Here is a 144,179-nt window from a genome sequence, read left to right as displayed (position 1 = left end):
TCGCTCAGGGAACAGAGCAAACCCCCTCTGGCGACCTGAGAACCTGTCTGTGGTGTAATGGGGGAAAAGGATCTGAACTTGGGTTCCAATCCTGCTCTGCCAGTTACCAGCTGAGTATCCTTGGGCAGGCCACTTGTAAACCTGGACTAACCACACCTGTTTCTTGGGGCTGGCAGTCGGCAAGAGCGTGTTTGTACCGCGCCTGCACAGTGCCAGCACATGGGAAGCACCAGCCATCACAGCTATATGATAATTCCTTGCTGCGTCCCACCCTGAGGCTGCGGTAATGACTGTGGTCGCTTGGGTCTGAATTTCCAAAGCATTGTCATAACTCTCCACTGGAGCACAGTGAATAGGTGACCCAGAAAAGGAATGTCCTGTTTTCTTCCTCGGGTACTCTGGGACACTCTGAGCTTCCTGAGAAGTCCAGACACCAAGGGACATATTACAAAGAAGACCTGGTATTGTTCTGGAGAGATGGCATGCACACTGTTGGCATGGTTACCACCCTGAGCAGAAGGGGCCACCTGCCCACAGATTTGTGTCACCTAGATAGGATTTTAATTTTTTTTCCCAAATGCAGGCCTCCTGCTGGCCAGGTGACCTGGCTGATCCTGAGCTGCTGATAATAGCATGGCCCCCAACAGCATCAGCAGCAGCTCTTGCTTATTAAGCCCTGGCTCTCTGCCTGGCTTGGGGGTAAACACTTTACCCCATATACTATCTCACCAAATTCTCGCAACTCTTGGTAGGAGGTTGTTATCCCTTTATATGGATGAGGAAAATGAGACCTAGAAGGGTCAGATGCTTGCTTGGTGGTCCAGGCAGTCACCCACAGCCTCGCCACTCACACCTGCTTCCTGCCATTTGCTTTGGCACCAGTGTTCTTCGCTGATACCACATTCCACCCCCTGTGTCTAAGATCATCCAGAGCCTTCCACCACTCTCAAAGCCCTCTTTGAGAGCAGATCAAGCTCCCAACGCAGATTTTGGCATTAAGAAGTGTGAAAATGTCCTGGTAGCTGCAATCTGCGAGCTGGTGGAGCTCGGAGCCCCATTTTCAGCACCCGCCCCCCCTCAAGCTTGTTCAGAGGAGCTCAGCTCTGGGGGAGAAGGCAAAGCTGTCACCTATGGAATCGCAGTTAAAATGATGGCGAAAAAGGCTTTTGCTTCAGTTCTGCAGTTGGTTGAGGACTTGTGTTTCTTAGCCAGAATTTTCCAGATCCTTTGGCTGGAACCATCTGGATAATTGCCTCAAGCATCTGTGTGGTTCCCACGAGGTGGGCCCAGGTGCGAGGGACTATGTGGTCTTGGAAAGCTGGAGGACGGGGCCCGAGTGCTGTGACTTCCCCTCTGTGAGCCTTGGATGTCTTATTTGTAAAATGGGAGGCTGCATTGGTGGGTGGCAGGGTCCTTTCTTTTTTCTAGCTCTGAAGGTCTAGGGTGTTTCACCACTGGAAGTTCAAGAAATAACGGCAATGACAACTCAAGAGATGAAACAGGGATGCTTCAGAGGACCAGTGTTTGGACCACATCAATACATGGAGTGGAAGAGGGTAACAAGAACCTACTCTGTAGGTCAGGGGCAGCAGTTTGCCAGTGTGCTCCCACTTGGTTAAAGTAAGGTCAGTATTGTTTCAATTTTACAGATGAGGAAACTGAGGTTAAATGTATTCTCAACTGCAGCACAGAAAGCAGGGCAGAAACCAGGATCCAGACCCACTCTACCTTCACCATTCTTTCCACTGCTGCCCCTGACCTTCTGAGAGCCTGTGAATACTCTTTTGGTTGTTGAGCTGTGAGCATAACTGTCATCAGCTCCTGCTTAAACGGTACCCTGGGAAGTAAGGGAGAGGGTTGCTGAGTTTTCACCAAGGTTCCCTGCCAGGCAACTGTGCTAAAAAACATCTTTTCTTCCCAGTATGTGAGTAGGAGGAGAGCAGATTGCTACAGGCTTCTGTCTTCTTCCAGACGACAATGGCAGGCTGGCCCCGACTCAGGAAACAAAGGGATCTGGGAGAAATGAAGCCACAGGAGAAAGCCGACTCCAGGAGGCTGGTCTCTGCAGACACAGCACTGAGCTGCTGCTGGAGTCAAGGGTAGCACTCATTCCCCCATAAAAGATACAAGCTCCTCCCCCTGGCCCTTCATAACCTGACCCTGGCCCACCTTTCCAAGCTCATCACCCACTCCCTGGACATCCTACACCCACCAGGTTCCCAGACTCTGCCCACAAGTTTCTGCCAACTAGAATGTCCTTTCCCATTCTTCTACCTATCTCTCTGCTTAAGTCCTTTAATCACCAGCTGAAATCTTACCTCTTACCTTCTCCATCAAGAAGAACTCTCCCCGTCTGCCCACTGCCATCATGACTCTGGTTTCCACCATCTGCATAGAGTTCTTTTGGTAGGATTAATGTTTATTGGCCATCTACTAGGCATCAAGCACTATGCTATGCAATTCAATCTAATTTGACAACTATGTGGTGGCGATTCCTCTTATACCCATTAAACAGATGGGGAAACTGAAGCTCACCTACCCAAGGTCACGTAACTACTACCTACTAGGGGCAGAGTCAGGATCTGAACCCAGGTCTTTCTGACTATGAAGTCCACACTCTTTGGCACTTATACCACCTGCTTCCTGCTTCCTGAGGAAGCTGCCATTTCTCTTATAGAATGTAAACACCGGAGGAGAGGGCCTGTGTTTCACTCATCATATGAGTGCTGGGGTGTACCTCTCCATGAGTGCTGAATTGAACCTGATCACACCTAGTGTGTATTGCAAAAATTCCACCATTAGAGCCCTCTTTGTGAGTGACCAAGGTCTTTCAGGAGGGGGAACACTTTTTGGTTGTTGTTGAGGAAGATTGGCCCTGAGCTAACATGTGTTGCCAATCTCCCTCTATTTTGTATGTGGGACACCACCACAGCATGGCTTGATGAGCAGTGTCTAGGTCTGCACCTGGGATCCAGGCCTGCCAACCCTGGGCCGCTGAAGTGGAGTGTGTGAATTTAACCACTACACCACCGGGCCGGCCCAGAAGGGGGAACACTTGAAATCCCCTGACAGCTAACTGATGAAGTGACAGCTGAGTGGAAAATAAGACAAGGGAGGGAGCAAGGGGGAGAAAGGCAAGATTGCAGGAGCTAGGAGGGGACTGAGAGGAGGAGGAGGACTATTGGGTTGAATTTGGCCACCTCGTAATTACTCAGAGAACAAGATCTGGAGTTACCAGACCTGGCCCCCAATCCCAGCTCTTCCACAGGAGCTGGGGAAGCCTGAGTAAGTAGCTCCACCTCTCTGGACTTCAGTTTCCTCTTCCACAAAATGGGCATGTTGCTGTTCACGCTAGACCTGCTGGGCTGTTGCCAGGAGGAATGAGGCTGTAGCTTTAAGAGAGTGGGAGCTGCCTCCCGGGCACTTGTGACATTGCTGTTACTTCCTTTAAATGGGGACAGTTGGAGGATCAGCCCAACCTGAAATGCCCTCCCCGTGAAATCACAGGGCCCTGAAGGCCTGGGGACAGCAGGGAACTTACAGAATCCCAGACTTATAATAAGGATCTTGGAGACAACTCGAGTGAGCTTTCCTTCTTTGAGAGCACAGCCTGGTGGACCTGATAGCCAGCTCTGCCAGCAGACAGGCCCGGCTCCAAACCCAGCTCCCACTTGTTGTTAGGCCTTGTGCATGTCACTTTGCCCCTCTTAGACTGGTTCCTCATCTTTAATATGGCATTAAAAATAGTCATCTGTCACAGCTCTGTTGGGAGGGTCGGAGGGTCAGAGGCCCAGGCAATGACAGCTGGTATTAGTATTAACTACAGGGAACTGAGTCTCAGAGAGGGAAAGTAATTCACCCACAGTCACACAGCAGGTTAGCAGCAGAATCAGGTATATGCCTAGGCCTGGGCTTATCCTCAGACAGCTGTGGCATGACCTCAAAGAAGCCGAGACCAGCAACTCACACTGGGATCGCCGGTGACATTTTGTGTCTCGCTGAGCTGAGACGGCTACTTGGGTTGCCTGTGGCTGAAGAATGGCAAAAAGCCCAAGTGAAAGCCTGGGATCGTGTGTCCAGCCTGAGGTCTAATCCTGTATAACCAATATAATCCTGTATAACAATATAACCCTGGGTGTGTTAGGTCGCCCCTGTGAGCCTCAGTTTCTCTGCTCGCCACATGCGGGGAGGAATTCCTGGCAGGACAAAGGAATTATACAAGGGCACAGAGCTGTTTTCATAACAGCTACCCCCGAGCTCTCACTCTGCATCAAGCCCTGTGCTATCTCTAGCCATGGCTTCATTTAGTCCTCATATTGACCCTGTAAGGTGGAAGCCCAATTTGCATATAAATGGCTAGGAAGGGGTGGAACCAGGATCTGAACTCTGATCCTGTTCCCTCTGCCTGAAACACTCACCCCTCTTCTTTCCATACCTAACTTGGGCTCCTTCTTCAGGTTTCAGCAGAACCCTAGCTTCCTCTGGAAGGACCCCTCAGCCTCAGGCTGGGGCGAGCACCTGCTCTGGCCCAGAGTGCTGGGTTTACCCCTCTGTGCTGAGACTGTTTCTCCCTCTCCCCTGCCAGATGGGGAGTCCCATGATGCAGGGACCTTGTCGTGCTCATGGCTGTATGCCCAGAGCCTAGCACTGTGCTTGGCATACAGCATGTGCTCAGTAAATACTTGCCAAATGACTGAATGCCTTGTGTCAGCATCACGATGCCACCCAGGCCCTGAGGGAACCAGGGAGATGAGAGGAAAGCTTTTGGACCCTTGCCACACCTTACATTAGCAGCATCTTCTCTGAGTCCCAACAGCCAGTCCCCTGGGACGCCATTTGAGCCAGTTGAATTCCAGTTACTGCTTCACCTTGGAAAGGCAGCCTCGGCCCTCACCATGCAGCCCAGTAATTGACGTCACAGCTGTGCCAGGAGCTGCCCTGTTAATATTTAATGTGGACTTCACTGCGGCAGAGCTACAGGCTAGAAGAGCTGGAGGGGGCCATGCAGAGTCTCCATAGGGCTGTCAAGATGGCACAGATGGAAAAGGACTTCGTAAACCAGAAAGCCCCTAGCAGATGAGCAATATGCTGACCCATTTGAGTCCCTGGCTTAACTCTGAAAGAGCTAGGGCAGCATGTGCCTGCAGTGGGACAAGGAGAATGCTGACTGAGCCCAAGTGATAAATATAAGGGGGATTAGGGGCTCCTGGGGACATTTCCTGGAGTCAGTGGGAGGGCAGAGCACTGGCGCCAGCCAGACCTAGACTCCACTCTGGCACTATACAGCTGTGTGACCTGGGCAGCAACTGTACACTGAGCCTCAGTTCCCTGATCTGTGAAATGGGCATAATAACACCTTCCTTGAGGGGCTGTTGTGAGGATTAAATGAGACAAGTGATATAGAGGAACTAGCTCAGCACATAGTAGGACCTTGGCAAATGCTGAGTCCCTTCTCCCAAACCAGACGTGGGGCCTGAGGCTGGAGAGGAGATGTGGGGGCACTTCATGCATTCGCTGGTCAGAGTGATGTTGGAAGGGAAGAAGGGGAGAGGGGGCACGGGAGGGGTGACCTTGGAGCCAACTGTCTCAGGTTTGGACTTGTCACCATGGTGGGACAACACCCAGGAGAGATGTCAGAGAGAGGGTGGACAGAGAGCCCCAGGATGGCAGGAACAGGAGGGCCATTATGGACCATCTCTTCTGATTGTCTGACCCCTTCATTCAACAGATGAGGACGCCGAGGGCCCAGAAAGGAGGAGACCAGCCCAGAGGCTCGCAGGGCAGAGCTGGGGTCTGCCTGGTCTGCAGTCACCCACATGAGACTGCATCAGCTGAGGTATTTATCCAGGGCCACCTGCCCACTGGGGGAGGCAGGTAACATGATGAGATGCCCCCATTCCCTGGTGGCAACCTCCTCTTCTCTGACCTGGACAAAGCAGGACCCTGATCCTCCACCCCTTCCTGTCTCCCACCAGTGTGTTTTCCCACAAATCCTGGAAACTTCCCCAAAGACAAATCTGACCATGCCATCCCCTGCTTAAACGCCTTCTGTGGTCCCACACTTAGAGGTGCCAGAGAAAATACAGGAGGCCCAGTTAAAACTGAATTTGAGATAAACAACGAATGATTTTTTTAGTATAAGAGTGTTCCAAATATTGCATGCACTTAATTATACTAAAAATGATTCATTGTTTATCTGAAATTCAAAGTTAACAGGACAACCTGTATTTTTTCAAGACTTTTTTTTCCTTAGGGTAAGATTCACCCTAAGGTAATATCTGTTGCCAATCTTCCTCCTTTTTCTCCACCCACAGAGCCCCAGCACATAGCTGGGTATAGTTGTAAGTGCTTCTGGTTCTTCTCTGTGAGCTGCCACCACAGCATGGCTACTGACAGACAAGTGGTATGGTCCACACCTGGGAACCAAACCTGGGCCGCCAAAGTGGAGTGCACCAAACATTAACTGCTAGGCCATCAGGGCTGGCTGGAAGAACCTGTATTTTTTTCCCAAAGATTTGCACCTGAGCTAACAACTGTTACCAATCTTCTTTTCTTTTTTTCTGCTTTTCCTCCCCAAATCTCCCCAGTACATAGTGTATATTTGTTAGTTGCAGGTCCTTCTAGTTGTGGCATGTGGGACACCACCTCAGTGTGGCCTGAATAGCAGTGCCATGTCCATGCCCAGGATCCGAACCGGTGAAACCGGGCCGCCAGAGCAGAACACGCAAACTTAACCACTCGGCCCTGGGGCCAGCCCCAAGAACCTGTATTTCTATTTGCTAAATCTGGCAACCCTGTGCAAACTGCCTTCAGGAAAAAAGTGAGAGTCTTTAATTGGTCCATGAGGCCCATTGTGGCCCCAAGTTCATCTTTTCCCTCTCACATGAACTCTCTGCTTCAGACACAACCCTTTGCCCTTACTTGAGAATACCAAGATCCCCCTCCCCTCTGGCCTCTGCAGATGCTGTTCCTCCCACTGGGACCCTCTTGGTCCCTCCTACTCAACCCTTTGCCCCACTATGCTTGACCTGACTCATCCTTCATGCCTCAGAAGCCTTGTGGCTTCCTCCTGGAAGCCTTCCTGGCTCTCCAGGCCTGGGTGGGTGCCTCCTCTGGGTTCCACCATGCCTCGGGCAGGTCCTCTGTCTTTCCTGGTCACTTAGTGCAGAGTAGGGGTTCAGCAACATTTATTGCTTTGAAATGCTAAATTCCACAGCCCCCTCGACTTCCCCTATCAACAGTTTCCCCTCCTTCAGCCAAATCCTATGTGCCTGCAAGGCCTTGCTGGAATCCTACCTCCTCTAGGCCTTCCCTGGGGCCCACAATCCTTCCAGCTCGGTCACCATCCTGCTCAGTGAGCAGTCTTTTCAGCTCATAATCTCAGCAAAATCAGCACCCCTCAGCCTCTCCTGTGACCTGTGGTGCCCAGTACTGTGCCTTCCTGCCAGATGGTGGTCAACAGACACCAATAAGCCTGGAGGATGGCAAACTGAGCTCTTGTGTTTGATTCTCTTCCCACTCAGTGGCCAAATAACCAAAATCCTAACCCTGTCGTGAAGCAAAGCCTCCTACATCCTATATGCCTATAAAGGAGGCATGGAGGCAGCCTTAGTTACCACTTGACAGAAGAGGAAACCAAGGAAGTGGAGGAACCCATTGTTCAAGACTCAGGTCTCTGGACTCCATCCTACCTCAGGGCCTTTGCACCTGCTCTTTGCTCTGCCTGGAATACTCTTCCCAAAGATCTTCCCATGGATAATGTGGCAGCTTAAAGATAGCTGCAAATATTTTGCCACTCTCCCCAACAAGAGGTGGTATCTCTTTCCCCACCGCTTGAATTCAGGCTGGCCCTGTGACTTGCTTTGACAACAGGATGTGACAGAAGTGACCCTTTATGAGTTCAGGAGCCTAAGCCTAGAGTTCTTGCAGCTTCTGCCTTTGCCCTCTTGGAATGCTGCCCCTAGACCAGAAGGCAGCCAGTCTAGCTGACTAGAGGATTAGAGGCCATGTGATGGGGAGCTGAGGCGCCCCAGCTAACAGCCAGCACCAACTACTAGATGTGTGAGTGAGGCCTTCTTGGACCTTTCAGCCCAGCTCTGCCTCCAGCTGCATGTGTGACCAGGAGAAATGGGTAGAGGAACCACCCAGGCCAACCACAGACTTGTGAGAAAGAATAAATGGTTGTCGTAAGCCACTAAGTATTGGAGCTTGTTACATAGTTTTGGTTTTTACGTGACTATAGATAACTGATCCAATTGCCTCCTCCTCATTAGATGTCTGCTCAGATGTCACCTCCTCAGAGAGGCCTTTCCTGATCATCCTATCTAAAACAACACATCTACAACTGCCCCTGACACCCGGCCAGTCGCTTTCTATCCCATTATCCTGTTTCATCCTGTCCAAGGCATTTATCCCTATCTGCAATCATGATTTATTCACTTATGGATTATTGTCCATCTCCTCCACTAGGCAGCGGGTTCCATGAGTGCAGGGGCCATAACGGTTTGCTCCCTACTGTCCTTCTGGCATCTGTTTAGTGTCTGGCACAGGGAAGATGCCACAAATTGTTGTTGGTGGTGCCCCTTGCTGATGTGGCACTTAGGGCAGCAGAATGGCTGGTGTGAGCTCCTGCCTTGCCATGTCCTCCAAAACCAGTGCCCTTGGGAGGGAATGGGGACAGGCCAGGTGGCTGGACTGTGTTTCAGGAGCAAGAGCCTCAGGGCGCCCAAGTTGAGCAGGAAGGAAAAGAAACTGCCAAAACGTTCCTTTTTAGCAGGGGCTCAGATTCGGAGCAGGGAGGTTGCTGGGTTCTCTCTTCTCCAAGTCTACTGCTGATTACCAGCAAGCCATCACACCCTCCTGAAGGGTTACAAAGCTGAGAAACTAGGCAGTGGGAGACAACATTAGGGACACCGAGTCACTCCTCAGGGGCCCCACATTTCTAAGTCCCTGACACACAGCAGATCCTCTGAGCCACAGCCTCAACTGAGGAAATAATGCACACCCAAGAGCAAAAGAATCTGCTCTCAGACGCCTCTTCGAGCTACCATCCTGCATTCTGTGGGGGCAGAGGGCACATCCCCACTGTTCAAGCCAGCCTGCTGTCAGGTGACATGGTGTTGGAAATCTGGTTGCACTGCTAACTACCTGTGCGACCCTGGCATGGCACCTAACCTTCCTGAGCCCCAGTTTCTGCATCTGTCAACAGTGGACGATAAAGACCTCACACCTGAGGTTGTGAGGAGGCTTCAGTGAGCTCGCGCATGCTCAGCACAGCTTCAAGCAGAACTGACTGTAGTTAAGCTTATGGCGTGGGGGGGTGTGGGGGAGGCTGGTGTGGAAAGCAAGGTTTGCAGTGAAATACGGACCCTCCCTGGGGACTGGAGCCACATTTAGGAGTTGCCTGGCAGGGACTAGGATTATGGTGTGAAACCTTTGGTCCACATTGGAAACATCAGAATGCCTGATCCTACTTTGGATTGTTCTCTAAACAGAGGGAGAGGAACCCTCAAAGCAGCCCTCCAACATTCCTGGAGGCTCCCTGGTATAGAGAAGTCAATGGTTTGGAGTTAGAGCTCCGACAAGGATTCAGGAGGCTGGGGCTGGAGGTCCAGCTCTGGCACCAATATGCTGTGTGACACGGAACAAATCACTTGCCCTCTCTGGGCTTTGATGGCCTCATCTATAAAATGGCACATTCATCCCTGACTTACCAAACCCATAGGGTTGTTGGGAGGATCAGATAGGATAATGCTTTGGAAAGCATTAGCTGTTTGATGACTGAAAAAGGGGTTGCTATTAAAACCAAAAGGGCTATGGGAAATCACTGAGCCTTCTGCTCTATTTTGCTGTGAACCTAAAACTGCCCTAAAAAAATAAAGTCTATTGAAAAAATAAAAAGGATCTTGGATTCTCTAAGAAGACCTTCTAAAGCCTTTCAGTTAGGCAGTGTAATATTCTGGCTTACAATTTACATGACTTTGGGCAAATGAGTTAACCTCTAGCACTGCCAGAGGTTTGTTTTTTCTTCTGCAGGAGACAGGAGCCCTGGGGCAAGAAAAGGGCTAGGAAGATGCTGTAAGTTACAGGACAGATAAGATAAGGAGGAGAAGCCCACCAGCCTCCCAAACCCCTGGGCAACCAAGGAGGAGGGTCCCCCCCGCCACTGTAAGCTGAAGTGGGGGCTACCTGTTCCCCTTTTCATCCCCTGCAAGCAGCCCTCTGGATCTCAGCTTCACCCCAGGTAGATGGTGACTCAAGTTGTTCTGCAGAAACTGGTCCCTCTGCCCCTGTTGCCATGGCGCTGCAGCACAGCCTAGCCAATCAGGAAGGAGATGGGTATCTAAGCCTCTGTTGCTAAAGCTGGAGCAGGACGCCTGGCCAATGGGAAGGGCAGCAGAGTGGAGCCACCATGGAAACCTCAGCCCCAAGGTTCCAACCGTGTTTTGTCTTCACGCCTCATTTGCAGGGGGTAGGCTGGGTTTTCTGCATTCCTTTTTTGCAAAGAGGATCTTGCAGCCCTCAGGGGACACTCAGGAGTCACAGTAGGGGTGCATGACAAGAGGCATCTTCAAAGAGTCAGAAGGGACCCCAGCCTAGCAGGGCACAGCTTCAGATGTTCCCTTCATCATTCTTTCACTAGATGCTCAGCATCACCTGTGTCTATGATCTTAGCCCATCCCCAGAGCTCTACCTAGCCCCATATGTCCTAAGAAATGGCTGTATGGGGCCAGCCCCGTGGCCAAGTGGTTAGGTTCGCACGCTCCACTTTGGCGGCCCAGGGTTTTGCCGGTTCTGATCCTGGGCGCAGACATGGCACTGCTCATCAAGCCACGCTGAGGTGGTGTCCCACATGCCACAACTAGAAGGACCCACAACTAAAATATGCAACTATGTACTTGGGGGATTTGGGGGCAAAAAAAAAAGCAGAAAGAAAAAAAAGGAAAAAGAAATGGCTGTAGGCTGCCTAAAAATCCCAACCCCCAGAGTAAGAAAAGGAAATGTGAGCCTTACCCCCAAAGGGTGCTCTTCTGCCTTACAGCTTTGTGGCTTTGCACAAACTGCTCCATCTTTTCTCCTATGTGCAGAATAGTGCAGGAGGATAGAAATAAGGGTCAAACACAGGTGCTGTCCCTCTCTGTAAAATTAGAAGATTGGGCAAATGGGCTCTGTGATTCCTTTCAGATCTCACATTCAGGACTTTATGCTGTTTTAACCTTCAGGCTCCAGATAAAGTGGATCTACAAGGAATAACTTTCCAAGGGGGAGCCCTGTAAATAGTGCTAGTGGACACAAATAAGACTTAGGTTGCTTTGTGCTCTTAAAATGCCAGACCAGCAGGGCCATCAGTTTTAGAGCTGAGGCCCAGAGGGGTGAACCTGTCCCTTCAAGGTCAAACAGCTATGTGCATGCAGAGCCAAGACTGGAAGCCCTAGCTCTCAGGCCCAGCTTTTTAGCCCGCAATGTACAATGTCTTCAAATCAGCCTCCTCACCCCTGGACAGGCAATCAGGGAGCTATGCATGCCCACACTCCCAGCACCCCTTATTTTGCAAACACAAGCATAATAACAGCTGCAAGGGAAAGTGTGTCTCACCTCTTTCCCACTCTCTCCTGGCTTTCACTCTGTTGCCTGGCAACAGTTCTATCCAGAAACCTAGGTGTCATCCTAACAACTCCCTCGCCCTCATCCTTCCCACCAAACCCATCACCCAATCATGTCCATTTATCTCCTAAATGGCCCTTGAGTCATCCACTCCTCCCCTCCCCCACCACTTCCCCAGTCCAAGGTTCCATCATGATTTCCTGGACAACTACATTGGCTTCTCACAGGCCTCCTGCTTTTACACTTGCTCATCCCATCCCCCGCTTCCATTTTCTATAACTACAGCCAGAAAATCTTTTAAAAATGCAAATCTGATCATGTCACCTGATGCTTGCTTAGAACCTCTAAGGATAAAAATCAAAATTCTGAACAGGCCTAGAAGGCCCTGCATTGTCAGGCCAACACCCACAACTTCACTTTGTCCTTGCATGTGCTCTGCCCTCTCTGCCTGGAACATTCTCCCCACCCCTCATTCTTCTAGTTATTCACCCTTGAGCTCTCAGTTCAATGATCACTTCCTTGGGGAGCCTTTCCCGACCTCCTGAATAGGTCACATCACCCTGTTTCAGGCTCTCCTGGCACCATGTAGCCCTTTTATCTGTAGCACTTATCACAGTTGCAATTTTACACCTATTCATGTAACTATTTGATTCACATCTGTAAGCCCTGCCCCACAAGACTTTGTCTTGTTCTCTGCCTGAAATATACAGATGGATGGATGACTGGATGGATGGATAGATGGAGTATAGATGGATGGATGGGCATGTGGATGAGTGAGTGTAGATGGACAGGTAGAGGGAGGGACGGTTGGATACATAGGTATCTGTATGTATATATTGCAGATATTGTTGGATGATGGATGGACGGACAGATGGATGAGTGTATGGATATACGGATGGATGCTCTCATTTTTCCCAGCTTACTTAATCACATCTCCCTCTGTTCTGTGGCTAGCCAACCTTCCCCCTGTTCATTTACCATACACCAAGCATCCCTGATGTGCCAGGAATGTGCCCACAGTGCCGTGGGAGCCCCAGGAGAGATTGCCATGCCCTTGAAACCTAAATAACAACAATAGCTACTTCCAGTTAACACTCACTACTGTGTGCTAGAGACCACTGTATACTCTCCTCCTGGGAAGCTCCACACTCCTTCTACTTATCCAGAGCCTGACAGTGTCTCAAAGTTCAGTTTACGTGTCACCTCCTTCAGGAACTCTTCCCTGATCATCCAGCCCATGCCTGATAGCCTATCCTCAGAAAAGCCCCAGCACATACGTCTGGGCCACCCTTGCTGGCCCTTGCTCATAATTTGCTTCATGTTATCCCTTCTCTGTGAGTCTCTCACTCTCTACTAGACTCTAAGTTTGTTCCCTGGGGTCAGGATTCACATGTCACAGAAGGCCTATCTGTAGGCTGGGCATTGTACACACACTCCTTTTTTAATCCTCGTAGAACCCCGAGGGAGGCAGGATTACCCCCCATTTTAAATAGGAGGAAACTGACTTGCCCGAGGTCACAGAGATAGTAAGTGGTGCTGAAACCAGGTTGAATCTAAGAGTAAGATCCTTTCTTGGGACCCCCAGGCCTGAATAGTTCCCCCATGAGCCCTGAATGTAGCTGCTCCACCTGTGCCTGAACACTGCCAGTGATGGGGCAGCCTGGTCTATTGTTGAATACCTGCGTGTCAGAAACTTCATTCTAAACCAGTTGAAATGTGCCTATCTGAAACTGCTGCCCAGTGACCCCAATTCTGCCCCCTGGAAGCAACCAGAACAAATGTGTCTCCTCTCCCACATGGCAGCCGTCAATAATTTACAGCCAGCTCTCATGTCTCCCCTACATCTTATCCTCTCCAGGGAGGGTCTGCAGAGCACAGAGAGTGCTAACCTGGAACTAGAAAACCCAGGTTCTCATCCTGGCTAAGCTGCTGTCCACAGACCCGTAAATTTCAAAAGATAATTAAGTAGGTGATTTGACAAACAAGGACATTAAAAAAAAACTATCATCACCTCCCATCACCCTTGTTTCATAAAAGAAAGGGCATCTTGACACACAAAAAAGTAGGGCAGACAATCTGAGAATTCATTTAGTTTTAGGAAAACTCCCTATTTGGTCCCTATTTTTCTCATTTTGCCATGTCTTGGTACAGACTCTGGGGGGTACTGGTCCGGGTCTGCACCCTGAAGGACCTCTGATGGAACCAATTAAAGAAAACACCATCAGCCAGCTAAATCAGAACAGAGCAGTCCACCATCAGGACACCACAGTCACCTTGTTTCGAGAGGGAAGGAAAAGCTGAGTGTCTGGCAGTAAGACAGCCGAGTCCAGGAAGCGAGACAGACTTCTCCATTGTGCTGCAGCTTCACGTCCAGTTTCTATCTTGGCTTAGACGAGCAAAGGCTTTCCCATTTTTGTAGCTCTGTGCGCACCCTGTGAAAGCAGCATGGCAGGCAGGGGCTGCCCATGCCACGTTGCTAGCAAGTGGAAGCTGCTGGAAGTCAGGAGCTGTTCCGGCTTCACAGCAGGAGGCCAGTTGGTTATGCAAAGGCAGCAGATTTTCACTTGGGGCAGGTCTGTGCTTGATCTGAAGGGCTACCCTCCACCCCAAAGGCTTTCTCCCCTTCATTCATTCACTCACTCATTTAATATTTATTGAATACTTACTCTGTGCAAACACTGCTCGCATTGGGAGTACAAAGGTGAGCAAAGAACGAGTTGGTCTCTGTTCTCATGGAGTTTAGCATCTAACAGGGAAGGCAGATGTTAATCCAAGTGAAGGCAGAGAGCAAACGCACAACTGTGAGACGTGCTACCACAGAGGGACGTGTTGCCCCGAGTGTGAAATAGGGAATTTCCCTCGTCAGTGGTCGTGGGAGGCTAAGACGGTAATGACCTAGCTGAGATGGGGACGAAGAGCAGGCACTGACCAGGTTAAAGGTGGAGGGAGAGTAAGTTCCAGGCAAAGTGCCTGATGTGGGACAAGCAGAAGTCACATGAACGCTGAAATGAGGCTGGTGTGACTGCAGGGGGTCAAACAACGGGGAAAGCCATGCAGGATGAGGCTGGAGAGGTGCTTGTGGGGCTCACAGGCTACTTAAAGGGGTTTGGTCTTTTTCTGAAGTGAAATCGAAAACCACTGGAGGGTACTGTGCAGGCAGAGTGGCACAAAGTATTATTACGTGAAGGCAGAGACACCAGTTGCCTCTTCCAGGAGTCAGACTGGTGATGGATGTTAACTAGATTTTGCTGATCATGTTGAAATATATACGTATATTGAATCATTATGCTGTACAGCTGCAACTAATATGTTATATGTCAAGTATATCTCAATTAAAAACACCAGTGATGATGACAGTGGTGATGATAACAATGATAAAAATAATAGAGCTAACGTTATTGAACACTGTGTCCCTGTGCTGTTTTAAGCACTCTTTATGCATTCATTCAATTCTCACATTTACTCTATGAAGTGGGCACTGTTATTACCCCCATTTTACAGCTGACAAAACTGAGACACAGAGACATTAAGTAACTTGCCCAAGGTCACACAGCCTGTAGGTGGTAGAGCTGGTAGATAAATGAGTGACCTCTGAGCACTTAAAGAAATTACTGTCTTAAAGAAGTCGTAGGACAGGGAAAAGCTGTCCTACAAAAGAGAGTCTGGGGGCAGCAACCTAGAATAAACTTGAGTTGTAACTTAGGCCCTTAGTCCATGTGGCTGGTTCTGTGAACAAGTACTCATTGAGCACCTGCCATGTGCTAGGCACACTGTTGTTAGTATTGAGGACGTGGCAGGGACAAAAACAGTCCCAGAACTTACATTCCAGTGAGGAGAAAAGACAGTCCACAAGTGGGCAAATAACCCAGATGATTTCAGGTGACGACAAGGGCTGTGAGAGAGAGAGCACGCCAGTGTGATAGACAGTGATGGGCAGAGGGGTGGTGCTTCTCTAGACAGGGTATTCAGGGAATGTGACAAGTGATGTCAACAATGAGGAAGCAACTGAGCCACGATCTTGGAAGAGGGTTCCAAGAAAATGGAAGAGTCGTGCAAAGGCCCCGAGGCAGGGGCAACCTTGGGGTGCTCACGGAACAAAAAGAAGAGACAGTGCATCATTCTCAGGAAGCAGGAGGAGATGAAAATGGAGACAGAGGCTTCCAGAAGCCCAGGACCTGTAGGGCCTTGTGGACCATGGCAGGGAGTTGGGATTTCATACTGAATTGATGTGAAGTCACTGAAAGGTTTTCAAGCAGGGGAATGATACAACCTGTTCTGTTTAAAAGAGAGCACGTTGGTTGCTGTGAGAAGAATAAATTCTTGAAGGGAAAAGAGGATGCAGGAGGACCAGTTAGGTTGCTGCAGCATCAGATGACGGTGGAGATGGGAGAAGGGTCAGACTGCAATATATTTTTACTAATGGATCAGATGTGGGGGTTGAGGGAAGGAAATATAGGATAACACCAATGCTTTCAGCCTGAATAACTGGAAGATGATGGTCCAGTGACTAAAATGGGGAAGTTGTGGGAGGAGCAAGCTTGGTGGGAGCCGGGAGGATACAGCTAAATCAAGAGTTGTGTTTTAGACACATCCAGTTTGTTAGCCTCTTAGATGTCTAAGGACAGGCCAAGGCAGCTGGACAGATGGGCTGGAGTTCAAAGGCGGGGTCAGGGCTAGAGGTCTCAAGTTGAGACTCAGGGCGGGCATGTAGATGGTAATTAGAATCATGGGACTGGGTCACCCGGGGAATGAGATGCAGAAAAGAGGTCCAGGGGCGACAGGCTGGGATCCTCCAATGTGCAGAACTGGACAGAGGTGAAGAGGCCAGCAAGGGAGGATGAGAGAGACCAATGAAGGAAGCCCCAAGGAGAGTCCGGCCTGGCCCAGCTCTCCATTGACCCATCTTGTAACCTCAGGCAAGTTGCTCCCCACCTCTAGACCTCAGTTTCCCTCCTGTAAACCAGGGGGGGTGGCTCTACCCATCGCTGAGGTGGCTCCAGTGTGGTCATTCTATGACACTCCTGTGGCCACATGCGAGATGAAGAAATCAAAGCTCAGGCTTACCCACCTTGTTTCTTCTATAATCGGCTTGCACTGGATGAAATACAAAAATACAACAAAACACAGCCCAAAGGCCCACCACTGAGGGGCAGGGGGCAGGGCAAAGTGATGATGACCTGGAGTAGAATTCGGACTCTGCCACTTGTCAGCTGAGTGACCTTCTGTGACCCCAATCCTCAGTTACTTATCTGGAATAGTGGTCCATAACGTCCACTGTGAGGGGTGCTGCTAGAACGAAGGCAGGCAGCACGCAAAGCACCCCACACAGCTCCAGGCACGCCCGCCATCAGTGCCAGTTCCTCTCTCCTGTAGGAAGATTGCTTCCCTGAATCAGAAGACAGGGATTCCAGGGTGGCTCTATCCTTGCAGAGTAATGCAGTCCTGCTGCCGGTCAACCCTGGGGCTGCCAGCTCAGTGCCACCTCTGCCCCTCACCTGCATGGCACATGGCTGCCATAGCAGGAATCAGGCGTCTGCAAAGACTGCCTGACTAGCCAGAGCCTGGGGGAATTCAGGGGATGGGAGGAGGGAGAGGAGCACCCGCTTCCAGGGCTGACCATCGCTGTAGACTGGAGCCTTTTCCCAGGTTGCATTAACCTAGGCTGGCAAAGGGCAGTGATATGACAGCAGGGAAACGCTTCAGTAGAGAGCAGGCTGGAGCTCAGGCCAATGTGTTCAGCCCTGATGGCGGCTCCCGGCTCCACGTCTCCCAGAAGCAGCCCTGGGGGAGGCAGGAACTGCAGCGGCAGCCGCTGGAGGGAGAGCTGGGCAGGAGCCTGGATTCCTGGCTCCGCACTGTCACAACAGTTAGATTAATGTCTCCACTTATCAGGCCCCTCCACTGTGCCAGACATCGTACTAAGTGCTTTACCTAAGGGCTCTTCAACAACACCGCAAGGACAGCAGACACATTCCTATTGAAAAGATGAGGAAACTGTGGCTGAGAGAAGAGAAAGCCTCGCCCAAGATCAACCAGCCTTCCAGACGCTCCTCTTGATGACGCGTCAGACAGACAGGACCCATGCAAGGCCCTGCGTGATCTGGTCTCTGCTTCCTTCTCCAGCTATACCAGCCCCCTCACTCTCCCTCGGGCCCACCAGGCTTCTTTCCATCTCAGAGTCTCAGAGTCTTTGCAGCCAGGAGCTCCTCCCCACCCTTCTCTGCCCTTTGCAAGCCCTGCCATCCATCAGGTCTCCACAGAAATGCCCAGGAAGCCTTCCCTGACTCCTAGTCTAGGTTGGGGCCCCATCAAACCTTTCACAGCGACCTCTCCTTGACTTTTGGAGCACTTGTCACAACCGTAACAATAGTGATTTGTGTAATGTTTTGTTTACCATCCTTCTCCCGCTATATCAGCACAATGCCTGGTACATTAATGGTTCTTAATATACTTGTTGAGGGGAGAACAAGGACCGAACACCTGCACAACAAATGAGTGGCTAAACCACAAATGAACCTCCATCTTGCAGCAACAGGTTGGCCGCAATTCTGCGGGAGACAGGGACTTATATAAAGGGCCATCTCCCTTAGAGTCTAAATCATAAAGCCTTCTAATCATATGGACGCTGCCTAAGGAGGTATGTGGCAAGAGATCCCAAGATTGTGTGCAGTGGGAGGTGGACACCCGACTCCCTGCATAAGTTAGGTCCCCAGACCAGCCTGGCTTCTCTTTGTCAACCCGAATCTCAGACCCCAGCAGTGGCCGCCAGCCTCCTGGTTCCTGCAGGAGACAGTAGCAAGGGGGTGGTCAGACTTGCCTCTTGTCTCACAAGGGGAAGTGTGCCCCGTTTCACTTCTGCTTTAAGGCGAGACACATCCTGTGTTAGACCACCCAGGCAGTGCTCCTGTCCTAGCGCCAACCACCAACGGTGGCCAGTGCGGTGATCAGGCACTGGAGAGCCTGGGAACATGGCCTTCATGGCCGTGCAGGGAGCCCAGGCCCCACGCCTTGCCCTCCCTCCTTCCGGATGCGGCTGCCCCACCATGGAAGCCACTCTCAGTGGGCTTCTTTCTCCCACGCCCCATCCCTTTCTATAGGGAAGAGCCCTGGGGGTGAAGTTCAATCCTTCCTCTGCAACATGGGTACTCAGTAACCCTGGGTAAGTGCCTCTACTTCCCTGGACTTGGTTTCTCCTCTGAGAAGTCGGGGTACCACCATTCGCCAGCCTCCCTTGGGGCTGTCCTCAGGCTCGAGCACTGGGATGATGGGAGCACACTTGGTTGGGGTTCAATATAGAAGTCAGCTCTTGCTATTACCTTTCTTCCCTTTTTCCCGTCTTTTCTCAAGCTTCAGACTAGCTGGTGGTGCACCAGGTTCTTGGTGGACCTGCCAGGCACATTCGAAACAATGTTTGAATGGCCTCCATTAGGGAAGTGTTGACAGTGCTGCCTTATTTTGTGCCACACAGACACCTTTGCAAAGCCGACGGCATCAAATCCTCACTGCGGCCCCTTGAAGAAAGCAGAGAGACACCGTCATCACCCCACCCCAAAACTCGAGGTCCAGGGAGGTGAACAGACTTGCTCAGGATCACACAGGGAGCTGGCACTAGAGTCAGACAAGAAGAGCAGTGCCTCCACCTCAGGGAGGTGCAGGGGCGCAAATGTTTCACAGCCCTTATGTCATGGGTTTGCACACCATCTCCCAAGGCTCAGCATGGTCTTGGGAGCTTGGGCAGGGTGACACAGGGAAGAAATAGCAGGGCCAACCAGGAAGCAGGGTTTCCGGCTCCCTAAAGAAACCTGCCCCGTCTGAGATGCCAGCCACCACCTCAGACCAGGTGTGTTTAAAGGTTGTGTTCTACCCAGATCCAACGCCAGGATGAACAAAGCCAGACAGGTGAGCAAGGTCACCCCTCAACCCCACCCCTGCCTCTGTGGTGTGAACCCAGGGCCCATGCTGGCTCAGGGCTTCCAGACTAAATGAGCCATCTGGTACTCAGGTTTGCACCCTGAAACTTGGCAAGTCACCTCCTCTGGAAATCAGTTGGAAGTGTGGGTTGAGTGGGCCAGATGTGTAGAAATCTCTCCCCAGTTTTCTCCCCCAAGTTTTCAGGCTGTCACCTTCTCCTGCTTGATCTGGTGCCGGGGCCCTCCAGCCCTCCAGAAGCCCCTTCCCCACCCCATCCTCCTCACCAGGCAGAACTCTTACACAGCCTTCAAATCCTGGCCCAAATGCCCCTTTCTCCAGCCTTCCCCTGCTCCCCTATGTAGAATCAAGCCCCCTCTTCTATTTCCGTAGTGCTTTACACGTCTGTCCCTCCACCAAGAAAGCAGGGCCCGAATTGGTTCAGCCTTGCATAAATGTTAGCTGAATGAATGAATTCAACCAACTCTAAATGAGCACCTATGTGTGATGGGCACTTGAGGGGAGGAAACGAGGATGAGCAAGATGTGCTCTCTGCCCTCAAGGAGCTTATATACAGTTGGAGAGCTAAGCTCTCTGTAAGGTAAATGTACAAGGAGAGAGAAACACAAGAGCGAGGCCATAGCACGTGAGCGCTAAATACAACCAGGATTCTAATCCTGGTTCTGTCCATAACTTGTTGTGTGGCCCTAAGGAGGTCTCTTAGCCAGCCTGGCCTTGGAACCCAGCAAGAGTGATCACTACAGGAGATTGGGAATGGGGCTGCCATCAATAAAGGATTCAGATCTCCACAGTCAGGGCCAAGTGGCAGGTCCCTCTTCCTCCAAAGCCATAGGAGGGAGGAGTCACCCATCTGGACCTCTTACCTGATCAGAATCTAACTCAGGGTGTCTCAATCTCAACACTATTAACATTTGGGGCTCAATAATTCTTTGTTGTACGGGCCATCCTGTGCATTGTAGGGTGTTTAGAAGCACTCATTAGATGCCAGTAGCACCTCCTGCAGTTGTGACAACCAAAAGTGTCTCTGGACATTGCCAAATGTCCCTTGGGGACCAAAATCACCCCCAGTTGAGAACCCTCAGCTGGCTCCTGGCTCTCCAGCAGTGTATCCAAGGGTCTGGAAGAAGGGTGGGGGTTTTGAGACAGCGTCCGGACAAGTCTCATGGGCTTGCCTCTGACAGAGCCCTGCCCACCCTCTCAAGCTTGTGTCTATTCAGGTTCTGAGGACACAGAGCTTGAGGAGAGGCAAGGCATTTCGCCTTGAAAAGGGGCCCCTTTCCCAAGACAGCATCCAATCACGCCTACCGGATGCTCTCAGACTGGGGAGGAGGACCCAGAATGTGAGCAATGAGCTTTGGATGAGTATCAAACACATCAGCAAAATGTTTCTCTCTCAGGATCCCATAGGCTTAAAAATAAAATTTTCTGTCTCTTAAGAGACATTTGTGGATTAAAGGAGCAGGTGGGAAGTGGAGCCTGGATAAGCAATGTGATACAATTCAAAGAGCAGAGAGAGGAGGTAAGAGACTCGGTTCCAGTCACAACTGCCACGAGCTGCCTGAGGGACTGACAGGGACTCACATTCCTTCTCAGTACCCAGCTTTCCCGTTGGTTGAGGAGGGGAAAGGTCTGAAATCTTGTGGTCCTCAAGGTTTCTCCCAGATTCATTGTCCGATGAGTTCAGATGAAAATACCAGGCTCAGAGAGACAGGGGTTTGCTGGGGATCACACAGCACCTCCCTATCTCCTCTTCCCCTCATGGGGAAAGAGATTTTCTTCTTGGAAGGACTATATGCTGATTCACTGAGGAAACAGATGAATCTTGCTGCAGCCAGAGAACCAGATGGAGGTCAAATCTAAAGGCCAGTAGGACTGAGTTCTTGGCACCTGCTTTGCCCCGACAACCTGTGCACTCCAGGCCAGGCTTAGCTGAGTGTGTGGTGTGGCCTGAAGACCAGGAGCTGCCTAAAGCCTTGCAGGCTGAAGTCCGTGGCTATAGGCCAGAAGGGAAGGAACACACAGTGCCTTCCAGATAGGAGCCTGGGGGAGAGGAAAGGCCACCAGCCCCTACTTAAAGTCACTGCTGCTCCTTACTAGAGAGGCCACGTCCACATGTTACACAGCATCTGTACCCCAGCAGGGCTGCTCCATACATGGAATACTGTCAGCTGCAAAGAAGAGAGGGTTCCCAGCCAGGGTCCCATGACAGAGTAGTGGATGGCGCCTCACTGACCCAACACCACCGGGAGGTGAGGGGGACAGCACAGTGGGTGGCAGCTGGGCTCTGGGGTCCCACAGACCTGATTCCCAGCCCTGCTGTTAGCTGTGTGGCCTTGGGCTCCACCTCCTGGGGCCTTCTGCCCCTCATCTGGTTACAACAGTTGATAAGATTACATGATGAAAAGGCACGTAAAGTAGGCTTCATTGCCCAGAACACAGGAAACACTCAAGAAAGGGAGCGACCATTATTATTTCATGGATCTGAAATTTTCTGGGTAACTGAGGTGGCCTGTAAACTGGCTTCTATTCAGGTTTGTCTCCCACTATTTCCTATGCACTTTAGCAAAGCCTCACCGATTTCCTTAGTGCCTCACGCATATATATCACATACTTCTTCCTTCCAATACCCAAAGTTTCCATTTTGATGGGTCTCTTGCCACAAATGGGATATGGGCTTCTGTGCCTATCCAATGTAGCACTTAGCAGTTCCCGGCCCAGCTGCGCATCCTCTGGCAGTCCTGTACCTCTTGTGTTCCTGTGCCTTGGGAGGTCCTTGTAGCTGTCTGCCATCGTGCTGTTAGCTGTCATCTCACCTTCTGTCAAGTTCTCTGCCTCTACCCTGTTGCCTTCCGGTGTGCGGCTTCTAATCTGCTTGGTCTGAGAATCAGATTTCCAGGCTGGTTAGAGCTGCATGTAAAGTAAGCGGGAAGAAGCCTAGAAAAGGAATCTGGGGCAGGGTTTATCAAAGGGACCACTGAGGCAGAATCACTCCGAGTGTCTGTTTACAGTGCAGAGCCCCAGCCCTCCTAAATCAGAATCTTCGGGAGGCTCTGGCATCTATGATTTATATGATCTCTTAGGCAAAGGAGCACTGGAGAACCACAGGTAGGGACTAAGACAGCTACTTCTGCCTTGAAGGCTTTTTGGCTTATTTCCAGTTTATTTTCCTGTCACGTTTTCTGCATCCCACATCCTGTGTGGATCCTTACCCTAAACTCATTTCTAAGTCCAGTAGGCCAACTGGTGCTGCCCCAGGTGTTCCGCAGCCTGTGTGCACACATGCCCCCCCCCCCCCCCCCCCCCCGCCCAACCATGAAGCTAAGAAATGTCTGCAGAGCTGCCCCACCTCAGGCAACATTATTCACAACAGGTGGGAGCCAGGGCAGCGTGGTCAGGGGGCCCTCTTCCTCTTGGCAACTCGTGGCACCTCTGCCAACAGAAAAAACTTCTCAGCAGAGGTTCCTGGGACCCAAATAAGGCAGAATGGTCAAGGCAGCTAGTTAGAGGAGTGTGGCCCTCTGGCACAAGTGGGGACACTGGGTTCCACCTCTTGACCACTCTGACTCCTACACATCCTACAAGGCCCAAGGCTACTTCCTTTTTAAAGACTACCCTGTCCTCTCTGGCCCCTGTGGTTGTTCCCTTCTTTAAATTCTTGGGGCTCACAGAGTCTGCGGCAATAATCATCATCATAACAGCTGATGTTTAGGGAGGAGATCACAATCTCCCAGGTACTGTCTTAGCTCTTTACCCACATTCTCTCACGCAAGATTTTCATGACCCTATAAGGTGGTATTATTGTCTCATTTTACAGATGAAAAAAACCAAGTCTCTGAAAGGTACAGTAACTTAGTCAGGGTCACATGCTGGCAAGCAACCCTGCAGGACTCTGAACGCAGCCACCTGCCTCCCAAGCCTACCTTCTTAACCACCACGCTGACTGCAACCAAATGCCCAGAAAGGCGCTGGGCTGGGAGTCAGAGGACCTGCATCCTGTTTGCTTATCTGGGAGAAAATGTAGGCATTGGAGCAGATCTCTAAGAATTCCTCTGTTCTAAGGCTCTTGTCTTACCGGACCATCCTCATCTCTACCTGCACTGGGGTGACCCCAGGCATGTCAGGCAAGTGTCTGGGCCTTAATGGCCTTATTTCTCAATATGAATTAAGTGCCTTCCATGACTCAGTTTAGGGGCCCAGGCTGGTGATCCCATCGAGGTCTTTCTTACAGTTTGTGTGTCCCTCTGTGAGGGGCCCTGCCACCTGCACCTGCTCCCTTGATCTCAATTGCTCACTCATGCAACTCTCAATGACTGAAGAGTGTGCCAGGAGAAATTCTCAGCCTAATGAGCTGAAACGGGTCAGCAAATAATTATGAAGTCACAAGCACAGAAGAGCAATACTCAGGTAGGGGAGTGTGTGTGTATGGGGGTTGGGTAGAAAGGTGAGGCCATGTCATCTCTATTTAACAGGTGAGGAACTAGGCTCAGGAGACAGAACATTCCTAGTTCTCACAGCTAAGAAATGGCAGAGCTAGAATTTGAACCCAGGTCTTCTTGGCCCCAAGCTTCTTGCCTTTCTCTCTCCAACAAGGAATGGTGATTGACATCTATACACCTGGTGGGGGGCTTCCAACCTGCACACACACGTCCTTTATATCCAACCAAACCACACGCTCCCTGCGGGCCGGGCTCTGCACGTGGACAGCAGGGATGGAGGGAGGTGTGCAGGTGCGAGGGACAGGTGGGAGGACTGGATGATGATGCAGTTGGGGGAGGACTGAGTCCCACTCCTGGATTCTGGTTGGACAAGTGGGTGGAAGGATGTGCTGGTCAGAGACAGGAAGCATGAGGGAGAGCAACTGGCGGGGAAACTGGGGCTCAAGGGCACGTGTGTTTCATGCCCAGCTCTGAAGGGTGAGCGACCCAGCGTTCTAACTTGTCAGCACCTCTTCTTTCACCAAATCATTCTCTGGGCCTTCTTCTCCCGGGTCATCTTCGGAAGAGATATGAGGGCAAAAAGCAGGGGCGACTGCTAGCCTTACATGCAGGATACTAAGGATCACAAAAGACTGTGTTACATGATCTGACCTGAACAGGCCAGCACCTGCCATGTCCAGCACAATCGCTCGGGAAGCTGGCTCAGCAGCACAGTGAAGAGCACTCCCACCCGGGGAGGTAAGAGCAGCCTAGATGTATTTGCTGCCTGCTCGTTAGTAAGTCCTTTCACATATATCTGTCTTTTGATCCTCCAACCACCCTGGGAGACAGCCTCCCGTTTTATAAATGAAGGACGCTGATGCCTAGAAGGAGCAAAGGTTTGTGCGAAGGAAGAGAACGTGAAAAATGAAAAGAAAATGGATTTTTATCAAGGACCTGCTCCACACCAGCAATCAATCAGTGCGCTTTCAAATATATCAACAGACCTTTTCCCTCAAAATCTCTACATGCTGCATTTACAGATGAGGAAACTGGCTCCATTAGGTAACTTAGGAACTCAGTGAGGGGGAGACTCAGATGCCAACGCCCAGTGCTCGGCTCTTGAGTCCAGAGCTCATTCATTCAATCCACACATTCAACCAACAACCATTTCTCCATCATCTACTATTATGCTGCACATTTAAGAACAAAGAGATGAACAAAATAAGCAAGCTTCCGCCATGCTGGAGTGTAAAGGTGCCAGGTGTTGTTGTTGAAGTACAAGGTGCTATGTGAAAATCTACAGGGAATCCTGCTGCGCTTCCCCGGAGAAGCGACACATGAGCAAGGAGCTGACGGATGATGCCCAGGAGTTGGCAAGGCAGAGTGGGCGTGGAAAGGAGGAGTATTCTAGGCAGATGGAACAGTGAATGCAAAGGATCTGAGCTGCAAGAGTTTGTGATATTCCAGGTGGCTGGAGAAATGGCTTGGGGCCAGATCATGCAGGACCACATGGGCTGCGTGCAGAATTTGAGAAGTTCAAGTCACCAGACGTCTAAAGAGTGGTGGGCACAATCAGAGTGGTTTTTTAAAAAGACTCTAGCAGGGGCTGGCCCATTGTGTTTAATTTCACACACTCCATTTCAGTGGCCCAGGGTTCATGGGTTGAGATCCCAGGCATGGACCTACACACCACTCAAAACCATGCTCTGGCAGTGTCCCACATACAAAATACAAGAAGACTGGCATGGATGTTAGCTCAGGGCTAATCTTCCTCAAGCAAAAAGAAGACTGGCATCAGATGTTAGCCCAGGACCAATCTTCCTCACCAAAAAACCCAAAAACAAAAAAACAAAACCCTGCCAAGTGGTGAATGGCCTAGAGTGAAAGCATAGACAAGTTAGGAGGCCCTCCTAGCCATGCAAGAGGAAGACAAGATGAAGGAGGGCTGGGCTGACAGTGGCAGCAGAGGGCCTAGGAAGAAGTTGGTGGATTCGCAAGCTACTGACGAAGTAAATCACCAGGGCTTGTGATTAACTACAGGTGGAGAGATGGAGGGGGAAGTGGCAGTACCTGTCAGGTCCCCACTCTGGTCCATAGCCCCTCACCCCCCACCAGCAGGTTAGTGCAGGGCACTGAGGTTAAGGCACCATGCTAAGTCTTATCCTATTGAGCGATGGTTGCTAAGCCTCAATTAGAGGAGTCAACAGAGGCTTTCCTTTGACTTTTTTCAGAACGCCATGACATCTGCGTGCCACAGCTTGGCTCACCCACTTACCAAGATTCACCTCCAACAGCACAAGCCTGCAAGTTCCTGGTATGCTGTACTGTCTGCTCACTAGGCTTGACCGAAACTATCCTTGCTCCTGCCCAAGGGCCTTGAAAAGACATCTTTCTCACAGCCAGACTCTCCAAGACAGTGAATTCTAAAGTCCTCCTCACTGTCTGTGGTTGCCTCATTGGCCACTGAGGCCCCCATGATGGGGCACGATTGCCCAGCCGAGGACAGGACTGCTGCTGCCGGGAACCAGGCTGGGGACGGAGATGCTGCACGTGGCACTTTATTCCTGCTTCTGATATGTACAGGTATATACAGTTGGTGTGAGCCTATGGTACACTATTTCACAAAATTATCTTACATCCTCTGCACACTTCTGGGCAGGGAGCGGCAGATTCTGCTCCGAATGGCCCACGGATGGTGGAGGAAAAGGACGCTTACAGGAGCCACCCCCTCTCTGAGGACATTCTTGGGGGCTGCCTGCCCCTTTCCCCAGCACTGAAGCCCTCCCTCGGACCATCTGGGCCTCCCACCTGCTCTCAGCACTAGCTGCTTCCAAAGACTTTCTCTTCGAGTGGAAGAACACTTGTGGGGGAAAGAAGCACTGGCCATGGCCCCCACCCACCCACAGTGGCAAACTGACCTCTGATGCCCAGAGCCTGACTGATCCTATTGAATATCAATAGCAAGACCGGATCGCCCCATCCTCTGACCCCAGCGCAGCCTGGCCTCATGGGGCGCTAGCATGCATCTTCTCCAGGCAACCCGTCCAGAATGTGACCAGGCGGTTGTCGCGGTTGATGCAGAAGTCCGTGAAGTCCTTCAGGAGCCGATCAGCAAACTTCTCGTCCCCCGTGGCGCTGGAGCGCCACGTCTTGGTCAGCATGGTGTTGTAGGCCCAGTTGTAGCCCACCCGCTCCTCACAGAACATGTTCTGGTTGGTGGAGCTGGTGGAGTTCCGCCGCCGCCGCTGCTGCCCTGAGAACTTGCGCTTGGAGTAGGGCAGCTGTAGGAACACTGTTCCTGAAGAGAAAGAGGACTGGTTCGCAACCACCAGGTTCTGCCACCACAGGCTCAGTGCACAGGCAGAACCCCTGTGCACAGGCTAGGCCCCTCTCAGGGTTCACGTTCCTGCCCCAGGGGCCCACCTGGCCGTGTTTTGCCCCGAGCACCTCACCTGTAACGTGGATGTATTGAGGCTTGTTCTCAGCGGGGAAATTAAAAGCAGAGGCAGAATATTTATCTTGCACAAACCCAAACCTAAGGTAAGGACAGGAAGACACACTGATTAGGGCCTCCCTAGCTAAAGCAACAGGGGAACGTGGCTAACCGGACTCTCTGAAGGCCTGGGCTAAAGGGATCTAGAAAGCTCTCTTTCAAGACGGAACAAGCAGGCTGCTTATTTTCACCCTCACCACTTCCAGCCACCCCTTTAATGGCGCATCAGATCTCCACCCCCACCGCCTCCCAGCCCCGCAGCCTCCGTTCATCTCCACAGTGGCCAACAGCCCTCTCACCTGCTGTCCCCTTCCTTATCTAGCCTTCATCTCTGCCTAACCACCCCCTCCCTCCTGCGCCCCCCTAGCCATCCCATCAGACCCTCCCACCGTGCCCACTCCCATACTTGAGGCTGTCAACTCCTCCAGGGAAGGGTCCTCATCTTAATTCACCTTGGCCACCCCTCTCCCTCCTCACTGTTCTCCCACACTAATCACAAAGTAGATTCTCAATAAAGGCTTTGAATTGAAATGGAATGTATCTTAATTGAAATCCTTTTCTTAAAAAGTGAGGAACACCAGTCTGGGGCTCTCTGCTTCACCGTGTTCTGGAAATGGGCAGGAGGAGCCATTTTTCATCTATGGCTTGTTCCATTCCACTTCTCGTCTACGGCTTGTTCTATTCCTGGTTTTTCTATTTCCATAAGGCACATTTATTACAGCTCTACCTGCTAAGTGTGCAAAGGACGTGTTAACAGATGTGGCTCCTGCCCTGAGTCTGAGGGGCTTATGTAATGAAGGCAGGGATGGAGGCAGAACTAAAGGAGGTAAAATGCCTGTCTCCTTTCCTGGACTGAGTTCCTCAGGGAGGTGCTGTGTGGCATCCTCTATAAAAGCTGCTGGCTTTACACTGGCATTCGATAATTATTTACTGGAGAAGACATGAAGTCAGATATGCAAATTAAATGGAAGGCTAACAGGCACTACAAGCTCCGTCATCTATAGACTGATTCTATCATGTGTGGGAACGGCTCTGGATTTTGCCTTTCTTCCCCTCTACCTTCCAGTCAAGGCTATTTATGTACTCAGCATGGATTAGCCTGGCCAGATTCTTGCTTCCTTCCTTCCTGAAGTCACCAGGAAAGGCTTTTATTCTTAAAAAGGCAATTTAACCACATGGTCCTTGGCCCCCTCACTGTCCACTCAGGGAGCACATGAGCCAGGATTGCAGTGGGGGTAGGGGGGCTCCAGTCCCTGGGATGGGATGTACTAATCTCATGCCAACTGCCCAAAGATGGAGGAGGAGCTGGGGAGCCATGGCAGAGGGGTCCAGGGAAGCTGCATACTTTTCTAACTCTTTCCTAGATGGACCTTATGGGCAGCCTAATGTTTCATTTCAGAGTCACATTCCCACCTGGAGTCCACTCTATGCAAAAGCTACATATTGAACAACTCTTCCAGACAAGGCACTTTACTAGGCCTTGTGGAAGGAAACAAAAATGAGAAAAACGCATACCCTTGTCCTCCAGGAGCCCCTAAACTAGTGTAACAGATGGACAGAGTGCAGTGGGAAAAAGGGAAGGAGGGATTCAGACTGGAGGGACCTGGGAATCCCAGTGGAGCAAGACTGACAGGTGTAGAAGGGAGTGGGGGCTTAGGGCGAAGGTGGGGGAAGGGGTTTAAGTGGGGAAGTGGGAGGGGGCTGGGTGGGGAGGCGGGAGCAGGTTTAAGCGAAGGGACACACAGCAGAGCCCTGTGCAGTGATCCATGGGGACTGGACCGAAGACGCGAGGAAATCAAAGGTGGGAAAGCAGGCTGAAGAGGAAAGGGCAATATTTTAGAGAAGACATGACTGGGATCTGGACTGAGGTGGATCAGGAAGAGGATGCTGTGAAGAAAAAAGCAGATTTGACAACTACAGGTCATGTTCTGAGTGATATCCAGCCAGCAAGGTACAAGAACTGCTCAATGGCGTATGAGGTAAGCAGTGTCAGACCCGCCTACGAACTCGTCAGTTGGCTGGGGTCTTCCTAATAATAACTACTGTCTACTGAGGGCTTACAAGGTGCCAGGAACATCAGAGAACCCTCCCAAAACCCCTGCAAGAGGTGAGAAAACAAAGGTGGAGCAGTTCCAGGACTTACTGATGCGTCCCCAGCCAGACGCTGGTGGAGGCAGAGGCGAATCAGGCCTCTCTGCTGCCCACATCATTGCCTGTTTCTGCCGACCACTGCACTCCCCATCTTCTGCCCTGAATCAGCACCTTCTCCTACTGGAAGGAGGAAACTAGCTGCCCTGGCATTCACCCCACAGCTTTTACTAAGCATGGAAGCTAGGTCGTAGCTTTCTATGAAGAAAAGGGCAGAATAAGGTCTAAGGCAGGGTGGGGATCACTTGAGTGAGGGGAGGCTGAAGAGTCTGGACTTCATCCTGAGGCTGTGTGGGATGGTGGGGGTGCTAACAGTTGAAGACACTTGAATGAGATGATATGACACTCAAGAAGGTGCAGGAGAGGAGGTGAAGCCAGAACAAAGGCTTTGTTTTCACCATGGTTCACGTGAAGCAGCAAGTGGACGCTGAGTTAGTGATGTTCTGGAGACCAAGCTGTACTGGCCTGAAGGGTAGGGAGCTAAGCCTTGGAAAGGTTTTCCCTGGCGCACACACTAGGTGCCAGTGAGTATCTACTGACTCATCTATTGCTTTTTAAGTATTTATTGTCTTTTCAACATGTGTCAAGGGGCTCTTGACAAATTCTACAGTTTTTTGTCTCATGTCATCTGCGGGATAGCTTGGCTCAGGGTCTTGGAAGCTAAGGAGGGAGCTCTACGCTCTCTCCTCAACTGGACGAAGAAGGAATTGAGGTTTGAAAAACAACAGCTACAGGAAATGGAGAGGTAGTGCTTATCTTTGAAACCAAGGCAAAGGGTCTCATCAGAGATAAGCAGTTTATGTGTCATTGGTGGACTAGATCCATTTCTCCAGAGATCAAACAAACTGGGTTTTGCTTTGGTAACTGCTATTCAAGACAAATACTGATGCCTTCCCACCATTCCCTTTTGCTAAGGGACAAACCTGTGTGCAATGGCTTCCTGGAAAAGGTGCATTCGATCCCAGTATGTTTCTGGTTCAAAGCCTGAAGGGAAAAAAAGAATAAATGCCGAGTTATGATCCCAAGCTTTGTAATTCTCCCTAGGTCTGGCTCTCTGTACCCTTCACTGCTCTTGGCAGTTCTTCCCCCTTGAACTCAGCTCAGCTTTTCCACACCATCTGCTTTTGGAAAGAGCAGCCTCCACCCCAAGGAGGGACATCCTAAAGAAAGTGAAAGCCATGTGTTCCCACCATCCCTTCCCCCAAGCTCTATCAGGATCTAGACAGGGGATGAATGAGTCCTTGAGAACCAGTGTGAGGTACCAAAACTTGATGTAAGACTCATTTTAGTGACTTCCTATTGCAAAGGTGGAAAGGAGCATGACATTAAAGTACAAACAGAAAACAGGCTTTAAATGCATGTTACCTGCTTCTAAGGAGCAAGAAAAAAAATTTTTTTTATTACTAATACTCCATTTCCCTTCAAGGAAAGGCAACATTACAAGCTCCATTTTAGGGGTGAGGAAATTTAAGCAAATATAAAATGAGTTTTGGAAATGTGGCTGGCTGGGGAGGGGAGCCAAGTAGACAAGTGTCCTCCCCCATCGCCCACTTCATTGCTCTAGCTTCGCTGCTTATGCAGGGCTGGTGTGAGGATCAAGAGCTGAGTGAGGAGGTGGGAGGGCTGAGGCAGCCTGTCACAGCTACAGGCAACAAGCCAGGGCTGCTCTCAGGGCTGAGGGGCTGAGGGTTGGGCAGCAACTGCACAAGACACCCCCCAGACCAGGGGTGCCTGTGATGGTTCATTACTCCCTCCACATTTGCAATTTTCTATCAAGGATAGAGTCGAGGATTCTGGGCAACTAAAGAACAAGAAAGGAAAAAAGACTTTGACTTTAATAGGAAAAAGCACACAGACACAGCAGATTCTTGTCAAATTTTTAAGATTTTGAATTTACTGTTATCAGAACGGGAGATAACAGGAAGAGAAGTGATACAGGGGCAAGAAAATCGATTTTTAGATTCAAGTCCTTATTCCTTTAAACTAGGACTCTGTTCTTTCAGCTGTAACCATGGCAACCAACAGAGGATGCTGGTCGTGAAGACTGGGTTACAACTGGCAGGGAAAACCATCAGCTCACACAAAAATGTCCTCCGATGCCAGCCCTGCCAGCAATCCTGTGCTGTTATAGTGAAGGTGGAAAACCTCGCAAGAGTCTTTGGATGGTGTGCTGTCCCCTCAACATACTAAAAATAGCAGCATGAGGCAGTGCCCGGCCTAGAGTCGTCAGATACGAACACAATCATCTGAAATTTCAGGACTGCAAAAATGGTTGTCTCTCAGCCACAGTGAGGTTGAATGAGAATGTGTGTGCGTGTGAAGAGCATGCTGTAAACTCCAAGGATCACGGACTCTATGGCCTCCAGTGGCTCTGTGGGGCTCGCCTAGAACCCCAACTCTCACTTAAAAGATTGTGTCTATACAAAAATGTCTTCCACGATGTAAACAAACAAAGAACACACAGACGGGCCCCTTGGAACAAAGCTGTTTAAACCATGGAGGCAGCCTGTCATAGGGAAAGCTCAGGAACACTCAGCTTGACCCCCTACCCCAACCTGGCGAGACCTCTCACTCCCAGCTGGTTCTCTGCCAACAACCATGACACAGACTTACAAGGGCACCGGGAGAAAGCATCTCCTGTGCATCAGAAGTTTTTTCTTTCACATTTATAATTCCTATATCTGAGAACTCAAGAGTTCCTGATGTATTATCGGTAGCAACTCTAGCTTTTCGTTTTAAAAAAGATCATCTGTGAGCTCATGGAAAGCTTTGTAGCAGCTATTTATAGGCTCATCGCAGCGAGCACTTGGTGATAGAAAGTTACATGCTGTGTGAAGTAAGCTCGTCCTTCCATCTGTCCTAAACCTGCCCTCAGAGTTCTGGTGGACTAGGGTGGAGCAGCAGGGCGGGGTCGGTCCCTGTGTGCTTCTGTTCCACGGACAGCCCTGTTCCAGGGGCAGGGCTCTGATCAGGGTCCTGCTGTTCTCCTCTGAGCCTCCTCCTGCTCTGTCTTCTTGAGATGTGGGACTCGAGCCACATGCAGTGTTCCAGGTGCTGACATGCCACAGCTTTGCACAATAGGACACTGTTTCCTGTTTTGCTTTCAATGCCTCCCTTTTTTGGCCTTTTTGCATGAACAGCAGATTCAAGCCTCCTGTGAGGCTCACATTCCTGCAGGCCAAACCAGTTAGGCAGGAGCACAGAAGGGAGAGTGTGGGGACAGTACCAGGCTGCTTGTTATTTAAAGAGTAGAGCGTCTTCTCCCATCCACCATTCCACCCCAGGCCTTATGAGGGTCTTCCTGAATTGGCAAGGCAGCTCTAGCCACTCCCATTTTAAGACTAAGGAATTTGAGGCTCAGAGACATTAGGTGACTTGTCCAGGGTGCCAGCCACTAAGTGAAGAACCAGGATTAAAACCCAAATCCTTTCGGCCCCTTTTCCAAAGATTCCTGTTTTTCACTAGCTTGTGTGGATTAGATACCTAGAGAGGTGTCCTTGGGGGAGGGAGTCTTACTCTCTTTGCAGACAGAACCTCCAGAGGGGAGTATCTCTTACTGTCAAACAGGTGCTCACTGCCCTCCTTCAGCAGGCAGCTGATGTTGAGCGGGATGAAGAGCTGGGCTCGAAGTGGATCTCCATACAGGTAACTGGGCAGCGCAAAGGGACCCTCCAAAACCGGGACCAACAAAAAGCCACAGGAGGTGGCTTTTCGATGCCAACCCTGGACCTGGTGGAAAGCACAGAAACAAACAATGTCATCTCCAAGTTCATTTAGACAAGAGAAAATACTTCCCACGGAGTGAACATGCCAGAATGGAAGCATGCATAATGATTGGCATGTTCATTTATTAATGTTCACTGGCACCAACCAGTCCTGGGCAGGAAAAAGTGCAGTGTAACCTTCCGATGAATTCTCAAGAAACTGTGAGTTAGCACACAGTTCCTTTTCACAGCTCAAGCTTCTGCAACCTCAGTGTTTCTTCGGGGAAGAGACTGGAGAGAGCTATTTCTTGCCTCTTCAAACCCCTTCTCATTCTATAGGATGTTGGAGGAAGGTCACGGGATATAGGTTAAGTTCTTCTAATTTTGTCCTTTATCAAAAATTTACTAAGTCGAAAGTATCAAATAGGAAAACAATCCACTGAGAGGGACGTGACTCAGGGAGGAAGATGACTGTGGTGGCCTCTGGCCAAAAGCGATAAGCCCTGACCTCGCGGAAGGAGAGCCGCTCTCCGGCAAACTCCCAAAAGCTGTCTGTCCAAAGACTGACCGAGAATGAAAGTTACTGGGGTATAAAGACAAACCTCCCTACCAATAATATTTTCTTAGGGAACCGTGGCAATTTTCCAGGTCTTAAGATACATTTTTAATCATAAAACTAATGTGTATATATATTTTAAAAGCTAATGCATATGGCTCTGGCACACAGATGATATTTGTGACAAATATTATTCCAAAAAAATACAGTTTGGGCCATACGTCAACTTAAACAGGTATGATTATGTTAAAAGTCGAAAGGGACCACTCTTAGCTTTTCTCCCAGGAAGACTCATAACAACCACCAAATCACTAAGATCTCTGTTTGACCAAAATAACTTCTAAGACCTAGTCAACCACTTTTTTATTTTATGTAATATTTATCTTAATAAAATGTGATTTATAACAAACTTAGACATTGTCTTAATAACTAACCTCCACTGGAGATTTCCAAAAACTTAACAAAAAAACGATAAAGAGATTAGCAGCTTTCAGTGGGTTTTACATGAATTGATGCAAAGAGTGTGTTTTTAAAAGATAGCTGCTAATTCTTCTGAGGAAATAAATACTCCTTTCCCCGCCAAACTGTAACTATATGTGTCAGAGGGTTAGCTCTGGCTGGAGGGAGTGGTCATCTCGGTGTCGACCAGCTGGGGAAGAGCTGGTGTCCTCTGCAAGCTGAGCAGGACGGGCAGTTGGGCATCTTTTTTGTTTTGGACCTTAAGAATCTTCTCCTGCTGAGAGTCTCTGCAAGGGAAGGGTCCTCAAAGATACGAATGCCTTGTGGAGGCAGACTAGGGCTAGGCAGACAGAGACCTGCATAAATCTCTTCCCCAAGATACCACGTCTTGTGGGACAAAACTTGGCCTACGAGCCCTGGACTAAAAAGTCCTCTATGTTGCCAGCTAGCACTGCACTCATTTCTCTTTGGTCATCTCCCAACTTTTCGTGTACTCTTTTTGAACCTTCCAGCTGCTCTCAGCTGTGCGATGAGATGTTTGGGCCAGTGTTGGAGGGAAGCAGGACTCAGCTGAAGCCACAGAAAAATATTATTTTGGCTGAAGGCGAGAGTGTATAAAAAAAGTAGTAGACTGTAAAGATGGTTAAAGGGGGCTCCTGGAAGATATTGACAGCTTGGCTGAGGCGTGTTTATTCTATAGACACTGGGACTGGGGATGGGGGTAGCCAGGCTTCTTAGGGCAGGAGCAATGAATGACCTGATCAGACAGAAGAGCCAGGGCAGACTAGGAGGAAAGACAGGCAGAAGACCAATTAAAACAGGGCTTTTCAACTTCGGCACTTGTGACATTTCAGGCTAGTTAATTCTCTGTTGTAGAGGCTGTCCTATGCTATGCATTGTAGGATGATGAGAAGCACTCCTGGTCTCTATCCACCAGGTGCCAGTAGCCCTTCCCCACCATTTGCCACAAGTAAAATGTTTCCAGATATTGCTAAATGCCTCTCTGGGGGTAAAATCACCCCTCTCACCCGGTTCAGAACCAGAGCTATAAGTAGTGACATTCATTAACAAGGGATTGGTTAAGTAAACGATGATAAAAACAAATAGAATATTCTGCAGCCCTTAAAAACAAGGCAAAATGAAAACAAAAAACCCACCAACAACAAGGTAGACTTATTTAAACTGATATGGAAGATACATAGGTAATAGGAAAAACACAATGTAAATAGTATGTATCCCACGCTACTATATCTGTTTGGAAAAAAAAAGGCAACAAGGCTTGGCATGTGGAGCAAGTCTCTCTGGAAGCACACTCAGCAAAGTGGTAGGGTGGGTGCTTTTAGATGCAAGTCCCAGGGAACAGGGTGAGGGTGGGAGAGAGACTGGCTTTCTACTCTAAACCAGTTGATGCTCAACCAGGGGCAATACTCCCCCCTCCCTGGGGACATGTGGCAATATCTGGAGACATTTTTTGGTTGTCACAAGGAGGATATCCTACTGGCATTTAGTGGGTAGAGGTCAGGGATGTTGCTCAACATCCTAGAATGCTCAGGACGGCCCCCCACAACAGAGAATTACCTGGCCCTAGAGGTCAGCAGTGTCAAGGCTCAGAAACCCTGACCTATATCCTTTCTGACTATTTCAAATTTTTATAAGGTTTAATTTTTTTTAAGAGGCTATTTCAATAGTCCAGGTGAAAGGTAATAGGAGCCTGAGCTGAACAAAAAAAATGTGACATGAATCTCTACTAAGCATCAACCGGGCCCTCTGCAAGGTGAGCCAAGGCCCCTTCACAACACGAGGAGGTTCTCACCATCTCAAAGAGGACGGCAGCGGTCACTGCCATCCAGTGGAGCTTGATCTCGAAGGCCGCATTCAGGGAGAAGTTGCCATGGTAATAACAGCTGCACCACTCCAGCCGGTCTGTGCGGTTGTTCACGTCCACATCCAGGGTCACAGTCCTCTGCTCTGGGACAGTGGCAGCTAAGTCAGCATGTAGGAGGGGCCACAAGAGAGAGGGAAAAGGAGGAGTGGGATGAGAAAGGAAGAACAGACAATTAAGCATCCAGATATGAAACTGCAGAATCACCTAACAGAAAATCACAGATTCTAGAAGCTTCCTGGAAATCATCCACTCCAGGGGTCGGCAAACCTTTCTACAAATGTCCAGATGATAAATATTTTAGGTTTTGCAGGTTTATGGTCTCTGTTTCAACAACTCAACTCTGCCATGATGGTGCAAAAGCAGCCATAGCCATTACCCTAAAGAATGAGCTGGCTGTGTTCCAATAAAACTACCTGAAAAAAAGACGAATTTTCAGGGCAGTGAAACTACTGTGTATGATATTACAATGGTGGACCCACGTCAGTATACCTTTGTCAACACCCATAAAATGTACACCAAGAGAGAACTCTAATGTAAACCATGGACTTTGGGTGATGATGTGTCCATGTGGGCTTATCGATTGTAACAAACGTCCCATTCTGGTGTGGGATGTTAATACTGGGGGAGGCTGTGCATGCGTTGGGACAGAGAATATATAGAAACTGTACTTTCTGCTCAATTTTGCTGTGAACCTAAAAGTGCTCTAAAAATAAAGTTTATTATCAAACAAACAAATGCAGATGGTAGGCCAGATTTGGCTGGTGAAACCATAGTTCGCCTCCCCCTAACCTAATGCAACCCCTTCATTTACAGATAAGGAAATAGCAGCCCATGGAGGAGAAATGCCTTGGCCAAGATCACAGAGTCAGAACCTCAGCCAGGCTGAACACCAGAACTTCCAATTCCCATGAAGGTACACAATGGGACAAGCAGCCTAGACTACAGTGACGAGGAAGTCTTGATTTTCTGGTTTCAACCCAGGAAGGCAATAGTTCTATAATCTTTTCCCAAGAAATGAAACCCCATAAAGAAGCTAAATGCCCTCTTCCATCAACTATGTGTTGTTCAAAGATTGCAGGATAGTATCAAACCAGCTCATCCTACCTGGGACTCCTGCTCAGAAATCCTACTCAACTAAGACAGGGATGTTCTAGAGACGGGTCAGAGAATCAAGTTCCTGACCATTCTAAAGGCCTGAAATAGGCTCAGAAGTAAAGGAAAGGGGCCGGCCCAGTGGCCAAGTGGTTAAGTTTGTGTGCTCTGTTTTGGTGGCCCAGGGTTCTGCCGGTTTGGATCCAGGGCGCAGACCTGGCACCGCTCAAGCCATGCTGAGGTGGCGTCCCACATAGCAGAGCCAGAAGGACCTGCAACTAGAATATACAACTTTGTACTGGGGGAGCTTTGAGGAGAAGAAGAAGAAAAGAAAAAAGATTGGCCATAGATGTTAGCTTAGGGCCAATCTTAAAAAAAAAAAAAGAAGTAAAGAAAAGATCAGAGCTCTGCTCTGCCTGGCTGGGCAAAGGGCGTCTATAAACTATTATCGGCCCCTCTTTCTCCCCTGCCCCCATGAACTCAATGGTATTTCTTTATCTAAAGCAGTCAGCTTAGTTCTGGGTTTTGCAGGTAAAAGCCATGCATGGCTTTTATCACTGACAAGGATAAAACGGCTCTTGAGTCAGCAATTTTAACAAACTTCTGTTGGGAGGTAGTGGAGCTCCAGCTAGGACACTGAATGGCACCTAGGTAGACTGATACTCAGATGCTAGGTATACAGCTTATCATCCTCTCAAAACCAGAACATGCAAAATGGAAAGCATTCTTGACTTGGAGTCAGGAGATCTAAGCTCTGCCATTTATTAGCCATGTGCCCCTGAAAGCGTTGCTTTATCCCTCCTGGTTTAGTTCCTGGTCTGCAAACAGATAGTGCCCACCCAGCAGCTTCACAGAGGAAGGGTGAGGATCAAGTGAAAAACGGATGAGAAGGGGTCATGGACTCCCCCCACCTTCTTCTCTGGCCACCCTCACTTGTAACTCCTCTTTTCCTCCTGCTCCTGTTATTCCTGCCTCCTGGTTTAAGCCATGAGCTCACCAAGGCTCAATCTGAGGCCTGTCCATGACACTCACAGACCCTGCTTAGCTGTCTGACACTTAAGGCCGAAGAACTTGGTGGCTCTGATGCTAAAAGTCTCATCAAAACTAGTTTCTGTCTCTGCCTTGTGTTCCTGATTCATGACACAACCAGAGCAACTCTTTACTTAACAGCCTAAATGAAAGGAAGAAAGCTTTGCTCTCTGATCTTGGACACTGTGTATTCCGCTCCCCCCCCCACTGAGCTGAAAACACCAGCAGTGACCTCTACTAAGCATCAGCCGGGCCCCTCTGCAAGGTGAGCCAAGGCACATCTTTTCTTTCCCATTTGGCATATCAAGTTCTGAACTGGCTGGTCTGAGGAAGCTCAAGGAAGTGCACTGCTCAGCCAAATAAGTTATAGGCTCAAGATATCACTGTCTTCCAACTCCAGGGGTTCGATTTGACAGTATGGATGCTGCCAGCAGGCTTATGATGTCGACAAAGCTGTAGGCCCAGCTGAGTCACAGCTTTCAGTGAGTTCTCTGAATCGCTACTTGAGCTCCATGAGAAATGACTTATTCACCTTGGGACAGGGAGATATGGCAAGTCAGTAAATATGTGCAATCCAGAGGAGAGCAAGCTGAGCATTCTTCACCTGGGTCACAGTGAGGGGGCTATTAAAGACCCAGAGAGGGTATCACTGTCAGTAGAGAAAAGAACGAAATCTCAGGGAGGGGACTGAAGCTCAACACAACCACCAGAGCTGCCCAACGACAGAATGAGCCGTCTCAGGAGTTAGTGCCATGTTGGTGGGAATTTTCAAAGAGCACTTGGCTCCCCACTTATCAGGAGTGCTATAGAAAACATTCAAGCATCAAGGTTTGGATCAAGGCGCTCTACAGCCCCTTCTGAATCCAAGATCCAGTTGGTTGCCAGGAAAAAGCTCAAAAGCAAAAGGTGTGTGAGTGGGCTTAAAGGATGTGGTGTTGCTTCTTCCAGGGTCCTAGATGCCCCAGCAGCTTTATAGCTCAGTGACACTGGATGACATGGGTGGGGGAGTGGGAGCTACCACGGGCCAAGTCAGAGAGGACCATGTGCCATCGTCAAGCATTTCAGTACAGCTTTCTGCTGCTAAACTCCAATTGAGAGTTAGAAAAGTTTAAAAAGGAATACATCAAAAACAAAAAAAAGGGAGCAGGTTATAAATGATAGAATAGGCCTTCTTCCCCCTATAAACCACGTTTTTTTTTTCTGAGAAAAAACTCAACATTGAAGATAGTTCAATTTAAAGACAACAACTCTTTCTCACTTAAGTAAATGACAAAGTGAAAGTCTATATTCCATCCTGAAAAAATGCTGGGAAGAAGTATCTTGTATCCTAACACAAAGGTCTGAGGGATGCTACCAGATAGAATTAGTTGTAATAATCCCATATCAGGTTTAAAAGGAAAAGAAACCCACTTCCATGGGAGGGGTGATGGGATAGGAAACTGATAGAGTGACATTCCACCGTAACAATTATGGGAGCCATTGAAAAACTAATAAAAGGGTGTTTTTCCAGAAAACATGCAAGATTCTGCCTAGTTTCAGAATCACTGACCCCTTAACGCCCATGCGCAGACCCCAGGTGAAGAACGTCTGCTTAATAAACTACCTGCTGTAGATGTAAATCGTCTCTTTTCCCCCACTCTCCCTCTTTTGAAGTATGTGACATATTTTTCCACATGCTGCTCCTCTTTAAGAAGAATTTTCTTCTTAAAGCAACTGAGAACCAAAGCTAAAGTGAAATGATCTGGATCTCATCTTGAGCTTAGGACTAGGGCAGTCAAGAGAGTCCTACCAGCCTGAAGGGAAAGACTTTGAAAATGAGGATGTTCACATAGAAACTGTCAAAATAGCCTCCAGAACCAAAACGATGATGCAAAGGGACAGTTCCTGAAGCATCTGCCAGAATCAGTGACTCTAACCAAGGCAGAAGTCAGCAAACAGGCTTGACTATACACACACCTCCGTGACACCCAGCTGTCTGTGCCCTGGCTGGTAGCATTCTCAACAGAATGAACAGTAGAACCACTGTCTTTCCGACAATTTGACAGTTAATTGCTTAGTGTCAGAAGGTTTGCTGACTCCAGACCTAATGTTCCAAATTCAACTTTCCCCAGTTCTGCCAAACTAAATTCATTCATTATAGGTGCTGGGACAGCCAGTGAATGAAACAAAGTTCATCCCCCACCTTAAGTCCTTGTGGAAGAAGAAAAAGATACTAACTGTGCAAATACAGACACAACAGCAGGCAGGCGGTGTGATAAGAGTAAAGGAGACTGAGACGCAGCATTAGGGGCCCAGAGAGTGCAGGGTCGGGTAGTCAAGGAAGGCCTCAGGGCAGCGGTGGGGGGAGGCGGCGGGCAGGAACAGTGCCGCAGGCAGAAAGAAAGAGCCCAAAGCAGCATGGTGCTTGGCATGTTCACAGACACATGGAAGCCAGCGTGAAGCAGAGTGAGCAGGAGGCAGGCGACAGGAGATGAGGCAGAGAGTGAGGGGCCACATCGTGGAGACTGTGCGCTGCTAAGAGTCTGGCTTTTATTCCAGGTGAGCTGGGAGCCTGGAGAGGATCCTGCCCAGAGGAGGAAAGTGATTAGACTTACATTTGAAAGGGGTTCTCTGGTTCCTGCGTGGAAAGTGGATTATGGGGAGCAAGGGTGGAAGTCAGGAGGCCCATTGTGAGGTGACTGCAATAATGCAGGCAGGAGATGATGGTGGCTTGGACCAGGGGTCATAGAGGAGACAGTAAGAAGTAGCCAATTCTGGCTCTATATTGAAGGTAGACATAAGGAAGAGAATTTGCTGATGAATTGGATGAAGGGCGGGAGAGCAAGAGAGAACGAAGCCAACTGAGTTTTCTGTCCTATGTCACTAGACTGAGAAGGGAAGACTAAGAGAGAAGCAGGTGTGTGGGGGGAAGGGGCGCAGCAGGAGCTCTGTCTGAACACCTTACATTCAGTCAACTAAGTGAAGATGTCAAGTCAGTAGATGAATGAGTGTCAAACTGGAGGGCATGGTCCGGGGATAGAGACAGATTTGGGATGACCAGATCCAGGGGTAATGAAGGCCAGCAGACTGGATAAGATGCCGTGGGAAATAGAGATGAGGGTCCAGGCAGAGGCCTAGGTGCTGCAATGTTGAAAGATCAGGAAGCTGAGGAGAAACTAGCAAAGGAGACTGATAAAAGAGGAGAGCTGTGGGGTCCCAAGAGCCATGGAGAAGAAGCGTTCAAAGAAGGAGTCAGGGGTTATCTGACAAATGCTGCCAATAAGGCAAGAGGACCTGGACTGAGGATCACCCACCAGACTGAGCTCTTGGAGGTCCGCGGGAATCTTGGGAAGAGCTGTTCCAGTGGAGCAGAGGGACAGAAACCCGATTTGAACTTTTTTGCTTTGGTTTGGTTTTGCTTTGCTTTTGCCAACAGGAGAGGGTATGTGCCTGCAGACAGATGGGATGCTTTAGTAGAGAAGAGAGTTCAGAGAGAGGAGACAACTGTTGGAGTACTATCCCAAGAACTGCGGGGGTGGAGTCTTGTGCACAAGTGGAGACACTGGCCTTGGGTGGAGCAGGGGTGGCTTATCCACGGTGGGGACAGACATGGCTATGGCAAGGGCAGATGGCAGGCGGGAGTCTGGAGTTGACTTACGATTGCTTCAGTTTGCTCAGTGACACAGGACGCTGAGGGTGGGGAAGGGGAGCAGGGGTTAGAGGTTTGATGGCTCTGAGCTGTGAAATGAGGGAAACGAAGCTGTGAAATGAGGTGGATGGGGAGACTGGAAAGATGGCAAGATCAATTGGTGGTAGTTCTGGGTGGGACTGGAGTTGCTGGAGTCGGGCCTGGAGGGAGCATGCTAGGCCCCATGGCGCAGCGGTTGAGTTTGCACGTTCCACTTCAGCAGCCTGGGGTTTGCTGGTTCAGATTCCAGGTGTGGGCATGGCACGCATTGGCAAGCCATGCTGTGGCATGTGTCTCTCATATAAAGTAGAGGAGGATGCCCATAGATGTTAGCTCAGAGCCAGTCTTCCTCAGCAAAAAGAGGAGGATTGGCAGTGGACGTTAGCTCAGGGCTAATCTTCCTCAAAAAAAAAAAATTAAAAAAAAAAAAAATGGAAAGACCAAGGGGTTGGCAGAGAAGGGAACAAAAGCCACACGCAGAGAGCTGCAGTTTTGTAGCAAGGAACTGGGACCTGAGCGTCCTTCATCACTCAGGGCAACCACAGCCCCTGGACCTGGGCCATCACGCAAATCATCTAAAGTCCTGACAGGCTCTGCCTTTTATCTTCCTGAGGTGCAGTATGGTACCATTAGAGCTCAGGCTCCATGGTCAGGCAGTCCCGAGAAGAAACTCCAGTTCTAGCCCTTAGGAGACGCAGAGCCTTGGGCAGATAACTTTACCTCTCTGAGCCTCAAACAAACCATAGTATCTATCACAGGACTGCGATGAAGATTAAATGAGATATTTTCTGCCTGGTACAGTGCCCAACAGAAATGTTCTAGAAATCACCAGCCTTAATGTTGTCACCACTGCAGCACATCAGGCGGGGCTAAAGCAACCACAAATGCCCCCCTGAAAGCACAAGAGCCCAGGGCCAGAGCAGAGAAGAACTCTTCCTTCTACCATCCCAGCTCCATCTCGAACCATTCGTTCTACCCTCAAGCTCTGAAAACGCCCGCTTTCTCAACCTGACAGCTGCTTAGGGAAGTTACAGATTAGCTTCAAGGCCTCTCAGGTTTTGCTGAGCTTTCTGATTTTGGCTCCCTATTGGAATGCTTCGATTCCCTCTAAAGCAGTGGTTCTCATTTGGGGTCAATTTTGCACTCCCCTGGGACATCTGGCAAGGTTGGGAGATGTTCTGTCACACTGGGTAGTGGTGGGGATGCTTCTGGCACTAGTGGGTAGAGGTCTGTGATGCTGCTGGGCATGCTACAATCCACAGGACAGTCCCCCACAACAGAGAATGATGTGATCCAAAATATCTGTAGTGCCAAGGTTGAGAAATACTGCTCTAAGGTTTTAGAGCTCCAAGGGAGAAGATCCACATTAGAATAAGCCCTTTTATTGAACATTTTTAAGAAAAGGAAGTTCTTAAAAGGGCCAAAGTCTAACAGATTTGTTTTGCAAAATATTTTTCTAAAACATGTTAGTACACTTGCTGCCATCAGGTACCCCTAATTCTCTGCCTCTAACCTGGGGTGTCACTAAGTGACTTGTAACCGAACTTGTAAAAACGCAGTAAGAGCAAACAGCTCTATGTTCTAGTTCAAGGGACTCTCCTGACAAGCAGGTGGCACTTGGATTTGTGGTATTTATGTGGGTTCTTCGGAAATCTTTTTTGCTTTCTTCAGCCCCCAGGTAAAAAGGGTTACCACACATGATCCAATATTTATTTAAAGTAACTTGCTGTGTCTTTGTCTCAGACAGTAACCTTGAAGAGAGCAGGATGCTGACTTTTCTTTCAACTCTCTCTTCAGACTTATCTCCTTGCTCCCTGGAGACGATAAAAATCCTTAACTTTTATTTGTAAGGAAAAAGCAAGTTTTAAAACCTGGCTACCAAAAATAAGCTCAATTTAGGGGGAAAAATCGCGCAAAACTTAGTTTCTCGAGAAGCTTCTCATATGTGAACCAGCACTATAAATGAATAACGCTGTACTTACGAGTTCTTGAGCTTGTTATATCTGTAATAGGTTTTCCTGACTCCACCTTCGGTGTTGGACTATTGGCTTTGCTTCCCACTGGCATCAGGGTACCTGCCCTTTTATTTGCTGCTGTTATGGGCTGCTAGGCCTTTCTGTGGCATAACCCACACAAGATGGCTGCTTGCTCTTTCAGGTGCCCAAAGGCCTTTGGTGTTAAGCCCTGGTGGTGCTCCCAGAGGTTTAGGTTGCTGAAAGTGGGCATCCCAAGATAACAGGGAGTAGTATGTGGCCTCTTTGTACCAAAAGACTTCAAGGAGGTGGAGAGTCAGAAATGCAGCACAAGGGAGAAGGGAAAGTCATGACTGCCTGTGGGAAAGGAGGAGGAGCAGCTCTTCAGCGGCCCTCTCTACGCCCCTTCACTTCTCACACACGGCAGAAGGCAGGCTGGGCTGAGTGTGTAAGGAAAGGCCAAAGCCACACCAAGATCCAAGTGAACCTGAGGATCTGGAAATGTTTCCACTCTACCAGCCAGGGAAGAATTCCAATTAGCTGGGCAATTCTAGGCTAACTAAGTGGAAGATGGAATTTCACTGGAATTTGGTCTGTGTTAACATTTGCTTCCTTCCTTCCAGAGAGTTTTTAGAATCTCTCCAACCTGCCTTGGAGATAAATCTCATGATGTCTTGCCTAGAGCATGCATTTTCTAAAGATGCTCACATCTCAAACCAGCTCGAGAGTAGAGACTTTGAGAATAGGGGTCCCGTTTCCTACCAGAGGTCACCACCATTCAATAAGCAGGTGTCCACCCCATCTTAGGGCTGCAGGAACCAAGGAAAGGAGGGAAGAACATCCCTCACTGTGGTAAGCACATTGGGGAGGAAGGGCAGAAGGAAGATTCATGCTCAGCATGAGGGTCTGGAATGGAGGACCTTTGAGGTCCATTCCCCTTGAGATCCTAGGATGCTGTAGTCCTAAGGCAAGCCTCTGGCAGACTGGCCAGCAGTGAGGAGTAGCCGTATTGTGAGAGCCTCTTGGGAAGAGTGGCCACACTGTCTATTCTCTTCTATCTGTGCAGGTTTAGCACCGTGCCCTGATTTGAGAGCTGCTGAACACAGCCGGTTGGTTGATGATCTCAACCCACTCAGCCAGCGCAGGCTAGTGCAGGAGCCCACAGTGCCAACAGAGCCACCAGTGTGACAGCCACGGCAGCTCTGATCCTGGTTCACGTGGCATCATTCCCTTGGCTGCCTGCCACTCTCCTGCAGCCACCCGCCAGCGCATCCCCAGGCCCCATCTGGGTCGGGCATCTACCTAAAAGCGCAGCTGCCTGGCTCCGTCCTCCAAAGCTGCGGCTGAAGGAGCTATGCCTGCTTGCATAGGAGGCTGGCCGGCTGGGCAACCAGGGCAGGAGGAAGGCAGGAATCTCGGAGTGCAAGAGCTCTTCAGCCACAAAGGCCACCTCAAACCACTTGCGCTGGAAGCTGGCGAAGTCGTCCACCGCCGTCGTGTGCCAGGTGGTGGGCTGCTGCATGGCCACTGGGAAAAGCAGAGGGGAGAAAAGCAAGCCCTCAGCACAAATGCTTATTTTCATTCATGCTACAACCATAATGAACCCTGAAAACAAGCTAAGTAAAAGAAGCCAGATGCAAAAGGCCACATATTGTATGATGCTACTTAAATGAAGCGTCCAGAATAGGCCAATCTTTACAGACAGAAAGCAGATTGCTGGTGGCCAGGGGATAGGAGACAGGAGGAGTTCTGGAGTGACTGCTAACAGGTATGGGGTTTCCTTTCAGGGTGATGAGAATAGTGGGGAACTCGGTAGAGGTGGTGGTTGCACAACACTGTGAATATACTGCCTGCCACTGAATTGTTCACTCAAAAATGGTTAATTCTATGTTATGTGAACTTTACTTCAATTAAAAAAAATATTTTATGCTCAGTTTCAGACCTTTAATTTCGGAGCATATAATGGTAACTGGGTTTTCTTTTCAACTTGAAGGTAAATAGGTATCTACCCGTCAAACTTAGAATTTAAGAGAAGACGTAGAAATGGACACACTAGCGGCTACACGGAAAAAAACCCTGCAGAGATCCACTTCAGACATGTCCTGGGATAAGAGCACAGTGTGTGCTTCATCTGAGGTATTCCTTAAACCGGAGGCTGAGGAGCCCTTTGTGTGTAGAATGGGAGTCACTTCCAGCCAAGGTCCCCATGTGCTCTGTGTGGACTGGAGATGCTGGTCTGAACCGTGGGTGCCTCCAGAGCTACACGAGCAGCTCCGACCATGCTGGAAATTGCTCCCCTTTGGGGGATTACTTTTTCTCATTAAAAAAAATAATACTTAAAATATATCTTGGGAAACTGCTAGGACTTGATAGTCTTCCTGGGGGAAGAAATGGAGTCTGAAGCCCCAGCAAGTAAAAAGTGCGGTAAGTTACAGATCAGAGCCCATCGTGTTACACTCAGAATCACCTTGCACCAGGTAGGGGGCATCATCATCAAATACAGCTCCCAAAAATGATCATGGGAACTTCCTCACGCCAGGTCCCTTGGCCTCTTTTAGGTTTTATCTTCCATCCACACCATTCTCACCAAGAATATACTGTAGCTTTATGAAACCCTTGTCACTGGGTACGCTTAAATTAAGTACAAATGCTCAAGGAATTTGACAGATCCGTCAACCTAGCATACAAAGTCACACAAGGAGCTCAAGAAGCACTGTCATGTGAAAGAGCAAGTCACCAAGAAAAACACCTGCCCCTGTGGGCAACAGCATTCGCCTCATCTCTGACCTCGATCGGGCTCTCTGTCCATTACTATCTTGTAGAAATAGAAGCCATAAATGAAGGTCCGCCAGACTTCACCAGATGCGTGCGTGATGAGCTGCTCTTCCAGCATTTTCTAGAAGGAGAGACATAGAAACACTGAAATTCCACAGAGGGACATCTTAGCTGTGCAGCCCTCAGTTATGCACTGGACTCAAGGGAATGACAGGAGCACTGAGCCCTACCCTCCACTCCCACCAGCCAGAACAAGTGCACTACATTAAATGTTGTGCCTAGTGTAAATTAAGTTATAAAGTACGAACGCGTATTAGAATATCATCAACTATTTCAAACATACAGAAAACTATAAAGAAAATTCAGATGTACTACTATCCAACTTCAACAAATTAAACATTTTGATATACTGACTTTGGACCTTTTGTTTAAAAGAAAGTCTCAGGGGCCGGCCCCATGGCATAGTGGTTAAGTTCAGCATGCTCCACTTCAGCAGCCAGGGTTCACAGGTTCAGATCACAGGCACAGACCTACACCACTCGTCAGCCATGCTGTGGTGGCAACCCACATATAAAGTGGAGGAAGACTGGCAACAGATGTTAGCTCAGGGCTAATCTTCCCCAGCAAAAAAAACGAAACAACAAACCCTATGTCCCTCCCATGTCCCATTTTGCTTCCTCTCTCTTCAGAAATAAATGGTATTAACATTATTCTTGTGCATGCTTTTACTAATTTTATTACATAGACACTTACTGATAAAAAATATGAGGTATTTTCATGGGATTTTAAATTTTAAATACAGGATGTAATACTATAATCACTTTGTAAATCGGATATTCACTCAATATTGTGCTGCTGTCATTTATCCCTGTTGATAAGTGTACCTCCAGCTCCTTCATTTTAACTGCTGCTGTAGCATTCCACTGTATGAACAATGAGATACTATTCTGAAGGGGACGGGAGCCTAATCAACGAAGGCTGTGCAAAACAGCCCATCAAAACCGTCAAGGGTCTTCCGAGGATCTCATGCTAATTCAAATCAGTTACTGATTTCAGTGATAACAACCTAGCTGGTCACCAAATGGTACTGATTTCCAGTGGGGACCTCTGTGTGGACAGGATGGTCTGAACTGCCTAGCCAACTCGACCTTTCCCATTCCTCTCCTCTTGAGTTTAATTCCAGTTCTGAACAGTGTAATTAAGTTCATCAAGTGTTGCTAAGTGCCTACCATATGCCAAGCAATGTGCTGGGCACTGGTTATACGGCAATGGACAGTAATAGGTGGCCCTGCCCTGAAGGAACCTAGTTGAGGTGGGAGAGAAGTGAGATACAGACAGAATCTTCACTGTTGTACTAAGTGCTCTGAGAAAGTACAGGGCGCCAGAAAGTCCCTGAGGCACAGCCTTGAATGCAGCCTCCGGTCCAGAATGAACAGGAGTTGAGCAGGGGAAAACAGGGACTTGAGGTCAAAGCGAGGGCATTCCCTGGGCATCTTTCACAGAGATTCCTCCAAGGTTCAAAAGTACATATTATGTCCACAACACTTCAGTTCAGATGATAAATTCTGCCAGATTTTAAAGTCAAGATATAGTGTCTTTCAAAGCAAGACCCGCTCTTTCATGTATTCCAGACGGGCCTCATACTTATTAAAAACAGATCCACACCCCAACCTGCAGATCTCGTTAATGGAAAGGGCAGCTGCTTCAGAGACAGGCTCCGATGTCATGTGGGCCTGGGCAAATGGTTCAGTGGGCCCTGTCCTTGCTGTCTCACCTGCATGATGTCAATGGCCATCGCCTGCGTCTGGACCCCCTCCACATTGTTCACCAGCCAGTGCACCACCTCTGCACTTATGAAGCAGCACGGCGAGAGGCCCTTCTGTTCAGAGAGCAGCTGGACTCCTGTCCTGAGTTCCAACGCAGCGGGCAGGGAGCAGGGCAAGTGTGTGCATGGTGGCAACAAGCAGAAAGAGCAGATGAAAAAGAAGGGACTCCCACTAAAGCATTTAATATCTGAAGTGAGGATCCCCACAGCACAGTTTCTCTACACTATTCCCAGAGCCAGAGAAATCTCTATGATAGGACAAAAGAAAGTGTTACAGGGGAAATAGGAGAAGGGGAAGAAAAAAGGATCTGACATATAGAGAGAGTACTTACACGTCAGGCATTATGCTACGTAATTTATATAATTATTTCATTTAATCCTTATATCAACCCTGTGACTTAACCACTATTATCCCATTCTACAAACAAGGTAATAGAGGCTCAGAGAGGTCAAGCAACTTGCCCAAGGTCTCACAGCCGGTGAGCAGTAGAGTCAGGAATGAATCCACCAAACCATACTGCCTGAGCTAGCCCCGGCCCTGGCTCAGGCCTGCAGCATCCTCCCACACGTGCACTTGTGCACACGATGAGCTACTTACGAGGGGTGCTTCATGGCTTCCAGGATCTCCGTGAGGGTGGAGGATGATGTCAAGGAGCTTACTGCCAGCTGCTGAGAGCTGGAACACAGAGAGTCCAGTCAGCAAAGCTAGGGGGCACAAACATGGTTGATGGCATGAATCTTAGAACACTCTCTTCTTCTCACAGAGCCGGAGACCAGGATGACACTGACACTGAAGGTGTTCAAGCAAATTCTGGACAGTTATATCCTGGGGATATGTCATAGGGGGTTTCCTACTTCCAGAGTGTATATGTTTAAAAAAAAGAATTCAACACGTTTTTGTGCCCAAACATGCTTACCTTTAATAAGCATCTCCCCTTTTAATAAACTGTATCAGGCCCAACCACTTCCAAAAAATCTCCCTGGACTACTACAGTTTTGTCCCAGAGGCCCTTCACACATCACCTCACTTAATCTCACCAGAGAGCACTAGGTAACGTGGTAAGAGCACAGGAGACTGAATCCTGGCATCATTGCTTACCAGCTCTAGGGCTTCTAGACTGTCCTCATCTGAAAAACAGGGTTGACACTATTCCTGTCTTTTGGTGGTGTTGTGGGGTTAGTGTATGTAAATACCAAGCATAGGACTGATACTCACAAAGTCCAAAATGGTAAACGATACTAAGCACAATAACAATAACATCAACTCTTTGAAACTCAGAGAGGTTAAAGGAGCTGGTGAAGGTCAAAGAGCTAGGAAGCATCAGGGCCCAGATTTGAATCCAGGTCTGCCTGAGCCCAGAGCCCAGATTTCTCCAACACCCACTGCCCAAGTTCTTCCTCAAGGGTATGATGGCCCCTCAGACATGCTTAATACTCAGCAACCGAGCCCAGATCACTGGGCATGGGACACCTACGGCCACCCTCCATGCCAAATCTGGGGCTTATCCAGAAGCACCTCAAGCTCCTTAAAACCTCTCCCTTTCGGCAGTCCTGGACTCCTCTTCCCAACTATCTGGAGGGTCTAGGGCCCACCGGAGCATTTCAGAATCTCAGGATTAAAAAAAAGCCTTTAAAAACCCTTGAAGTGAGGGGGCTGGCCTGGTGGCATAGTGGTTAAGTTCATACATTCCGCTTTGGCAGTCCAGAGTCTGTGGGTTCAGATCCCAGGCACTGACCCAGCACTGCTTGTCAAGCCACGCTGTGGCAGCATCCCACATAAAACAGAGGAGGATTGGCACAGATGTTAGCTCAGGGCCAATCTTCCTCACAAAAAAACAAAAAAACCCTTGAAGTGAACTTCCTTCTAATGCCTGAGTCCCTCTACAAGAGCCTGGATGAAACGCTGACCGATCCGTGTGAACATCTTCAATGGCAGAGAACCTAGCTCCTCTAATACAGCCCATTTCCCTGCAGCAGTACCAATTGCTAGTACGTTCTATCATGAAATGCAATCTGTTCTCTGTAATTTTCAGTCATTGGTCCAGATTCATGTCATTTTTGTTCTTCTCATCTCCAATCTAAACATCTCCAGTTCTTCTTTTCTCCCAAAAGCAAAAGAAAACCTGCTGCCCTGGCCTTATAAGCACTGAGGAAGCAGAGAAGTGCACTCCCTTCCTATGCAGGCAGCCGCTCTAATCTCCTCCATGGCCAGAGCTAAAGTCAGCCAGGCTTGATGGGGATATATGTGTGGGGAGACAGGAGAGACGAGAGAAGCCCAGGCCTGGTGCCTCTGAACTGATCGTCATCTCTACTGGCCAGAGTGAAGAAGCTGCAGTGCAGGAGACACAGGTAAAACCAGCACAGAATGTACGACACAAAGGAAACTGAGTGACTGCTGACAGGGGCCAGCCAGGCGAGCTGCCCAGAGGATCTTCTGCTCTCAGATGAAGGGCTGTAAAAATCAAGATTCTCAGCCATTTGGCTGAGGACCGCTCAGTCAGTACAGTGAGGCAACAAGAACAGACTGAGCAGAATTATTCTGAAGCTAACACACCTGGGGAAGGAAATGAAAAAGAAGTTTCTCAGATTTGACAACAGCATTAAAAGCTGGGGCACTTCCTCAAGCAAATGAGGTCCAAACAGCTTCTTCTTCCTCTGGATATTCAGGAATAGGAAAAGAATGGCCATGTTTGGCCACAGTTAGCAATTCATTCACTTTTCGTTCATGTCCTCAAGTGGCACATACTGACTGGACGCTATCACGTGCAAGGCATAACGCCACAGGTGCCACACCAGACAGGATGAACTCATTCTGAGCCCCTCTCCCAAAGCCCACTCCTGCACAATGCCTGACGCTTTTCCATGTCTCTGTGGGAACCTCTTAGCTAGTCTGTGAGGAAGGCAGGGCACAGATCATTAGCCCTATTGAACCGGTGCTGGTAGGACTGTCCGGCTCGGGCTCTCAGATATAACTCATGGCAGAGTCAGAATGTGGGCCTGGGACTCTGGACTCCCAGCCTCCACAGCCTCTGAGGTTAGACCATCCCAACCACCCAGGAGCACGAGTTCAGCCGTTCTGAATCTCACCTGTTGTCACTGAGGTTTGCAGAGGGGAAGCCCTGTTCCCCTGAGTTCTGGGAGTTCCCAAAAGTCTGGCTGTTGCCTCTGTCCACGGATTGGCCTGTGCTTACCCCCAAACTGGTGCTGTCCAACACCGGGGCAGCCGTCTGGTCCACAGACACCTGTAGGAGATTTATAGATTAATAATACCCCTCCCAAAAATTTTTTGAAAGCTATTTAAATACACACTCCTTTCCATTCTTCTCTCATTCCCAGTCCCCACTGGTCCCTGCTGGAAGAGCTAAAGGAGTCTAGGGACCATACTCAGTCTCCTGGGCACTGCCTTCTATTAGAGCAATGGGAATTCCTATGCTCCAAACCGAGGCCGACAGGAGGCCATCGTCCACAGTAAATCCCCAGGACCAAAGAAGTGGCTCCAGCACCTGACTCTAACCATGAGACTTACACTAAAGAAAAATCTCCATAGGAAGATTTACTCAAAATCATTCCTTATGAGACCAGGAAGAACAAGAAAGGTAGCACAATTAGACACAAACGGGTGAATACAGCAGCAGGCACCCTCCATTTACTACCACTCACCCTTTCCCCCCCAATCCTCCTTTCCTGGGTCTGTCAGTGGTAGAGTCAGTCTTCCAACTGCCCAGGTTCAAACCTAAGGGGCATCTGATAGCTCCCTTCTCCAGCTTCACCTCTAAAGAGAGAGGCCTCGTCCTCTGGCCTCTTCCTGTGACTCACAGGCATCTCCAAGTCACACCCTTTCCACCACCTTCACTCAGGTCTCTGCTTCCTCCCACCAGGGAGGGCTGTAACAGTCTCCTAACTGACTCTCCTACCTGCAGCCTCTCCCCAAAAACCCTACTTGTGAGCCACTTCCATTTTCATGTTCCTAAACGACATTTCCAATCCCTTCACTCTGTCATTCTGAAATCTTTCAAGTCTTCCCACAAGCTACCAACTCACAGAGAACTGAGGGTCCTGCACAACACAGCCCTGACCTGTGAGCCTGCCACACTGCCCACCATGCACCCATGCATGCGTCTCCAGCCAAATCCAACCTTGCATGTCTAATCCTGTCCATGTGTTGCCCCACCCTGGGATGCCTTTCCCCACAGCCACAGGCTAAAAACTCATCATCCTTGAAGGGCGATTTCAAGTGCCGCTCCCTTAGTAACAAATGTTTCCTGAGTCACTCTGCCCCAGCCCCCAAATGGAAACCATCTTTCTCTCTGCTTTGGACCTCTACGACCCTCTCCTGGTAGCTGCCGGGTTTTGCTTCGTGTCATGGTCTTTTATCTGTCTCATTCTCTTTTAATCCTGGAGAAGGATTATGACCTGCTCACCTGGAAGGTTTGCACCCCACAGCAAATATATGGACAGAATAGCAAGCCTTCCAGAGTACTTCTGGAAAAATATGACTCCTAGTCCCACTTACATAGGGTTCTTGAGTACCTCCAGAAGGGAGCCTTATATTACCAGATATTTTGTTAGATGATGTAAAACTCACTCCTTCTAAAATAGGACGTCTCAACCTTGACACTGTTGTCATTTGGGGACAGACAAGGCTTTGTTGTGGGAGGCTGTCCTGTGCATTGTAGGATGTTGAGTAGCATCCCTGACTTCTATCCACTAGATGCCAATAACACTCGTTTGTCTCCACCCTGCTCGGCTGTGACAAATAAAAATGTCTCCAGACATAAGCAAATGTCACTTGGGAGACAAAATTGCTCCCAGTTCTGAAAGAACCATTTTGCTCTCCCACACCAGGCTCAATAATTTGCAAAAAAGGACCACACAGACTTTGCTGACACCATAAACACACAGAGAAACACAGCAAGTGGCAGCTTGCAATTACCACCTACCCCTAACCAGCAAGATTTACGAACAAGTACTACACCATAAATTAAATTAGAAGAAGCTAATTGAGAAGGACTAGTCCCAGCTCTTACGCACATAAGAGTAGCTCTTACGTGCTGCTTTCTAGACTCCTGTAGTGGGGTTATCTCTCATCTACCGCATTCTGAGAATTGCCCCACCAGCCTAAACTGCGGGATGTTACCAGAAATCTACATGATTCGTGCAGTTTTATTTTAGTAGGGATGTGGTTAAGGAGTTAGTCTTTAAATCAGAAATTGGCAAACATTTTCTGTAAAGGACGAGACAGTAAATATTTTAGGCTTTGTGAGCTATACGGCCTGTCACAACTACTCAATTGCATGAATAAGCACAAAAGCAGCCACAGACACTGTAAACAAATGGGCATGGATCTGTTCCAATAAAGCTTTATTTACAACAGCAGATGGTGGGCCAGATTTGCCCCAGTTTCCTGACCCCTGTTCTATATCACACAATGTCCATCTTTCAAGAAGCTACACAGAAAGGCATTTTGCTCAGATCTCAACACCAAGAAAAGTTATGCTTCTCCCGAACAACTGGTTCATCTTATCTTATGACCACTCTGAGTCCTGGAACAGATGTTTCCAACATTTCTTTGGCTACCAGGAAGTTCAGAGCTGAATTTAGCACCCAACTCTAGCTACTTTATAAGACTTCATATTATGTCCTATCTTAATTTTTCTTTTCCTGAATTTCCCCATCTAGTCACATTTTTACTCTGGAGGTTACACTTATTTCTATAATCCGCTGGAATTAACTTTTTGGAATAAGATCAGTGATGAACAAAGACAAAGAAGGCTAGACGGACAGAATGGCAGTCGTCTCACAGAGGCCTGGAAAGAGCCAAGTGGAGGGAGATGCTTGGTCTAGGATGCATTTCATTTTAAGAACCTCATCCAAAATCTTCCTTACAGAAGGATTCCATTTAACCTACGTAGATACTCCCCCTTCCAAGAGCTGCAGTTTAATCTCCCCTTCTCTTTTGAGTAGGCTACATTTAGCGACTTGCTTCCAAAGAATAGAGTATAGAAAGGGAAAAATACTAACTTCATAGGGAAGACAGCTGGCAAATACTATATCACCAAGTGATGAAGGTTCACGTCACCAGTGATGTTGTGTGGATCCCATGTACCCCCTGACATGAAGCGATGAGAAGCACACTTCATCTCTCAGGTATTCTTTTCAAAAACCCATAACTCCATTCCAACCATAAGAAGAACATCAGACCAAGCCAGATTCAGAGACATTCTACAGGATATCTAGCTGGGACTCCTAACAACAGTCAAGGTCATAAAAAACAAGGAAAGACTGAGAAACTGTCACGGACCAGAGGAGACCAGGGAGACATGACAACTAAATGCAATGTGGTGCTCTGGATTGGATCCTGGAACAGAAAGAGGACATTAATAGAAAAACTGGTGAAATCCAAATAAAGTTTGGCATTTAATTAATTAAACGAACAAACCCTCATCAGCAATGCCAATCCCCAGGTGTCTCCCACTCTCGCACTCACCCAAAGCTGTGGGAGATGAGGGAGAGAGCGCTGCCAGGGATGCCTCTGAGATTAGCACCAACCACACTAGGCATCCCCAAGGGCCCTCCAACATATGTGAGTGTCAGAGCCCCACTCTCTCTTGCAGGACAATCAGCAACCAGATCTGCCAGCCCTGCTCTCCAACCGTGCCTTGAGGCTGGTAGAGATAAAACACTACTTTGTCTGACCTGGAGACAAAGTGGGCTAAGCAGTGCTCCTGATTTCAGTGTCACCTAGCTCCTTCATGGCACTTAGAGGCATCATAAAGGGACCATGACAGAATCCCATATACCTTCTAGAGCTGGAAAGCTTGGGAATAATACTGGCAAGGAAGAAATATGATCCCAATTCAAAACCGTCCCCCCACCCCCTGCCCATGAAGCTTACCATCCAGGGGTGGGGAGGGGAAAACAGACATTAAATGAATAATGTCCATAAGGTGTTGTATCATCCCTGGATCTCGCACGGCACTTGGCACACCTCTACACCCAGCAGGTGCTCAGGATCTGCGATCTTAATTAAACTGAATTTTCTCACAGGTAAAGCCTCCCTCCTCCATGTCCATCCTAAGCCCTTATTCTGAATGGCTATTTATATTTTTATACGTCACATCACTCCAAAAAAGATGAAGCTACCAATTAATAGACATATAATAAGATAGAATAAACAGAAGAAAATCCAGTAGACAAGGGTAGAAAAAGTATGAGAAAATAGAGAAAACAAAGGTAAGAAAAGTGAAACTCCAGAGTCTAAATAAGGACTTTAATGATATATATATATATATTTTTTTTTTGAGGAAGATTAGCCCTGAGCTAACATCTGCCAATCCTCCTCTTTTTGCTGAGGAAGTCTGGCCCTGAGCTAACATCCGTGCCCATCTTCCTCTACTTTATATGTGGGACGCCAAGCAGTGCCACGTCGGCACCCGGGATCTGAACCAGCAAACCGCCAGCTGCCAAAGTGGAACCGCTGTGTGACCAGGCCAGCCCCTAACAATAACATTTTAAATGCTTAGAGCTGTGCCATGCAATACAGTAGCTACTAGCTACATGTCACTATTTAAATATAAATTAATTAAAATAAAATGTAAAATTCAGTTCCTCAGTCGTATCAGCTACTTTTCAAATGCTCAGTAGCCAGAGGTGACTAGTGGATACAGAACATTTCCATCACGGCAGAAAATTCTACGGGGCAACACTGTTCTAGAGCAAAGATTGCAAACAAAAAATGTCTATAGGGGCTGTAGAAATATACTAGCCTGCGTATTAACAAAAAAAAAAAGGAAAGGCCACAGGCTGCACCATGGCCATGGGACTACTGCTAGGCAGGAACCCAGGCCCAGTGTTTAGCTTATTTTACAAGACAAGACAGAAACTTGGATTTTTGTATGAAATCTGATTTTTAAATATTTCCAACCAATTCAAAAATTTTAAAAACTTAGCAAGGCCAAACATGTTTTCAGGAGCTGGGAAGGGATGGAACGTCTGTCAGGTGAACCGACGTGCTCCTTGCAGAAGTCTTGCATGTAGAGGGTTTAGTTAGGGCACAGGTTGATTAGCATGTCTCTGGGGTCCTCTGGAGGGACTGAGCCCCTGGGAATATGGGGCTTTTGTTGATTCACATCTCCAAAGAGAGAAAACAAATAAAAGGGCAAAAAGTCCATTTTCCGTCATATCGCCTCTGACTGCCACGGAAACTCCCTCCATGTTCCAGGAACGCACTGAAAACTACAGCCCTAACAGCTGCGGCCCCAAAGTGCACTCTGCAGAACGCTGTGGGTCTGTGGTGGCACCTCTGGGGCCATCACAGGGTGAACTGCCTGGGGCTGGGAGCCTTCTCCCCACCTCCCCCCCAAATACTTAAGCCAGAACGGTTCCAAGTTTTCTATAAATTATCACTGGGAAAAACAGGATCCACTTTTTAAATAAACTTCTTTCTGTCTGTCTCCCTCACCAGTATCTCCAAGGCAGTATTTACTCAGCATCACCTAAGTGCCAGGCTAGGTGCTGAAGAACCAACAGTGAGCAAACAGACATGGCAGCTGCCCTCTTGAAGCTTACAGTCTCGTGGGGAAAACGGACACGAACTGAATCACAGTCATACAAACACAAAAGTAGAACCATGAGAAGTGATGAAAGGAGAGGCACTGGAACTATGCAAATCAATGACATGGGATTTGACTAGATGAGCAGGAATTAACCAGGCACAATCAGAGGGAACAGTGTGTGTCAAGGCACGGCAGCAGGAAACCTGGTGCCTACAGAGGTCTGGAAAAAGGCCCTTGTGGATGCAGTACAAGAGTGAGGAAGAGGATGGCAAAAGATGAAACTGGAAAGAGAGGCAGGGCCTCAATCATGTGGGGCCCTTCAGGTCATCATAAGGAGTTTGGTCTTTATCCTAAAGGATAGAAAACCATGTGTTATGGACTGAATGTGCCTCCCCACCCCAATTCTTATGTTGAAGTCTTAACTCCAAGAGTGATGGTATTTGGAGGTGGGGCCTTTGGGAGATAGTTAGGTTTAGATGAGGTCATGAGGGTAAAGCCCCCATGATGGGATTAGTGCCCTTGTATGAAGAGGAGGAGAGACCAGAGCTCTCTATCTCTGTCGTGTCAGGACACAGTGAGAATGCGGGCAGCTGCAAGCCAGGAAGAGAGCCCTTACCAGGAATCGACTGTGTGTGGCACCTTGATCTTGGACTTCTCAGCCTCCAGAACCATGAGAAGTAAATGTGGTGTTTAAGCCACCCCACCTATGGCATTTTGTTCTAACAGCCCGAGCTAATATACCACAGAAAGGTTTAATCAGATTTTCATTTCAAAAGATAAACCCTAGATGCAGGCTGGGGAAACCGACTGGAGAGGGCAACGATGGAAGCAGGGAGACCACGCCAGAGGCTACTGCATGATCAAGGTGAGGAACGGCTGCTTGGACTGTGGGGTGTGGCGGTGATTACGAAAGTGAGTGAGAGAAGCAGATGACTGTAGACACATTTACCACATAAATCCAAGGAAACATGCAGGGCTGAGCTGCTGAGAGCCAAGGCTTCTTGTGAGAGTAACTGCTGAGGGGTCAGGGGGAGGGAAGAGACCCTAACACTGGCTCAGGCCTCAGGTGGCAGGAGCCTGTCTCCCTGACCAGAATGTTCCTTCAGGCTCCAAACTGCAGACAAAAGATAAGGTGAGGCTGACTTCTGAGGAAAATCCCATTTCCAAGTGTTTCTCATGCTCTTTAAATTCTTACATAGGTTTGTGATGATAAAAATCGATTTCCAGAGAGCAAGATACAGAGAGGAAAACTGTGTAACTCTGTTCAGGTTATCAGACAGATAGTGACACATTCATTATCATTAGAATGATGAATGACATAAAGAACCATTTTCCAAGACTGGTGCACAGCCCTGTTACCTGGAACCCTCTGTGCACTGCTATCTGTTTTAATTTTACAGGAACTTCCTTCCCTTAGCGGCATCAGAGTCTGGGGTGATACCTCCCTCCCCTCTGGCCAACCGGAACCCCTTCTCAGCAGGGAGCTGTTCTGAGGGGCTAAAACCACAGGCAACACCTCTGCAACTCGGTCAGAGCTGGAGAGCTTACTTTTCAAGGTCCAACAGGGTCATCCCAGAATTTCAGAGATAAAAGGTGTAGGAGAAGTCACCTAGTCGAAGCCCATTTTTACACACACACTGAAGAGAAAAGAGCTGACTGGCCCAATCAAGCTTGTTCACTAGCGTGTACCCCCACCCCATGACTTCCCCTCCCCTCCTTCTCTCCCTCTTCCACACACAGATACACGTATGGAGAATTTACTATGTGCCAGGGTCTGAGCTAACCACAAAGATGCTTAGTCTCATTCTGTTCTCACAGCAACCCTATAAGGAGAACACAATTACTAGTCCCATCCTACAGATGAAAAACCCAAGGTTCAGAAAGGTTAGCACAGTTGCCAAAAGACTCACAACCAGTCATGGAGTGGCAGGCAGCCTGACACCAGAGCCTACACTCTGACAGTCTTTTAACAAGTAGTCCCCTTCTCTTAAGGAGTTCGTTGTTTGTACTTTTTGGTCCTGGAAGTAGGGTGGAGAGAAGAGGCGGCAGGAACAGGGAGTAGGCGCTCATAAACAGATGTGCAAAACTGACATTGAAGCCTGGCATCAGAGTAATCCTAGTCACAGCTAGCATTTACTGTGTGGCCACCAGACACCAAGTACCACGCTAGTTGCTTTACAGACACGATTCCTGCCTCATGCATTATGAGATGTGTGTTACTTCATCTCCAAATATGGAGGAGCTCTTCTAGTTATCATTGTGTCACTGACATGTAACTTAATGGCACATATGCACTATACGATTTCTTTCCCTTGAAATTTGTTGAAAAACGTTCTATTATTTCTAATCCTCAAAACAATCCTACAAGGAAGTTATTTTTATTTCCTTTTACAAACAAGGAAACTGAGGTTCCTCATTTCCTTACAAATGAGGAGGTCAATTAATGTGCCTACAGTAGCTCTCTGGTGCGATGCCGAGGCCAAGCTCTGAAAGGAGCCATCTGACTCCACTGGCCCCCTCTACTCTCCATGTTGTGTGTTGGAAAACAAAGCAACTTTTATGTTATATATGTTTTAACACAATACAGAATTTTAAAAAGTGAAATTTAATTTTGCTTAACTATAGAGAGCTCCCTTACTATATCTGAGTAGAGATCATTTTTTTAAATTTATGCATCTTTTTACAACACACCTGGTGGTTAATATAACCTTTCTTCATGTGTTCCTCCTAATGTCTCATCTCTATTTGCTATTTCCAATTGTGGGGAACTCGTCCACTGTTGTTCTACCAGCGAAGTCTACCACGTGAAGTTTGTGGACTACCAGAGGATTTATAAAACAATTTCCTCCTTCTGGTTCTGTTGATTTTTCTTACGTTAAATTATAATCTAAATCCAAAACTTTTCACAAGAGGGTCTCTTGTTAGAATGTAAAAGGTTAAAAAATCTCACCCGAGTTTGTTTTAAACCAAAAACGCAGTGTGCCTCTCACTCTTAGAGATCAGAGATTCTTGGATTAGGACTCAGAGGCTCTGTCAGGATTTGCCCAGGTTCACGCAGCTCACTGGGAAGAGGGAGGTGCGGACCTCTCAAGACCTGCACAGACAGGCATGGCACCATCCAGCCTCCTAAGAAAGGGAAGATTCCAGTGTTAACTAATCCCTTTTCCTCCCAGCACAGGTGGGCAGGACGGTGCAGGAGCTTGGCCACTCACTAGTTGTGTACTCTTTGACCAGGTAACATCTTTAAGCCTCAGTTTCCTCATCCGGAAAATGGCGTGATAACACCTGTACCTCACAGCCTGTTGTGAAGATTATGTTTGCAAAAGCCTGTTGCACGGCAGCTGTCAGAGTAGGTACTCAGTCAATGTTGGTTTTCTGACTTCTCCTAAATGAGGATTCCTTAACCTTTGCCCTTAAACCACCCCCCAATCCCATCCTCCTTAGCCTGCCCTGCTCTGCATAAATGCTCTCAACTCTTTCCAATCTCTATAACTTAGTCAATTTCACATACTTAGGGGCCTTGATAAAGGGCAGGGAACCCAGTTTCCCCTCACCTAAGACCTGTCAGAACAGTAATTACGCCAATTACTGAGCAGGGGTCATGAGTCAAGTCTGCTGGTCCTGGATTTAAATGCCAGCTTAACCCCATACTGTGTAAAGCACAACTTCTTTGTCCCTCGATTTCTCCATTTGTAAAATTGGGATAAAACTTCTACTTAATTTATAGGTGACAGTGTGAGGATGAAATAACATAACACTATGTGCATGGCACACAGCAATTCAAGAATTTTAAGGCTCAGAAGGCCCATGGAGATCTGGTCCAAACTCTTTATTTGACAAATGAGTTAAGGGAAGTCCAGAGCTGGACAAGCTGCCTGGGGTCACAGACCATTAGCCTGTGACAAAGTACATGCCTATTAATAAATGTCTGCTCTGTTTTCACCACTTCCTGCCACACTGTTATAAATTTATCTGGTTGCACTGGAAGGAAAAAAAGTAAGTGTTCAGTCCTTAAGTAAGCATATTTCATGGTGCTTATATGGACAAAAATGGCTAACAAGGAAGATACTGCAATGCGGCAGGGAACCAGTGGCAGCTATGTGAGACAGGAAACACGTGAGTCAACACTGAGGTGATCATTTGTTCTCTTAATCTCTTCCACTCCCCCTTTGCCACCGCCAACACCACAGATGAGAATGCACACCAAATTCAATTTCACCTGCCCCTCAAACTCAGTTTCAGCCCAATTCCATCTGTTCAGAGCCGAGCAGAAGGCTTCTGCTGACAGAACAGGCATGCATGAGCGGCAGAGCCCTGGAGTTTGACTGACCTGCGGGTAGAAGGTGGATGATGCTGTGCGTGGGCTGCGGACAAACTCCATAAAGAAGGCCCCATCCTGAAGTCAGAGGAGGAAGCAGCAGCAGCAGGTGCAAGGGAGCGAAGGAATGGAATTGGACCAGTGGAAAATCACCAGGGGAAAGAGAGGGGCATAAAAGAAAAAAATAAAAATAAAAACAAGGAGGGAAGGAAAGAAACAAGGGCACATGAGGAGAATGGAAAAAAAGAGAGAGAGAGAGAGAGATCCACCCAGGAAGACAATATCCAAATGCAAAGCATTAGCAGGAACTCGCACCTTCTTGGGCAGAATATCCTGTCCATGTGGGAGCAAGCACCTGGGTTAGAAAGTGTGTCCAAGCTCCCTCAGGTCTCATCAGAGTCTGGCTTGGAAGCTCACACTCTCCCACATAGCTCTGAATTTCCTTCAGACCTATGTCAAGGGAGAGGAAAAGGCCACAGAGCAGCTTGGTGGGGGTAGGGAGCAGACTTCCGGGGAGCATCCTGGCCTCCCACCTGGCTGGGTGACCAGCAGCCCTCTTGCAGAAATACATAGAGGCTTGAGGTTTTCATTTATGCCTGTTACTAAACACGGCAGCCAGATGAGAGAAGAGGATTCAATGCAGGGAAAGTTCTTACTTAATTTTCTGAGCAAACAGGTGATACAGAAGCAGCAACACCTTCTCCTCCATGGGCTGTATAACAAAATCACCAAGAAGCTGAGACACATACAACATCAAATAGATATGCATTAATTGGGGGTGGGGGGGAGGCGGCCTTCCTGAAGCTGTCTCCCCTCCCCACCCTATTCTTGTGGGTTTTAAGTTGCCATGTATTTGAAACAAAAATTTCATCTTTCTTAAGGGCAAGAAGTATCCTCTTGCCTCTTCAAAATCTTTTTACTTTTTAGGCTTTATTATCACTGAAATTCAGAAATGGCACTTGATACAGCTGAACATCCCTGCTTTCCTACAACTTTTTAATTCTGAAAGTAAAATCACTGAAATATTTGGGTTTCTATTTTATCAATACTGCTGCCACTTCCCATATGGCACTGTAAACTCAAGTAACAAGCCATGGAAACGTGAGGCCGTGGAGATGCAAATTCAGGTACCCACTCCACGCAACCCAAGACAGATGCTAACTGGAGACACTGTCAGGCATTTTTAAGTCTGTCCACCAGGGCCCTTCACTTTGGCCATCTTGTAACACTTTGCTTCTCCTTGATCACTTGGGAATCCACATCCAGCACAACTGATGGCCATCCATGTGGACTTTAGTGTTCAGCTGGAAGATCAGGAGAGTGTTCTAAACAGTAATCTAGTATTTGGCTCTTGGCGCATTTCAACCTTAATCCTTGTGGCTCTGTAATTTCTCTACTTCTCAGTCCTGTCCCTGGTGCTGTTTCTAATCCTCAAAGATGGCAATGAGTCAAGGCAACAGCAAGTGGACAGTGCACAGGGTACTTATGATTCTCATTGTTCCATTTGTGTCCCTTCTCTGCCAGATCACAAAGAAGCAGAGATGCTAATGCTGCTGAGATTTGTGAACATGTAAGTGAGGACAGGGGAAAAGACTCTTCTTTGACCAATAGATCATTCCTTATGCATAGACTATCCTTGGGATTGTACCTAAAGTCGCTGCCTAGAGTTGGGTCAGCAAACTACAGCCTACAGGCTATATTCAGCCACTGGTTTATTAGCCTGTGAGTTAAGAGTGGTTTTTAAAATTTTAAATGGTTATGGAACTATCTACACAATAGCCTTGATCTTGCCTCTTGGCCCACAAAGCATAAAATATTTATTTAGGTTTGCCGACCTCTGGTCTACAGATTATACAGCCTCAGCTGATACTTTTTCTCAGATTTTAATCCCTCCATCCTAGTTGTCTAATTCTAGTAATTTATCCTAAAGAGATACTCAGAGATGTGGTCAAATGATTATGTGCAAGGATGTTGCTTGCAGTATTATTTATAATTGTGATACACTGTAGGATAATTATAAAAATTTATGGAATAATTACCAAAAGTTATTTTTAAAAATCAGACACCATCTACATTTTTAATAAAAAAGTATGTTATAAATGAAGGTCTATCCGCATGATGAAATATTATATAGTTATTTTCAAAAATCATGCTTCTGAAAAACATTTAATGATATGGGGAAATTTTCATGATATGGAAGTAAAATAAAGAAATACATAGATAGATATATGTTGACCACAATTCTGAAAAATAAAATACGTGAATCTCCTTCATCTCTTAGATAAGAGACCAGATAAGAGAATGTACAGTCAGCTCATCCTATCACATCAGAATGGTTTCAGAGTCTGAATTTCCCAGGAGATGGAGTGGACAAAGCCAAGTCTACTGGTCTTAAAAGACAGAAAAAGCCTGATGTATGGGGTTTCCTACCCCTCTACCGCACTTGCTATTCTGTATAGAGGCCCAGAGCATCAGGTTTTGGTTTTTCCCCCCAGGATGCTCCCATTTGACTGCATTTCTCAGGAGCATAAGAAAATTGATGGGAATTTCATTATCAGAGTGAGCTCTCACAGCAGTTGCTTCAGTAACTTTCTCTCTCCAGGAGAGCCAAAGATGTGGCTGAAGGAAGACCAGATGGCCAATTTCAAAGCTCAAGACAATCTTGGGCATTGACCAATACAGTTTAACTTGACTGTTTTATATCTTCTGCATTGATCTAGCAGTTAGCTTCTTTAGAAATATGAGCAGGAAAGTTCCTCAAAAAAACAAGTAACACTTAAGAGGGTTCGGGGTAGAAATCATCCAAATGCTCAGCACATTCAGTCCTGGATTCAAATGACTATTCATTTTACCCTCAGCATTGGGTCTCTGCTGGCCTCCTTTACCTTTCGTGGGCTGTCCACGTAGGTGGGAGTCATGGCAACGCTGCTGCTCTCGGCTGGTTGGGCGGAGCTCTTGCCACCATGCACAGCTGCCTGCTGTTCTCCTAGGGACCTGAAAGGAGGAAAGACACATGACTGTAGCTTGCTCACAGCACCCAGGTGAAGGACGCTCGTTAGCCAAGACGAAATGAAGACAGCTCTGTTGTTATCTTTGAAACACACACTTATGCTTTGTTTCTCCTTCAGGCCCTACATGATACCCTTAATTTCACTCATTGTCCTGAATAATCACCAGTCCTCCATGGTACATCAGAAAACAGCCCAATTTAAGAAGCATCTTGGCAGCACCTGGTGCTTACAGAAAAGTCAAGTGATGTGGTCTGAGTGACTCCAGCCATGAACACCATTTTTTTAATCCTTAAAGATTTGTTCTCAGTTTTTATTAAATGCACCAGCAGAAGCACATTCTAAAAATTAGGGCTGAGTTAATGTGCAGCATAAACTAAACAGGGTGAAACATGTTGACTCTACACATTTTAAGGTTTATATGTTAATCTTTCAAATGTACATCCTTACATCCCTCTCCTCACTCAAAAAAAATCCCCACACAAATCTAACAGACATTATCTTGTAACACAAGACAACTATGGTTTTCTTATGACCTCTCATTCCATCTTGATTCTGATGTACATAAAAGCATATTTTCATGTTTATATTTTCTTTTTCCATACTAAAAGTAACTATGAACTATTATAACTTAAAAGCTCCCTCAAATTAGATTGTTTTAATATATCATTGAGTTTTTCTTTGGTAAGTTTCAGAAGGCTCACCTTATAGACTTAAATGCTTCATTGTTATTGTAACATACTTCTTGCAGTGGACACTGCGAGGTGCCACCCAGAGCCCTCTGCCGTGGTCTTGTTGCCACAGCAGCTGGGCATATTGTCCAGCCAGCTCCGCTGTCAGCCCCTTCAGGGACAGCTGGAGCTGCAGAGCAGCCGTGTTTAAGCTCTCGCCCCTCCCCAGGCTGCCCACAAACAAGTAATCAATGACGAGGTGTAAAGGTCTGGCCATGTTGGTCCAATCAGCTCATCTCTGAAGGCTGTTCTAGTTCCAGAGCTTGAGTGAAGGGGCCTGAGGCTGTCACTGGGCCTGCACTGTATCTCAGCTTCTCCCCGTCCACTCCTGCTTCTTCCTCCTCCCCCTAACAGGTGTTTAGCCCAAGGACTCTCCTTAATAAACATCCAACATGTTAAACTCTGTCTCAGTCTGATTCCCCAGGAACCCAATCTGTGACATTTCTCTAGTCTTAAATTCTGACATGTTTGCTATGGATTGTGAAGTAATCTCATACCAGAGATTAAAAACCAGTTTCCATAGTAACCTGTTACATTCTCTTTTTTCAGTTTTTATTTTGGAAAAATTTCAAACATATAGAAAAGTGAAGAGGATAATATAATAAACCTCTATATACCCAGCCCCCAAAATTATATACTCAGAGCCAATCTTGTTTCATCTATATCCCTTACCTACTCACCCCAATTTTTTGATGCAAAACACACACAGGATATTATTTCATCCATAAAAACTTCAGCATATACTGTATCTCTAAAAGAAAATCACTTAAAAAAAACATAACCACAATTTCATCACAGAAATTATTTTTTAAACTTTCTAATATCAAATATTTCTCCAGTTGTCTCCAAGCATTTTTTTTTACAGTTTGTTCAAACAGAATTCAATTAAAGTCCCTACATTGCAATAAGTTATGCTTCTTAAGTCTCTTTTAAGCTATTGGCTCCTTTTTGTCTCTCCTTATCCTTGCAATTTATTTTATTAAGAAAGTAGCTCATTAACCTGTAAATTTAGAGTCTGGATGTGCTAGTCATATCCCTTTATGGTTTATCATGTTCCCCTAGGCTGTGTACTTCCTGAGAACTACAAGTCCTATCTAAAGCTTTGAGCAGATTTAGGTTCGATTTGGGGCAAGAATTCTTCCTACATGTGTTATGTACTACTGTCTGGAGGCCCATAACATCTGGCAGACTCTCTCTGGAGATGTTTGCTGCCACTGATGATCTTTGCTAGAGCCATTACTAGCTCATTAGAGAGCACACATGGTAATATTCTAGCATTCCTTCTGCAGCTATTAGCTGGAATGTTGAAAAAAGAGACACTTCCCCCACACCAATTACTTGATTGTTCTGAGGTATAATTCATATAGGAAAAGCAGAATAAATGCTTGCTTCTTCCCTTATCCACTTATACCAGACACTCTCTTTCTCTACCACATCACAGTGTTTTCCTCAGAGCCTCCTCCACAAACACACAGTGACTCCCTTGCACTTCCTGAAGGCTGCAGCGGCAGGCCATGACAAGGACAGCAGTGACAGGAAGCCTTGGGTACCCTCCAGTGTCCCTGCAGATGCATCGTCCGATGCACACGTTAATCCCCGTTTCCTGAGCCGCTTTCCACGTGCTGAAGCATGGACTAGGAATCAGGGATTCAGAGACGAGTGAGACCCTGTCCTTGCCTTGGAGGCTCCTGGGTTAATGGCTTGGGGGAGGGGACTGACACAAAATGACCAGTTATATTGTATACATGTATAAGTGGGAACATGTATACATGAGGGCACATTGCCTTCTGCAAAGAGGTGGTCGCCAGCCAAAGTTCCTATATAGAGGCAGTGACAATTGCTATTTGGGGTCTCTGTCTGCTCTGACTCAGCTGTCATCAGGTCATCCTCATCTAAGAGGAGCAACGAAGCCAGTTGATTGGCACCTGCTGCCCAAACTGCTCAGAGCCACGCTGTTAACCAGAATAAAGCCGAGATTCCAGGGGCCTCTATCTTCCATGAGAGCCTGACTAAACGTACAGGCCTACAGATAAAGACTGGAAGGGAACCAGAAGAAATGAACACGGTTATGGTGGGATGGCAGGACTATAGGTGAAATTTTTAAAATTCTTTTTCATATTGCTATAATATTGTTTTTCATGATAAATAAAACTACATCTGCTTGGTGCAGCAAAAGAAAAAGAAAAACACATGAATAAAAAATGCTGTGTGAGCAAACATTATGTAAAGGCCTGGCTCCCTCTGCTCTACCTTCAGCATGGAGAAAAGATCCCATGTCACCCAGGAGCAGTCATCCAGGGAGAGAATAAATCTCAGGTCTCTCTGTCCTGCCTCATGCTGTGGGGCTAGCTGAGTCTCACCCCTCGCCCTGGAGGACACTTCCACCCAAAGCTATCCTTCCTCATCCAGCCTGAGCAGAAAGAGGCTCCTTGGAGAACACTAAACAATGACTCACTGACAAATTAAAATAAGATTCCCCTACCCCCAGCTTCACACCCCTCCCAGCAACATATGTCCCTTGTTCTTTTTTCCAGTGGGAAAGGTTTGTGATTAATTACAGGGAGAACCTGCCAGGCAGAGTTGTGGGGTCTTTCTTTGGTCTGGTGAAGACAGTTCTGAAGAGGACCCAGTGCCCTCAGTAACAAGCCCAACCTATCTCAGCTTCCTCCTCTCATTTGCCCCCAAGTCACCCCACTATGTTCTTCACTTCTCTCCCTGCATCCCTTCCTTTCTACGTCATCATCACCCTCCATCCAGCTTCTGTTGCCTCTTGCCTGAACTGGTGAGAGCCTGCCAACAGCTCTCTGCCTCCTGGGGCCCACCCACCAGGCCTTCCTATACATGGGTCTCATCTCTGAAAACACCACTTCTGCCAAAGACACTGAATGGACAGCTCATGATATTAAGAAATTGCTATAACTTTTTAGGTAAATGATGGTATTACAGTTTTGGGGATTTTTTTCTTTAAAAAAAGAGTACTCATCTTTCAGAAATACATACTGAAATATTATAGATGAAATGATATGATGTCAGAGATTTAATAAAAAATAAAAAGGAAGGTGAGAGCAAGTGGGATATAAATGAAACACCATCAGCCATGAGTTGATAATCACTGAAGCTGAGTGAAGGGTCCACAGGGATTTATTATACCAGTCTACATTTTTATCTGTTTGAAAATTTCCATTAAAATAAAAAAAACTTTCAAAGGATCACTCCTCTTATGAGAACATGTAAGGACAGCTTGGAATCCACTTCCCACACTATCTTTGCAATGGCATCTCCAGCCATGCCTCTGGCTCACTTGATGTTACTTTCTGAAAGCCTAATACATGTATGTTCCCACTGGGCCCAACGCGTACCCTCACATCAGACAGACAAGGTCTAGCCTCGCCTAACGTGTTCAGGGACCCTCAGCATCCATTCCTCCAGCGTTTACAGCTATTGAGCACCTACTATGTGCCAGGCACAACCCACAGCCTCTGCCTGACAAGCTATAGGCAAGTCAGGGAGAAGATGAGTAAACCACTGATGTGGCCCCTCAGCAGAGTGATGGGCACAGGCCTAGGATGCTGGGGAGCATGGGGTACCTGATCTGGCTGGGACGACGAAATTGGCAGCGAAGGCTCGCTAGAGCCAGTCCCAACTGCACATAGCTGTTTCTCCTCTTTCCCACTTCCTCCTTGCCTAAATGCTTCCCTTCCCACAAGGCCAACTTAAATCCTACCTCCCGCGACTGTCCCTGACCTCTCAAGCAAGATGTGTCCTGAGAACGTAGCACTTACTGTTTATGGAGGGACCACACACTCAAATGTTAGAGAAGCTGGTCAGGTAGGTGACTGACGTGCAAGACAAGTCCCAGACCGGAGGGTGTGCTGGTTCTACAGTAAACCAGAGGGCACACGGCCACCATGGGTGGGTATGAATGTGGACCCAATGTTAACTGAGCCTCTGATATTTTAAGCAAAGCTGGATTTTATATATTATCTAAAATACATCATTTTATATATTTAATACAATCACATATCATGTTATGTATATTATATATTTTTTCCTATAAGAATTCATACATCTTCAAACTGAAAAAATTTGGCTCAAATATTTTTAAAATATTTTATTTTTTAGGGCAGAGAAACTACTCTGTAATGATGGCTACATGTCATTATAAATTTGTCTAAATCCACAGAATGTACAATACCAAGAGTGTATCTTGATGTAAATTAACTATGGACTCTGGGTGATTAGGATGTGTCAACATAAGTTCACCAGTTGTAACAAATGTACCACTCTGGTGGGGGATGTTGGTAATGGGGGAAGCTATGCATGTGTGGGGACAGGAGGTATACAGGAAATCTCTGTACCTTCCACTCAATTTTGCTTTGAATCTAAAACTGCTCTAAAAAATAAAGTCTATTAAAAACACAAAATAAACAAAAAACCTACTTTGTGGGCCAAACCAAATGTATCTGTAGTTTAAGCCCCAGACTGCAAGTTTATAACTTCTGGCCTATGTCACATTATTCAAGACTTACGACTTTATTAACCTAGTTTTCTTCTCATGTATGTGTATTTTGTAAATTACAGGCTTCCCACAGATAGAAATCATATTTCATCCCACTCACAAGAGTGGGGCACTGAAAACCCTCGGGGCCTGTAGGGTGGGGCCAGTCTCTCTCTAGCCAGGTACTTACTTCTGACTGGCCTCCATCTCCAACAGGGCAGACAGAGCTGAGGTTCCCTTCTTGCCAACTGGGGGGCCGGTCGACTCAAGGGAGTGCGTGGAAATGGGCCCAGTCATCTGCAAGCCTTTCATGGTGGTCCCTTTCTGAAGCAGAGAAGAGGTGACAAGGCCATCAGCCCGAGTCGGTTCCCTCGGCAGACGCGACTCATGCCCCAAGCGTGCTGCTCCATCTGCTGCCTTCAGGCCCTGGGAATCCAATTAACAAGGTCCAGGAACACAGGTTCTCGGTATTCAGTAAATGCCAGAAAACTGCTTTTCACTTGAACTGAAGGTCCCAAATGCCTGTTGGACTCAAACTGCCTCTTTGAGGTGGTTTATGCATATCATCCCATTCTACTCCCACAACTGCTCTAGGAAGTAAATAATGTTGTACCTGATTTACAGAAGAAGAAACTGAATCTCAAACAACTTAAGTATGTTATCTGAAATCCCAGTGGAGCTGGAATTCAAATTCCAGTTGCCTGACTTCAAAACCAAGGTTCCTTTCACTATACAAGCTCCCCTGGAAATGCTTCTAATCATAAGTAATGCTGTGCACAAAACGCAGCTGGTGTGGCTTAAAGAACACTGAACTTGACGTTAAAAACAAAAAATAAAAACACAGCTGATGATGGAGCACTACTCAGCAATGAAAAGGACTGAACTATTGATCCAAGTGACAAGTTGGATGAATCCCAAAGGCATTAAGCTGAGTGAATAAGGCAGCCTCAAAAAGTTACACATCGTATGGTTCCATTTATGGGATATTTGGAAAAGACAAAAGTATAGTGATGGAGAATAGACCAGTGGCTGCCAGGGGTTAGAGAAAGGGGAGAGAGTGACTACAAAGGGTAGCATGAGGGAGTTTTTTTGGAGTGTTGGAAACTATTCCATATACTGATGGTGGTGGTGGTGGTGTGACATGAATCTATACATTTGTTAAAATTCATAGAGCTGTATACACATACATACATCCATACTGAATCCAAGACCTGTCCTTTATAAACTGGGTGTCCTCAGACATATCCCATAACCCCCATGAGCCTCGGTGTCCTCACTGGGCAGTGTGTGGTTGAATGAATGCCCAAGGGTGCTGGAAACTCTACAAGTGACATAAGGGTAAGCAAGTATTGCTGCTGTTACTCTCTTGTGGCAGTTTCTCCTCAGCAATCCAGCAGCACATCACACAAGCTGCTGCACTCAACACCGGGTCCCACTTCGGAAGCACATGAAGGAGCTGTGTCCTCAGGTAGAGAGGGGTGGCCCTATGCCAAAGAACACTGCCCAGTCACTCTCTGTACTTTATCCCTCCCTCCTTCTCCCTGCACTGGAAGAGAACAGACTGTTTGGGATTTAAAATAAATGCTGGACAGTTGTGGAGTAAATAAACCGGCCAGCAAGAGGCCTCTGAGATAGGAGGAGAAAGTTCCTGCATCCAAGACCAAGCACAGCCCCAAGGGGCCCACGGAGCCCTCACCCGCATCATGCGATCTGAACGATGCCGCCTGCGGATCCGGTTCAAGCCCTCCACAAAGCGGATAAAGCCATCCAGGAGCTGCCACTCTTCCTCATCTGCCCGGGGCCTGTCCCCATAGATGTCACAGTGGGCCTCCCCCTCCGTGATGCGCTTGGTGGCAGTGACACAGGCTGGCAGGAGCAGAAAGCGGGTCCTCCAGAACTTGAGAGACTCGATTAAGCTATGAAGGACCAAAGGGAAAAAAGGCAGTGGTGGTGAGAAAAAGTAGATGATAAAGGCACTCCCAAAGAACATACCATCCCAACCCTCTCCCTGGAGTTGGGGGTGGTCCATCTCCCCATGAGCATGTGTTCACCAGAAGCTACATCTCATAGCTTCATTTAAAACACAAGCTCTGAAGAAGGAATTTGAAGGCTGCTTTCCCTTTATATCCCAGAGACATCAGAATTCTTCTGTGCACCCAGGCCCAATGAAGAGGTGGCTTTTTATCACCACCATCATAAATCACACATAAAAATTAAAAATGAGACACCACAAGTAGTCAGGAAAACGCTAAGAACATGATCTGCACTGATAGTCCATCACCAAGGGGGTTTTTCGGTTTTTGTTTTCTTGTGGTAAAACATACATAACACAAAGTTTACCACTTTAATGATTTTTAAAACGCAGATAAACCCAAGGCAGCAGGATGCAAAGGCAAAGCACGCCCTCTGACCTGAAGTCCTCGGAGCCAGCAGAACAGATATACTGGTCCAAGTAATTCCACTTGTACTCCTCCAGCCGCTCGTGGGAGAACTCCACCCAACAGGAGACGAACTCTGAGTCTGAGTGGGAAGGGCAGAGGCTGTAGGTGTAGTGGATCTGGGCAGATTCATAAGGGTACCTGAAAAATAAAGGGCATGTCCAGAAGTCCCAAAGAGAACTCCTTCAATTCTCCTGCACCTTTTCTGTCTCAATGCACTTAGCACCATCCTTGGCATTTAACCCTTGACCACAGTAACCAACCCATCCCAGGCACTGGTAATGAGATTTCTCAGATCTTCTTAAACTTTCTTATTCTTCTATCCTCACATTCCTTATTTTCAATTGGCGTGTTATGAATCAGGCTAAACATTATAAGCTGAATCAAATCCCTTTTGGAAGTAGGTGAGCTATAACCCTAAATAACCCTAGAAAGAGAAACAGTAACTCCAAAAGGAAAACCAACCACTCAACCTCCTCAGTTTGAAGTATGTGTTATAAACATAATTTAGTATGCGGATGCAATTCAGGACAGTAGCTGAAAACCTTAAATATCCAAGGACTCACTTGGGAAGGTACCGCGTCACTGTGATCATCTTATCCTTCAGTGTCACTTTGTGGAAAGTTCTGCCCATACTCAGCCAGTACTGGTCCTCCTCCTCGGGGCGGTTTCGGGACACAAGGCCTAATAGAGAAAAAAATCATTTTCTCCACCCAGTTGAGAGTCATTCCTTTAACAGGCAATTGTTTCTCTTCCATATAGATTCAGAAAAGGAGAAATAAAAGAGACAACACATTCCTCTGAAGGGCAGTTTCAGGGAAAAGAGTTGTTCTTGGTTAAAGGAAAAAAATGTCCTAAAGTTGGCAGATTTTCCTGTTACTGAACCAACCAGCAGCTGATTAGAGCCTGGGGGTGCTGATAGCACCCAGATGACACCCTCACAGCTAAACAGCCTGATTCCTTGTCCTCTGAGAAGGAAAGTTCTGGAGTAGATGTAAACAGACTGAGAGACAACTGTGGGAATAAAAGGGAACTCGGCTCCACCCAAGCACAGGCTGCTCACCCTGGCATTTGAGGTCCTCACCCCAGGGTGGCAGCCAACCTAGCTTTCTGGCCTGAGCTCCCGACACCCACAATGCTATACCATGTTTCAGTCTTAAAGGAACATTTATTTATTTGCTGTAATTTCCTTCTCCAAATTTGTTCCTGTTGCATCTTATGCCTTCTCTGCCTGGGCCACAATTAAAATACTACAGATCATTCAAGGTCAGTATCAAATGCCACTTCCTCCAGAAAGCTATCAGACCCCAACAGCAGTCTCAATTCTACATACAGGTATGTAGCCCCTTATGTGCATGTCTCAAACTCTTAAAAGTTCCTGGAGGCCAGGGCCCAAATCTTGTCTGTCTTTATATTTTCAGTAGCACCTGACAAAGGGCCATGCCCACAGTCGGTATTCTAAAAATATTTGTTGAATTGAGTTGAACATAGGAAAGAAGAAAATAATGAGGAATTAAGAAAATAACAAGCTGCCAAGAGAGTAAAAATAGTGCCTTGGTGAACAACCAAGCCAAGACAAGATCCCCTGGATCTAGAGATGAAACACAGTCCCCTCGTTCAGCTGGTCACACAGCGGCAGGCAGCGTGGGAGTAGTCAGGAGAAGAGCAGACAGCAGAGGCTGAAAGGATCATCACTGTGAATGTGGAAATTTCCCAGATGATGCCGAGGGAGTGGCAGGCAGGTTGCATATGAGAGGCCAGGCTTTGACTCTGGGGACCCCGGGTTAAACCCTAGCACTTTCATCTGTCAGCTGTGCGATTTTGGGGACCAAATCTCTTTGAGTCTTGCTTTCTGCAACTAGAAAGAGGGCTCACCTCCATCCCAGCATTCCTTCATTCATGCAACAAACACACTGCGGGCAGTCAGGAAGACAATGCCATAAGGTAACGCTCATGAGCATCTTGCACAGTACCCAGATACATCATTCTAAATCAGGTGCGCAGCAGTTTTTCCTGTTTTCACCCAGCATAGCACTCTTCACAATCTGTGATCAAATATATACTTGTGTTTCATTAGTTTAACAGCTGTCTCCCCGAGTAGACCGTAAACTCCGAGGACAGGGCCCATGCTGTTCTACTCACAAGTGAAACAGGGTCCCGCTGACAATCACTAGTCAAAAAATCTGGGATCATTGAGTAGCACAGGCTCACTTATAACGGCCACTTGTCCAGTAATCTATACCAGCATCCTTTTTGGTGCCCAGAAAGTGTCACAATACCTCCTGCCACAGGGCTTTATACCTGTGGCATAACAATCCCTCTGCCTGGCATGCTCTTCCCTCCTCCTCCTGCCTTCCACTCCCAACATGCTTCTCCTAATAACTCATGCACATACTTAAGGTCTCAGCGCAAACATCACCTTCTCAAGGAAGCTGTCCCTGATCCTCTAGACCAGATTATGTCCTGTATTAAATACTCTCACAGCCCCTGGACTTTTATCTCACAGTCTTTTTCACAACATGGAATTACATTTCATAGTTTGACTGTTATTTTTCCCCCACTAGGCTATAAATCCCCCACAGAGTAGGAGCTTCAAAAATACCGTTGAATGAGTGAATGAATGAATTCATATATTTCTTGAACAATATTATAAGCCAGGCACAGTGGTTTCCATTGTGGAGGATAAAAAGATGAAGCTGAAATAGTCCCGGCACTCAGAACGGTTACTATTTAGTAGAGTCTAGAATATAAAAAGAAGGCGACGTGATAAATTTCACTAGGGGCTTTCAAAGAAAATCCAGAGGGAGTCCAGAGCTTCCTCATAAACCATGGGCCTGGACCAGATGGCCATTAAGCTCCCTCTAACAGGTCCACAGTTCTATGATCCTCTGGCCAAAGGAGCTTTAATGGAGCCAAAGGCAATCTCAGGTTTTGAGTTGGGTGATTAGGGGAGCTGGGGGTCTCGTTAGCTACAAGGAGGAAGCAAGAGACTGAGAGTTGCTCATTGATTGTTCCAGGAAGCGATCGCTGATTTCTGATTCCAGGCACCCACACTTAATGCTCTCTGCCTGACTTATTTGAGAAGAGCTCTCCAGAGCCTGGCTCTAACTAAATCAGCATCACTGAGTCTTTGTCACTTCCTACTCTCTGCCACTCATAGTTGACCTATTCTTGCTTCAAGTCACTAAGCTTCTGTGACAAACGAGATGAATCCAGAATAGAAAAAAAGAAATACAAACTTCAGGTTTAGCTAACAGCTGAGAACCTAGTGTGTGTCAGGGACTTTGCTAGAAATAAACACAAGTTTCTGGGACTAGAATATTCACTAAGGACTTTCACAGCTCAGTACTGGCACAGCTGCCTGCTACTCTGAGGTGTTGCCCAAGACAGGCTGTAACACTCCTCATGTCCTCTTCCTTAAAAGGAGAGCTGGGGATTAAAGAGAGTTTTAAGAAAGCTGCACCTAGTGGAGACTTTATTCTTCATATAAAGTAAAATTTAGAAAGAAAAATTTTGTGTTAAAAAACAATTACTCCTAAATTTATCTATTCCGTACCATCTTGAGAACCCACTTGCACAAATTTAGCAGAAAAGAAAAAATTTAAGTCCAAGGAAAAAACTCACCTCGGCTATAGAGCGGGCTGCTGCTCAGCGGGGGTGGGACGGCGGGGTTGGGTTTCTGTGCCTTGGGCTGCACTATGATTTGATAGCCCTGCATGAGACGCTGGCAAATGAACTCTTCAAACACCTGCTGGGCCGTCATCTGCACACCTTCCTCATCCCTCCTGAAAAAACAGATGATTGTTCACGGATAGGCTTGGCCCAGACACTCAGAGTCCACAGCCCCGTCCTCTCCTTTGCTTCAGCCCAAGCCAACCCTGATAACCATTCTATAGTGGTTCATAAAACTAATATTTGTAAACCAGTTTTGGGAGAAATGATCAGTTCAAAGAGATGGAAAAAGAAGGTAGGTCATTTGATACCGAAATGGGTAATCTTAGAAAAGATCAGATTTAGTGTGCCCAGAACAACTACATTAGGAAATATGAGAAAGGACCAATGAGGACAAATGATTAAAGAAGGCAGGTCAATAGAACTCTAAAGAAAAAATTAACAGTTCTTGCATCATAAAATTTCCTCAACACAAAAGGAGGACACAGGTTTGAAAATCCAGTGTTTCAAGACACACCTGGACATACCCGGACCCGCAAACAAAGCCGGGCGCCTCTCTTCTGACACCAACCTGTCCATGTCCGCTTCTGGGAGGAGATCGTAGCAGCCCTCCGTGTAGTCGTTCTGCAGGCCCTGGCGGTCGGGGAAGTAGTCGGTAGTAAGGGGGAGGCACGCCGGAGTAGTGAGAGACTTCCAGTCCACTCCAACTGTGCAACAGAAGCCTGGCACTACAGGGGGAGCAGACAGTGTCAGAACTGCCTCGTGTAACAGGGCACAAAGATGTGTGTGGTCACCAGGGCAGGGGTGGGATGTTGGGGGGAGGGGGTAGTAGTTCACGGTGAAAGGTGATAAAATTGCCAGGAAAGGGAGGGAGAAGAGGAGAGGAGGTTGGGGGAGGGAGAAAGAGAAAGAGAAACAGAGATTGTTAGATAATGCAGTGCACGTGCTTCTCCAATCCCATCATGCAAATGGGATTCACAGCTGATACCTTTCATTTTCTGCTGATTACGTGAGCTACAGCCGCAATGTCAGTGAGGTTACCACAGGGCAGGGCAGGCAGAGTTACATTTCGAAGCAAATCAACATTCCAAAAGCAGATGGGAGGCTGGAGCCCTAGCCTCTCCTGAGGACTGCAGAGAGGCTAGGTGGGGAAAGGAGGAGAGCTCAGCCCGATTTGGGGGCGAACAGCACACCGTAGCAGAAATCAGAATACTTTCAGAATTGCAAAAATAAGTCACAGATCCAAAGGGGTAGGAGGAGAAATCAAGGAAAGATGTCTGGGAAAGTTATGAGGCCAGAACTTTCAGGGACAGAGTTTAACAATCCAGAAATAAAAGCTGCCATCCGCAGAGCAGGCCCGACCACATGGATCTGTTCAAAATTGCCCACTCTTTGGTTAAAGCAGTTCTCCATCTCAGCACTACTGATATTTTAGACCAGATAATTCTTCGCTGTAGGGGGCTGTCCTATGCCTTGAGAATCTTCAGCAGCATCCTTGGATGCTACTCTCTAGATGCCAGGAGCATCCCCTGGTTGTGAAAACCAAAAATGTCTGCAGATACTGCCACATGTCCCCAGGGGAACAAAATCACCCCTGGTTGAGAATCACTGAGAGAAAGTAAGAGGGCAGTTCTCTCTAAGTGAAGGTTATCTTTCAAATCTCTATACAAGGGAGCAATATGAAGCAGAAACACTCCATGCCTTTGCCTCTGAGTCCTGAGGTGGATCCTCATACACCTTATTTCTGCACAGTGCTATACAGCTTACAGTATGACAGCCTGTTCTCTCATCAGCCCTCACATTGCCTGGTCCACGGAGGAGGTATGGTGGCATCATCGACCCCTTTAAACACCTGGCCAAGCCAAACCTCCCAGGGGTTACACGACCAAAAGCTTCTCTGCTGAGGGATCTTTCCACATGTAGTAACAGACACACACTGCTCAGTACAACAGAGTCCCAGTGAACTCAGAGTCAGAGTTAAAGGAGAAGAAGAAAACTTGTGTGCTAAGTCACAGTGGGAAATACGCCCCCTGCAGCACCATTGCCCTGGGGAAGATGATTTGACCTGCAACAGCCCGAATCCCATGGTCTACACAGGTCTTGGGGATTTTCTTCGTTTGAATTTTACTTTATTGTGGTAAGAACACTTAACGAGCTCCATCCTCTGAAATTTTTAAGTGTACAATACAGTACTCTTAACTTAGGCACAATGTTGTACAGCAGATCTCTAGAATTTACTCTTCTTGCATAACTGAAACTTTATGCCCACTGATTAGCAAGTCCCCATTTCCCCTTCCCCCTCAAGACCCCGGCAACCACTATTCTACTCTCTGATTCTATGAGTTTGACTATACGCAGATACTTCAAGAATTCAAAACATAGCCCAGAATAGCCTAATTAATCACCCCAATTTCCCTATATGGCAGACAAGGGAATGAGCTTGTTCCTATGTCCTGATTAGAATCAGGAGCAGAAGGAAGAGACCTGGTCGAAGGCACTGAGGGGGAGAAAAAAGCAGAAGACAGCTATATCTTTATGCCCTCTTAGATTGTCCTGACCCTCAGGATTATAAAAACCTTTTAGAAACGTTTTCTGCTAGGCATTCACCAAGATACAGAGAATTCAAATGCCTAGTCCAAAATCCTATGGGGAGAAAAGTTCCCAATTCTTGGTTTAACGATTTCTTTTCCTGGAAAAAGAGTGGCCTCTTTTCTAGTATCTTCAGGCTCTGCAAAGAAGGCCTCTGAAGAGGTCCTACTTCAGAAGCATTAACAACAGTAAACAGAGGTAACAAAATCCAGTGCTGGGATTGTAAAGAAGAAAGAGGCTCATCTATTCATTCCTGGAGGCTTTCTAGAAAATAATCAATCTGCCAACTGTACTTTGGGATATATATTCCAAGGATGTGAACCAAAAGAAAAAATATACCCACTGCACCATGCATTATATCTGCATATACATGCTGTCACTAAAAAACTAGAAACCACCCAAATGGCCACCAATAAGAAATGATTATTCAAACCAGGATAAAGTAATGTGTTTGATATTGCCATTAAAAATGACCAATATGAGGGACCTGAAAAAGTAGTGAAAGGATTATTAAGTTAATCATAGGTGGGGATAAAAAGACTTGGTGATGTATACTCACTGGTCACAGCTAAGTAAAACCAAGTCTATCAGGCAAGAGGACTTTTTGCTGATATTTTACTACTGTAGATATTTAGATGTTCTCTTACTGTACAGCTCTTTCAATAGAAAAGTTGATCAAACAAATGCAATCCAGCCAAACATTTTAAACTACAGGTATGTAAACAGTTCCAATCCTTTTTTTTTTTTCTGCTTTTTCTCCCCAAGTCCCCCCAGTACACAGTTGTATATTTTAGTTGTGGGTCATTCTAGTTGTGCTATGTGGGACACCACCTCAGTGTGGCCTGACGAGGGGTGCCATGTCCATGCCCAGGATCCGAACCAGCAAAACCCTGGGCCGCCAAAGCGGAACAAGCAAACTTAACCACTCAGCCACTGGGCCGGCCCCCTAAATTCTTCTTAGTACTTTTTTCCAACTTCTCCCAAGAGCCATCATTAGCATATAAGGTCAAAGGCCAGCTCTGGACTGGCAGGAGGGTCTTGTGGGAATTCCGTTATTCTTCCCATGTGCCCCTGAATCACATTCCAGAACAGGTCATTTGGCCAATCCCCTCTCACTTTCCATTGGAGAGGCTGAAGAGTCTTCCCTCACCACTTCACCTTCTAGTACCTCAGAGACGTGGACTTCCGGACCTTTCTCTTCCCACAGGGCTCCCTCTTGCTTCCTCATGCTCTGACCACCCCCACCCCCCTCCACCCCCACCCTCACCTTCACCAGTCAGCCACCCCCGCTTACTCGGGTCTGGAGAGGTAGAAACACTGTCCTCTAGAGAATCCTTATTTTGGGTCCTAGGATTCATACCTATGGAAAGACGAAAACACCTTGTTTTAATGAGGCTCATTCTGCAAAAAAAGTTATGATTGAAAAAGCCAAAATTTATAGCTAAAAATAAAAATATGAACCAAGTACAAATTCTGTGCTGAGCATTTCAAACAGCACAAAAGAATCAATCAAAGAAAAATGAGCAATCTAAAATTTGAGGATGAGCCAGAACTCTACTCCGAGGTTATCAATAACATTCTTTGCCCAACGAGATCTTCAGCGCACGCACACGCACACGCATATGCACACACACACACAAAAGAAAACGCAACCTGCCACTTATTTTAAAGAAATGGACATATTTCAAAGTCATTTCAACTAATTAGAGCAATCTTTAGCAAATATAAAGTGACCTATTTAAATTTAGTTCACTCAACAGTCATCTTTATCTGGAATTTTCTGGCTTTCTCGAATACGACATAGCACATCAAAACTCACTACTTTAAGAGAAAAACAATGATTTTACCTACAACTGAGCTGAAAGAAAAAACAGAAATATCCTTTTAAATGCAACTTATTGACTGAAAAGTAGTAGAACTAATTTTAAAACACACATATCAATATTTAAATGTCCCTTTCAAAAAATATATTTACTAGAAAATTATGATACTAAAAAAAGGATTGGAAAGATCCTCATCAAACTGTCAATAATGTCTATCTCTAAGAAGAAAGCCAGAGGAGGTAAAAGAGAACTTGTGCTTTTTACTCTAAATACTTTTGTATCATCTGAATCTTTTATAATAAGAACAAATATTTATAAATCCCTTGTGACATCTTTCAAAAGACAAGCTACAACCAGGGAGAAAGCATTTTCAAATCACATATCTAACAAAGGTCTCTAGAATATATAAAAAACTCTCAAAACTCAAGAGCAAGAAAACAAAAACCCAATGGGAAAATGGGCAGAAGATGTGAACAGACATCTCACCAAACAATATATACAGAAGGCAAATAGGCACATGAAAAGATGCTGAGCATCATCAGTCATTAGGGAAATGGCAGCTTAAAAGCACTGCGAGATACCTCTACACACCTCTTTGAATGGCTAAAATGGCTGGTCACACAAAGTGCTGACAAGGATGTGGAGCAATTGACACCCTAATCCATTGATGGTAGGAATGCAAAATGGTGCACCACTTTGGAAAACAGTTTTACAGTTTCTTTAAAAGTTAAATATAGGGCTAGCTTGGTGGTGCAGAGGTTAAGTTCGCACGTTCCGCTTTGGCGGCCCAGGGTTCACTGGTTCAGATCCCGGGTGAGGACCTACACACTGCTTGTCAAGCCATGCTGTGGCAGGTGTCTCACATAAAACAGAGGATGATGGGCATGCATGTTAGCTCAGGGCCAGTCTTCCTCAGCAAAAAAGAGGAGGATTGGCAGTGGATGTTAGCTCAGGGCTAATCTTCCTAAAAAAAAAAGTTAAATATATATTATTATTTGACCCAACAGTCCCACTCCTAGGAATTTACCCAAGAGAAATGAGAACTTATGTTCACACATAGGTTTACGTAAATGTTTACAGTGGCTTTATTCACAGTTACCAAAACCTGGAAACAACCCAAATGTCCTTCAGCTGGTGATGGGATAGACAAACTAGTACATTCATACAACGGAATCCAACTCAGAAATAAAAAGTAATGAACGTTACTACTGTTGCATGCAACAACTTGGATGAATCACAAATGCATTATGCTGAGGGAAACGAGTCAGACTCAAAAGGTTGCATATGGTGTAACTCTGTATGTATGATATGCTGGGAAAGGCAAACCCAGAGGGACAGAGAAGAGATCAGTGATTGCCAGAAGATAGGGATAGGGGTTGAGTACAAAGCGGCAATACAAAAAAAAAATGTACACTAAAAAGAATGAATTTTGATAATCTCAACAGACACAGAGAAAGTATTTGACAAGATCCAACATCCAGTCATGATAAAAGTTCTCAATAAAACGGGTATAGAAGGAAACTACCTCAACATAATAAAGGCCACATATAACAAACCCACAGCCAACATCATACTCAATGGGAAAAAACTGAAAGCCATCCCTCCGAGAACGGGAACAAAACAAGGGTACCCACTCTCACCACTCTTATTCAACATAGTACTGGAGGTTTTGGCCAGAGCAATTAGGCAAGAGAAAGAAATAAAAGAGATCCAAATAGGCAATAAAGAAGTAAAACTCTCACTGTTTGCAGACAACATGATTTTATATACAGAAAACCCTAAAGAATCCATCGTAAAACTATTAGAAATAATCAACAACTACAGCAAAGTTGCAGGGTACAAAGTCAACTTAGAAAAGTCAGTGGCATTTCTATACTCCAATAACGAACCAACAGAATGAGAACTCAAGAATATAATCCCACTTACAATCACAACAAAAAGAATAAAATATCTGGGAATAAATTTAACCAAGGAGGTGAAAGACCTATACAAAGAAAACTACAAGACATTACTGAAAGAAATTGATAATGACATAAAGAAATGGAAAGATATTCCATGCACATGGACTGGAAGAATAAACATAGTTAAAATGTCCATGCTACCTAAAGCAATCTACAGATTCAATGCAAACTCAATCAGAATCCCAACGACATTCTTCATAGAAGTAGAACAAAGAATTTTAAAATTCATACGGGGCAACAAAAGACCCTGAATAGCCAAAGCAATCCTGAGAAACAAGAACAAGCACAAAGCTGGTGGCATCACAATCCCTGACTTCAAAATATGTTACAAAGCTACAGTAATCAAAACAGCATGGTACTGGTACAAAAACAGGCACACAGATCAATGGAACAGAGTTGAAAGCCCAGAAATAAAACCATGCATCTATGGACAGCTAATCTTCGACAAAGGAGCCAAGAACACATAATGGAGAAAGGGAAGCCTCTTCAATAAATGGTGCTGGGAAAACTGGACTGCCACATGCAAAAGAATGAAAGTAGACCATTATCTTTCTCCATACACAAAAACAGACTCAAAATGGACCAAAGACTTGAAAGTAAGACCTGAAACCATAAAGAAACTTCTGGAAGAAAATATAGGCAGTACACTCTTTGACATCAGCCTTAAAAGGATCTTTTCGAATACCATGTCTACTCAGACAAGAGAAACAAAAGAAAAAAATAAACAAGTGGGACTTCAGCACGCTAAAGAGCTTCTCGGAAGTCAAAGGAAACCAGGATCAAAGTGAAAAAACAGCCCACCAACTGGGAGAAAATATTTGCAAATCATATATCCAACAAGGGGTTAATCTCCATAATACATAAAGAACTCACACAACTGAACTACAAAAAAACAAACAATCCAATCAAAAAGTGGGCAGAGGATATGAACATTTTTCTAAAGAAGATACACAGGTAGCCAATAGGCACATGAAAAGATGCTCAACATCACTAATCATCAGGGAAACGCAAATCAAAACTACACTTAGATATCACCTTACGCCCGTTAGAATGGCTATAATCACCAAGACAAAAAATAAATGTTGGAGAGGTTGTGGAGAAAAGGGCACCCTCATACATTGCTGGTGGGAATGCAAACTGGTGCAGCTACTATGGAAAACAGTATGGAGATTTCTCAAAAAATTAAAAATAGAAATACCATATGACCCAGCTATCCCACTACTGGCTATTTATCCAAAGAACTTAAAATCAACAATACAAAGATACTTATGCACCCCTACATTCATTGCAGCATTATTCACAAGAGCCAAGATGTGGAAGCAACCCAAATGCCCATCAACTGGTGATTGGATAAAGAAGATGGGGTACACATATATACACACACAATGGAATACTACTCAGCCATAAAAAAGATTAAATTGTCCCATTTGCCCTGAGGGTATTATGCTAAGTGAAATAAGCCAGATGGAGAAAGACAAATACCATATGATTTCACTCATTTGTGGAAGATAAACTTATGGACAAAGAGAACGGTTTAGCGGTTACCAGGGGGAAGGAGGTGGGCACAAGGGGTGAAGGGGTGCATTTATACATTGTCTGACAAATAATAATGTACAACTGAAATTTCACAAAGTTATAAACTATTATGACCACAATAAAAAAATTAACCATCACACATACACACAGAGTTAATTTTACTACATGTAAACTTAAAAATTAATAAATTTTTTAAAATTTAAAAAGATGATGTCACTTGGCCAAAACAATTTTAGAACTTCTTTTTTTGGAACTGCCTTCAGAAGATTTTTAAAAATCACTAGTCATCATAAGAAGAAGATATAACTTATTAAGTCAGGCAAATACAGTGCTTCAGTTTATTCAAACCCACACTATGAGGCAGATATGAGGTATGTACTATCCCTTTTCCACAGATGAAGAAACTGAGACTCAGAGAAGTTAAGTAACTTACTAAAGATCTCACAGTAAGTAGGTGAAACTGGCGTTTAGACTCTTCCTACTCAACTCTATGGATGCTCTCTTTCCTGACGATCCATCTGGGGTACTAGTTTTCAGCTATTGAAAATGTTGTCTGTTCTTTGTCAACAGTCAAAAGCCATTTGGAGCTAAATTTTCCAAAAAAGCTATCTTGGCTGACAACATCTCTTCTCATGCAAACACAAAGCCTAACTATAAAGAAGCAGTGAGGTGGATTTTCTTGCTCAGCCTGAGAATTGGTATGAAGGCAATTACAAAATTGGCATTCTCAAAGCATTCTGAGCAATAGGAGAATAATTAAATACATCACCTCACAGGTTTAACATCTAAACCTGTGATGCTACATTTAATCATTAGATCACTTTTTTTTTTTTTTTTTTGAAGAAAACCCAATACAGACTCGGCCTATAAAAACTGAAATGCTCATACTAATAAAGAAAGAGTTCAACTTATAATTGTGTGAACAACTGTTTGAGTTCAAAGAGGCAACCAATAAAAGGGTTCTCAGAGCAGCTTTTGCTCCTAGGGCAAAGGTGGACTTGGGCCATCTCTAATGGATACAAGCACATTCAAGGCCACATACTTTTATGCTACACACACACACAGACATATACACACACACCCTTCACAAATTTTATTTTAAAGAAACAGCAATGAAAAACATTTAAAGAAATAAGTATTTCAAGGGCTTCCATGAAGCTACTTACACAGTTTCTTTGAGTTCAAACTTAACACACTCTCTCTCCCACTAGCTCTGCCTTTGAGGCTTATTTCAGTGAAACAGACTTGCTATTGGCACATGAAGAGCCCCAACAACCTGATATGAGGGAGGTGGGACCTCATGGTCAGTCAGCTCTGCTCCAACCCAACATTTGGGAATCAACTTCACTCTCCAAGTTCAAAGCTAGACACACAACACAACTTGGGGAACCAATGCTGAGAAGAGAGACCTAAGTTTTGTCTTTTGACATCTGTTCAGATTCAAGAAGTCTGATCATAGTCTTCTACGGTTGTTAACCTCAGGTCCAAAAGGGTAACAGTGTGTGGGGTCTTTGGAACTGGTCCCAGGTGACATCTAGAAGCCTGTGCCTAGGGCAAGTCATTTCTCCTCTTTGGGCTACAGAGATGGCACTTACCCATAAAGAACCCAGACTGGCCTGGATGAGTGACTCTGAGGCCCTTCTTCTAGCCTCAAGGTACTGACCTCCTTTTTACTTTAGCTCTCACGCCCAATCTGTTGCACATACCTAACACTCAACACAAACACCATGTTGATGTCCCATAGTCCCAATACTAAAGAGAAAGAAAACACAGCATCCACTTATTTTCTTCTTCAAAATTATCTAGAGCACTTATCCCCAGTGAAGGGAACGACACTGACTAACAAGTCTTATAAACTGGTGCCCAATTAAAGAAACACAGGGATAAAAATGATGTGCCCAATCCTACCAACTACATGGTCCCTACTGGGCACCACGGTGAAAAACAAGGGAACAGTGCAGGTCTGAGGCCCCAGCCAACAATGCTCAAAATGACATTCTATGGGGCCAGGAGGGAAACCCACAGAGATGCCACTCCTGTGAATCCTGACTCACATATGAATCATGTCCAAATGCAGGAGAAAATCTGAGTCACGCTTGAGTGCCTGCAGATGGTACAAACTGTCAAACCTGGGTGTTGAGGGTAGGGTCACAGATGAGGTTTTCCTGTTACTTTTCTATTTTTTAACGAAGGAAATGTTAACTAGTTGTTTGTTTAGGACCCCACTTTATCCTAAAACAGGAACCCAATGTGACGATTTTGCTCTTAAGGAACTCGATCTACTTTTGATCCTTACAACTCAGTGAGGCGGGCAGGCAGGTGAAGGTCTTCATGCCCTTTTTATACAGATGAAGAACCTGAGGCTCAGCAGAGGCTGAGGGCCAAACTCCCAAGGCCAGGAGGAGCAGGAGTGGGATTTGGTCCCAGGTTGTTTTGATCGTAGCACGCTCCCTCATCTATCATATCATAATGTAGCAGAGATCCTATGTTCAAACCACACAGTGCCACCGGAACCACTCACAGTCCAGCTCCCCAAGAAAGGGCTTCCTCTCACTGTTGTCACCCCACATGGAACTGCTTCAACTAGAATCCCAAGTGGATAATGAGCCAGAGCTCCCCGAGGTGAGGCGAATCATTGTCTTAATTGTTTCGTTTCTTCACAGGCCTTAGCACAGGGCCTAGAGTTCCATAAACATTTCTGGAATGGGTAAGAGTTTAGTGAGTCTGAAGACAGCAAACCATATTACGTGAGTATCGAGGACGGCTTGAAAGGAAAGTTGCTTCAAAACCAAGCAAGGTAGAAAAAGAATGCCCGAGTCTTTGAGGAAAGGAACCCTGTTAACTGGTCAAGAATCTAAGAAAGAGAAGAAAAGCATTCTCCAGTAGAGAGACAGCCATCCTCAGAAAGCTCTTCGCACTCATTCAACTACCTGATATGTGTCAGGAACTGTTTTAAGCTCTGGAGATACAGCCATGAACAAAACCCAAAACTCCTTGCCCTCATGAAGCTTATAATTAAAAAAATAATCAAATTAAAATATCTAGTATGTCAGGGAGTACTAGGCAAGGAATATGGGTGGGGAGTGCCAGGGTAGAGAGTGGCAGTTAAGACTTGAAGAAAGGAAGAGAGCAAGCTGTGGGCAGCCATATAATTTATCATCTAATCCAGGACACCTTTGAGAGAGAGAGACGACACTATTAGTAATTATGTAGAACAATGAATTCAAACCAGGACTGTCCTGGGCAAACTCAGACAGACAGATTTTAGCCATGAAGCTCTCTGGAGTAAGGGCAGAGCAAAAGAAAAGGCCTGAGACTCAGAGTGTGCCTGGTGTATTTGGGGAACCACTAGAGTGAATGAAAGGGGACAGCAGGAGACGAGGTCTGAGAGTAACAAGGGGCCACATGACTAAGGGGGCTCTGTCGGCTACCACAACACCTTTTGCTTTTACTCTAAGTGCACTGGGAAGCCCTTGGAGGGGGAGGGTTTTGTGCAGAGAAGGTTCATGATCTGACTTCTATTTTCGAAGAGTCACTCTGAATTGCCGTGCTGAAAATAAGCTATATGGAAGGGCAAAGAGAGGAAGCTGAGAGACCAGAGAGCAGGCTACTATGACAATCCAGGAGAAAGATGAAGGCACCTGGGACCAGGTTAGGTTAGTGGAGGTGATGTGATGTGGTAAGATTCTGGATATATCCTAAAGATAGAGCTGATATTGTTTATTGCACATGGTAATAAAAATTAGGACGATTTTATCTACTTTCTTTCTGTGGCTAACATAATTGATCAGGAAGCACAAGATCAAAGATGGGGAGCTCAATTCCCATGTGAGCCCAATACTATAGACCACCTCCTGATGACCCCTGCCCCCCCTGAAAACGCACACTACTGGTCATAAGAGGACTGGGCAAGGGTAAGGATGACCTTACTTAACTATATCACCCTGACTAGAAAAAGAATCTGAGGAGCCCACATCTTCTCTAAGAAGCTAAACATTCCAGAACATATTTATGTAATTGAACATTCACATACCAATTAAACAGAATAATTTTGTGTGTCGTTCAAACGCTTCTCACATATGGCAGTTTGGTCTTGGAAGTATAAATTCATTTGTCAATAAATGTACTAAACACTGCGAGGAGATGAATAAAGATAAGCTCTTTCAGTCTAGTGAAAAGACAGACGTGGAAACAAACAGTGAGATCATGATGCGCCAAGTTGTACAATTCGGTTATGCATACAGGACTATGTGGAAACATGCCTAACATCTCCTAGGAGGGCGTGGGGAGGGGCGAGAATCACCAGGGAGGGCTTGAGAGAGGAGGTATTGTTGGAGCTGATTCATAGACTGAGTTGACATTTGCTAGGCAGAATCTGGGGTTGAAGATAGGGAAAAAAACATATTCCATAGAGTGACTAGTCTATGCAAAGAAATATGAGGACAAAGATCTTCTGAGAAGCCACAAGCAATGGCCAGAATATTTTAAAAATATGCTTATCTAATAATACTAATAACAACAGCTCTCATTTGTGGAATGCTCACTATGTGTGTCAGGCACTGTTCTAAGCACTTTATATGTATTATCACATTTAATATTCACAACAATCCTCCTCACAGTTGAAGAAACTGAGATACAGAGGTTAAGTAACTGACCCGAGGGCCTCACTGCTCATTAGAGTGGAGTCAGGACTCATGTCCTAAGATTCTGGAGCCTGCACCATTTCCACATGCACTGATATGTGGACAGAGAGGCAGATGAAGATACAAAGGTAGGCAGGTGCCAGGTGACTAAGTGTCACAAGCCATGAAGAATCACTAAGGGGTTTTATAGTGGGAAGGAGTGGCTGATCAGATTTGCATTTGATCAGGAGACAGGAACAAAGCAGGCAGATCATTTAGAAGGCTACTGCAATAATCCTGGCCAGAAATGACAGAGGTCTAACCAAAGCAATGGCAACGAGAATGGAGATGAGGGGCCAGAGTCAGAAGAGGAAGGGTGGGTTGGGGAACAGCAAGACATGAGTTCAGTTGTCAATATATTAAGAATGAAGCATTTGGGGGACATTCAAGCAGAGAGGTCCACCAGGTAGATGGATCTACAGCTCAAGAGCCCAGAGGGAGAAGGCTGAGCCAGAGATCTAGATTGCAGCAAATCCTTTTCCAATCTGTGTGTGTCAGGGAACCATTACCTCAGAGGCTCCATGATCTTCCACAACCATCCTGAATTAAGGATTCTTTGAAACTTCCCTCTCCTCCCCAGAATAGACTGCACAATTCCAAAAGACTCATCTACCAGAGCTACCCCAGGCACATAACCTCTTCAGGACTACCCTGGGTAGATCCTGGTGCTGTTACCAGTGAAAATAGCTCAAGATGTAGTCCAGTGAGCCCCAGAGCAGCCCTCCTTGGTGCAACTCTACCCTAAATAGCCTGGGAAGCTCAAACTCTGGGTTCCTAAAAAAAAAAAATGGCTTCTTGGTTTAGCAAAATAATAGAAACACTGCCTTTATAACATTCTGAAGGCACTTTAAAAGAGTCTGGCAGCCAAGTAACATTTTCAGCACCCTGAATGCAGGGACAATAAGTATCTTACATCCAAACTTTTACTCAATTTGTTTTCTCATTTAAAATGAATGAATAAATAAAATTAATTGACTCATTAATTAATTATAATCCCCTTTAGGGATTCTCTTACTGCCAGCCCAGTCTCCAAGCCTTGGCCATAGGCATCTAGAACTATGACTGGTTGTTAAGCTACCAATGAATGGAGGAAAACTTCATTAACCAATTTTATACAATTTTACTACACCTTCCTTAAAGCAAGTTTTAGAAACGCAAGTTAACTTGTAGAAAACTAAGACATGAAGCAGCCCCATTTTTTTTCAGTTTTAATGTTTTTCACATTCATTTTGTACAATAAAAATATCTGTCCTTTGAGGCTTTCCAAAATCTGCTCCCACCCATCCAAACTCATGTTCCCCTACACCTGTAAAGGCACTCTGAACAATGCTGTTGAAATTAGAAATAGCAGTCTAAGTCAGGACAGCTGGCCACCAGCTTGAGAAATTAGTTTAATATCTCTACATCTCTGGGCATTAAGTTGCCCCAGGTGTAAAATGCATTTAATAACTTAGCCCTACTGGGATGATTGGATGAGATAATAGATACATAATGTCTCCGGAAAGCATAAAAACTTTTATTAATATAAGTTCACACTCATCCTCCCTTCCCAACGCTAATTAGAATCCTTACCTTCTAAACTCTCCACCTAACCAAATTCTACCCCTTCAAGTCCGAGGTGCATGCCCACTTCTAACCCACCCTTCTCTTTTCTGATCTCATAGCTGGAACCACACTGTTCCCCTCCAGGTCTCTCCTGATTGTTTTTATGGGGGTGGTTTGCCACACACATACACACACACACAAACAACTGAAAGTTCTTCTAGAACAGAGATCACTCCTGCTTTGGCCCTGGTGTTGCCCTCAACACCAAGCTTATAAGCAGCCCCCCAATCATGACTCACTGACAGAATGATGATAAATGTGGCTTGACCAACATGTTCTCAGCTAAAAACGTAATGTGCAGCCCATTTATAATTCCATGCATTATACAGCACTGCTTCTAAATAGGTCACCCAAAATTGTGGCTCAAATGATCCCAAAATAGACACGGCCCTGCTTTTCTGGCCCCCGTGTCATTTCTAGACGTGGGTTTGCTCTGAGCATCCCAGCTCTGTTACCTCTTGGATTGGTTACCTGCACCACTGTTGCTAAGCAGGCTGACAGAAAGCTCTTCTGTTCCGCTGAAGTTCAAGAAGGACATGCCGTCACCAGGCTGGCGGGAAGTGCTGTGCCTGCAGAGAACAGAGCCCAGCCACCTGGCTTAATGCAGATCATCACCTCTTTTATCCTGCTCACCCTGTATCCCCGGGTTTTTCATCAAAAACAGGCCTGAGTATTTGGCCACACAGCTGGCAGCCACTGGGATCCATCTCACAGGCCACCAGGCTGTGGTGCTTGGGGCGTGTGCCAGCTCTGGCCTCCTGTGGCCTGCTTCTGCAACCCTGGCACCCCACCTTCTTTCCCACTGCCACACCAGACCGCCTGCCCTTTCTGTCCTCTGCCTGCTCTGGCTAACACTGACAAGAGGACAAGAGGTGTCTGAATAGAGGTACTAAGTTTATCTGGTAAAGAGAGTCATGCCCGGCCCGTATCCCTCATCCACCCCATAGGATGTCAAGGTGACTAAAAAAGGGGCCAAAGACTGCTCTTTGCGAAGTGTTTCCTGAAGCATCACAGTGAGTCCCGGTGTAGCCCAGGCTCATGCCAGTCAAGGCTTAAATGACTTTCTTTCTACACTGACTCTTTTTGGATGCCTTATAACACATTCGGAACTCTGGTTCAAAAAGAGTTGTTTCTATAAACACAGGCCTTGATTTCCATTGCTTTTAGCATTAACTTCTTTTAAACTCAACAATGGAATTTCTCAGTGACCAAAATGACAAAATTCATGGACAGACTGCCCAAAACACGCAGCATGTGTCACCCGTCTCAGCACTCATTTTCACCCTGGACTGAGGTTTACAAAGTGTGCCTTGAATTAAAGCTAAAGCAGGGTCTAGGTAACACCTCTGGAAAAAACATCAGGCTGTTTGCTTTGCACTTGGCCCAGGGAAGGGAATGATGTGACTGACAGAGGAAGGGCCTGATTTCATGCTGTCTCTTCAAATCTTAAAACCATGACATTTTGTCAGCAGTCTGTTCTGCACATGATCCTGGGTGCTAGGAAGTGTTCTCAAGGTACCTCCCGGAGCCCTGTGCATGTCCTCACCTTCCAGCAGCTTCATGATAGGCTAACTCCAGCAGCTCTGCAGAGGAGTGGGTTGGGTCCCTCTGCCCGCTACCCTGTAGCTCCACCATATTCTGTCGGGTCTGATGATGGATCTGGATGGCCTCTCCGGATGGTCCTACCCAGACAAAGATCCACTGAGCATCATTCCCACCCAACAACTAGTGCTGTGCACTTAACTACCATCTTCCTTCTTTCCAGCTGTTGGGACACAGGAAAGAGGAACTTGCTACACGTGACCCTCCGGCTCCCACACAGGGCATCTCCTCTTCCAAGCAGGACTCAGCCTCCTGTGGGGCTTTCTGTCATCTTGTTCAGCCTAAGGATGTCTTAGAAGCCTCTGTCTCACGCATGTCAGCTGAGACACCCTAGAGACATATGGGAAGTATAGGAGGCAAGGGCACCTCCCAGGAGGGTAACACAAACTAAATCAGAAAGACCACATGAGTGAAACACCAATGTCTCTGTTAATACATAAGACAGTACAACAACTGTGACTCTAAGAAGCAGAGAATGCACACGTGCAAAAAAGACATCGAGTAGGAGACAAATCAGCATTAGTCGAGGCTATTAAAACATGCTTCCTGGAGAAAGAGAAGTTTTAGAGCTGAATGTTAAACAAGGTTAGCAGGGGTTGAAGGAGAGGGCATCTGGGGAGAAGAAATGATATGTGTGAAACCCCCAATGTGAAAGAGGCAAAACATGTGCAGGACAAACCACAGGGTTAGCTTGGGAAAGAAAAGAACCTCTGAGGATGGGAGTGAGGTGATGGAAAGTTAGGGAGCCTGGCAAGGGAAGGCCTCAGCTAGCAGAGAGCCAGGTGGACAGGAGGGTGACACAAAGGCAGCAGTGTTCGGAGAATGTTGTTTGAGGAAAGCGCGTGTTATAGCGAGGAAGAGGCAAAGCACAGCAGCAAGAAGAGCTGAAGGCCACGGAAGAAAAGGCAATAGTTATCGGAAGAGACCACAAAGGGAGCCAGTGGGGATAACCATGGAGAAAAAGAGACGCCAGAAAGAAAAAACTTATGTGGCTGATTATGGCAGAGATCAGGGGGACAAAGAGTGATTTGGGAATGACCCCCAATAACAGCCAAAAGCACCAGATTCATTTCTCACTTATTTAATTTTTAACACTAAAAGCAAGTTCAAAAGAAAATAACTAGACATTTCCAGGCATTCAGTAGGATGGCTTCCATGAGAAAACCCTGGAGTTTAACGCATCGGTTCCTTCCCAGTCCAGTAAGAGCCCATTAAGCTGAAGTTTAATTTTAGCCGCTGCTTTATAAAATCTTACTGTCATCTTTAGGACAGGATACAGATCAAAAAGGACGGGCTAGGAGAAACAGTGAACTTGGGGGAAAAAACCTTTTTTTTCGGTTGTCACAGACCCCTGAGAGACAAGAGAGTAACCTAACTCTGTGTAATATCAATATGCAGAAAGAGCCCAGAGAGGAAGGAATGAACAAGAATGAGGGACACTAGTCTTAGGAAAGAAAGCAGGTGGCAAAGCACAGTCTCTTATAAATAGAAAAAAGGAGCCCTTGGTCAAGACAGCTAGTTACAGTTACAAAGCCCATTTCCAAGTGTGTCCTCAAGGATCCTCACAAGAACCCCTGAGGCAGGGAGAGCAGGCGTGATTAACCCCCTCTTATGGGTGGGGTGCAGAGAAGCTGAGATCCTTGACCAAGGCCACACAGTTGACAGGTGCTGAGGACCAGGACTAGGAGCTCCCAGTTCAGGGTTCTTTCCTGAACAACTAACTTACCCACAGGAAAAGTGTGCATCCAGCGCCTTCTGTTGGAGGTAAGCTTCATGGGCATTCGCGAGGGGGCAAAGGGGTTAATCAGTGCCCGCTGGGGCGTGTAGCCCCCAGGTCGAACGTGTAGCATGGATTCCGCACTGCCCACGTGGAACCTCCCCGGCGCGCTAGAGTCTCGCTGTGGTGGCTCCATCATGTTCTCCAGGACATCTGCCAGTTATTGTGGAGTAGAGGCACAAAGAGAAAGCACAGAGCCACAATGAAACCAGAACTAGGCAGGCTGATCAGCCCTGGCTGACAAGAATCTGGGACATCATACATGTTAGGGAGTGAGAGGAATGAGTAAAATTGCCAAACTACAAAAAAAAGGAAATATCGGATCTGTTTACTTTTTAAACACTTGGGAGTACTTTTAAAATATTTTACTTTTTTAAATAAAGGGGGTTCTGGTTCCTAAATTACTGGCCCAACGAAGCCACACCCAAACCTGAAAGGGAGGACCACACATCGCCTGGAGACCCTGGACTATGAGCTGAATGCAAGGACTGAATGATGGGACTTGAGTTGTCTCCCCTGGAGACAAGGTGGGAATATTCTCTATGTGGGAGGAACAATAAAAATAGATATTTGGTGACCAGAAGGGCAGATCCTGGCAGAGATAATTAATGTGTTCACTAAACCTGTTTGATTTTCTTCTTATGCACAAAACAAGACTATAGTTTCCAGCCCCTTTGCACTGGAGCCAAATAACTTAGTTCTAGCCAACAGAAGACAGGTAGAAATGACATGCTCCAACTGAAGGCCTGGACCAAAAATATCTCCACGCACGATATCCATTCTCTTTCCCCTGCTGTGGCAACTTTGGAGACCAGTGTTGATGATCATGGCATCCCAGGAAGGAAGGAGCCTAGGGACTTGAACAACTGGATGGATCAGAATCCCTTCCCATTGACTCAATGGCCTGGGACATGAGTAAGCAATCAAATATTATTGTGTTGGAAAAAAATTCTTGGGAGAAAAGAATGAAGAAATGGATGCATCCAGCCTTACTAGGCAAAAAGATAATATGATATTTAGACTGGACTTGGCCCATCCAATGGCAGACAGGTCTCTATTATGGAGATGGAAGCAGCAAGCTATATAACCTGAGTAGATCAAAGAGCTGAAACTCACAACCAGCTCCCCTTGTGAGCATCCCATGTTCACTAAGCAACTACTCAGGTTAGAAAGTGGGTCCAGCAGATGCCAATTCCATGCCATCAAGGAATCCGTTTTGTCCACCATTATCTACCCAATAAGAACCTGGTATATAGTAACATTTAACTTCTCAAGCCAATTTACATGTAAGAGAACATTCAGATCTCTATGAAAGCTAGATTTTTTTATTGTAAATTAATGAATTGATGCTCTGATTTACCAAATAAAAAAGAATATGGGATAGTCAGTTATCATGGAAATAAAAGGAGAAACCCACTGGCCCCCCTCCAAAAAAAGGTGAGTACATGCTTTGAAAAGGTTGAGAAATAGGACTAACAGATAAAGTGGGTCAAAAATACATAGAGAGGACAGGTGAAATGTTTCCTATGTTACACTGGGTGGGTAGATGGGCGATAATCCCTAAACAGGGCCAGCCCTGATGGCCTAGTGGTTAAAGTGCCGCACACTCCACTTAGGCAGACCAGGTTTGGTTCCTAGGTATGGAACCAAACCACTTGTCTGTCAGTAGCCATGCTGTGACAGCAGCTCACACAGAAGAACTAGAAGGACTTACAACTAGAATATACAACTATGTACTGGGGCTTTGGGAAGAAAAAAAAAGAAGGAATCCCTAAGCATAACAGAGAAACAGGAATCTAAGGGTCTCAAGATTGTACTGCCTTACAATATTCCAGTGAATTACTTTTTGGCTTTTCCAATAAACTCCAAAATATCACTAAAGGACTGTTAAAATCAATTTTACTACTCAGATAATTTTTAAGACAACGGTTTGCAAAGCTATTTGGATTAAGAGCAATGTTATCTCCTCAGAGGAGATCTAAAAACAAAGGGTTTTAAAGGATTCACTTTCAGTTTAATTTAGCTTTTGTTACAGACCCTTCTAAGAATATTTTCAGCAAAATGGTAGTATAACTGTCATACAAACTTAGAAATTTCCAGAAAATTGGAAAGAGCTAACCTGGAAATTTTCACATATATTAAAATTCCTTTGAATACTAACCCTACTTAAGGTAGGTGACATAGGTTATATTCTATAGTTGTGTAATTAAATATCTGCTCATTTCACTTTCAGAATTTCCTTTTTATACCTCGAACCAGTGAAAGAAAAAAACACTGTTCTTAGCAGTCAAACATTTTCCTAGGCCCTTGGCACAGTGTGTATGATAGCTAATGGATAAAAGTGCCCAGCTCCACAGTCCTGAGGCCCCTGGAGCTGATGGCTTCTCCTTCCATCTGCCGGGTCATGGAAAACACTCCTTGCCCTTTGGGAATCCTTCCAGGGCAACAGTAGGCAGCTACGTGTACAACCTTCCTAAGTCAGTGATCAAAAGTCAGGAGGGCTATGCTTCCATTAATATAACATTCTTGAAATAAGAAAATTATGGAAAAGGAGAATGATTAGCAGGAGGGTGTGGCTATAAAAGGGTAGCATGAGAGAGCCTTGTGGTGATGGAATAGTTCTGTGGTAGTGGTTACATAAATCTACACATGATAAAACTGCATAGAAACACATACACACATGAGTGCATGTAAAACCAGTGAAATCTGAATAAGCTCTGAGGACTGTACCAATGTCAGTTTCCTGGTTTTGACATTGTACTGTAATTATGCAAAACGTCACCATCGGGAAAATGAGTGAAACATGGACCTCCCTGTATACTTTTTGCAATTTCCCATGAATCCATAATTATCTCAAAATAAAAAGTTTTAAAAAAGTCAGGAGGAACCAGTATACTTTAGTTGCAGCTGCTGCAGGATAGGGAAGATAAGATACAGAAAAGCAGTACCCATGCTCCTAGCGCAAGCCAGGTTAGCAGGTAACTGAGGAGACATCTTAAAGCAGAATAGAGGACAGAGGTGCAAATGGAAATGACAAGGAAATAAGTAAAGCCCTTTAACCCCAGGCCTAAGAAAAGCTCTACATTAACATGGAAGCTCTACATTTAACATGGAAAGGTTTACAGTTACAGTGACAGAGGAAGGAAGACAGAAATAGTGCTGTACAATAGACACACACACAGCTCATGCAATTGTCCTCACTGCACTGGCGTGGAAATAATTAAGATATGGGACTTATACCCCATGCCTGGCCACACCCTCCATCCCCTACGATAGGAAGGAAGCTGTCCTCAGCTCTGTCCAGCTCTGCCCATGCCTCAGCTCTCTGACCTCGAGTGCTGGTGTAGCCCAAGGAGCTGCTGACTTCATACTGGTGCAGGTGGGGGTGTGGGATCATCAGGATGTTGGCGCTCCTGCCCAGGGAGCTGTCGTCAGAAGCCTGGCTCCTCACTTCCTCAGTGGGGAGCACACGGCTGGGCAGGGAAGGGCTGGATGAGACATCACAGGAGCTGGCACTCTTTCGATTGTGACTCTCCCGCTCTCGCACAGACCTGACCAGTGAGAGACAACAAGTTACCATCAAGCAAGGGATACTGCACCACCTAGGGTTAAAATCCCCAAACCCGTCACCAGTCCAAGCTCCCTGGGAAACCAATAACAAAAATCCCCAATGTGATCTATGAGTGGGAAAGAGTGTAGAAGGTGCTTTGCCCTGAGCAGCTTGAGATGTTGTGTAAGAAATGGGGGAGATGAATGTCAGTTTTCAAAAGGCTCAAGTCCTCGGATCATAGCTGTACAGAAGTAATCACTCTGGTGTGACTCTACCTGATCCCATGGATCAATGTCATATCACTGAAAATAGGGGAACCAGATATGATATGATGTGATCCAAGAGAAAGTACACAGCGCCACGTGGGAAGGCTTCTTGCATCTAAAAATTGAACCTAAATCTAATCAACCCTCTAGAGATAATTGCCAATTTACAGGAAATTCAGAGAATAGAGGACAAGTTTAACATTATAAGGTAATAATCAGCCAAATGAAGAAAGCAAGACACTCTATAGTCACAGAAAAAAAGACATTACAATAAAATGCAACATGCGCATCTTCTTTAGATGCCAATTCAAACAAATCAGTTATAAAAAGACATGTTTTTTGGGGGCCGGCCCCGTGGCCAAGTGGTTGAGTTCACGCGCTCTGCTTCCTCGGCTCAGGGTTTCACCCGTTTGGATCCTGGGTGCGGACACGGCACTGCACATCGAGCCATGCTGATGCAGTGTCCCACATGCCACAGCTGGAAGGGCCCACAACTAAAAATAAGCAACTATGTACCCGGGGGCTTTGGGAGAAAAAGGAAAAATAAAATCTTAAAAAAAAAAAAAGACACGTTTTGAGACAATTGGGAAATCTGGATCTGAAGTGGCTACCAGAGGATATTAATTTTGTTACCAGTGATAAGGGTGTACTACGATAATTTTTTTAAAATTCTTATTTGTTAGAGACATATACTGAAATATTTACAGGTAAAAAAAAAAACAGGATACCTGGGATTTGTTTTAGAATACTCAAGCAAAATTTAAAATGTGTGGGAAGTAATGAAACAAGACTGACAACATGCTGATAGCTATTCATTACACTAGTCTATTTGAACATGTTTGAACATTTCCTTAATAAAAATTTTAAAAACAGTATACCCTTATTAAAACATAAAACTCTCTAAGGGGAAAACCTCTGGAAGTAGTAGGAAGTAGGATCAAAAGGAGAAAAGCCCAACGGGAAGGCAAAAATTCAGAAAGGAAGAGTCAGCAATTGCCGATAGAGCTGCCCCTCTGGCATCAGAGCTGCTCTCTTTCCACCTGGAAGGATTTTGTTTTAAGTAAGAGCTTACACAGAGCCTGAAAATAGATCCCAAGGGCTGACTACACAGTCATTATTTCAAGAGTAAATATTTGAGAACCAGCAGATGCTCCACCCAGCATAGGGGATTTAGGATAGAGCACTGATTAAGATGTGGTCTGTGCCCTCAAGGAACACACAGCATGAGTCTCGGAAATACTGGGTCTTGCCATCTTTGATTAGAAAAAAGAAAACCAAGGATCTTGGGCTGTGAAAGCATTTTTAAATATTCAGAAGAAAAGCACTACCGAGTCCCTAAGCAGCCTCTATGTGCAGGGGGGCTGCTGCTAACAGCACTTATTCTGAGCTCCAGTCTCAGATGAGACATTAAAATGGGATGAGGGAAAAGGACAGATGACAATCATGTGGCCTCTATAAGCTCATTTGCCACAATGTGAAGAGATGAAATGTTCTTCCAATCAGTTGTGCTTAGATCAACTTGAACATTTAAGAAATCTGGAAAATGGACTCACGGTATTTAGTAAACTAGGGGGAAAAATACGCTAGAGCTTTGTTTCACACATTCATAACAAACTTCTACATAATGAATTAAGTCTAAATCAAGACTATAAAGTGTTAGAAAAAAATATAAAATATATATCTCTAACCTTGGAACAGGGACATCTTTCTTATACAAGACCCAGAAATGAATATATTGGTAAATCTAACTACATCACTATTACAAACTATTATATGACCAAAACACCATGGAGCAAATTTTAAAAGCAGTAATTAAAGAAAGAAAAGTCTCTTGCCTTCTGGGAATAATAAACCTAAAAGAAACTCTGGGCCCTAAGATCTATCCATACATTAGTGGCAGCCCAGTGAGGAGAAGATTCCAGAATTTGTGAACTGCTTCTCTTGGCTAGAAAAAGCAGAAAAATGCTCTCCTTATTTGGGGACAATAGCTCACAGCAAATATAGCTAACAAAATGGCTGGGCCAGAGAACCCGAAAACAGAATCCCTAGTGATCTACACATTATGGCTTCCATTTGGCTAGTTTTAATGTAAATATTTTTAAGGTTGTTCTCATGAAGGTCCCTAGTGGACCTCAGGTTTTCCTAAGCAAGTTTTACAACCACCCCAAAGTGAATCTGGCAGAAAACCTGTAGGTGGCGAGGCGCTGAGCTCGGGATGGGCCGGGCAGCCTGAACACTTGAGCATCATAGGCATCATAATCTACTTGGATGGGAAGGGCATTCTCAGATTCTTTCGGAGTCCCAAGAGCTGAAATACACAAATAATACGAATTTTCATCAAAACACATTTCAACCAGATGCCTTCAGAGGGTCTTCGTCAAAATCTGCAAGGCACAGGTGATCATCACCATCTCCCCGTGAAAAAAATGGGATAATAACCCATTCATCACGTTGTTGAGATTAAATGACTTATATGTCAAAGTGATACATAAATAGCATAGCACTAAATAAAGGCAAGGTGATGGCAGTATTTCATTCTTTTGTGATCCCACTTTAAAAATATCATCTTAATAAGTAGGTTTAGTATTTTAAAACTTTCTAGCTGATCCCTCCAAGTGACCTAAGGAAAGCAAAACAAGGTTTTGTCATCATCCATTTTGTAGTTGACAGGAAAAAAATATACAAAGTGGATAAGGACATTCCCAAGGTCACACAAGGGGAAATCAGGTCTCCCAGCTTGGCTGTGAACTTTTTATGGGACCGCATATAATCTTGTTGCCATGGATTAGCTGACTCTCAACGTGACGAAAGGAGATCTCGAAAAATACTCACATGTATCACGGCCATTTTTTGCTTTCTCAGAGGCAGGCTGTAAAATTAAATAGATAATTAGTCACTCCCTCCTCTGATAGAACAGAACTTTTATCACAAGGCACAGTATGGAAGTGGCTGCTTCCCAGGGCAGAGACCAAGTCTTGCCCCTCACTAACTGATGGAAAGGCAGGAGCTAACACCTGACACCCACCTACCATGGTGTCAAACCCCACTAGGCCCTTTACTTCCCACCTCACACCTTGTTCACTCTCACAACTCTATCCAACGGCAGCATGGACCCCACCTTACAGGTGAGGATATTCAATTCCAGACAGAATAAGGGACTTGCTCAAAGTCACACAGTTAGCAGGTGGCAAAGCCAAAATCCATGCCCACCTCTTCAGACTCTTGGTCAATCCACTGGTACGTTTGTCCTACCATAGCTAGGTTCCACCTGACCCCAAACTCTGCATACTTCCCCGTTCACCATGGCTCTCTCACCTATCTGTAAGCACTCAGTAGATCACCCAATTTGCTAAAATGGAGTACAAAGATAGAGAGGAAACTGAAAGAATTATCACTTTTTTTTTAAATAAATCTTTTTCAGGATCCTTAAACCTTCTGTAACAATACTGATTCTTTCTCCTTTAAAACAATCGTGTTGCAGAGAGGTTCCTCCATGTTCCACTTTGCCGAGAATGGTTGTGGTAAAGACATAAAACCTCAGAAGGTAGGAGAAGGCCCTTCTGGGCAGAGTCCCAGCACTTCACCACTGGACAGGGCATTTTAGGAGTCCTCAAATTCCTCCAAATTAATATTTGCCCTATTAAAAGAGTAACATTAACCCCCTTCTCCCTCCCAAAATGGAAGTGGCCCTGATACTACTAATGCAACACAGGCACAATGGGGCAACTTTCAAAAGGTTCAGCTCTGCTAGAAATAGGCAGATAAGCAAGAGCACCCTAGTGTGGGGCCCACATACATAATAGCCTGGTTTTCTCTTTGTATTACATTAAAAACGCTTTCTCAGGTTCTTTTTTTTTTTTTTTGAGGAAGATTAGCCCTGAGCTGACTGCGGCCAATCCTCCTCTTTTCGCAGAGGAAGACTAGCCCTGAGTCTAACATCCATGCCCATCTTCCTCTACTTTATATGTGGGATGCCTACCACAGTATGGCATGCCACGCAGTGCCATGTCCACACCCGGGATCCCAACTGGCAAACCCCTGGTCGCTGAAGCGGAACGTGCGCACTTAACAACTGTGCCACCAGGCCGGCCCCTCTCAGGTTCTTAATAGTAGCATTTTTATTTGCTACAAATATATTCCACTGAGTGGATATTTCATGGTTTATTTAGTCATTTCTCTATTATTTTCAACTTCTCACTATTGCATATAGAACTAGACCAAGAGCTATTTGCATACAATATCCTCAATTGTTTCCTTAGATCACATAGTAAAAAATGGAACTATCTGGCCAAATGGCATGAACATTTGCACTACTCTTAACACATATGGCTGAACTGCTTTCCCTAAGTATCGTACACCAACCAGATATGCAAGCAGCAAATTCACCACACTTTTGGCAGCATTTGGTATAATTAGTGTTTTAAACCTATTTGGTAAGCCAAAAGAAAAAAATCCCCATTCCTGTTTGAATTTGCATTTCTTTACTGCTAAGATGTGATCTTTTTAACATATTTCCCTTTTGCTGCAATACGTGTCTGTATCTTTGTCCCCACCAGTATGTGAGAGGTCTCAGTATCTGAATAAACCAGTCATATCATAATAAAAATAGTTCTTTTATTATTAAAGATCTACAAATAGTCCTTTGTCATATTTTTGCCAAAGATATTTCTCGCACCCTGAGCGTTTGCCTTGCTACTTATTTATTTAATGTAGAAAATTGTGAAGTTCTAAGACAAATTTCTTAAACTCTGTTCATGACCGTGGTGGGGAGGGGTTATCTCAGGACAATGAGAACAAAATAACCACATCAGTGTGTGACAGTCCCTGAAGGCTCTGCTGGTCCTGCTGGTTGGTGACACCTACCTTTTTTCCTGCCAGTTTTATCCGTGGGGTGAAACTGTTACAAAAGAGCTGGCTTTTGGACGTGTAGAAACTGTGAAAGAAACAAACAGGGTCATGAATCTAAACCCCCTTCATTTTAAACCTCAAGACACAGGTGACATCCTAGCCATGGATCAGCCCTCTCATGAATGCTTTTGTCTCAGGCTTCTCTGATCTTCCCAATTCTAACTTCTTTTGTAAGTACTACAAAACATTAATTATGTTTTTAATTATTTTTCTATTCTTCTTTTCCTCAAAAATCGTCTCATGCTAGTCCTAATTCCTAACTGGATTAGAATCTCCTCTTTATGGCAGGGAATAAAACTATGTACACCACAATACTTTTTCACCTAGATTCTTGGCTCGATGCTGGGCCCAAGGGAGGTCCCTCTCACTCACTGATTGATCAGCACTTAATAAGCAAGAATAACCCAGATAAGAAAAGAAACTATGGCACTCAAGAAAAGATGACAAAACCACCAAATGCTCTGAAAATCATATCTTAATGTAGTCATGTCAGGCACACAAGAAAACTGGAGACCCAACCATGCCCTAGGAATCTTGAACAAATGAGTGAACAGAGGCTGTGAAGACTTTTCTATTCCTCTGGCATCTCTCTGTATTCTCCTTTATCTACAAGTAATTTGTGGTAAAGATGTTTTGAATATTGACCAATCCCCACCTTCCATCATAACTCTGATCATAAAAACATAAAAAGGGACAGTATCAATAGATAACCAATGGATAGTGGGGCAATCCTAGTGGCACATTAAGTGGATAAGAACATAAGGAAACCAGCTGTAGTCAGACCTAGAGTCCAGCCCCTGGGACTTGACCTCTCGCAGTGGTAGCAAAGAAAGTACTAAGCAGAGGATGCTACTCGCTTTCCAGTCATTAATTATGAAAGATCTGAGTGGTGAAGTGACATCAGCCAGAAGAATGGGTTTTTACTTGATGAAACCATATGAAATCACTGTGTTTGAATAAAAAACAATCTAATATCACAATTTCAAATGGTTCAAAGTCAATTGCAGCTTTGCCATGAACTTGCTGTTCAGCCCTAGGCAAGCCACTTAACCTCTCCGGAACTTGGGTTCCTTACCTATATACAATGTGACTGGACGGTCTCTATGATCTCCAAGATAGATTCCAGTCACATGCTGTGATATCTCCAAAGATTCTAGTATTATAACTCTTACGTATTTGATTAATGTACTTTTTAGATCAATTTTCATTATTAGCCAATAATACTTCGGGAGTAATAAGTTCTCACTGCAGAGAATTTGACTATACTTAGGAGGTCTTGTGGGAACACTTTGCCGCTTCTGAAGAAGCCTGCTGACAGGATGAGAACAATGGCCCTGTGAGCAGCTATCCTCTCAGGCCCTCTTGTTCCTGTCCCTGCGTGGCTCAAGCAAACAAGGCTCACAATGACATGAAAAGCAGGCTCGGGCCCTCCCAGCTCTCAGAGTCTGAAGCCCCTGAAGTGTGAATCCATGCTACATCTTAAATGGCACCAGAGAGAGAGCCAATGCAGGATGAAAAATAGTGACAAAGGAAGAAACTTTCAAGTTATTATAAAGTAAAATTTGAGGAAAGTGACATGCTTAAACTCATATACAATTTCATGTGTGCTATAGCTACTTTTTCCCTTAATTATTTCCTAAACTAAACTTAAAACAATGAAATATGGTGAATAATTAGTAGCTATTTTCTTATTAGCAAAAGATTCTGAATGTCTTAGTCAAAGATTACAAATCCAAAAATAATTAGAGGGCTGACAAAAAAGAAGATACATTGGTCTCTGAAATAAGTGAAAAAGAAATAAGCTCAAAATACTATTTTAGGGGGCTGGCCTGGTGGCGTAGTGGTTAAGTTGGCGTGCTCCACTTCAGTGGCCCAGGCTCAAGGGGGCAGACCTGGGTGCAGACCTACACTCACCAAGCCATGCTGTGGCGGTGTCCCACACACAGAACAGAGGAAGACTGGCACAGATGCTAGCTCAGGACAATGTTCCTCACCAAAAACAAAAAAAGAAGGAAAATCCTCTTTTACCTGAACAAGTTTTTCAAATAACAGTAACATAAACACAAGATGAGGAAGATTCTGAAGGCATCTTATTATGAAGCAATCACTTTTTCTTAATGTGATTTCGTCAGGAAATACGACAACACATAAGATTGAGCATCATTAAACAGTCACATATACACACATGTAAAGGAATAATACAGGTGACCAGCCAGAGAGTATCTCACTGGGCTACCTGAGAAGAGAGAAGCACACGGGAACAGGATAATCACAATGTGACCACACCATCCTTACAGAGAAGGCCAACCACTCTTCCCTGCTCATGAAACTGGCTCTTCATCTATGAATGATTACAACTAACCAGCAGTAACCCTCATACAAGGGTAATATGACTCATGACAAAGATAAAGGAAATACTATGAGGCTGAAGTCAACATTTGTGAGGAATTTACAAGCTGGTCTCCAACAAAGATTTGCAAGTACACAGAAGCCAAAATTGATGGTCCTATTGAGCTTAAGGCATGAACCAAGTGGTCTGCTGCCCCTCATGAGTTCTGGCTTAACACAGACAATCCAGAAGGGTAGAATGCTCTGGAAGCTGAACGGAAAGCAGCCATTAGCTATTGGGGACAGCACAGGAAGAACTCACAGAAAAGAGATGTTGAGCTGGGTCTTAGAGGATAAATAGGCATTTGTGAGGGAAAGGGCAGTAAAGAGGCCTTCTAGGCAGAAAAGCTCAGCTGTGAGAATGAGATGTGGGTGTCTGCCATGCAGAATGAAAGAGGGCAAATGGTGGGAGAGGGGGCCTCAGATGTCAAACGCTTTAGTCTTTATTTAGTCGGCATGAGGAATCAGAGGAAAAGAGCAGTAGGATTTAGTTTTCACAAAAATGACTCTGGCAACCATGTACAGCAATGATTGACAGATGCCAGTCCTCAGACCCCCAAGGTTCCTTAGTGCTACATCAGGACCTGCTATGAGGATAAAGAGGAACACTAATACTTTTTCACTGTTATATATTGGGATTCCAAGTAAGACTTTTACTTGAAGAAAGGGCCTTGTTGCTTAAGAAAAAAAATGAAAAAGGAAAGAAGAAAACCACTTGTCTAAAGGAGTAATTCTCAATGACAGGGGTGGGGGGATTTTGCCATTCAGGGCAATGTCTGCAGACATTTTTAGTTGTCACAACTGGGGGTGCGTGCTATTGGCATCTAGTGGGTAGAGGCTATGGATGCTGCTTGACATCCGACAACGCACAAGACAAGCCCCCAACAACAAAGAATGATCCAGCTGAAAATGTCAGTAGTGTCAAGGTTGAAAATCCCTGGCCTAAAGGATGGACTGAAGGAGAAAGACTAGAAATAGACACACTAATAAGATTATTGCAGTATTTCAAAAGGATGAGGACCAGGATAAGGCAGTGGCACTGGCCAAGGGATAAGAGACACCATTCTTTTTTTTTTTTTTTCCTTTTTCTCCCCAAAGCCCCCCGGTACATAGTTGTATATTCTTCGTTGTGGGTCCTTCTAGTTGTGGCATGCGGGACGCTGCCTCAGCGTGGTTTGATGAGCAGTGCCATGTCCGCGCCCAGGATTCGAACCAACAAAACACTGGGCCGCCTGCAGCGGAGCGCACCAACTTAACCACTTGGCCACGGGGCCAGCCCCAAGAGACACCATTCTTGAACTGGAATTAGCAGGAACACTGAGGCCTCATCTCATGTGAAGAAGAGACATGGAGATTTTTCTACAAACAGAGAAGGCCAGGCACAACGTTGGTCTGCTATGGTCTGTGGGAATTGGGAACAGTAGGAGTTGGCAACAGCAGTGGAAACAAGTCCTTCAAAATTTGTTTCTATTGTTTTCACTGTAGACTGCTCTTATGTTGCCACCACTGCTTTGTATGTAGAGAAGCTTTAAGCAAAAGTGAAAACTGAGGTTTCCACATTTTCTTAAAGATTTTATAAAAGATTTCTTAAAAGATTTTATAGGGGCTGGCCCCGTGGCCGAGTGGTTAAGTTCACGTGCTCCGCTGCAGGAGGCCCAGTGTTTCATTGGTTTGAATCCTGGGCGCGGACATGGCACTGCTCATCAAACCACGCTGAGGCAGCATCCCACATGCCACAACTAGAAGGACCCACAATGAAGAATATACAACTATGTACCGGGCGGCTTTGGGGAGAAAAAGGAAAAAAAATAAAATCTTAAAAAAAAAAAAAGATTTTATAGTGATAACTTAATAATTTGAAGAGAAAATGGCAAGGAAGTTATCTGAAAACCCTATCATCTACTATGAATCAAGATCACACCCACCTGTGGTTTATCCAGTGAGGAATATTGTAGTCATCACCCAGACGAGAATCGCACGGTGCACTCCGATTATGAAGCTGAAAGGGAAAGAGCCAGTGCACACATCAGGCAGAAAACAAGCAGGATGTGGACCTACTCCAACTCTTCTGTTTTGAACTATTCTCGAGATCATCCTGGTGCTGGAAACTGACCTTTAATAAGCAATCCAAAATCTAATTACCTTGAACAATGGGACAGCATGTAAAGGTTGCTCCCCCATGCACACCAAGTCCACGCCAATTCCTACAAAAGAAAAGACAAAAAGAGTTTGAGGGTGGGGAGGAAAGAGGTAGAGATAAGTGTTCCAATCTATAATTGATTTTATTTAACTGGATCAGGGTATGAGGCAAAGCAGACTTAACATCCTACAATTTATAACCTCATCAGTGCAGCCTACGCAGCAAAGAAGTAAATAGAAGCATTTTGTCTGTTTCTTCTTTACTAAGTGCCATCATATCTGCCACTATTCAATGCTTGACAATTAGCCTCTGACTGCTTTGCAGATCACGATTTGTCAAAAAGAAAACCAGGCCTCCATTACTCAAGTTTCAAGGCCAGAAAGGAAAAGGAACCTTGTCATTTTAGGAAAAAGCAAAACAATCCACACCACTCCAAAGAGCTTCTTTACTGGAATCAGGATTTACTTTCTGAACTCCATCTTGCTGTTGAAACACAAACCAAATTCGGGGTGTGGGGTATGGGCTGGGGAAGCATGGCCCATCACAGAGGGAGGACTAGACCAGATGGTCTGACGGTATCCCCCCAGATGGGCTGATGGCACACTGGTTCCTTAAAACAATCCCCCAAAAGGGTTCTCCAGTGTCAAATATGCTTGGGAAACTCAGAGTCCCGGTTATACTCTTTAGAGATAAACAAAGTACACTAACACATTAAAACCTGCAATTAGGGAATCTGCCCAACTGTGATGACCCAGCATTTCCCAGACTGATTAGTTCATGGAACTCTTTTTGTCACCTGACCTTATTCACATCCCCCGATCTCTGATGCACAGGGCCAGGGAAAGCTCAGAGCGCCAAGGGTAAGGCAGTCTATACACACTCAGAGACGGCACAGACTGGCAAGCATTACCGTTATCTATCATCCGCTGCTTGGTGAGGATCATGAGCAGACGGTCCACTTCAAACACGCCCACCCCAGGCGTGATCACCACAGACATCTGCCCCGTTCGGTCAAAGTTACGGTTGATGTAATGCTTGTCAAACACTTGAAACAAAGCAAAAAGTCCTCCAATGAAAATGTTACAGCTTTCTAGAAACCAGTCACTGGCAAGCAACTCTGTGCTGTCACAGCATCTTGTCCATATATCTTTTATAGCAATTGCCACATTCTGACCTGAATTCTAGCTGTGTGCATGTCTATCTTTCCCCTTCTACACTAAGAATGACTTGAACACAAGACTAAGTCACCGTTGCCTTTGTTAATTCTCATCGATGCCTAATATCTGCCTTGTGCAGTCTTAAATGCTCAAATTTCATGTTATTAATTTAAACCATCCACAAATTAGTCTGTATGAAAACTTATAATAATCAAATATTAACTTAAGACAATATTTAAGACAGTGACTAGAAACTTGGGGTGACTTTGTAAATTTGGCAACTTAATTTTTATTTTTGGCCTGTGCAATTCTTACTATGGAAAATCAGTGATATTCATGGGCCAGCCTGGTAGCGTAGTGGTTAAGTTCCCACGCTCCACTTCAGTGGCCCGGGGTTGGCAGGTTCAGATCCTGGGCATGGACCTACGCACTGCTTATCAAGCCATACTGTGGCAGGCATGCCACATATAAAGTTGAGGAAGATGGGGATGGATGTTAGTTCAGGGCTAATCTTCCTCAAAATAAATAAATAAATAAATAAATAAATAAATAAATAAAAGAAAATCAGTGATATTCAACTACGACAAAAAGACTTACTAATAAAAGACCCTGTGTTCCAGAATCCCTAGTACCTGGGTACAGACACATGGGAAGGCAATAGACATAGTGAAGTGACCACGCATCATCACTCCCACCACTGGCCAGTGCCAGACACACACCTAACCGGAGCTGGGCCAATCTGACTTGCCCTGCTGGAATGTGGTATTCTGAACAGAGAGCACAGACAGGGTTGCTGGGAGCTGAACATGGTTCCAGGAATTCCTGCTGCTCCATTTCCCAGAGCCACCCTTGGCCCCACCTTCTTCAGCATGGTGTTCAAGACTTTCCTGGCCACCCCACCAAGCCCCTTTATCCTTAGAGGACATTTCTTTTTGTTTAAATGAATTCAGTAGGTTTCTGTTATTTGCAAACAAAATCTCTCAACTAACACAGAAATGCAGGGACAAACATTCGGAAGAAATCACATCACACTGTTAACAATGGTCCCTCTTGAAAGGAGACTGATAGTGGAGGGAGGGGGTAGACCTTCATTTTCACTTAATATACCTCTCTATTACTTGAATTCTAGACACATGGGTCACTTTTGTAATTTAAAAAAATGTAGATTTTAAAAAAAATTACTTAGAAGCAGTTGAAGGATGGGGTGGAATATAATAAGAACACAGTTTTTAGTAAAACAAAGAGCCCAAGGACGATTCCCTCCAGCTCCTTCCTCTTAGGTTACCATGAGAAGCAGATAAGAATAGCAAGCTAATTTCCCAGCAGAAGACCTAAGCGCTAAATGTTGGCCATTAAAACCATCCAATCAAAAGTTATTGCTTTCAATTAATCTCAGAGGTGGATGCAGCATCATCAACTAGGTCTGGGTCTTTGGATATTAGTAAAGAGAAGTTCATAGCCATGTGGTAAGCAAGATGCCTGCTCACTGTGGCCGGCATCGTTACTCACCATTGAATGACAGATTGATAGCCTCTAGGTAGTTTCCTTGCGCTGAGGTAGAATTGTCTCCTAGAGGAAAGCCCTCTGAAGCAAAAAACACAAGAGAAGGAAAAACATCTCATGAAGGATGAAGTCTTAAAAAACAAGTGCAAAGTGTCTGGCTGCATAGGGTCCCCCCAACCCAGCAGCAGAGACATTATCAAACTTACTGCAGATATAATGAACAATTGCACCCAACCGGAAATAGAGAAACTATATACAACACAGGAAGGGAAACAAGTATGAACCTCTTCACCTCCCAGCCTCCATCCTACACCTCCTTTCCCTGATGCACCTTCTATTACCCGGATGCAGTACCTGCCTGTTCCAGTCGCACCAACACTGGATACTGGATGAAGAGTTTTTTAATGGTCACGAGGAGTGAAGTCCACTCTTCTCTCCTCTCATTCTGCACCACCACTCTGAAAGTAGTATTATCATAAAATAGATATTGAGCAGCTATTACATGTAGGACATCATGTCCCTTACAGGGTTTCAAGGAAAGGAGAAGATAGAAACCCCAGAGTTAGGGGAATTTATCATATAATAATAAGCAATAACGTCAAGTGCATTTAACAAACATTATCAAAGAAATGTAATCACATCAATAGTTACATAGATTGAAAAAAAAATTTAAAAATTGCCTTGAGATTATATTAATGCCCAATGTTGAGCAGAGATATGAACGTTCTCACATACTGAATTACAATTACATGGTATATATAAAAAGCATTAAAAGAAAACATCCATATATATGTTTTACATATATATCCAATAAATATATCTAGGTCAGGGAATTAGATTAGGAGAAAGGGATGGATGAGAATCTGTTTATTATATGCCTTCTGAACCTTTAAAACTTTGAACTATGTGAATGTAGTCCAAAAAATAAATAAAATTTAAATTAAAAAATTATATACATTTCCATTAACCTAGTAATTTTTATTCATTTTATTTATTTATTTATTTTGGTGAGGAAGATTGGCCCTGAGCTAACATCTGTTGCCAATCTTCCTCTTTATGCTTGAAGAAGATTGTTTCTGGGCTAACATCTGTGCCAACCTTGCTCTATTTTACGTGGATGCTGCCACAGTGTGGCTTGATGAGCAATGCTAGGTCTGTACCCGGGATCCAAACCCATGAAGCCAAGGTCACTGGAGCAGAATGGAGCAGAGAATGTGAACTTAACCACTATACCACCAGGCCAGCCCCAACCTAGTAATTTTAATGCTGGGAATTTATCCTAAAGAAACACATGGGACCCAGAATAGCCAACACAATATTGAAGGAAAAGAACAAAGTTGGAGAACTGACACTAGCCAACTTCGAGACTTACTATAAAGCTACATAACCAAGTCAGAGTGGTATTGGTGAAAGAAGAGACAAATAAATCAGTGGAACAGAATAGAGAGCCCAGAAATAGACCCACATAAATACAGTCACCTGATCTTTGACAAAGGAGCAAAGATAAAACAATGAAGCAAAATAGTCTTTTCAACAAATGGTGCTGGAACAACTGGACATCCACATGCAAAAAAACCTCAAACAAACATGAATCTAAACTTACAGGACCTACAGCCTTCATAAAAATTTACAAAAACTGGATCACAGACCTAAATATAAAACTCAAAAGTATAAAACTCCTAGATATGAAAACCTAGACGACCCTGGGTATGGTGATGCCTTTTTAGATACACAACCAAATGTACAACTCATGAAAGAAAAAACTGGTAAGCTGGACTTCATTAAAATTAAAAACTTCTGCTCTGTGAATAACAATGTCAAGAGAATGAGAAGATAAGCCACAGACTAGGAGAAAACATTTGCAAAAGACGCATCTCATAAAGGACTATCATCCAAAAATACACAACTCTTAAAACTCAGCAATACACAAAGAACTCAATTAAAAAATGGGCAAAAGCCCTGAACAGACATCTCACCAAAGAAGACATACAGATGGCAAATAAGCAGATGAAAAAATGCTCCACATCATATGTCATCAGGGAAATGCAAATTAAAGCAACAATGAGATACCACTACAGACCTATTAGAATGGCCAACTTCCAGAACACTGACAACACCAAGTGCTGACGAGGATGTGGAGCAACAGTAACTTTCATTCATTGCTGGTGGGAATGCAAAATGGTACGGCCACTTTGGAAGACAGTTTGGCAGTTTCTTAAAAAACTAAACATACTCTTATCATATGATCCAACAGTAATGCTCCTTGGTATTTACCCAAATGAGTTGAAAACTTACGTCTACACAAAAACCTGCATATGGATGTTTATAGCAACTTTATTTATAATTGGCAAAATCTGGAAGCAACCAAGATGTCCTTCAGTAGGTGAATGGACAAACTGTGGTACATTCAGACAATAGAATATTATTCAGTACTAAAAAGAAATGAGCTATCAAGCCATGAAAAGACACAGAGGGACCTTAAATGCATATTTTTAAGTGAAAGAAGCCAATATTAAAAGGTTACATATTGTATGATTCCAACTATAGAACATTTTGGAAAAGGTAAATCTATGGAGACTCAAAAAATCAGTGATTGTCAGGGGTTGGGTATGGGAGAAGGGATGAATAATCAGAGCACAGAGGAGTTTTAGGGCAGAGAACATACTGTATGATACTATAATCATACAGACATGTCATTATACATTTGTCCAAACCTACAGAACATACAACACCAAGAGTGAATTGTAAGGTAAACTATGGACTTTGGGTGATTGATTATGATGTGTTAACGTAGGTTTCTCAATTGTAAAAAATGCACCACTCTGATGAGAGATATTGATAATGGGAGGGGGGCATCATGCATGTGTTGGGGAAGGAGGTATATGAGAAATTTCTGTACCTCCCTCTCAATTTTGCTGTGAACCTAAAACTGCTCTAAAAAAACTCTCTTAAAAAATATTCAGGTATACATAACTATGTATCTCCCTATCACAGTGGTGTTATTTTTAAAATTAGAAAAAAATTAAATATGTAACAATAAGGAATAGTGAAAATTATGATAAATTTCAGCTTATGACAAAATATTATACAGCCATCAAACATGATGTGATCCTTTTTGATCATTGTTGAATATAGGTAATGGGTATATGGCAGTTCAAAATGCTATCCTCTTTACCTAAGTATATTTGACTTTATTAAAAACAAAAAAAGATCATCCAATTTTAAAACAGGCTACACAGAAAAAGATCTGGAGAAACATGCACCACAGTGTTAAAAATACTTCCCTTTGGATTTCAAAGTCAGACTGGAGTAACACAAAAAACATGAAAAAATGAGCTAAGAAGATGAATACACACCTCACAAAAGAGAAATACAAAGGCCAATAAACATGAGAAAACGTTCACTCTCAGAAATGAAAGAAATGAACATTAAGACTCAATGAAATAACTTTTCCTCCAATCCAGTTGGGAAAAAGCCAAAAAAGGAAAGAGTATTCAGTGTTGGTGGGAAGAGAGAAATAACACTACTGTTATGAAACCAGGATTTTCTCCTTCAATGTTTTTGGAGGGCAATTTGGCTGTACAAATGAAAAGCCTTAACAAAAATAGATACCCCTTGACCCAATAACTCCATTTCTGGGAATTTATCCTAAGGATAACTAAAGATATGCTTAAAAACTTAACCATAAGAACACTCATTGGTAAAACTATTGACAAAAGTGAAAAGTTGAAAGTCACCTCAGTGTTCAACAGTAGTTGGCAATGCAATGGAATTTCTATACAGCAATAAAAATGATGCTGTGGAGCAGAGTATTTCACATGGAATGGCATTCGTGATAGTGGAAAACACCAGTTTGAAACATCGAGCAGAAAAATCACAGGAGTGTGTGATCATATCTCTGTGAAAACTAATTTTGTCTCTATAAACAAAGAATAGGATTTGATGCACTCAGGCGATGATGACTATATCTAGGAGGTGGAATTGAGAATGTTCTGAATTACTCTTAACTGTATTTTGTGATTTTCCTAAAATGAATCTGTACTGTTTTTTTAAAGATTTTATTTTTCCTTTTTCTCCCCAATGCCCCTCAGTACATAGTTGTATATTCTTAGTTGTGGGTCATTCTAGTTGTGGCATGTGGGATGCCGCCTCAGCATGGCTTGATGAGTGGTCCATGTCTGCGCCCAGGATCTGAACCGGCGAAACCCTGGGCCGCCAAAGCGGAGTGCGCAAACTCAACCACCGGCCACGGGGCTGGCCCCTATACCATTTTTGTAGTTAAGAACAACACAGTCAAAGCTTCTTTCAATCTAAAAAATGTTCAGGATGACTTTTTAATGACATGGGGAAATTTTAACATATTAATGATATAGTTATATGTATATACAAATCTACATTCATAATTCATATATTCTTGCTTTATATAACATTTTAATATATTCATAATTATGCTCAAATGAATTCATACTCATTATGTAGATATAATTTCATATACTGTTAAGTCAAGAGAGTTCTCAGAATTCCAGGAATCCACTGAAATGGTATGAAGGGATGAACAGTGGTGTCAGGGAAGGAGATGGCCCATCACTTTCATGAAATTCTCACAGGGATATAGGACCCAATAGGAGATCAACAAATAATTTAAAGTATAGTCAGTATGGGGTTGAAGAACACAGTGATCAAAAGCACAGACGCTGAACTAGATTGCTTGAGTCAAGCGCATACTCCACCACTTAATTTTTCATGGACTTTGGGTAAATTACTTAAACTCTGTGTCCAAGTTTCCACTTCTCTAAAATAGGATAACAGTGACCCTCTCATAAGGATGTTGTGATATTTAAATGAATCAAGATATGTAAAGTTTTAGAATAGTGCCCTGTACATGGTAAGTCCTAAATAATAAATGATAATTATTTATTATCTTATTATCTCAGTAGGACAGTAGAGCCACTATTACTTTCTACCTTATGCTCTTCTATATTTTTCCAAATTTCTACAATGAACATGCACTATTTATTTTTTGGTGAGCAAGATTGGCCTTAGCCAGCATCTGTTGCCAATCCTCCTCTTTTTGCTTGAGGAAGATTGGCCCTGAGCTAACATCTGTGCCAGTCTTCCTCTATTTTGTATGTGGGACACCGCCACAGCATGGCTTGATGAGCAGTGTGTAGGTCTGTGCCCAGGATCCAAACCCACGAACCCTGGGCTGCCAAAGCAGAACACGCAAACTACCATGCCACCAGGCCAGCCCCAAAGAACATGCACTTATCTTTTAAATGATATGAAAGGGTAACCTGAAAAGTGATAAAGCAAATATAGCAAAATGTTAATTGTGGAACCCAGGTGGTGGGTATATGGGTGTTCACTGTACAATTCTCTCAACTTTTCTGTATGTTTGAAATTTTCCACAATAAAATATCGTAAAAAACACAAACACAAAAGATTATCTAAGCTAAAAACAATGTACAAATCTAGAGAAAATTCTGAGAAATTCTGGAGAGAAATCTGGATCAGGAAAAACATTTCGATAAGGAATGTCAGGACAATTGGTGAAATCTGAATACGAACTGTATGTTAGATAATGGCATTTATATCAATGTTAAATGTCCTGAACATCACTATATTTTGGTTATATAAGAGAATGCTCTTGTTCTTAGGAGATGTATGATGAAGTATAAGATAATTATGTACTATTAAATGTTAATAATTGGTAAATCTAGGTGAAAAGTACACAGATATTCATTATAGTCTTCTTTCAAATTTCCTATAGGTTTTAAAATTTTTAAATAAAATGTTATCCAAAAAACTGTCTTAGGGGCCAGCCCAGTGGCATAGTGGTTAAGTTCGTGCGTTCAGCTTCAGCGGCTTGGGGTTCGGAGGTTCAGATCCCAGGTGCGGACCTACACACCACTCATCAAGCCATGCTATGGCGGCATCCCATATACAAAGTAGAGGAAGACTGGCACAGACGCCAATTCCTATTCTTTAGGAATGCTATTACAAAGTTGAAAAGGGAAAAATACTCTACAAGTTGGCATTTGGTGCTAGCTTGATGCTTAGGAAGGAACCAGCTACAAAGAAATATGTTTAAGGCTCCAGATTGGGTGTTTGAGGGAGATTGGCCATTTGAGACAAAAACTAAGCCCACGTAGTAGAGTGTTACCGGCAAAACAGAGAGACATTGTATTTTCAAGTCTGAGGTAGGAGGGGAAACTAACAAGGAGCTCCTCCTCTCAGTTACAGAAGGAAAGAGTGGGAGGAAGCAAGACTGAATCAGTAGCCGCATACTGAGTTAGAGAGCAGTCTCTAAGCACTTTAACAAGTGTAGTCAGATGATGAAATGCGCCTATTACCAAAGGGGTTGGTTTTGACTTAAACACAAAATCTTTGTACCTTAGGCAAGAATAAAACGCCTTCTGAAAAGCAAAAGACTTCCTAAAGTCCATTTTGACGTCTACTCTATCCTCTACCTGAAGTGCCAATAATCATGTGGTAGATTTCTCCACATAGCTGAGAATTTAAAAGGTCAAAGTCCTACAGCTCCACGCCATCAAGTAACCCAATCCAATTGCATCTGGTATGCTTCCATCATCTCATAAAGTATCTCCTTATTCAGTGGCACTGTTGGGAGAACCGAACTGATCCGCATCCTGTGGTGATGCAATGTAAAGTACAAGGCATCAGAATGAGGTCAGTCTTACTAAAAAGGTTCAACCTAAATCCAATCAAGTCTTAGAGCAGGACTTCTCAACCTGCGCACTACTGACATTTTGGACCAAATAACTCTTTGTTTTGGGGGAAGGGGGGCTCTCCTGTGCACTGCAGGATGTTTAGCAGCATGCCTGGTCTCCACCCACTAGATATCAGCTGCATAACCTCCCCTTCCCACACACTCACTCCCACCATTTTGACAAATAAAAAAATGTCTCTAAACATTGCCAAATTGCTGTCCTGGGGCACAGAGAAATCACCCCAGTTGTAACCTCTAGCTTACAGAAAATAAACAAAGACCACCAGAAGAATGCAATCAGACAAATCCAGAAAGGGTCTTCTACTGTCTCCCTACTCAAAATGTGGTGCAAAAACAAGCAAACTGTACAAACACAGGAGCTAGTTAGACAAGCAGAGCCAGGCCCACCCCCAGAACTCTGATTGGAATCAGCACTGTAACATGATCCCCAGGGGGTGGTTCATAAGCACACTAAAGTTTGAGAGGCACAGTTCTCCAGGACTACTGACCTAGATTCTTCAATAAGTCAACAGTTGGGAAGTGAAAAAGGGGAAATTGTTTCAAATTTAGACTTAAGAAGCAGACCAAACATAAGAACTTTTTTGGAGACATTAAGGAAATCTGAATATGTACTGGATATTGGATAATATTATAGAATTATTAATTTTGTGAAATGTGGTTGTGGTTATATATCATGGTTATATATGAAAATGCCCTTATTTTTAGATATGCATAGGAATGAAATGTTATAATATCTATAATTTACACTAAAATAAAATTTAGCCAAAAAACAGATAAGGCAAATATGGCACAATAACTGTTAAATCCAGGTGTTAGGGATATGAGTTCATTACATTATTCATTTTTCTTTTCTTCAAGTTTGAAATTTTTCACAGTACAAAGTTTGGCAAGTCTAGGGGGCCAGCCTGGTGGCATAGTGGTTGGGTTTGCAAACTCTGCTTCAGCAGCCTGGGGTTTGCAGGTTTGGATTACGGGCGTGGACCTACACACTGCTCATCAAGCCATGCTGTGGCGGTGTCCTACATACAAAATAGAGGAAGACTGGCAAGATGTTAGCTCAGCGACAATCTTCCTCAAGCAAAAAGAGGAGGATTGGCAACAGATGTTAGCGCGGGGCCAATCTTCCTTACCAAAAAAAAAAAAGTTTGGATTGTCTAAATGCAATGTGGTATCCTGGATCGGATCCTGGAACAAATAAAAGTACCTAAGTGGAAAAACTGGTGAAATTTGAGAAAAGTCTGAAATTTAGTTAACAGTAATGTACCAATGCTAATCTTGTAGTTTTGATAAATGTACCTTGGTTATGAAATGTTAACAGAGGAAACTGGGGGCAGGGCATATGGAAACTGTACTATCTTTGCAACTTCCCTCTATATCTAAAATTACTCCAAAATAAAAAGGCTAATTTTTTTTCTAAAGTTAGGAAAGAAACAACCAAAAAAAGGCACAGCAAACACCCAAACATACTTATAAAAGTCTTCATAGAATCGCCCCTTGTGATCCTGTCGAATTGAAGCTCGGTTTATTTCAGGAAATTCATCTGAAATAGAGAAAAGCATATATGTAGATCAGATTGAAAGGGAAATTCAGTTTTTCTGCTCCCCCTTCTGGGTTGAAGATTTGCATCACCAAAAAAAATAAAGATAATTATACTTCTATTAAGTTGGTTTTAAGATGAATCACAGCCCACAGACTTCTTGCATCCACTAATAGACTTTGCTATTTTCTATTTTACCCCGTCCTCATAACAGAAATGGTGAGAAAAATGGAGCAGTGCAAAGGGAAAGAGGATGATAAGGAATGGATGGGGATGGGGGTGGGGGAAGCTTAATAAAAAATAACTGTAGGAGAAAGACTTACTCACCAAGAGATTTCGCATCATAGAAAGTTCTAGAAAATAGGACCACTGTCACTTCATGACTACAGTTCTTCTCCTAGGTATGAGTAGAGAAAAAGAGGGCTCAAGTTTATTTCATTTACTTCACTATGAAGCATAAAAATAATATTCTCAATTCTAGTAGGCTCAGCAGCAGTGCACAGTATTGGAAAACTTCATGTAATTGTAGGTTGCATAATACAGTGGACAGAAAACTGCTGGGAGTCAGAAGCCCTGGCTCTGAAACTTACCACTACATGACCTTGGGCAAGTTACCTAAAGTCCCAGGAATGTGCAAAGAGCTTTGAAAACTGCAAATCACCAATAAGTATGGGTCGCTGTCTCTCATCTGTTGACTTGGCATGAAACAGATCAGCCCAGTGTCAGAGGATCATGGTATTTGTACCTGCTTCACAGTGTTTTTTAATTTCTTCAGAACTGTAGTGTAGGGAACAAGAACAGAACCCATGGTGGTGGATGTAAGAATCAAACACACTCCCATATCCTACCACTAACATAAATAAGGACTGGGGGCTGCTCGAGATGCAAGGGTCGAACCCCAGGCAATGAATTACCTTTGGACTGGGATGAGGACAAGTGAGAATAAACATTTCCATGGAGTCTGGAGATCAAGGTTCTGGAAGTAGGGTGTTTACAGATGGTATGAAATTTGGCTTGCACCAGTGAGCCAGCAAGCTCAGTTTCAGTTCCTCCTGGGTATTTGAAAACAACTCCTACATTGACTAACCCTATCTCTAACCCAAGCATACTTACTGACAACACAATTCAGCATGTGCCATATAAGGTATATATATAACATAATGCACATTACATGCCACCTTACATTCTTCCATGGATATATACTAAAGTGGACAGAAATTCCTAAATACAAGCCACAGTACCAAGAGCAGAGTGCCAGGAAAGAGTAGACCTTCATTAGCCACCAACTAATTTACTGGACTCCCAGAGCTCCACACTTAGCTCCAAACTTCTCTGATTTTGGTATACCTGACATACAGAAAAAATGCCTTACAGTGGGCTGGTGTGGGCATATGGGCCTCTCAACTCATACGTGACAGAGGAGATAACACAGAACAGTGGTGACATGGCCTGGGATTACAGAAACATAGACAGGGGAGCACGAGGTGATGATCTCAGGCCAACTCTGGAAGAAAGGATGGAACTGGATTAGAATCATCACTCTGCTTACAGGCTATTGATCATAGGCAAGTTCTCCAACCTCTTTGAGCTGTACTTTCCCTACCTGTGAAATATGGACAAAAGGATTAAGTGAGATAATGTGGGTAAAACACCATGATACCTGGGATGTCAAAATACTCAATAAATGTTAACTAAGACTACTATTATTACCCCTGCTACGTCTATATTTAGGGCTCAGAAAAGAATTCATAAACTCCCATGCTCGATCCTGCTGTCCACAGTGTTAGCTTTATGTTATTCAACAGGCTCTATGAAGAATAAACAACCTTCACCAAACTTCATTAAATAAATACGGAATGGTTACAGAAAGTTATTTTAATTCAAGTTCTTGCTTTAATACCAAGTTCTTAATTTTAAAAAACAAATTCTAAGAGCGAAGTCCTGTAAACTAATGACTGGGCCTATGCCAAATCTTGTCCTTACATCTCATTGTATATACACTCACAGAAACTTGGGTTAGGGGATATCTAAAGGGCAATCGAACGAGACTTGAAATGGAGGTTTTCATAAACACAATATTGAAACGGCCACTATGTGGCCCGAGGTGACCATTATTCAGCCCACTCCCAAGGCCTGGCTTCCTGCTGTCCCTGCTGTTTGTGCTCCGCTTTAGGCCCCATACTCAGGCAGACACGAAGGCCTGATTACCCTTAAGCCACATGACCACAGAAGCTTCCTAGCTGGTCTGCTTAATTCCTGTCTGTCCCTTCACCAAATTGCTCCTGGCCACTGGACTACTCTTCCTCAAATTCTCTCCAGCGTTGATCACATTGATCCCCTATTCAAGAATTTTAATAGCTACTGCAGGCCTAGCATGACCTGACCCTATCCTTCTAATCCAATCTTATTAATTGATTATTCCCCACAAATCTTCTGTGGAGGAGCATAAGACCACACCCCACTCTCATGCCCATTTTCATCCTTTTGCTCATACGGTTCTCTTCATCTGAAACATCCTCTGTTTTCCTTTCCAACCATCCAAACCTTCCTTAGCCTTCCAAGTCCAGAAATAAATAAAATTCTAACCCTAAAACATACGGTTTGCTGTTGTTTCAAATACATAGATCCAAGCTCCCCAGCAGGTTTGCAAGTTCTCTGAGGGCAAGCATCACACTTCTGTATCTCTAGCCTTCACAGCTGAAGGATACTGCTGCCATATTGCTGAGGAAGGAGAATGGAACTTAGATTCCAGCGAGACCTAGATCCTACTGAGACCCTGCCATGTGCAGAGACTTTAAAACACCTTGTGAGAAGGCACTATTATTATCTCCATTTTGCAAACAAGGAAACAGAAATTACTTCTCCAAAATGAAAAAGCTAATCAAAGTTAAAGCATAATTTTAAACCCAGTCTGTTTTAATCCAAACTCCATGCTCTTTCCTACTATATAATACGACCTCAAATAGCTCTCATATTTAGGTCTTTGATCCATTTGAGTTAATTTTTGTATATGATGTAAGGTAAGGGTCCAAATTCATTCCTTTGCAGATGGATATTCTGTTGTCTCAGAACCATTTCTTTCTGTTTTTTTTAAAGATTTTTTCTTTTTCTCCCCAAGGCCCACCCCCCCCCCCCCCCCCCCCCCCTCCCACACAGTTGTGTATTTTTTTTTCAGTTGTTGGTCCTTCCAGTTGTGGCATGTGGGATGCCACCTCAGCGTGGCCTGATGAGCAGTGCCATGTCCATGCCCAGGATTCGAACCAGCAAAACCCTGGGACACCGAAGTGGAGCACGCGAACTTAACCACTCGGCCACAGGGCCGGCCCCTCAGAACTATTTCTTGAAGAGACTATTCTTTCCCTCATTGAATGGACTTGACATACCTGTCTAAAATCAACTGACCATAAATGTATGGGTTGATTTCTATACTCTCAATTCTATTCCATTGGTCTATATATCTATCTTCACGCCAGTACCATACTGTTTTGACTACTTTGACTTTGTGGTAAGTTTTGAAATTAGGAAGTGAGAGTCCTCCAACTTTGTTCTTCTTTTTCAAGACTGTTTTGGCTATTCAGAATCCCTTGCAATTCCACGTAAATTTTAGAATCAGCTTTTCCATTTCCGCAAAAAAAGCCATTGGGATAGGCTTTGATAGGGACTGTACTGAACTATAGTTTGCTCTGGGGAGTACTGCCATTTTAACAATATCAAGTCTTCCAATCTATGAACATAGGTTGTTTTTCATTTATTTAGGTCTTTGTTAATTTCTTTCAGCCACGTTTTGTAGATTTTAGTGTACAAGTCTTACACCTCCTGAGATAAATTATTCCAAGGTATTTTATTCTCTGTGATGCTCTTGTAAATGAAATCATTTTTAAGTTTAATTTCCTTTTTAAATTTTGATTGTTTTTTAATTTCCTGTTTGAATTATTTATTGCTGATGAAACATAACTGATTTTTTGTGTTAATTTTGTATCCTGCAACTTTATTAGCTCTATATTATATTATTAGCTCTAATAGTTTTTTGTGTGTGGATTTTTTTAGGATTTTCTGCATAGAAGATGTCATCTGTAAATAGAGATAATTTTACTTCTTTGATGACATGGATGCCTTCTATTTCTTTTTCTTGCCTAAGTGCTCTGGCTAGAACTTCCAGAACAATGTTGAATACCAGTGGTGACAGCAGTTATCCTTATCTTGCTCCTCATCCTAAGGGGCAAAGTTTTTAGTCTTTTACCATTGAGTTTAATGTTAGCTATGGCCTTTATCATGTTGAAGTGATTAAGGCAATTTAAATCTAGAGCCTTATCAATTTAGGCTTTAGGTAAGATATCTCCATTAAAGGCAGCCTAATGGAAACAGTGTGTTTTAAAATCTGCACTGAGTAATGTTTACTCGATGAGATTCAGTGCATAAGAAGAAACATACCTTCCACTTGGTAAAAAGATCAGCAAGGAAACCATTCACAGCTTTCTCAAAATATAGATCCCCTGAAAAGAAATGAGAAGAGGGTAAGGATTATCTTTATTTCTTGCTTACAATTTCTTCTCTCAGTAAAGTAACAGGAATGGGACCAGTTAAAGAGAGGGTGGGTTCTGCTATATCATAAAACAAGATCATAAAAACCAGATGTATAAAAGTGGTTTCAACCTAGACTTTCTAATGAGCCAAATTTAATATTTGCCTCACCCAGCAAGAGACCATGGCTCCAAGGTAAAATTCAAGATTGAAAAAGCTTTGGTGATTGAAAAAATACAGGTGTATCTTCAGAATGAGAGAACCACCTAACCTATAAATATGGTTATTCTTATAACGATGCTCAAAGTTTGTTAGAAGATGATCTGGGAGATCCTGAGCCTTCACTGAATTATCATTTGCAGTTCCTGCTGTTCTCAAGTGACTTTGATGACCAACAGCAAAAATTAACTTGTAATTTTACTAAACAAATTTGAATTGCATGCACCATGAGGCTGGTGTGCTGGACACAGTATCCACCACATCTCATAGCAGCTTTACTGTTCTCTACTTATTATGTGGTAATTCTAATAAAATGAGACAAACATGGAGAGTTCTGTGAGTGATAGGGAATGAAAAATATCAAAGAAAGTGTTGGTTTCTAGACATAGAGTCACTCTCCCTGTGATTTTTCATCCTGTACTTATAGAATAGTTAAAGATCTGAGAAGTCAGATTTTTTCATTAGTACTTTACTACATTTATGGGATTCACTATGTATATATAAAATATATAAAAATATTAAATTACTTTTAATTAATTTATCATTTGAGAATTTGTAAAGATCTCATGACACATCTTTAGAGAATGTCAAGAGCTTACTGTAAAATGATACCAACTTGGGGGAAACCAGAAACTTCTCCCCAGTGGCAGTTACAATCAGCACTTAGGAACAGTACCATAAATATCAAAATCCCACATTTCACAGCTCATCTGAATAAATATGTAAACCATAGCCGACGTAGAACGGAACACCACCTGAAATAAACAAACAAAATTGCATTAAAAAGCAATTATATAGAGAGTTTCAGTTCTGCAAGATGAAAAAGTTCTGGAAATCTGTTTCACAACAATGTAAATATATTTCACACTACTGAACTGTTCGCTTAAAAATGGCTAGGATGATAAATTTTATCTTTTTTAAGATAAAGATAAAGCAATGGTGGAAGATTTCTCTTTAGTGTGACATGAGACTTCTAAAAGCAAGCTTCATCCCTGGCATCATAGGTCATAAGAAGAAGATATTGTCCTTTGCCTCTTGGATCTTATAGTAGAGGATAAAGACGTGCAAAATATTGCAACATATATAAACATTCCATGAACGTTCCTACAAGAAACGTAGAAGGGGCAGTGAATCTACCTGGGAAAGTCAAGGAAAGCTCATCATGGAGGCAGAACTTGGGCTAAGACATGCCAGTTATGAGCTGCCAGTCTAATAAATTATAATTCATATCATACCCCTCTCCCCCCTCGCAGAACCCAGACTGCCTCCAGGAAAAACGTTAAGTGGTTTTCTGGGCCTACGCGTTTTACCATAAAATCCCTTAGGCAGGCGTTTCCCTCCTCCAAAAGGCTCTAAAGAGGTTTGGCAGGAAAGCAAAATGTCTGACTCTCCATTAGTACATTAGAGAACTTGCTCCTTAAAGACAGAAGAATGTTCACCATTCACTTCCCAGGGCTTTTTGTAGTCTCTGGGGCATAACAGACACTTGATAAATTTGCTGACCCTCTCCGATACATGGAAACACAAAGACTCAGAGAAAATGTACCTTTCAAAATGTCAACTGTTATTATCTCTGGGGACTGGCATTATGAGTGATTTAGCTTCTTTTTTAATCTTTTTGTTTACCTTTTTTTTAAAGATTGGCACCTGAGCTAACAACTGTTGCCAATCTTCTTCTTTTTTTTTTTTTTGCTTTTTCTCCCCAAATCCCCCCATTGGCACGTGGGATGCCACCTCAACATGGCCTGATGAGTGGCGCCATGTCTGTGCCCAGGATCAGAACTGGCGAAACCCAGGGCCACTGAGGCGCAGCATGCGAACTTAACCACTCGGTCACAGGGCTGACCCCATATTTACCTTTTTAAATTATAAATATTTCAGAGAAACAAAAATATATACTGTCTAATTTTTTAATAATAAACATGAATGCTTTTATAATTAAAGAAGTTATTTTTTAAAGGGTACCATTTTAGGCAAAATTATTCTAGAGATAGAAGCAGATCAGTGGCTGCCCGTGGAGGGGTATTAAGGGCAAATGGGCACAAGGGAACTTCTGGGGATGATGGAAATATTCTATACTTGATTGTGCTGATGGTGGTGTATACTCAAAATTCATTAAACTATACACGTAAAATGGATGTGTTTTACTCTATGAAAACTATGTTTTATTAGGCGGTTTTAAAAGGTAATTTTCTAGATCTGGTTAAGACACTCCATTTTTATAAAGCATTGTGTCTGTATGTATGTACACAAATATATAAAGTGATATTTTTAGTTATGTCTGTTTTACAGCTTTTTTTAATGTGCCCCTCACTTTGAAACTGTAAAACTATCAGTTATATTGTTATATTCAAATTACCCTCCCAATGATCCCTTCCTTTTTTGTTTTTAGATAGATTTTTTTAAAGATAAAATTGACATAACACAAAATCCACCATTTTTAGTGAATTCAGTGGTTCTTAGTATATTCATAATGTTATGCAACCATCACCACTATCTAATTCCAGAACATTTCAATCACTCCAAAAAGAAACACCATACCTATCAGTAGTTACTCCCCGGGAACCACTAACCTACTTTTTATCTGTATGGATTTGTCTATTGTGAACACTTCATATAAATGAAATCATACAATGCGGTCTTTCGTAACTGGTTTCCTTCACTTAGCCTAATGTTTTCAAGGTTCATCCATGTTGTTGAATGAATCATTACTTCATTCTTTTACTGAATAACATTCCATTGTATGGGTATACCATACTGTTTTATCTCTTCATCAGTTGATGGATATTTGGGATGTGTCTACTTTTTGGCTATTATGAATATTGCCACTACAAACATTTGTGTGCAAGTTTTACATGAACATATATTTTCAACTCTCTCACATATATACCTATGAGTGGAATTGCTGGGTCATACAGTAATTCTACATTTAACTTTCTGAGAAACCACCAAACTGTTCCACAGCAGCTGCACCATTTTACATTTCTACCAGGAGTGTGTGAGGGTTCCAATTTCTCCACATCTTCTCCAACACTTGTTATTTTCCTTCAGAAAAACTTTTATTTTTATTATAACCATTCTAGTGGGATTGAGGTGGTATCTCATTGTGGTTTTGATTTATAGTTCCCTAATTACTAATGATATTGAGCATCTTTTCACGTGTTATTGGCCATTTGTATATCTTCTTTGGAAAAATGTCTATTCAAATCATTTATTCACTTTTTAATTAAGCTGCTTGCCTTCCTTTTATTTTTTTAAGTGAATTGATCATTTACTGTATTTGAATGTCTTTCAAAGATACCTTGAAAAATTCTAGTTAATGTTGGTTAGAACTTTTTCTATATTTTAATATTTATATCGACATATATCTATTAATACCCATATCATACAGTTAATGTTGTCATTCTGCACTTGAAATTTGGGGTGCTTTTTATTATTTTATTATGAAAATTTTCAAACACACAAAAAAGTTGAAAATATATAGCAAACACCCACAAACCCACCATCTTCGATGACATTTGCTTTCTCCTTTATCTATTATCATCTATCCATCTCTTTATGCATCAATCAATCCATTTGTTTTTTTCTATATAAAAATAAGCTGCAGACATCAATACCTCCTTTTCTTTTAAATTTGTTACTTCTAATCTTTTGTGGGCTGAAAAAGCAGATAATTGAACTGGTTATAAAGTTTATCTAAAGTAAGTGGGCCTTGTGACATTAATTAAACTTTGCAGTGCCAATTTCTCCTCATAAAATCAACTCTTGTTTTCCTAATCAGACTATGAATTCTTAAGTGGGGAGAGCATGTCTAAAATTTCATTCAACAAACAACTGAGAGATGACTAAGTGCCAAGAGCCACACCAGAGAATTTGGGGATATAAAGGTAAAAGATACAGTCCTTGCCCTCAAAGTGCCTGCAGTCTGGTGGCAAGGCACGCAAACAACATATCCACTGTGGTATGCTAAGTGCTAACATATGCATATGTCCAGGGTGTCATGGGGCACTTCCAGCCTGGTGGACCAAGAAGGCTTTCCAGAAGCAGAGAAGCTGAGACTAGCACTAAGGGATGGATGGAACGGCTTGGCAAAGGGAGAAGTCAAGATCTAAGCATCCCAGGCAGGAGAGAGGAGCATGTACAAAGGCACGGAGGCAAAAGAGAACATGGTACGTTTGAGGAACAATGAATGGCTCCCATGGCTAGGACATGCAGTGAAGGGGAAATACATGGGAAAAGCAACAAAATTAGCTCCAGATTCAACTGCCTGCCCAGATTTCTCGACTCAGATGTCCAACAAGAATCTCACAAACTGAGATTTGTTTCCTCCCCTATTCCTCCCGAGTCTTCCCCATCTCCTAAATGGCACCACCAACCATCTACCCAGCTGCTCAATTCTTTTCTTTCCTTCACTCCTCACATCCAACTCATCAGCTAGTTCTGTGGACTCTACCCCAAAATGTATCTCAAATCTGCCCACATCTCTCCACTGCTACAGCTCCCACTCTAGTCCATGCCACCATCTTCTAACTTCCTAACCCATTTTTCTGCTTCAATCTTGCCCCTACAAAAAATTCTGTACACCAGAGCCAGATGGGCTAAGGCATGTACTGTCGATGCCTAGCCAATATCCTTTCTTCCTAAGTAACAGGAAGTTGATTCTATTCTGGCAGGCAGGGGACTCAGCCAAAAGACTAAATCTCCCAGCCTCCTGAGCAGCTACACGTGGCTAAATTCTGGCCAGTAAGATATAAATGGAGGTGTTGTGTCCTTCAAGGAGGCTGACTTGACTGGAGAGTGCACCTCTCTTGTCTTTCTTCCCTTTCTCCCTCCTCTGCCTGGAATATGGATGTGGCTACAGGAGCTCCAGCTGGATCACAGAAGCCCAATCCTGAGGATGGCAGAGCATGAAGACAGAAGGAGCTTTAGATCATCAATAACTGTGACACTGTCATACCAGCCATGAATTGCCTATCCACGCAGTTTTTTGTTTTGTTTTGTTTTTGAGGAAGATTAGCCCTGAGCTAACACCCGCTGCCAATCCTCCTCTTTTTGCTGAGGAAGACCGGCCCTGAGCTAACATCCATGCCCATCTTCCTCTACTTTATATGTGGGACGCCTACCATAGCATGGCTTGCCAAGTTGTGCCATGTCTGCACCCGGGATCCGAACCGGCGAACCCCGGGCCACCAAAGCAGAATGTGCGAACTTAACTGCTGCACTACCAGGCCAGCCCCACATGCAGTTCTTTTATAGGAAAGGAAAAAGTTGACCTTTAAGCATCAATTTATTACTTTGGGGTTTTTGTTCAACCAAATCCAACTGAATGAATAAGTGATCTTTTAAAAGCATAATTCAGGTATCACTCCCCCACTTAAAATCCTTCAACGGATTCTAATTGTCCTTAGAATAAACTCTACACTGGTTACAATGGTCCTCAAGGCCCTGCATGAACTGGCTGAAACCTGTCTACCTCCTCCTCAACATCATTCTCCCTACTTGTCTCCTATGCGTCTGCCGCACTAGCCTCACACTTGTTTCCTCTGCCTGGAATACTCTTTGCCTCAACCTCCATAAGCTGGCTAAGTCTCACCTTTCCAGCACTTCTCAAAGAGGCCCTCCCTGTCCAGCTTTATAAAGAAGGGTCTTCTGTTATTCTCTATCTCAATGCCTTGTTTCCCTCAGAAATTTTAATGTATCTCATTTGTTTGCTAAGGAAGCCACCCTCAGTTAGTCCTTCTCATTAGCCAATTAATTTCCTTTGGAATACTCATCATATCTGTAATTATCAGATTTATGGACAGAGTGTCTAGCTGCATCTGTCTTCCCAGTAGGGTAAGGTCCTTACCAGAAGAGATCTCGTCTGTGCTGTTCAACCATGGATCCCCAGTGAATGGGGATTCCCCCTCTGAATTCCCCTCTAGAACGAAGGTTGTTCACTGATAATGTTCCGTACCACATTTTAAAAAAGATTAAGTGGGGGCTGGCCTAGTGGTATAGTGTTTGGGTTTGAGCACTCCGCTTTGGTGGCCTGGGGTTCGCAGGTTCAGATCCTGGGTGCAGACCTACGCACCACTTGTCAAGGCATGCTGTGGCAGCCTCCCACATACAAAATAGAGGAAGATGGACACAGATGTTAGCTCAGGGTCAGTCTTCCTCAGCAAAAAGAGGAAGATTGGCAACAGATGTTAGCTCAAGGCTAATCTTCCTCACAAAATAAAAAGATTAAGTGTATAAAAAAAAGCATAGTAGCTGACACACAGGAACTGCTTCCATATTATTTGTTAAATAAATAAATAAACGAGGTTTAAGAGGTAACATATGCCAAATTATCATGGTCTTTGTAAGTCATGCCTAAGAGCAAATTTCTATAAAACTGGGTAAAAGCAAATTAAGATCATTATAAAATACCAATTTATGGCTACTAGAGTTGCAAAAGCTTTAAAAATCTATCACCAGGTGCTGGAAAAAGTGAAAAACAACAGATTTTATATACTGCTACTAGAAGTACAAACTGTTCCAAAGAATTTGAAAAATAATTTGGCATTATCTTACAGACTGAAACCTATGACCTAGCAAATACACTCCTAATTATAGACTAAAAATGTAGTATTGACAGGCCAGCCTGGTGGTGCAGAGGTTAAGTTCACACGTTCCGCTTCTTGGCAGCCCAGGGTTCGCCAGTTTGGATCCCGGGTGCAGACATGGCACCGCTTGGCACGCCATGCTGTGGTAGGCGTACCACATATAAAGTAGAGGAAGATGGGCATGGATGTTAGCTCAGGGCCAGTCTTCCTCCGCAAAAAGAGGGGGATTGGCAGTAGTTAGCTCAGGGCTAATCTTCCTCAAAAAAAAGAAAAAAGAACAAAAAAATAAAATAAAATAAATAAAAATATAGTATTAAGTACAAAAAAGCTAGGTGAAAAAAAAGACTATGTACATTTTTATTCCACTTTAATAAAGTTGAAAAATAAGCAAAACAAATATACTGCTTAGGGTAAAATATATGTGAATTAATACTATATAAACAACAAGGAAATTATGAAAATAAAATTCAGATAGCAGTTACCTCTAAAAGTACTGGTTCTCAACTAGGGGCAATTGTACTCTCCCAGGGGATACCTGGTAATGTCTGGAGACATTTCTGGTTGTCATGACTTGTAGGATGCTATTGGCATCTAATGAGTAGAAGCCAAGGATGCTGCTAAATATCCCACAATGCACAAAATAGCCCCCACAACATCCTTGCCATTTTAGACCAGGTAATTCTTTGTTCTGGAGAGCTGCCTTATACACTGTAGCATGTTTAGCAGCATTCTCCCCACAGTCTAGTTGTGACAACCAAAATTGTCCCCAGACATTGCTGAAAGACCCCCAGGGAAGCAATATTGCCCCTGGTTGAGAACCTCTGCTGTCAAAGGAGGCAGGGGGATGAGAACAAGGAAGAGCAGACAGGTGGTTTCAACAGCACAGGTAATGTTTACAGCTGTTCACTTTGGATGTTTCCAACCAGAATAAAGGGTCAAAAGAAGATTCCTTTGCAAAGGTCCCTCTTTGTGTTGACCAACGCAATCTTCCAGACCTTTGTGTTTACCAACGCAATCTTCCACTGAATTTAACTTTTGCTGTGTACTAGTGGGCATAGAAGCCTGCAAGCTAGATATTCATCTCTATATCTGATATTAAATAGACCTTCTTCAGATGAAGATCAACCCCAAACTGGAGAGATCCAACGGTACAAAATTAGAATTGCAGGAGTCCCTGACAACATCACAATATTGTCCACCTGGGCAGACAGCAGCTATCAGGAAATTATCAAGTTTTTGCTTGTTTCTTTGTATTGTTTTTGATTTCAGGACTTACATACAATGGTATGGGGAAACAGAACCAAAAAAGCCATTTTATCAATCTTACCCTGGTATCTTCACTGATATAGCCACACATGACCTTCTCATTCTTGACCCACAGCTCACCAGCCTGTGCCCTAAAAGGAGAAACACACACACGTCTTACATAAACCAAGAAGAAACAGGGGTGACTTCAGGGCGGCTCGCTCTACTACCCAAATGACCTGGCCGGTTACAGATTTCTAGAGAGAGTGCCATGAACAGATTACACAGCATAAAGAATTCTCAGAGCATACTGAATTTGTACAACAGGAGCTCTTAATCTGGGAGTCCTTAGACAACATGCGAGTCTAAGGAAGGGCTTCAGGGAACCCAAGAACCCTCTCATATGATCCAAAATTTTCTGGGCAGGGAATTATAACTTTTGTCAAATCTCAAAAGGGCCCATGTCACAAAAACAGTTAAGAAGCAGTGATGAACAATTTTGCTAATCCCAGCTTTGACACAATGAGTTTCAACAGAAACAAAATCCATCTTAATATCAGGATTAGAAGACAAGCAGTCCAGAGCCACGAAGGGACAGGATCCCTAGTCAAGGGAGGTCATTCTACTGAAAAATCTTCACAGCAACTTGGTATTGCATATTGCATTTTAGGGGCGTGATGTTTACTCCTCTGCAACTTTTTAAGGGCATGAAATGGATAGTACAGTTCAAAGATCATGGCCTTCAGAGCTGACCAGCCTGCTGCGAAACTGGTCTAGGCAGGAATCTCAGGTCTTAGCATCACCTACTAGTTGAATGGCCATGAAGAAATAACTCTGTGAGGCTCAGTGTCCTTACCTATAAAAATGAGATGACACCTACTTTACAGAGCTGTTTTGAGAATTAAACCAGCTAATGTGGGGAAACTGTTCAGGATAGCGCTGGGATTGGAGGTGCTCAATTAAGAGTACTAGTGGTGGGGCCGGTCCCATGGCCAAATGGTTAACTTCACACGCTCCACTTCAGTGGCCCAGGGTTTCGCCAGTTCAGATCCTGGGCACAGACATGGCACCACTCAGCTAGCCACGCTGAGGTGGCATCCCACATGCTACAACTAGAAGGACCCACAACTAGAAATATACAACTATGTACCGGGGGGCTTTGGGGAGAAAAAGGAAAAATAAAATCTTTAAAAAAAAAAAAGAGTACTAGTGGCTATTTGTATTAGCAAGAACTATAACAATGGTAAATATTAACACAAAAGACTATCCTGGAGAGGAAGTGGTAGCTGTTACTGAGGACCTTATAATCACCCCTCAGCCAACCACTCAAGCCCTTCTCTTTTACCAACCTCAGTGCAGTTGCCTGCCTGGCCCTAAGCAATCGATCAGTCCTCATAAAAATAAATAAATAAATAAGAGGAAAAGAGAAAATAAAAGCAAGGAAAATGCCGTATGCCAGGAGTCACAGCTCAGGCTACCTGGGAAACACTGCACAATCAGTCAGCCTCCCTGGGCCTCTCCTCCATCTGTAAAATGAAGAAGCCTGGAGCAACCCCACGTTTTTCAAATACACGTCTCAGGGTCGCAGCTCTGCTTTCAGCAAGAGGGGTGCCTCTTGGTATTCCTTTGCCCAAATATGTCTGTGAGTGGACAATTGCAGCAAGCCTGACCTGAGAAGGGATTTCTGTTTCTTTAACATTATAAGAGCTTCCACGTTCCCATGATCTATGAGTTCTATTAGCAAGAAGTACTCTGCATACAAGCTACCGCACATCAAATGAACTAGACCTCTAAAACGAGCTCACTCTTAGTACACTAACTCACCAACTTCTACTAGTATGTATAGACAAAGTGGTGTTACACAATTTGGCCTTAGATTCCTGTGCCTCCACTCCCTGTGGAGGTCAAGCCATAATCTTTCTGAGTCTGTTTTTAAAAAATCAGTAAATGTGGTTAGTGAGAATCCTGCCCCATCCATCTACTAGAGCTCTTGGGAATATCCAATGAGATACTGTAAATGAGAGGACTTGGTAAACTACAAAATAGTTATTATTATTCCTACAGAAATGGTTCTTTATAAAACAAACACACACACACACACATGCACGTGTGCACACAGAGAAAATACAATCTTGACTTTTGCTCCTAAACCTGTGATTTGCCCTTACCCAAACAGAAACTGAGAATGGCCCTGAGGCAGCATTTCTTCTCTTTTCTACTGGTTCAAGGGAGAAAGAAATGCCACTGACAGATGCCAAGTGCAAAATCCATAACCCCCAGGACACAACCCAAGAGCACACACAGCTTCCTACAAAATAGGAGGCAGACAGACAGGGAAAGACAAACACCATATGATTTCACTCATATGTGGAAGATAAACAAATACATGGACAGAAAGAACAGATTAGTGATTACCAGAGGGGAAAGGGGTTGGGAGGTGGACATAAGGAGTAAAGGGGCACATACATATGGTGACTGACAAACAATAACGTAGAACTGAAATTTCACCATGTTATAAACTACTACGACTTCAATGAAATAAAATAAAATAAAAATAGGAGGCAGAATGGCACACTGCCAAGCCTTAGACCAGGATAAGGTGCCTCGGGCAGGTACTAGTCCCTGATTGATGTAGCTACTTAGGCAGGTCACCTTCACTGCCTTTTCTATCAAATGAGCTGTCGGAGGTCAGTGATCTCCGCTATCCTTTACAACTAAGTGTCCTCATTCTGTGAACAAATAGTTAAAATAGGTGCAAAGTATGGTATTGGAGCATCATTTGCATCACACACCCTTGAACAACCTAAATGGCCAGCAATGGTGGCCCAGTTAAGTAAATTACGGTGCATCCAAACAGTATCATGGAACCATTAAAATGTTTACAAGGAGTTTTAACTTCACCAGGAATGTTTACATGCTTTTAAGTGGGAAAAAGCATACAGAATAGTACACACAGCATCATTGCCTAAGTAAAGGTACATGTATGTGCACGTATATATGAAAATAAAACATTGGAAGATCACACCAAAATTTTATAGTAGTTACCTGTAGGTAGTTGGCTTATATACCATTGTAAATTTTCTTCTTTATACTCTCTATATTACCCAAATTTTCTAAAATAAATATGTATTTTTTAAATTATGAAAACAGAGTTTTGGGGGTTTTTTTAACAGTATATAAAATTGCACATATTACATGGTCTCAAGCTAAAAGGGGAAAAAAAAGAATATTTTGACAGAACTATGGTCAAAATGTTGGCAGTGGCTGCTTCTAAGTAGTACTATTATGGTTTTTTTCCTGTTCTTTGATTCTACTTTTCAGATTGTCGACAATGTGCAAGCACTATATGTAAAAATACTTAGCCTATGCCTGGCATACAGCATGTGCTGAACAAGTGGTACTCAACAGTATTAACTCTATAATTAGGAGAGATATTTTAAGAGAATGGCCACCATAGAATCAGAGCTCAAGTCAGAGAAGATCCCAGAAGATCCTCTGCAGAGGGATGGATCTAGCAGGAAAACACCCGAACTGGATGTTCCAAGGGGGTTTAGGCATGATTCTCCCGACAGGTCTGTCTGCTCCTGGACAGCTGAGAAGTCAGGGCCAGAAATTATTCAGTGTTGCTCCCTCTGGAGTGTGAGTCAGAAAAATAAATAAATAAATTAAGTAAAAAAAGAAACCACAGCTAGTCGGCAGTCCCAAAACTATATCTGGGAAAATGAGATCTCTTCACAATGAGATCATATAGACTAGGTTTCTAAGTTCAATATATTAAAAAAGCAAAATGCTAATTGTTAGGAAACAAGATTTTAGGGCAATATTTTTTCTTTTAAAATTTCCCTTAATTTTTAAAAATACCGATTTCGGGGATTTTTTTTTCACATTTTCAAGAATACTTGGGAATTTACTCAGAGAAAATCAAAATGTTTATCTTTTAAGGAAAAGTAATGTTTCTAAGGCAGGGTCTCCAGATAATGAAACTATCCCATACGTCCTTAATTATTGGCTAACTTACCAGGTTCAAAGGCTAAATTACAGAGAAATTCTTTAATAATTTATTATGACTTTAACTATATAAATAATAACTATACTTTCTTTTCTCATATGAGGCCCAGAACATCTTTTTTTTTTTCTTTTTAATTTGCATGCCTTCATGTAGTTAGGAAAAGAAAGTGACTTTTGGTCCAGTGTAGAAAAATGATAGACAAGTCTTCTGGAAAAATGGTAGAAGACTTTGTGGTTTAGATTTAACCATGAATGAGCAAAATATGAGGTCAGATCTTTAAAAGTCTAAAATGGGCTTTAAGTCAGAGTTTTGTTTTTTTTTTTTAAAGATTTTATTTTTCCTTTTTGTCCCCAAAGCCCCCCAGTACATAGTTGTATATTCTTAGTTGTGGGTCCTCCTAGTTGTGGTACGTGGGATGCTGCCTCAGCGTTGCTTAGAGGAGTGGTGCCATGTCCGCGCCCAGGATTCAAACCAGCGAAACCCTGGGCTGCCGCAGCGGAGCGTGTGAACTTAACCACTCGGCAACCGGGCCAGCCCCAATGTCAGGGTTTTCATTCCTCTACCTAGTACCACATGTATGAGGGCATTTAAACAAACATAGAATTTAAGAATGAAAGAGATCTGAGAGGGTTTCTAAACCAGGGCTCAGCAAACTATAGCCTGCAGGCCAGATGCAGCCCAACTCCTGTTTTTGTATGGCCCACAGCTAAGAATGATTTTTACATTTTTAAATGGTTGGAAAGAACAAAAAACTAAGAATTTGTGACAGAGACCTGACATCCATGTGGCCCAAAGTCTAAAATTTTACTATCTGGTCCTTTACAAAAAAACATTCCAAACCAACCATTTCATTTTACAGATGAGCAAACTCCGAGACTCCCTGACCTGGCGGACAGTACCCTGCTAATCTCCTGCACTGCGGGAGTAGAAAAGAGGTCTCCTGACTCCTGGCCGGCCACCTCAGAGACTAGCTTGTGCTGGAAGGCATGAATCTGGGTTGCATTTCTTGTTCTGCTCGAGACTTAGTCACTTCTTGGGCTGTGCTTTAGTTACTAAAATTTTTCAAACAATTTTGACCCTCCAACAACTTTTAAAACATCCCTTTTTGGAAAAATGAATCCTTCATCCTTTCTTTTAGGATCACTAGTTCAGACTAATCAAAGAGCCCTATGTGATGATGAAAAAGTTCTTTACAAAAGGATTCTGGCCAATAAAGGTAGGAGGAATGACAGAATTAGAAAATCACTGAGGCCTGCCCGGTGGCGCAGCAGTTAAGTGCGCACATTCTGCTTCTTGGCGGCCCAAGGTTTGCCGATTCTGATCCCAGGTGCGGACACGGTACCACTTGGCAAAAGCCATGCTGTGGTAGGTGTCCCAGGTATAAAGTAGAGGAAGATGGGCATGGATGTTAGCTCAGGGCCAGTCTTCCTCCGCAAAAAGAGGAGGATTGGCAGCAGTTAGCTCAGGGCTAAACTTCCTCAAAAAAAAAAAAAGAAAAGAAAAGAAAATCATCATCTTGGAGCAATCATCAACAGACAAAACCATTAACTGAAAAGTTGATGAGGAACTTCATAATGGGGGAGTGGACTGCATCAGAGGAACCCACTGGTCAATCCCAGCGTCACTGAAAGTGAGTCAACCAGATGTAGATACGCTTGCATATACAGAGTAAATTTCAGGAAAGACACAGCTCCTTCTTAGAAGAATTTATATTTCACTAAACACCTTTTTGCACAGCTTGAAGTCTTTACTGTGTGGATGTTTGGGTTTTTGAATTTAAAAGTGGTTTCATAAAGTCCCTTTTTCTCTCTTCTTCACAAACTGAAATATAGAAATAATTTTAAAAATCAAGAGCAGGGCAATATAGCTAAAAGGGCAGCAAATCAGGAACTATTGTGCTGGTCATTTTATGTCTCCAAACCTGTTTCCTAACCTGTAAAATGAGATGGTTTGATTAAACATGTTCATCAAAGGCCTTTTCTGGTTCTAAAATTATGAGTCTATATCTCCTTTGTTACATAATACAGGTGGCTTCACCAACTTCCATTTACCTTAAAACTATAGTGCAATTTGGGGTTTTTGGGTTTGTTTTAGCTACAAAAATCTGATGTTTTAAGCTACTGTGTATTTTATTATGTGGACATTCGTATGCCTCAAATGCCTTATGTAGCCCAGTTATTGCACTTGATCCTACTTCCAGTTACTAGCTGGTAAGACAAGAGTGATGAACTATCTACCTGATGCCAGCAAATTCCACCTTCTGAGTGATATAGGCACATGTGCTGACCTAAGGGAAGAGAGAGAGAGAGATTCAACAACACATCAAGGCCATAAAAGATCACAAAGAAAGTCTCCTGGCTTTCTAATCTCTTCTAACATGAGAGTAATAAATTTACCCCATAGGAAAACCTGCTTGGGTAGGTATACCAGTAGGTTCTTAAAGAGTTTGGAAAATATAGACAATAGTAAGGACCAGGTGGAGAATAAGTGGCCAGCTTCACTAATATACTTACCTTCACATACTTTTGCATACATATCTATATTTACATACTTATTTAAATATAGAACACTTATGTCTCATTTTAGAAAATGGAACCCTCTCCACCAACTAAAAAACGAGCAAAGATATCTTTTTCTGAAAATATACACTATACGGAAACTCTACCGACAATTTGTTGTTTCATAATACTCAAAAAGTCCAGTAAGGAGAATTTTCAGCACCAGCTCACAATTCTGATGAACTCATCATTTTTTTAAGTGGGAAATGTTAATCAAAAATAAAAAATAAGGAAAACGCAGGACAGTACAGCAAAGAGCAGCCTAACCTGGAAGCAACAAGACCTGGGTTCTTGCCCAGCGTCAATGGCTTACTAGCTTTCCAGTCTTGGACAATGACTTAACTTTTCAATCTCAGTTTTCACATCTATAAATTAGGGGTAAGAAATACCTGTCCACAAGCAGGAGATGTGAGGAGCAAATGAGGTCAAGTGTAAATGTGAAAACTGAAGTGTCATTCAAATGTAAAATATTATTATAATTCCCCATTCATACTAAAAACGCAAGGCAAAAATCTGTGAGAATAAACAAGCAAAACGAAGCTCAAAAAAACTGTGAAAAGAGAAGAAGATACACAAAGTGTATACAATACTTATCTGTGATGCTGGAATGAGAAATAATTTTATACTCTTCTCCCTACTAGATCTTTTAAATCTCTGTTATAAACATGCATTATTAATATAATGAGAAAAGTAACAGACTTTTTTAAAAATTACATCTTACCAAACTTTTCTTTAGTCGCCACATATCCCCACGACCAATGTATTGATCCTTAAAGGTTAATTCCACTAGGTCAAGGGTCACATCCTAAAAGGCATAATCAAATATATCTCTCTGCATTACTCTGCCATGCTTTATAGTCATAAGATAACGCCCACTCACCATGGAGAAACTTTTTGGCAACAAAGAAAACTTCTGGAAGACCATTCAATAGAAGAACTCAGACACACAGAATTTTATCCAACCAAAGGCTTCTGAATACAGATAAATCTACAGCAGATGCCACAGCAGCTGTATCATGGTTAAGTCCAAAGAGTACCAGAGTACCAATTCTGTGTTTTAGTCTTTATTCTGGCACACAAACACAACATTGAGCTGTGTACTTTATTTCTCTAGATAACATCAATAACATCTTTTGGACAATGATTTTTATCTATTATAGCACCATTTCTAGAAGAAAAATGGGAATACATAAAGAAATTTTAGCATTTTAATAGAAAATTTCACATTTAGCTTCACAAACACACATATATACACAGAATCTTTTCAGGACAAGTTTTTTTTTTTAGGAAGATTAGCCCTGAGCTAACATCTGCCACCAATCTTCCTCTTTTTGCTGAGGAAAACTGGCCCTGAGCTAACATCCATGCCCATCTTCCTCTACTTTATATGTGGGACGCCTGCCACAACATGGTGTGCCAAGCGGTGCCATGTCTGCACCCGGGATCCAAACCAGCAAACCCTGGGCCACCAAAGTGGAACATGCACACTTAACTGCTGCACCACTGGGCCAGCCCCTAGGACAAGCTTTAAAAAAAGGGGAGAGGGGGGCTGGCCCCGTGGTCGAGTAGTTAAGTTCGCGAGCTCCGCTGCAGGCGGCCCAGTGTTTCGTTGGTTTGAATCCTGGGCGCGGACATGGCACTGCTCATCAAACCATGCTGAGGCAGCATCCCACATGCCACAACTAAAAGGACCCACAATGAAGAAAATACAACTGTGTACCTGGGGGCTTTGGGGAGAAAAACGAAAAAAGTAAAATCTTTAAAAAAAGAAAAAAAAAGGGGGAGAGGGCTTGAAATGCAACCTACATACTACCTATAATCTAAATGACCTATATATGACCACATATTTGACGGTCTAACACTATACTTAAGTAGCTCATTGTTTCCTTAGAGACCTAATCTTGAGGAAGGGTGCTAATCACTCCCCAAAGATATTCCAGAACAAAGACATACCTTAGGGTCTACGACATTTACATAGACATCTTGATAAGGTCGTAGACGGAACACTTGAGTCACGGTCTGGTCCACACTGATAGTTTCTGAAACAGAGGAGAAATCTGCATCAGCTAACACATTCTGAAAAGTCAGGCAAATACATTCTAATCTATAAATACTCAGACATTCAACCAGCAACAAAATCGATCCTTTGTCACGGGCAAGACACGTTCTCTGCCTTCTGGAAGCTTAAAATTTAGAATTCTCAGCTTTTTAGGTGAAATGTGACCTAAGCCTAAGGAATTAAAATATGAAAGAGAGACAGAAACAGAGGTAAAGAGAGAGGAGAAACAAAGAATTTAGGAAGAACATGAAAAAGTTCAAAGAACTGCAAAAATTCAGAAGAGGAAAGGGATCCTTTTTCATTTGGAATGAGAGTAGTGGTGGTAGTTAAGGAAGAAACAAACTTTTCCATGACCCCTTACGTCTGGTAACTAAGAAACATAACAGGTGGCGGAAGATGGGGTGAGGGTAAGGACACTCTTAGGATTTGGGCTTTATAGAACGTTTTCCCATCAAACTGAATTATAAAAGAGTGGGCAACATCAAAATCCTTTATAGCAAATTAGAAGGATTTTTTTTTTTCTTTTAAGTACTATTTAAGGAATTATCTTATTCGCTCTCAATTAACATTTTGGTTCCTTGATCAGTATGGTACAGGCATTAGAGGAAAAAAGAAAGGATTTGGATCCTGAACGAGTAAGGAGAATGGCTGCTCTGGCTCCTCCACTTACTGACATCAGCAAGCCAATGCATCTCACTGAGACTGTTTCCTCACTCACTCAAGAGTTGGGAAGATAAAGAAAGAAAGAATACAAATAGCTCCCAGTACAGTGCCTCACACATGTGGTAGGTAATCATCAATATGTGTTTCTTTCCTCCCCACCCCTAGACTAGGTATTAACAAATATTTTGTGAAAAAAAATGTAATATTTAGGAAGCATGCTTTTCAACAATTTTTTTTTTTGGAGTTAGGTGTAAAGCTTCACCTATTCAGATTAACTTTCCTCCTGACTCTAAATAAAGATAGTTTCTTCAGTGCCCTCAACATGCTGACAAATGAGATTCCTCGGCAGTTTTGATATCTGACCCTTTTTTCAGGGGAACACAATTTGATAAGGAGAGAAGTACTGGGCCCTCATTCCCTGAGATTGTGAAAAGAGATTTCTTATAGTTTCTGGAAGAGTAAAGTGCAAAAATCTTAAGAGAAGAGAGATGGAATTCTTACCTTTCTGTAAATCTTCCTTAAGTGACTTGACCTGCAAAAGCAGAGGGCTGGAGAAAAAAGCAACAGAGAGGGGATGCTGTAAGCGGTAACCAACCAGCTTTCCTCAACCCCCACAAAAGGCAAACAGATCACTCTGGACATACTGTAACTCGCAGCACATCAATGGGAGAAAGTTCCCTTAGAAACAAAGAAACTCTGCCCTCGCACTCAAGGAAATGGACACATCCTACAGAATGGTCCACAGAGTTGTCATCTCAGCTTTAAAAACAGAAAGAATGGACTACTCTTAAAAAGATTATTGGTTTATCAAATCCTAGAGGGCAGGAGCATTTTTATCCCAAGGCAAAGAGCTGTCTTGCCCTTCAGGGCCCTTAGATAAAATATTACTTGGAAACAGCGGGCTGCCCAGTTAGTTCCCTTGATCCCAATGAGACACTCACCTGTATTCATCGTTGGGGTGAGCAATCTCCACGATGTCTCCAAGCTTGATGTGAGGAAATACTTTGGGGTTCACCACTAGCTCATCATCTGAAGACAGTTCAGGGATCGCAAGCAGAAAACACACTCACTTGGGTGACAGGTTACGGAGCCTGTTCTCATGTTGGGTCCTCATGACCCCATCAGGTTGGTATTACGACCCCACCTCGAAGATGAGGTTCCATTTAAATCAAGATTTAGACCAACTAAAGGATTCGCACAACCCTTTACCCCCTCAAATATTGTGTATCTGCATACACAAGGAACAAAACAGCCTGGGTGCCACAGATACAGCACAATCCCTTTATTTATACAGTGTTCAAAGAATTTCCAAAAATATTGTCTTAATGGGAGCCTCACAATAAACCTTTGGCTCTAACGGAAGTGAGGAAATAACCTAGGAGATAAAGCAACTTACCTAAGAGTAGATAGCTAGTAATAGCACAGCCAGGACTGATTACTAGTGCAGAGGTCCTTCTACCTAAAGCCCACCATCTCTCATAAGTCATCAAAATTAGCCAAATAAAATGCTCTGGACTTTGAAGGGCAGCATTTGATCAGGGAAAACCCTCAGATATCAGTTCACATTAGGGTCCAATGAGACCCTAAAATATAGAGAGGACATAGTTTTATATGTTTATCTACCATTGTCCCCACTGGGGCTGGGGGAGAACTCTTTCAAATACAACAAACTCAGAACCACAAAGATGGAGTGATTTTTTTTTTTCTGTTTTAATTTTGGGGGAAAGACATGGCCTTTAATTACACTAAAACCATGACAAATATATCCAGATTACAAATTTAATCAGACCCAACAAAAATTCAGCCTAGGAAAGCAAAGCACTGGGTTAATCCCAAATTTTATTTGGTATATTGTTTCCATGGACAGTTTTATGCCAAATCCTCTGTGAAGTCTGCCCCTAACTTCCAAAGTCTGAATTAAACTCCCTGAGCATGGACTCTGTTCTGCTTCTTTTATCATTTCCTTTTTATACATCTGTTGCATCAAGCTGAAAGCTCCTTAGTGACAAGGGCCCTTGTCATATATCATAATCTTTATGCTTGGCACAGGCATGCACCTAATATTTGCTGTTTGCTGGATGTATTTTTATTTATGGTCCTGCAGGAGACTGGGTACAGCACCTAGCTGCCTTTGTCTTATACACATGAAAAAGCAGACTTGTATACATTGTATATACACTGTATATACCGTATCCTTGTATCCTTCACTCTGTCAAAAGTTATTTCTGCTGTCCATTCAATTCTACTCCACAAATGTTTAGGTAGCATCAGTTGCATACAAAGTATAACATTAACAACAGATTGTGCATTTGGGCAGAAATTGTGTTTTAAATATAGCAATGCCTGGTATATCCTTGTCCTGGTAATAAAGGCTGCATTTATTGAGCAGCACAAAGAAACCTGGTACTCTGCTAAATACTTTACATACATCATTTTACTTAATCCCAAGACCTTATGATACAGAAACTATTGTTCTCCCTTTTTAGCAGTCCTTCCCTTTGGGAGGTTTATACATACATAAAAGAGGAGCAAATGCATACTAAAATATAATTTTTAAAACACTCGTGTTAATCCCAACTTCTGAAGCAAATAAGGTTGTTAGGACAGAAGGGAAAATTATTCCTTTACAAAAAAAAAATTCACATTACTAAGTGCCTTTGCATTCTGCAAGTTTACAGACTCAAGGCGTTAAGAGAAACTATTCTGAAGCACTTGAATTTGTAAATAGGTAAACCAGGAGCTTGCCCCAGGTCACAGGGAAAGTCAGATATACAGCTGATAACAGATTCTGGTTTAGTGCAGGACAACAAGCTGTGTCCTGCCCCTTCTCACGATGCCTCCGAGCCAGGCAAAGGTCCATGCTTTGATCACACCTGTCTTTGCACAGCTACTCCTTCTCTCCCACTGAATGTCAGTTTCTCTTTTCTGCCAAACCAGTGCAGACTGGAATCTTCCAGAACATATACAGTAAATATGTAATAAAAAATACAAACAAATGAAGGGTGGCAAACTGGCAATATTCACAATGTTCCTTAAAAGTCAGAATGCAAATGCTTTCAGAAGGGGCCTGTGCTCTCTGGTCCTACTGCCCTCCGCATTACTGTATTACACTTGCTGCTTCACTCACTTAGGTTGCCTGTCTAGCCTCAATTGTCACAGGAGTAAGTGTGTAATTTTCTAGGCACCGGACACACCAGAGCCTCAGCCAACTTACACAACCGCCAAAGATCAATCAATACTGACCACTGCCCCCAAAGCCCTTCTTGTGGATGACGAGTTTGTAGACCTTGGTTGTTCTCATCTTGTCCTGTTGTTTCCTTCAGCTGTTCCAAGCTTGAGGGAGAGATGTCATCTTGCCTCCCTGCCACTAAAACACAAACAAAAAGGCTGGAACGTCAGACTTCCCCTTGCAAGTGCTCTTCGATTTTAGGTCAATGAAAATACCAGCGTTGCTCAGCTGAGAGGTGGCACGAAGCCTTGGATGAAATCACTCCTCCAACTGCGAGGAGGGATGGAGAACAAATAGAACCCCAGAATCTGGGAACTAAGGGGAATTCGGGCCAGAGTCTAGTCCAACCTCCAAGAAGATATTGTCTCTATTACACCCTTAAAGGGAAAACTTGAAGTGAATAGCACACTTATTACCTTGCTTCTATTTAAACCAGTAACACTCAAATACTAAAGAGATCACACAAGAGGTTAGCGCACTCATTTTGTAGATGAGGAAAGCGACAGCCAGAGCAAGGGACTTGCCCAAGGTCACTCAGAGACTGCGAGGAACTCCTACCATTCACGTTGGCGGTCAACGTCCTGAGCAAGGAGAATATAAATAGCAGGAAGGCAGGGGTTCCTTCTTTGAACCTCTATCAGGGCAAACTCTCAGCGGTTCCTTTCCCCGACCCTCATTTCAAAGCTGAGGCCACCGAGGCTCAGAGAGGGACAGAGACTTGTCTAAGGTCACACAGCGGCTTAGGGGTGGGGCCCGGACTCGATCCTGGAACAGAGCCCCCTCCCTCATGCTTCCCAAACTCGGGCCCGGGCGGGCAGCTCCACTCACCCTCAGCTCCAGAACCCCTTCCCGCTTCAGGCCGGACCCCAAGGGCCGGACCCTCGCCGGGGCCCCCGCGCCTCCTCTCGACACCCCGCCAACACCCTCACAGCCTGTGCGGCTTTCGTGCCAGATCTCGAGGCGGCGACCTGCCCGCCCCGGCCACAGAGCGCTCACCTGAGAGCCCGCGCCGCTCGGGTGGCTCCGCCCCGGGGCCCCGCCCCCTTCCCGCCCACCCGTCCCGGGCCGCTCTGGCCTGGCCTCCGCCTCATCTCGGTGTCCGCGCCACTTCCCCATCCGGGGCTTGTGCTGGAGGCGGGGCGTCGCGTGCGGCCTTTAGTTCCGGCTGTGGGCTGCGTTTCCTGCTTGCGCGAGGGTGACTGCTGGCTGTAGAAAGGAAGTTGTTTGGCTCTCAGACGTTCCGAAATAGATCCGAGCTCAAGAGCTTCGTTTTCGACTTGGTGGTACCCCTAGCGGGGCAGGCTCGGGCGAGTCTCCCCGGATCTATAAAGGGAATGTTATGGGCCCTCGCCTGGCCTCAGCGGGCTGCCAAGAGGCAAGAAATAATGTTTCGGCGTGAATGTTTGTAAAATGCAAAGGGCTGAGCACGTGCGACTTAGTGCGATGGCCTCTGCTGGGAAATACCCACTTTGGGAGACTTTTCAAATCCTACCAAACCCCAAATGACGTTCTGTGCCTCGGGTTATTGATAAGAGTA

At 44.6% G+C, this 144,179-nt stretch overlaps 1 protein-coding gene across 8 annotated transcripts; it reads right to left on the bottom strand.

Moving 5' to 3' along the window:
- Positions 1 to 26,493: 26,493 nt before the first annotated feature.
- On the bottom strand, positions 26,494 to 143,662 carry DEPDC5 (DEP domain containing 5, GATOR1 subcomplex subunit). 8 transcript variants are annotated; one of them, XM_046640818.1, is made up of 43 exons: positions 143,639 to 143,662; positions 142,657 to 142,780; positions 140,355 to 140,442; positions 139,915 to 139,961; positions 138,645 to 138,730; positions 137,413 to 137,496; positions 136,371 to 136,420; positions 130,207 to 130,276; positions 122,969 to 123,047; positions 121,984 to 122,045; positions 117,880 to 117,949; positions 117,483 to 117,555; positions 109,619 to 109,722; positions 109,271 to 109,345; positions 107,515 to 107,649; positions 106,607 to 106,668; positions 106,390 to 106,463; positions 102,032 to 102,101; positions 100,001 to 100,037; positions 99,356 to 99,476; positions 96,683 to 96,903; positions 93,302 to 93,505; positions 91,520 to 91,655; positions 90,445 to 90,542; positions 79,661 to 79,726; positions 76,349 to 76,532; positions 75,730 to 75,890; positions 72,672 to 72,789; positions 72,079 to 72,246; positions 71,364 to 71,583; positions 69,858 to 70,093; positions 64,316 to 64,424; positions 61,443 to 61,508; positions 51,645 to 51,799; positions 49,156 to 49,233; positions 48,507 to 48,639; positions 46,745 to 46,853; positions 45,260 to 45,484; positions 36,125 to 36,294; positions 33,150 to 33,321; positions 30,516 to 30,576; positions 27,404 to 27,486; positions 26,494 to 27,249 (listed from the first exon to the last, which is right to left on the bottom strand). In XM_046640818.1, the coding sequence occupies exons 2-43, from the start codon at positions 142,712 to 142,714 to the stop codon at positions 26,957 to 26,959; spliced, it is 4,911 nt and encodes a 1,636-aa protein (XP_046496774.1). In that variant the 5' UTR covers positions 142,715 to 142,780; positions 143,639 to 143,662; the 3' UTR covers positions 26,494 to 26,956. The 8 variants fall into 8 exon arrangements, with proteins under 8 accessions (XP_046496774.1, XP_046496773.1, XP_046496777.1 ...); XM_046640817.1 differs by lacking the exon at positions 143,639 to 143,662 and adding an exon at positions 143,471 to 143,626; XM_046640821.1 differs by lacking the exon at positions 143,639 to 143,662 and adding an exon at positions 143,471 to 143,626 and having other exon boundaries at positions 69,858 to 69,991.
- Positions 143,663 to 144,179: the final 517 nt, after the last annotated feature.

This window comes from Equus quagga, chromosome 15 (assembly GCF_021613505.1).
Source record: "Equus quagga isolate Etosha38 chromosome 15, UCLA_HA_Equagga_1.0, whole genome shotgun sequence".
Classification (NCBI taxonomy): Eukaryota; Metazoa; Chordata; class Mammalia; order Perissodactyla; family Equidae; genus Equus; species Equus quagga.
The sequence above is the reverse complement of the archived record's forward strand: the minus strand, read 5'-3'. Positions and strand labels throughout refer to the sequence as shown.

Bases quoted from the DNA above. Each gene is read 5' to 3' on its own strand.
- DEPDC5 (XM_046640818.1), bottom strand. From the start codon at position 142,714: ATGAGAACAACCAAGGTCTACAAACTCGTCATCCACAAGAAGGGCTTT. The intron at 137,497-138,644 runs GTATGTCTTTGT...TATGCCTTTTAG, and splicing joins TAAATGTCGTAGACCCTAAG to GATGTGACCCTTGACCTAGT. The intron at 27,487-30,515 runs GTTTGTCCCTTA...TCCTTACCTTAG, and splicing joins CAGGAAGCCATTGCACACAG to GTTTGGGTTTGTGCAAGATA.